This window comes from Hibiscus syriacus, unplaced genomic scaffold (assembly GCF_006381635.1).
Source record: "Hibiscus syriacus cultivar Baekdansim isolate YM2019G1 unplaced genomic scaffold, ASM638163v2 tig00110450_pilon, whole genome shotgun sequence".
In the NCBI taxonomy this organism is placed as follows: domain Eukaryota; kingdom Viridiplantae; phylum Streptophyta; class Magnoliopsida; order Malvales; family Malvaceae; genus Hibiscus; species Hibiscus syriacus.
In genome coordinates, this window is record NW_024062743.1 from 11,200,094 (window position 1) to 11,344,272 (window position 144,179).

At 35.8% G+C, this 144,179-nt stretch overlaps 4 protein-coding genes and 2 pseudogenes across 6 annotated transcripts; 5 read left to right on the forward strand and 1 right to left on the reverse strand.

Moving 5' to 3' along the window:
- Positions 1–18,206: 18,206 nt before the first annotated feature.
- On the forward strand, positions 18,207–22,891 carry LOC120126074 (target of rapamycin complex subunit LST8-1). 3 transcript variants are annotated; one of them, XM_039144377.1, is made up of 11 exons: positions 18,207–18,355; positions 18,433–18,552; positions 19,193–19,294; positions 19,426–19,538; positions 19,985–20,054; positions 20,545–20,622; positions 21,268–21,384; positions 21,476–21,570; positions 21,693–21,772; positions 21,887–21,946; positions 22,579–22,891. In XM_039144377.1, exons 2-11 carry the CDS (start codon positions 18,445–18,447, stop codon positions 22,704–22,706), a joined length of 951 nt encoding a protein of 316 aa, XP_039000308.1. In that variant the 5' UTR covers positions 18,207–18,355; positions 18,433–18,444; the 3' UTR covers positions 22,707–22,891. The 3 variants fall into 3 exon arrangements, with proteins under 3 accessions (XP_039000308.1, XP_039000307.1, XP_039000306.1); XM_039144376.1 differs by having other exon boundaries at positions 18,439–18,552; XM_039144375.1 differs by having other exon boundaries at positions 18,335–18,355; positions 18,425–18,552.
- A 27,281-nt stretch (positions 22,892–50,172) lies between these two features.
- On the reverse strand, positions 50,173–72,747 carry LOC120126226 (annotated as a pseudogene).
- A 13,550-nt stretch (positions 72,748–86,297) lies between these two features.
- Positions 86,298–90,830, forward strand: LOC120126167 (protein DETOXIFICATION 42-like). The gene is made up of 13 exons (XM_039144439.1): positions 86,298–86,452; positions 86,704–86,825; positions 87,255–87,455; positions 87,623–87,780; positions 88,239–88,374; positions 88,649–88,745; positions 88,845–88,945; positions 89,156–89,319; positions 89,969–90,040; positions 90,114–90,230; positions 90,322–90,417; positions 90,541–90,662; positions 90,776–90,830. The coding sequence occupies exons 1-13, from the start codon at positions 86,376–86,378 to the stop codon at positions 90,816–90,818; spliced, it is 1,506 nt and encodes a 501-aa protein (XP_039000370.1). The 5' UTR covers positions 86,298–86,375; the 3' UTR covers positions 90,819–90,830.
- A 249-nt stretch (positions 90,831–91,079) lies between these two features.
- On the forward strand, positions 91,080–91,923 carry LOC120126086 (fasciclin-like arabinogalactan protein 12). Its single transcript, XM_039144383.1, has one exon. It carries the CDS (start codon positions 91,204–91,206, stop codon positions 91,921–91,923), a length of 720 nt encoding a protein of 239 aa, XP_039000314.1. The 5' UTR covers positions 91,080–91,203.
- Positions 91,924–120,788: 28,865 nt separating this feature from the next.
- Positions 120,789–122,703, forward strand: LOC120126227 (zinc finger AN1 and C2H2 domain-containing stress-associated protein 11-like). The gene is made up of 2 exons (XM_039144474.1): positions 120,789–120,887; positions 122,056–122,703. Exons 1-2 carry the CDS (start codon positions 120,789–120,791, stop codon positions 122,701–122,703), a joined length of 747 nt encoding a protein of 248 aa, XP_039000405.1.
- A 20,577-nt stretch (positions 122,704–143,280) lies between these two features.
- LOC120126007 overlaps positions 143,281–144,179 on the forward strand; it is a 1,794-nt pseudogene continuing 895 nt past the window's right edge.

The following is a 144,179-nucleotide window of genomic DNA, read 5'->3' on the forward strand; positions in this document are numbered from 1 at the left end:
ATTTAGAGAGGAAGCTCGAAGAGATGAAGGTTGAAGAGCTTCCAACGTTGGTTGAGGAAGATGACGATAATACCAAAAGTCCCCCACTGAGTTCGCCCACTGATCCCTACTCTGCCTTTTCATTTTTGTGTAGGTCTCTCCCCTGTGTAATCGTGTGGGTATTTCGTGGGTGTAATCTCCAGTGTATAATCGTGGATTTTTGCCTCCCCCCATTTGCGTGTATAGTTCCATGAATTTATAGTCGAAATAAATCTTATTTTTAGGAGTTTTATTTCGAATAAAACACTAACGTGCGTGTTTGTTTTGCTGTTGGTGGTTGATGAGTCCTCTAACACCACATCACTGGAAAAGGCGGGCTCTGTTGACCGAGGGATCCGACTGTGCAGTGTGAGGAAGGCTTGGTGGGTTGTTACGATGCAGGAGAGGACATTAGGGTTCTGGAAACCCTAGTTGCTGCTGGTCACTCTAATTGGGTCTACGTGGTGGGCTTAGGGCTGATGTTGCACTGTTGGGCCATTTTGTAATAGGTTGTGTAATAGACCTGTACACGTAAAAAAGTGAAATAAATAATAAATCATATGTTTATTATTATAATATATATATATATATATATATATATATATATATATATACACATAAATGGATGAAATGGGGTGTCTAAACACTGATACGAATATGAGGATGGATATGGTATCGAGGGACTGGAAATGACAATTCCTAAAATTATAGGGTACATGGACGGTATAACATATAAAAAATTTAAATTATAAATAGATGACAAAAATCATAAAAAAATCAATACTTCGCATAAAATTAGAAAATAAAATTTATAAATAAATCACAATATTAGAAATAAAATTCATAAAGTCAATACTTCAGAGAAAATTTGAAACCCTAAGATATGGGAATTTTAGCCTAAATCCCTAAATTATTTCCATGACCAAATTGTAATTATTGTAAAGCATGTAACATGTTTAGTAAAACCTAGAATATTTGAGGAAAAACTCTATGATTATACCATTTTTATTATAATCACAAATCTGTAGCTTATTTTGACATTCAATCGCGGTACCCCTATTTCTTTTCCTTCTTTCTTTATTGTTTCACCAACGCTCGTCCACATCTTATCGCGCCGCTATCATTCTTATTGATCTAACGTAAGTAAGTCATCGGTCATCATCCAAAAGCTTATATGTTGTGACCCAACCCATGCTTAGGGATGGTAAATGGGTATAATTTTGTGGATTCCGCACCGCACCCGTTTCAATTAGGGCAAGGATAGGTATAAGTTTAGTGGGTAGTGAGCGAGTATAGATGTAAAAAGTCATACTCGTCGTTTGGTACTAGGTAGGTGATGGGTTTGAGACCTTACCTGTCCTGTATCCGCCCGCCCACTAATTATCCACTGTATAAATTTTAGACCATTTTGAATTGGGTTAATTACCCCATTCATACACGAAGTATATCAAATTCTCAATTTCATACATAATATTTTAAAATTCTCGATTTCGTACATGGTATTTTCTGTCGTTAACGGGTTCACCCACTTTAATTACGAAAAGTGATGTGGAACCCTATGACCACTGGCAAAATGACACATGACACTTTAAAAAATATTTTTAAAGTTTTTTATTTAAAAAAATAAAACTCATTTCCTCCTTATTTTGACCAAAACATATAACACATACTTGTAAGTATGTGTTATATGTTTTGGTCAAAATAAGGGGAAATGAGTTTTATTTTTTAAAAATTTTAAAATATTTTTTAAAGTGCAACGTGTCATTTTGTTAGTTGTCACACGGTTTTACGTAGGCGGATGTGAATTTGAGAATGTACCCGTGTGGCCGGGTGTAAATTTAAAAAATTTGCCCGTCGTGTGTGGTGAGTAGGTGGTGGATACAAAAATATTAGGTGGGAGTGCAAATGAGGGAAGGTGTATCCGCACCTGCTCCGCCTGTTACCTATCCCTACCTATGTCATCGATGTGGGGCTATGTTGATATAAAACCCGCAAGTTTTGGCTCTCATCCACCGTCATCGTGGGTCCATACGGCTGCTTAGGTATATATGTGATAATCACATACCATCCCTGAAATGTCTTCAGGTAAGCCTCGAACGTCCCCGAGTTCATTCAATAATACCCTGCTATCGTTGCACGTCCCTAATATGTACCCCAATCATCCATGTTTCATCCCCGTGTTAGAGATATATTGGGTATTTGAAATGGGTTCCTTTACCGTCCCGTGCTTCATAAATCCAAATTGTCCAAAAAATCCCCGAAAAAGTGAGGATCCAAAACGATTTTATTGACGGATTATCCGGCATCGAATCCCATGATCTTAGCAAGTTTTCCAAGGATGCATGACACAGCATGTGGATATTCCAGCATTGACACCAAGCTTGCCATACTTTCCACGTTACTGTGCAATGGCAGAATAGGTGGCTGGTTGTTTCCATATTGATTTTACAAAGAGCGCATTAACTCAACTCCGGAGTACACATTCCTCGCTTCAGCAGTTCTGCACGTACTGGGATTCGATTTTGAACCGCTCTTCAAATAAAACATTTTACTTCTAGAGGAGCCACACCCTTCCATATTGAATTTAAAAAATTTGTCTCATTTGGTCTAACTGGTAATGTCTTCTCACAAAATGCTTTAGGAGTATAAATCCTGTTTGAGGCTCCTACCCACCTCATGCTATCTTTACACACAGAGCTTCTCGGAGCGTTGTATATAACGTTCATAAATTCTTCCCAACGCTCAATCTCCCAATCAAATTACCTTCTTCGAATTGGAATATTCCACTCCCATCTGCTTTGTATTATAGATCCAGGAAAGACCAATCGACGATATCATACGCCTTATTGAAGTCAACTTTTAACATAACCGCTTCGGCATTATTAGTTCTCAAGTGTTGAAGAATCGGGTAAAGAAAACGAGAGAACACAATAATTTTAACGAGGTTCGGCAATGTGCTTACATCCTCGGTGCCTAGATGGCGCTAGAAGTTTTATTCAATGTCTCATAGGTTTAGGTTACATCTCCATTTATAATAAAAATACCTGGTACATAATTACATAATTAACCATGTATATTTATGAGCCATACCTAACAAATCTCCACCTTGGCGAATATCCTGCCTCTTGGAAACTTCAATGTGGGTTGGGTTACCTTACTTCTTTAACAACTCGAAACATTCAACAAGTTCAAGCAATGCTTGAACTTGTCTGTCGTAACTGGCTTGGTGAACATATCAGCGGCATTCTTATCAATATGTACCTTCTGAAACAACCTCTCCAGATACAACCAACTCTCTGATCTTGTGGAACCTTACATCAATATGTTTAGTCCTAGCACGATATACCTGATTCTTAGCCAAGTGAATAGCACTTTGATTGTCACAAAGCAACTGAACTCCACCTTGTTGAACACCCAACTCCTTCACTAAACCAGTAAGCCATAAAGTTTCTTTTGCAGCTTCAGCCGCTGCCATGTATTCAGCTTTAGTTTTAGATAGTGCCACAACAGATTGAGCAGTAGACTTCCAACAAATAGGCCCTCCACCAAGAGTAAACACATACCCTGTCGTAGATATTCTATTATCCAAGTCACCTGCATAGTCTGAATCCACATATCCTACAACCAAAGGATTATCCCGCTGACTATAAAAAACAATTCCATGTTCCACAGTACCCTTTAAGTACCGAAAGATCCACTTGACTGCTTCCCAATGTTTCTTACCAGGTTTAGACATGTACTTACAAACTTGACTAACAGCATGAGCTAAATGAGGACGAGTACATACCATTGCATACATCAAGCAGCCAACAACATTAGAATATGGAACCTTTGACATATCTTCAGTTTCCTTACCTGTCTTAGGGCACTGTCTGATGAGAGCTTAAAGTGATTCTCCAATGGAGTGCTCACTGGTTTTGCGTTGCTCATCGCAAACCTTTCTAGCATTTTCTCAACATAACCCCGTTGAGATAGCCATAGTTTCCTTGAGTCTCTGTCCCTGCAAATTTTCATTCCAAGAATTTTCTTTGCATCACCTAAATCTTTCATATCAAATTCCTGACTCAATAAAGTTTTCAAACTGATAACATTATCCATGTTCTTCGCAGGAATCAACATATCATCAACATACAGTAACAGAAAAATAAAAGAACCATCATCAAGGCTCTTAACATAGACACAACAATTATACTCACATCGGTTGTAGCCAATCTTGATCATATAGGAGTCAAATCGTTTATAAAACTATCTCGGAGACTGTTTCAACACATACAAAGATTTCTTCAATCTGCAAACTAAATGCTCGTTTCCAGGTTGAGTGAAACCTTCAGGCTACCGCATGTAGATCTGCTCCTCTAAATCACCATGCAAAAAAATAGTTTTAACATCCATCTGCTCTAAAGGCAAATTCCAACTAGCCACCAATGCAAGTACTGCTCGGATTGAAGTGTGCCTGACCATAGGAGAAAAAATTTCATCATAATCAACTCCTTTCTGCTGTGAAAAAACCTTTGCTACCAAACGAGCCTTGAACTTCTCCTCCTCTTTTTCTGTTACTGTTGGTTTTTTCTTATACACCCATTTTCAACCAATCGGCTTCTTACCCTCAGGAAGGTGAACCAATCCCATGTATGATTGTGATACAAAGACACCATCTCCTCAACCATGGCAGCCATCCACTTGTCGTTTTCCTGACTAGTAACGGCATCATGAAAAGTAACCAAATCATCACTGCTAACAGTAAGTGCAAAAGAGACTAAGTCTTCAAAACCCAACCTGTTCGGGGGCTTTATATTCGTCTATCTCACCCTGTCTCTAGCGAGACTATAATCCTACAAATCATCCGTAGCGGAACCACCAAAAGTCGATTGAGAAGTTTCTGGTTTCTTAACTGGTAACTGCTCGAAATCTACCACCATCGTGCTTTCTTCTACTGTAACATGGATTGTTCATCAAAAACAACATCTCTACTGATCACAATTTTCTTTGCAACTGGATCCCAGAACTTGAATCATTTTGACACCTTTCTTGTAACCCAGAAAAATGCACTCCTTTGATTTTGCATCAAGTTTGGATCTCTCATCAGCAGGTACATGCACATAAGCAGGACAACCAAAAATCCGCAAGTGATCAAAACTAACATCATGATCAGTCCATACCTCTTCTGCAACTTTCCCAGCCAATGATGCCCTTGGCGATCTGTTGATAAGATAACATGCCATGTTAACAGCCTCAGCCCAGAAATGTTTGGGAAGCCCCGCATTCAACCGTAAACATCTGGCTCTTTCATTCAACGACATGTTCATCCGTTCCGCAACACCATTCTGTTGTAGTGTCTTGTGCACTGTAAAATGCCTCTTAATCCCATGCTCACTTTGCAGACACTTGATTTTTCATCCTGTTTGGTTTTCTACCTCATCTTTCCACAGCTTGAACTTCTAAAAAAACGTCAGACTTTTGTTTCAAAAAGTACACCCAAACTTTCTGTGAAAAATCATCAATAAAAGTAACATAATACCTAGATCCACCCAAAGACGATGTCGTGGAAGGTCCCAATACATCAGAATGCACATAATCAAGAATCCATTGAGTTGTGTCATTCGCAGTCTTGAAACGGACTTTAGTCTGTTTACCAAGAACACAATACTTGCAAAAATCGAGCTTACAGCTCTTGACACCATGCAACAAATTTCTTTTGTGTAATTCTGTCATACCACGTTCACTAAGATGAGCAAGACGCATATGCCACAGTTTTGTAGTATCATCACAGGACTCAACAGAATAAACTCCACCTACAACGGTACTCCCTAACAATCTGTAAATATTCCCTGCAGTCATCTTTCCTTTCATCACAGTCAAAGCTCTTGTAACGATCCGAATGGTTTCCCTATCCTCATCAGCCTTAGGGATAAAACCATTCTTGTGCAAAGTGCCCAAAGAAATCAAATTCTTCTTCAAATCTGGGATATGTCGATCACCACTCAACGTCCGAACAGAGCCATCATACATCTTAATTCTGACATCACCAATACCAACAATATTGCAATATCGATCATCACCCAAATAAACAGAACCAGAATTAACCGACCTGTATGTCGAAAACCATTCCCTATTTGACGTGATGTGATAAGAACATCCAGAATCAAGAATCCAAACATCCGTCAATTGAGTCGATGAAATAGAGAGCATATCACCCTCACTGCAATCAGAATTGTCATCCTCGACCACATTCACAGACTTGGATGAATCATCACGCTTCTCATCAGTCTGCTTTTTCAACTTCGGACAATCTCGCTTCATATGTCCCGCCTCCTTGCACTTGTAACAGTGAATTGTCTTCTTATCCCTATATTTGGATCTGGAATTCTGCTTGCCAGACCCTGCCTTTTCTGGCTTCCGTCCACTGTCTCGATTACCCTTGACATATAAGCTATCGGCTTGAGAGCTTTCCCCTGCATTCTGCTTCCACTGGTTGTGAGCCAACAAGGCTGCAGTAATCTCCTCAACGTTGATAGTCTCTTTCGCATATGTAAGAGTAGTCATCATGTGTTCGTAAGAGGGAGGCAACGAACACAACAGAATCATCGCTCTGTCTTCATCCTCAATTTTCACATCAAGCCGAGCCAAATTAGAAACGATTTGATTGAAGACATTCACGTGTTGTGCCAAATCATGGCCGTCCTGCATCTTCAGCCCATACAACCGCTTCTTTAGATACAGTTTTTTCGTTAAGGATTTGGACATAAACTGACTTTCCAACTTCCTCCAAATTTCGTCTGGAGACGACAGATGCATGACGTGATACATGACCTCGTCCGCCAAGCATAATCGTATGGTTCCTGCCGCTCGCTGTTGCAATTCTTCCCAATCTTCCTCCTCCATTGACGCCGGCTTCGTAGGTCTCAAAGCCTTCAGGATCCCTTGCTGCGCCAACAGATTCTTCACCCTTGTTTGCCATAATCCGATATATGTTTGCGAACGATTAATGCATACTGAGTATCCCTAACGACCTCGTTAATGCATCTTGTCAATCTTCCCGACAGAACTTGTGCTATATCTTGTATATACTCCTCACTAGACCGATTGGTCTGAAATCATTGATTACCTCTACCGATGGTGACTTGAGAATAAGTGCTATAAAGGAAAGGTTAAAAGAAATGTTGGGTACTCAAGGTAAAAGTTATCGGAAAATTCCATCACTTTGCCTTTAAGTTCGCTCCAAAACTTCTTGAAAAATTCCAAATTAAAACCGTGAGGGCCTGGAGCACAAGACCCATCTGTCGAGTTGATAGTTGTCCAAACTTTTTAATCGGAGTAAGGAATTTCAAGGATAGATGCCGACACCTTGCTTAATCTCCTGACCCCCTACAAATTTCTTCACAGGAAATGAACCAATCACATTAAAAGCTTTTCAAAAAATGCTTCTCAAAAGCACTGGAGACTTGCTTTGGGTTATTTATGACGAGGCTGTCCACTCTTATTGTTGATATGAAGGTACTCCGGTTTCTCAACGAGACTACTGCGTAGAAATACTTCGTGTTCATGTCCCCCTCTTTGAACCACTTAAGACGGGCTTTTCATAACCATTCTCTCTCTTCATTCCTATGTTTGGACCATATAGTAGCTTTTAACGCGAAAATTTTATTCCATATGTGAGAAGTATCATCAGCATTCACTAGATTAGACTCAAGCTGTGATAACTTTCCTTCCAATTCTTTCACACAAGCATCATTATCACCCGTATAGTCAATATCCCTTGATTTCGATGTAGACTTTATTGCTCGAAGAAGGTTAGCCAAACCAGCCCCCTGATTTTCAGCTATTGCCTTGTTGTCGACCAACCTGTAGCTCTAGTAGGAAGCGGTCCAATCTAGAAGCCGCAACATTAGAACCACCTCCTTAGCCACGTAAAAGAATTTCCGGATAAAGGAAGATAACCAGGCTATTCAAATGGATGAAATCCCCAATGTGAGAAAGAGACCATCAGTGGCAAGAAAGTAAGGGCGACCGATGGCCGGAGTGTATAAACAGTGGTGAAGAAGAAAGCTAACGACTCTTGTGTTTAGAAAGAAATACGATATGTGATTTTATTATTAAAAACACTGAAATGCAATCCTTGAGTTACTCAAGTCCCAAGCATGGGTATTTATAACCCATATCCAATAAAAATTGTCCAACAGAGTATGTTTACCTAAATAACAATAACCCAACTGCTAATAACAAACCATTAACAAACTAATAACAAAATTAAACTATTTCAGTTTCTTCTAACATTCAACCCGCTTCTTCAACTTTTTGACTTCTTAAAATTTAACTTGAACAAAAGATACAAACAAAGTGTTACAAAAATATACGAGCAGTAATTCGGATACTTGATTTGATATAATGAGCTAATTCTCTCTTGCATTCTTCAACCTTGAGAAAACCAATAAACAGAAAAGCTGGTTAGGAAATATGCTTCTTCTTCATTCATCATTCTAACTTTCTTTCTTCACTTCATCTAAAGTCTCCTAAAAAATCTCTTCTTTTTACTTAGGTCACTCATCGAGAATCGAAAGTGCTATGCTTCCTTCTGTTCTACTTTAGACTAAAATCGAAAGTACTATACTTCCTTTCGTTCTACTTTAGACGATAATCAAAAGTGTTGCTTCATTTCTTCTACTTTACTCACATTTCTTTTCTTTCTTCTTCATCCTCTTATCAAAAGTGCTATGCATTCCCAAAAAAACCGACAACTGAGCAACACAACCCTAGATGATAGGATTGAAAAGCAGTGAAATAAAGCGTGCACAAAAATGTAAAGAGCAACATGTAACTCACATAAACCCTTGCAAGTAATCAAATTATTCCTCTGTTGAAAGGTTCATGCCAAAGACCCCATGAACAAGAATTGAACATCTTCTAGACATGTCAACATAGTGCTTATGATCATGATCCTTATGCAAAAGAGTTTAGCATCAATATAAGCAGCAAGCAAAGGTTATTCTTAACGCTGTGAATTGTCAACGATTTCTCCAACAAATGAACAACACTAATCGAGAACCTTATTGAATATTGATATCAAACAATAGATCCAAGCAATTACATACAGACTATCAACAACAATATTATTCTGCTAAATCAATCCATATGTTTCTATATTAGTAGAGAAAATTCAGATCAGTAAATGTATAGATCTCACCGGAAGATGAAGAGAGAAAACAACATCGGAGAATAAAACAATGAGATCAATAACTGAAGATTAAAGAACAACAGATGACCTCACAAAACTAACTCACCGTAGTTTGCATTGACACCGAAAGATGAGCAAACAGAAGATGTGACCAAGTAGACGATTGAACGATCTCCTCAGATCTAGAATAAATCTCTCGAAATAAGCAGAGAAAATAAAGAGCGGCACAATCCAAAAAATAACAATGAAAACAAAACGACATCGGAACTGATGAACTAGAACTAGACGAGGTAGATCGAAAAAGATAAGTCACATGCAATGACAGTAGAAGAAGAATCAGTGACGTCAATGATGGTAATAACAACTCTAAGATAAGACTGGAGCACAGCGAAACGGAAGGAAGATGATCGCTGGATCATTAGTGAAGTGAGAAAGGAGTCATCAATGGCAAGAAAGTAAAAACGACCGATGGTCGGAATGTATAAAGGATGGTGAACAAAAAAGCAAACGGCTTTTGTGTTAAGAAAGAAATACGATATAAGATTCTATTATTAAAAACACTGAAATGCAATTCATGAATCACTCAAGTCCCAAGCACGAGTATTTATAACTCATATCCAAAAAAAAATTGTCCAACATGTTAAACTTACCTACCTATCAGTAACCCAACTAATACTAACAAACTAATAACAAAATTAAACAATTTTAATTTCTTCTAACACCCAAACACTTTTGCCGCTTACTCATTGAATAAAGCTCTAATCTTTTCACTCCTTGATCTGACTTGGTTAAAATCTCCTCCCATGTTATCAGAACATTGTAAGATGTTAAAAGTCCTGAAATCAATTCTAAGAAATCATTCCTTTCATCGGTTTCATTTGGAGCATACACATTTAGTAGACCACAACTTATTTTCTTCTCGTTGAGTATCCCTATTAAAAAATGAATCTAGAATGAACGACTTTGCTTTCGATCCTAAAAAAGTTTGGATCCTAAAATGAGGCAAGTCCTCCGGCTGCACCATCGGAAGAAGAGAATACCATATTCCCTGCATTGGAACCCACAGTTTGTTTTACAATTGTGGTTTTGACACTGGCAGTTTCGACTCTTGTAGAAAAACTACTCTCGGCTTATTTAAACGAATTCTCCTACTAACTGCTCTAATCTTCTCGTTCCGACCCAATCACCTCACATTCCAAGTTAATAGACAACAATTCATGATTATTGAATATTGAATACTCACTAGAACACAACCCTCAACGACATCTAGCGCCTATCAACATCCTCTAACTCCTATAGACGATTCTTAATAACTTCTTCAGGCACATCGAACTCGACTCCCATATTGTACCCCGACCTGAGGATCTTCTCCGCTTCTACACAATTTGGTTCCATGCTATTGGTGGGAACCTGGCTCCTTTCCGGGTTGTACTTTATTAAACCATTCAGACACAATGAGCGAATTTTTTCCTCGATTATAACTGTTTGTCATTGTTGATTTCAGTTGTATTCGTCTTTTTTTGGGCTTATTTTTCCTCCAATTGGGCCTATCAAGGCCTTCTCTCAAGCCCAAGTTTTTACCCACATAAAAACGAAATTATCCACCATGAATTATACGAGATGAATTGAAACATGCCAACTGGTCCTTGGGCCCACTCGGATTTACTTCCAGTACCTCCACAGGTACATCCTGAACGTTGGACTCGTCAGATATAGATGACTCCACTTGCTCCTCTATGTGTTCTTCAGCAATTTGACTCAGGGATTCACCTTTTGGATTTGGGTTGGGATCCACCACAAAGGTAATGGGGAGTAGCCACGGCTCTCAAGATTCAAATGAAACAATTTGAGGTGATAGCTTCGAGATGCCATGTGATTATCCTGGCATGTGGTTTTTGTACTAATACGATCTTCTAGAACTTCCTGAGGAATCATAATTAAGATTTTCTGATGCATTACCCAATGCATCCCCGCTGCCTTCGCACTCTAACTCATTGAAACACGTGATGGGAGCCAGATCGTCACCCACGTCTTCCCTATGCAAGGAAAATGGATACGTTCCGTCGATAAACCGTCAGTCATCTTTATACTTCTCCGTAGAAGCCTTAATCCTACAAGTATTTCCATTAGCAATAATGACAACCTTGCTCGAAATCATTGACGTATTCTGGACAGATACTAAAATCTTGGCATAGTCAAACTTCTTTAAGCTTAGTGTATCATCGTTAATTCTCTGCACTTCGCCCCATTTACCTACTAGTTCTGAGAAGAAACACTGATAGGAACATCCTCTAAACGAACCCAGACCTTAACTCTTCTCTTACCGTCGAAGCCCTCCAAAAGCTCTAATTCGTCAAACCATAACCGAAGCATCTTCTTGGTTCGCGACCATATCTAGTTACGACTTCCACTAGAACAAAATCGAATGACCACGAGCAGCCGAACCATGGACAAACATTTGCTTTTTATGTTTTCGGATTTTAACACATCCTGGACAAACTACTACCCCTCCATTTTAGCTTGGATTGTGAAATCGTAATGAGATTATGTCCTTCCGATGCTGGCATACTGTAGCCCAAACCTTTGACCACTACAAACTCCACCTTTGTATCATTATGCATATTGTTAGTCTCCTCCAGCTGCTTTTCTTTCGACGATGATTGAGGTTCTTTCATAAGCGCCCGAGAAGCACCTAACAGGGTGTCCCTATATGAACTAGAATCTCTCATTGCCGAATAAAGCCGCTTCCAATCTTCTGACTCCTTAGGATGATTTGTTTGAGTTACTGAACTAAGTTTGTCGAAATATTCTTATTCTGAATCCATTCATAACTCTTCCATTGCCTCTCTGGATTGCTAGCTGTGCTTCTCACTTTTGAACCTGACGACCACGAAAGTGGTCGGCTTGCCTCTTTGCCTCGGACTGTTGAAAGCTACGGAAACATCTAACACCTTTCCATAAACCTGAAAAGCTTCCCTTAAGGCACTTGGATGAATCCTTTTGCTTACGTTGTCCACAAACACTGAGAGCCCTTGCCGGCGACGATCAGTAATATTTGATTAGAGACTCCGGTACGGGACTTTGTCCTTTGTCCTTCCACACTCTCTTTCTTTGTCTTGCGCCCTTTCGTATACTCTCATCATTTTCAGTTGAATCTTTTATCAATTAATTATTTAATAAATTAAATTATAAATATATATATAAAGGTGAGAATGTTAATCGAGGGGTCTGATAACTTTTTTTTTATTTTTTTTAAAAAAATGTATATTTTTTTCTATATTAATCAATAATTAAAAATATGATTAACAAGGCCAAGGCTCCCCTTAACCCCTGATTACATAATTGATAATATTTTTATTACAACTAATAATGTTATTTACTTGACAGCAACTCTTTTACAATCAAAATAGTTATACAATTGACATGATTGTTTTTTATGGAAAACGTAATATTTTCGATTTTAACATAAAATGTTATTCAATTTACACAAAAAAAGTACATATTTAATAATTTTTTTGGATAATTTAGAATTTTATTACCCAAAGAATAGCAGAAAACTGCTACAAAACTAATACAATCAAAAGAGCAAAAGAAAGGGACCCTAATTACAACAAAAATCATATTATACCCCAGTAATTACAAAGAGATAGGTTGGTTCTATCTAATCTATTAACATTCTTATTACTAAGTTGAGTTCCTACAATCTGCTTGATTGAGTCTAGAATCTCGTCCTCAGATCTGTAGATTCCTCTAAAAAGTCTTCGGTTCCTTTCTTTCCATATGGTATAGTTGAGGGTGCACCAAGAAAGCTTCAAGATACTAGTAAGCAACGATTTTCCTTTCCATGTGCTATATGCCCAAACTAGCATATTAGTCTAAATAAAAGGAGGTTTATATATACATGTGAGCTGAAGAATTGAGTTCCAGATTGAAGTAGTTGTCTTACATTCAGCAAAGAGGTGGTCTCTGGATTCCCTTGCTTCAGAACAAAGAATGCACTGATCATTAGTTTTGATTCCAAATCGTTGCAACCTATCCTTTGTAGGAAGGCGATCCAAGATAACCATCCAATAGATTAAGTTGTGCTTGGGAATATGAAATGAAAACCAAATCAGATTATGCCATGGGACTTTACTGCTTTTCTGTATAACCTCTTCCTAAATCTGCTTGGTAGTCATTGCTCCAGAAATAAAAAGAGGTCGAGCAATTGTTCGAAGTTTCATGATTTTCCTTAGGAACCAACTAGAATTCAGAGGTTCTTCCATGACCCAAAAATCATGTTCCTTGATTAAATAGTTGTGAATCCAAGCAACCCATAGTGAAGCCTCTCCTGCAGGTAATCTCCTAATGAGTAGTAGCATGCATGACTTGTTCCATGACTTGATGTCCTTGAGACCAAGTTCGCCTTCAAACTTTGGATTGCAAATTCTATCCCATCTTACTCTTGCTCCTGCAACTGGAATATCAGAACCTTTCCAGAAGTATCTCAAACAAATTTGTTCAATTTTGTTGATAACGGATTGAGGCAAGATAAGTTGCATACACCAGTAGTTGGAAACACTAAAAATGATTGTTTTTATCAGCTCCAATCTGCCAGCATAACTCAGTTTTATCCTGGACCATTGATGAAGCCTGATCTTAACCTTGTCGATGAAAGGCTGACAGTCTTTAACAGTAAGTTTCCTTGTGACCAAAGGTATCCCCAGGTAGCTGACCTGAAGTGTTCCATGCTTAAACCCAGAAGAGTTAATAATGTGTCAAGAGATTGAACTGAAATTCCAACAGTAAAGATTTCACATTTAGCAACATTAAGTTTGAGACCATAAATTTCATAGAAGTAGTCAAGAATAGTGGTGACTCACATGACATATTCCAGATTGCCTTTGCAGAAAATTAGTAAATCATCAAAAAAAGTTAAGTGAGTAAGATAGATTTTCTTGCATTTTGGATAGAAGCTAAAAATCCCTTTTACATTAGCATTATTGAGTAATTTAGAGAGGATATTCATCACTATAACAAAAAAAAATATGAGAGAGGAGGTCACCTTGTCTAAGACCCTTGGCACCCTTAAAGTACCCAATCAAGCTTCCATTGAAGGATATGGAGTAAGTTGCAGCAGAGTAGCAGGCCTCAATCCACTCTATGAAAATATTTGGAATTTCAAGAGCCTTTAGAATTGATGGAATGAAGCTCCAGTGAATTGAGTCAAAGGCTTTTTGAAGATCAATTTTCAGGGCACACCTAGGTGAAATTGTCTTCCTCCCATATCCTTTCACAATTTCTTGGGCAAGAAGAGTATTGTCAATAATACTCATTCCTTTGACAAAAGAAGATTGATTAGAGGAAATAATCTTTGGCAGCAGGTGAGTCATCCTATTAACAATGATCTTTGTGATGGCCTTATAGATTACTGAGCAACATGAAATAGGGAGAAAATATGAAACTTTGCTGGGATTTAGAAACTTTGGAACCAAGGCAATTGTAATGGCATTAAATGCTGGGTAAATGTAACCTTCAAGGAAGAAAAATTTAATAGCTTCAATCACTTCATTGCTTACCACTGGTCAAGCTTTTTTGAAGAAAAGAGAGGTGTAACCGTCAGGGCCTGGAGCCTTATCATTTCCTTGACTGCAGATTGCCTCCTTGATCTCTTCAAGGGTGACTTCCGTAGTAAGGCCATCATAGTCTTCAGAGGGTGATAGGAAGAATGAGGTCTTTAAGAAGACTGATGGAGCAATCTTTAACATTAGGATCATAAGAGCCTAGAAGTCTTTTGAAGAAATTAACTACTTCTGAGGACATTTCATCGAAAGTCTCTAGTCTTCTTCCCTGGTTATCAACAATCACTCTTATGATGTTTTTCCTCTTAGTTGCAATGACTGAGTGAAAAAATCTGGTACATTTGTCTCCCTCTTTTAGCCAGTGATTTTTTGCTTTTTGCTTAAGAAACATTGCCTCAGCTTCCTCAAAGGAGTTGAGTTCATTTTACAATTCCAGCTCCTTATTAATAAGCTCAACACCTCTTAAGGTAAGGATTTGATGTTTTTCAATTTCTTCTCTCTTAAGTCTGACCCGAGCAGAGTCATTGCTGAGGATTTTGATACTAGCTTTAAGACGTTTAAGCTTAAGAAAAAGTTTCTTCATAGGATTTCCTTGGATTGGCATAGACCAAGACTGGCTAACAATATTAAGGAAATTATGATGAAGAGTCCATCAATTAAAGAATTTAAAAGGTTTGGGTCTATTTGTTTGAACCTCTTTGTGAAGAGACACCAAATCCATACAATGGTCAAAAGGGCCAGGAGCCAAGAATTCCATGAAAGAGTGAAGAAAATATTCGGACCATAGAGGGTTGGTGAGAACTCTATCAAGTTTACGAGCAAGAAAATTATCCTTTTGCTTGTTACTCCATGAGTATATAGGACCAAAATATGGATGGTCTTGGAGGTGAAGGTCATGAAAGACTTCTTGGAATTCAATCATTTCAGGAGAAGTGACCATACCTAATTGCTCATGAGCAGAAGTTTCATGAGGATGAAGGATGACATTAAAGTCTCCTCCCAAGATCCATGGGAGGTTATTAAAAGTAGATTCAATATTTCAAAGATCTTGCCAAAGATTCCTTCTTGTAATTCCATCATTGCAGCCATAAATTGCAATAATTAAGAAGGGATTTTTTTTAAGTAGCTTTTGACAGTGATACTCTGATTAGAGACATGTCATAAAGAGATGTTAAGGCCTTTCCTCCACAATAACCAAATTCTACCATTCATTGCAAAGTCATAATTGGAATAACTATTCCAATTCTCAAAGGTGGAAGCTAATATGTCAGCAGATTTGTCTAACTTTACACGGGTTTCTAGCAAAGCAAATGATATCTACTTTATTTAGGACTGCCCTTCTAAGGACCTTGCCTTGTTTTAGAGGATTGTTTAATCCTCTAACATTCCAAAAAGAGATAATCATTTCTTGGGTTGAGGGAATTGGTTCCCCTCCTTTACTACCAATAATATAACTTTTAGACTTTTCAAGATTGGACTTCTTTTTTGTTTTGAGTTCTTTGATCAGGATTGCAACACCAGAGGCTGCTTTTTTGGGTTGTTTACCATGATAATCAGAAATTGGTTGAGCCTCTTCAAACGAGGTAAGAATCTCAAGCCTATTACTAGAGTCTGCTAGAGCTTTGTTGGGTTTATTTTTTGGAGGCTTACCTCTACCTCTTTGGTAGGAGAAGAAGAAGAGGCTAGTAAACTGCCAGCAGGACTTTGATGAGCTGGAATAATGGGATCATTAGCATCTTGGAGAACAGGATCAGCTTCTGGACAGGGAGAGGAAGTTCCATGGGAATGGAGAACATCCAAAGAAGCAGAGGAATTATCAGAGGAATGAAAATCAGAATCTGGTTGATCATTAATTTGATATTCCTTTAATTTAATTTCCACTGAACTATTAGAAGTTGACTTTGAGGCCACCTTGTCTTCATTGTCTTCTGTTTTTTGAGGGTGAGAAGAAGAATGAGCATCATTTTTTCCTCCAAACTTGGGTAGTAGTGTGAGAGGTTAAAGGGATAGCCTTGCAACCTTTAGCACTATGATCGAATGAATTACATGATTTGCAATAAGGTGGAAACCAAGGTACTTCGACAAATATTGAAGTTATTTGTCCATTGTTCAAAATAACATCGACTTGTTTAGGGATCACGTCCGAAGCCCCAATTTCAACACATACCTTAGCAAATTCCAGTCGAGACTTAGAAGCTGTAATAGAGTCCATAGAGAGGGAAGCCTATGGCACTAGCGATGTAGCTTAGGCCTTCATTAGAGAACAATTCGAGTGGAACATTATACAAATGAACCCACAGAGGAATTCTAGATAAGTCAAATTGCAGTTTTTTCATGTTAGGTTCCCACTTCCTAAGGATTAAGGGCTTGTTAAATATATGCCAAGGGTCGTTTTCCAAAACCCATTCACGAGCAGATTCAGAATCGAAAAAAAACAAGTAAAGATTAGGTCCAACATAACTGACCTGAACTTTGGCACCTTGCAAAGGTTTTTTCCACAAACTTTCAATAATCTTCTGTAGAGATGGAAAGTTCAGAGTTACCCCGAGCACTTGCCCAATGAGAGAGATTTTCCACTCAACAATTCCTTCTTCAAATACTTCAGGCGGTGGATGAACAGTTGGAGTCTCGTCTTTTTCATTTGGGGGAAAATATCGCAGTTGTTAACTGACAGGACAGGAGAAAAGTTTGCGCCAATCCATCTAATAACAAGGAGGGGAAAGAATAACTTGAAGAACAGCAGGAGAAACGAAAAAAGACAGTGGTGATTCAGAGAGATCGTCGACGACACAGTAGGGTTTTCAGATTCCATTAGACCCGCTAATGTGCGCCCAGAGAAACCTACAAACGGGCACCATATACCAATATTTTCTCTTTCCACATCTTCCACACCAGAAAAATAATAATTTTTTTTATTACAACAGATGCAATCTTTTTTTAATTTATTACAACCAATTTTGAATAGGTTTCATGAAAAATCAACCCTAGAAGAAGAAAAAAGAGTGAGATACATATATTTTGATATTGATCTTGCTACGAAATATGACCAGTGACGAGCAATACTTGATTGCCGACAATAGATGGAATGTATAGTGCTAAAAAGAACTATTTAAAAGTTCATTGACAAAGTTAATACTCTCTTATAGTTTAATGTTTAAAATAACATCATTTTAGGCATCAAAATAATTACACCAAAATATCATTTTGATGTGATAGACTACATCAACAACCGTTAGTCATATTATCATTCATTATTAACTTAATGACGGAACGTTATAATTTATTGTATAATTAAAAATGAGTATTAAAGTTATTAAAATAAAAAATTTACTAATATAAAAGAATAAACAGATAAAATATAGTGACGTGTCAAATAATTTCCCCTTTAAAAAATATGACCAACCGAGTATATAAACCGTGAAGTGGGAATTCCAAATTTTAAAGCCTGACAAAAATGAAAGGAAGTAGGAGTGGAGAAGATCGGGGGCGAGTTGGAAACTTAACCTAAACAAACAAGCCAAACTCGTTTGACCCCAGAAACGCCTCTATTTCCCAAATCCTTCTTCTTTTTTATTTATTAATTTTCTCTTCACATGATCCCGAGGTAAGCTCTTTGTTTCTCATTTCTTCCCATTTTTGTTGTAAAAATATGCATTAATCTGATGATTAACAATTAATTAGCTCCAGATTAAGATGACACAACCGTCGGTGATACTAGCAACCGCCAGCTATGATCACACTATCCGATTTTGGGAGGCAAAAAGCGGCCGCTGTTATCGTACTATTCAATACCCGGACTCGGTCAGTTCCTTTAATTTTGCCCCAAAACTGTTGGTTTCATGTTATTTATAAAATATTTTAAGGTTTTTGGTAGTTTTTGTTTGTTGGCAATTCTTCTTTTGAAATGAAATAGTGAATATTGCCCATCGATTATACTTTTTATGTCATTCTAACTGTTACAAACATTGAAGTCTGTTATTCATTCATGTAACGATGTAAAACTCTGGTGGGATGCAATAAGGTTTGTTATGGATTCATGCATTATACTTTGTTTAATTACTTCTTTATGCAAATTGAAGGCCGTGATTTGAACCTGTCTCCCAACTTATTTCTGAAAGAGAAGGTTAGAATAAAGATGATCTGCAACTTAGCTTGTATCTATTTTGAGATAGGAATGACTTTAGGTTGGTGCATTGGAAATAACATTCATGTTGATAATTCTTATCTGGTTGAGATGATTTGTGTAGCTGATGCTGAGTTTGCATTTCAATTTTAAATCATATATAAAATATGTCTATCAGAACATCAGGTGTTAATGAAGCCTTTTATCCACTTTGTTTAGTTGTGTGTTTAGGAAGATGTTACTTTCCTGATGTGCAAAATCTTCTGTTCGCCATAAATGTTTTTTATGGAATTTAATTTTGCTACTTGATGCCTGCAGCAAGTTAATCGGCTTGAAATAACCCCAGACAAGCACTACCTGGCTGCAGCTGGTAATCCTCATATTCGTTTGTTCGATATTAATTCCAGCAGCCCTCAACCTGTATGTTTTCTTAACTTTTTGCATGATCTTTGAGGACTTTGTTCTCGTACAATTAGTCTTATTGCTTCTTTTCTTGCCATTGACTTTTATTGTGCACTACTTTAACTTCTATAAGTGATGATATATGGCAGGTAATGAGCTACGATTCGCATACAAATAATGTTATGGCTGTAGGATTTCAATGTGATGGAAAGTGGATGTACTCTGGTTCTGAGGATGGCACTGTCAAAATTTGGGATTTAAGGTAGGTTAAGTTTGTGTCTATAGGTAAGGTACCTTTATTCCAATGTTATCAAGGGTACAAGGAATATTCTAGGCACGTGAACCCTTATATTGCCTAAGGTGTAAGGTGCAAAAAAAAAAAAGTGCTAGGCTCAAGTGAAGATGCATCATGCGTGTTTTTTCCCCTCTAATAGATAAACATACATACATACATACATACATTTAACTATAGATATACGTTTATATATTTAAGCTTAAGATATATAATTATAATAGTAAACTCTAAAGTATGGTTCAGCTTATCCTACAAAGCATGTAAAATTTTCTTTTTCCGTTTGTTGGCCAATATGCATGATTTCCTTAAGACCTTTATGGTCTCATGCCTCAGCACATGCCCTGAAAAAACTTATTTATTCAATTTAGTTGCTTTTTCTTTATGTGGATGTTCCCATTTTAAGTCTACTGCAGGGCTCCAGGTTGCCAAAGGGAATATGAAAGTCGTGGTGCCGTTAACACTGTTGTCTTACACCCAAATCAGGTGATGACATATCATGTAAATTTTACAATAAGTTTGTGGTGATACCACAAAACTACTTTTTTCAAAAGAATACATGTCTGTGTAATGCTGTTAAGCAGAGATTGTGTTGGCTTTTCTTGGATGTCAATTTCCTCCTTTTATGTCTTTTGGTTATCAAGCTGTTTCTCTATTGAGGTGTTTGCATCATGAAAGGGTTCATTATATGCCTCTGTGATAATTAACAAACCTATCTGTTTCCCATGTTCTTCTTGCTAATTGGGTAATTGGAGAAAAGAACAGGCATTTAATTATAAACTCATCGGCCTTTTACCAATCAAAGAAGAAAAAGATTTTATTAGACATGTTCATCTGTACTATTTATTGGACAGCATTTACCCAGTGAAGCATATATGCCTGGTAGTTTACTTGTTGCTTTTATTTATTCTCTCACTTATACAGCATTGATTGTTAGACATCCTTTCTTGATTGCTGCATATCCTTGGTTTTGTAGACAGAGTTGATATCTGGTGACCAAAATGGAAACATTCGTGTATGGGATTTAACAGCTAATTCTTGCAGCTGTGAATTGGTATTCTTTTCTTTCTTTTATCTTCATTAAGCAGTTTATATCTACTACTTATTGAGTTTTTTTTTTAATTAAGAACATATACACGAGAGGTCTCTTTCATCAACATGAACTTTATGCTTTGTGGGCATCTTAAGTTGACCCCTTTTTTTATCATAAGATTTTTAAAATATTTTATTGAAAAAATTATTATAAAGCTATTGGATATATACACATTTCTAAATGGTAACTGTTTTAATGGTCTGTGGACGAGCTTGGAAGCACTTGTAGATAGCTATTGTGGGCATGCATGAAGGAAAATAATTTATTAGATTTTAGACTACTGTTTAGTAACTTGGACTGAGGAAATTGTTTGTATTATTTTTGGGGTGTTTATATGATATCCTAACTTGAACAGTTTTCATGTACTTCAAGCTAGCTGTCAAAATTGTATCCCTGCTTCTTATGTCCTTCAGAAAGGCTTTGAATATTTGTTTTATGTTTAGGCAATGAATAATTGCATTATCTGCTTCTTTCCACATCCTCTCATCTGCTTCTACAGCCCTCCCCCCCCCCCCCCCCCCGCGGGCCCACACACAATTGATTCAGTTATGCACCTGAGAATGATTTGTATTAAGCTATCAATTATTATCAATTTCGTAAATCTAGGTGCCCGAGGTTGATACAGCTGTGAGGTCTCTTACAGTCATTTGGGATGGAAGTCTAGTAGTTGCTGCAAATAACCATGGTACCTGTTACGTTTGGCGTCTACTAAAAGGGAACCAGGTTACAATTTTATTTGAGTTGTGTTATAAACGTTCTTTTATCAACTTATCATGTCTTTCCTTAAGAACCATTATTTTTTTCCTTCTTTTAGACTATGACCAACTTTGAGCCACTTCACAAGCTACAAGCTCATAATGGATATATACTCAAATGTCTCCTTTCTCCTGAGTTTTGTGAGCCCCACAGGTTCTACTGCTTGAGATTAAATCTTTTGGCTTTTCTTTTCAATTTTTGGCTTCTTACAGGAGCAAATTAATTTTGTGCCTGTATTCTGATGCTAGTGTAATTACTGTTAACATATCTTTCAGATATTTGGCCACTTCATCTTCTGACCACACTGTCAAGATATGGAATGTTGATGGCTTCACATTGGAGAAAACTTTAATAGGTATGCACTGAGTTCTCAATTTTAATCTGTGCTATAATTTTGACCGCATAAATTAAGCCAACTGTGAATTAATTTAAAAGGTTTTTTCTTGTTTTGTGTGTTATTATGTATCAGGACATCAGCGCTGGGTATGGGACTGTGTTTTCTCAGTGGATGGTGCCTATCTCATAACAGGTATTTGGTTAATATTGCATCCATATCATATGCGCCAGTTTTTCCAACCATTTGGGTGCCCTCACTTTTTTTATGTCATCTACTTCTTTTCCGCAACACCCATGCCAAAATATGACATTGACGGCATGAAGGCTTCCGTCTCCCTATATATATTACGTTGAATTTTATCTTTCACTTGGCCATAGTCCTAAATTGCAGTTGTGGATTTCATGTCAGTTATGAGCGTTCATGGTTGTCACAATTGTCAACAAACAATTTACATCTGCAAAATAACTTATTTATGTTCTAACGTTATTTACTAATACCATAAAATTGCATGAGGCTTGTTTTGTTATTGGATTAAAACTCATGAAACCTCCTCTCTCACTTTGCCAAATGGTAAAGCAGCTCGTTCTCTGATTTCAATGCGTAAATACATGGTTCCACTTGTTTTTCCCCTAGCTTGTTCATTACCATTCCTACTCAATCCTTTCCTTTTGTGAGTGGGTTGCTGGTATAACATAGATGTTCCTTATTACATTAAAGAAAACAATTCTAACAATTGAAAGGTTTTTTTCCCTCTCCCCCCAGAAAATGTGATATTTCCTCGTTGAACTTGATCTCTATTTTAATGAAATGTGTGTGGATTGCAGCCTCTTCTGATACAACTGCCAAGCTATGGTCAATGACAAGCGGTGAAGAGATAAAGACATATCAAGGACATCATAAGGCAACTGTTTGCTGTGCACTACATGATGGAGCAGAGCCTTCTCCGTCTTAAACCTGTAATCAGGTATTTTCTGGTTCCCTGGAAGAATTTCAAGTTTCCGTTATTATCCAATTTGTACAGTGAGTTTAGCAATAGAACAGTGCTTGGTTTTTACTTTTAAGAATAGATGTTTGTATCCGGTTCCATCTCAAGAACAATTGGTATGTTTAGATTGGCATGGTTTGCCTTGGATCATTGAATCTAATTGTTTGTTTTTCATAAGAATTGTTATTCACAAGATAAAGGATCGTTTAAAAAATATCAATTACAGACTGGCGACGATCTCTAACTTTAATGGTAGAGATAAAAAAGATCAAATAATTGTTATTTATTAGTATAAAGTGTATTTCTTTATTATCTAAGATGTATTACTACCTGGTTCTATCACCAAACTCACTTAAATATATATATATATATATATATATATATAAATAGTAACCGGGGGCACTTATAGCGTGTATCAAATACTACCCGAGTAAAACAAAATTTGAGGAACATGTTAAAGAAAAGAAAATTATAGAGTTTGTTAATAAAGAAACTAGGAAGTTACGCTAGGTCTTGTAAGTAAATTATATTCAAGAAAAGTTAGGAGTTTGAATTCTAATGTTATAAATTAAACAAATAGTTATGAAGATCACTTTTATAATATATCTTTCTAGTATTTGATTTAAATTAATCAATCAATAAGTCGAGTATCAGTGATTAAACAAAAAATATATAAATTTACCGAAGTATAAAAATTTGTATAAATGCCTATAAAAATAAAATAAAATAAAATAAAGAATGCTTTTACTTTTATATTATATTGACATTTGATCTTAAAATTTCAAAATTATTTATATTTTGAATTTAAATTTAAATTCTGTTGAACAAAAATTCATATAAAATAACTAAAACTCAAAAGGACCAGAATCCAAATGATCCAGTTCAAAAATCTTAGTCCTCATACTTGAAAATTGGGGTTTTTTTGGCCCAATACGGTAGATGTATTATTATTTGGCCCAATAGGGCACCTTTGAAATTAATTTGGGATCTACGACATTTTCTACAGTGCATGAGAACTTGTCTCCTCCATCCTTTGGTTTAAAATTTATAACCGTTTAGATTTGAAAAAGAGCCAGTCAAATTTTAACTATAGAGTTATAGGAGAACCAAAATATGCACCTGTGGGAAAAATATTTTAAGCAATTTTCAGAAGATCATATTTGGTTTGATTACTCTAATATTGATGATTCGGATTCAAGCTCGTCTTCAAATGAGGGGTGAGTGAAAGAATCAATAAAATATATTATTGATCAACATAAGGATTTGAAAAGAAAGCATGAGGAGGAGGAGGAGAAGAAGAAAAAGAAGAATGAAGAGTTTGCAAGCCGACGCAACAAACAAATCATCAAAAGGAATGAGAATAAGAAAAATAATGTTAAAAATTGAGAGGGAAATATATTTATTTTGTTGAAGAAATATCTTAAATAAATATATATGAATTTGAGTTTAATTAAACGTTATAGTTTGCAATTATATTTGAAACGTAAAAAATGAAAAATTATTATTGATATTTGTATAATCGGTACAATATGGGAATATGATTACAAAGGATTTATCAACCTACTCAGTATCTTGGGAGATGTGGACAGTGCTTTCTATTGTGGCCTTCACCTCTACATTGGCCACATAGCTTCGATATAACTTGCTCTCTTTGATGGCCATCCATATTGGTATGAATTTGACTAGATTCAGGGTGACCCCTCAACTTCCTTTGTAATTGTGGATTGGACAACCATTCTTCAGAGACAGTAGGTGGCCAATATGCATCGTTCGAGAGATACTTAAACTCGCAATTGCATATGTTGTCCATAGTATGTAAGTTATAACAATCATCAGCCTAAATGTATGGGTTTACATTGACATGCATACATGCAACAACCGCATAAGCGCAAGGGTATCTGAAGGCTTGAAATCGACCACAATCACACTATCTTCTATTCAGATTATCAGTATAGGTGACAGAAGTCCCACCCTCATGTTGTCGAACAAGTTCTTGGACATTATAATAAGATTCCAATCTGGTGAAATTACAAACATACATTGATTGCATGAATTTGATTTTTGGTCATTGCCCAATTTCTACATTTGTTGAGCATTGCCTCTACCTGGGCACTTTTGTCTGCCCAAACTTTACCCAATCTGAAGCATGTCTCCCGAACAATTCTTGCCACCGGAAGATGTCTAGAACCTTTTAGCACTGAATTGATATACTCGAAAAGATTGGTTGTCATATGACCGTAACATCGACCTTGATCGTCATATGCTTGTGCTCATCTTTTTCGAGGTATCTTAACTGCAAAGTTATACACCTCTTCTTGATACTTTCTCATATTTTCAAGTCTTGCACGGAAGCTCAGTTGTAGTAATGCGTAGCCTGAAAAAATAGCTAGGTCTAAGTATAATAATTTTAAACGAAGACCAAGAAAAAAAATGAAGGGTAAAACTGAATAAGTTACCCATGTTGATAATCTCTATCTTTATCTTCTTATTCTTGAACCTCGTCATAGTATTTGAAGCAATATGACATATGCAATACGTAGGAGATGCATGCGAAGGCAACTGCCTACTTCACGGTCTGTCAATCGTGGCTAACAACCCAGTGAACAGTCTGAGATCATACAAACCCCATCTTAAGTGACAACATGGGAGCACAAATTTTCAGAAAGAAATTTCACATTTTCTTGGACTCATTTTTAACAATGGCAAAGACAATGGGGAAGATGTTTTTGTCACCATCTTGTGCAACAACTATCATAATGACATGTTTGTATAAGTCGTACAGAAAAATGCCATCCACTTGAACCATCTGTTTGCAGTAACGAAAGTCTTCAATTTTTTACTTGAAAGCCCATAACAAACCTCCGAAAACTCTATTCTCAGGGATAACTTGTCCATCAAATAAGTTGTTGAATAAGTATAGGAGTGAACAATGGTCCCTGGGATGAAATATTCCATTGCGTGCAATAGATGTGGCAACTCATTGTACTACTGATCCCAATCACCATACAGTAGTGTCATAGCTTCACGTTTGGCCATCCATGACTTGTAATAAGACGAAATATACCCAAATATATTTCGTATTGATTCCACAATCATTGATACCAAGATCCTTGGGTTTTTCTCTACTAGTAGTTTCACGTATGCACATATGACATCGGAGTCTAAGTGCTTGTGATCTTGTGTCAAGGAGCTGAACGTGCAACTATGCTAGTTTTGGAACCTTGTCACTTCCCATAATACTTTTCGCTGTAAGCATGATACATGTATCCTCCACTTACAACTGACGTTGTTGTTAATACATCTGACAAAATATGCCTTCTGGTCAGACTCCACAATAGTTAATTCCATATGAGATTTAATACAAAACTCTTTCACAGCTAGTTGCGCATCCTTCTTACTCCTAAATTGTGACCCAACTCCAAACTCCGTTAATCCTTCATCCAGGATACCCTAGTGGGCTACGCATATATCAAACATATCATGAATCTCAAGATTGCTCATGGCATCATAGTTTATCTCATGCATTGCAACTGCATGACGATATTGAGGCATCTGGGGGTGCGAACTTTCTATTTGTATGGCTGTTGGTGGATGTGCCCAAACTGGATGAGTATTTTGCATTGCTTGGCCACAAGAAACGATTGCCTTCTAGACATCACCCTCTATATCAAAGGCTTGTCCATCTGAAGCAGACTTAGCGATATCAAAATTATCGATTATTGGTGTGTCATCATTCATCATAAATTGAACAAAAGTTTCATCTTCCTTGCTAAAATCAACAAGGATTTCACTAAATCGCTCGACGAGGTTATCTACATCTTCTTATGGTCATGCTTCTGCGGTCACCGGTGCATCAGTTGAGGAAGTAGAAACATCTGCAGTTTCGGAAATAATCTAAATAATTTGATTATTGGATGATTATTAATGCTAACCATAACAGCTACATCATCATCATCATCGAGTAGGATTGCTCCATATTTGAGCAGAGTCTATGAAATGATGTGTCGATATCTTAAACTTGAAACAAAAGCTCTTATTTTTCTTTTGATTTTCATTTTCATTTGCCCATGAGTTACATCTTCCGGGAACATCATGTTCATGGGACTCCGTGATATAAACTGAACATCATCTTCAGTTTCAATAACTTGGCCATTTGGGTGGACGACCGTGAAAAACTTGTTTGCCATAGCTTTAGAGAGATATTGATTTTTTCCTTTTCAATACAATTATAAAAATAACAAGTCTTGTGAAGATTCATATGAAGTGAGCCAAATTAAAACAAATACGACCCATCATTAATTACCATTCATTGCTTGGCCACTCAGTAGGCACTATTTCAGCTACTTGCCAGTGCTCAATTAATGCATGGTGTTAGTTACTTTTCAGAGGTCATTTATGACAACAATAATGCAATGATTGGCTTATTTTGTTGGACATTTACTGCAAAATATCATCTCAGTAGGCACTATTTCAGCTACTTTCCAATGCTCAATTAATGCATCGTGACAACTACTTTTCGGAGGTCATTTATTGTAGAAATAATGCAACAATTGGCTTATTTTGTTAGACATTTACTGCATAATTCAAGCAACTTTTCTGAAAACAAGTGAAATAGTAGTGCATTATCATCTTTAACAACTTTTTAGTGATATATCAACTCAAATCAGACAACGTGTTTTTAACTCAAGCAAAATAATACACCCTTATAGCTATTGTTCAGTGAAATACGAACTCACATCTTAAAACTTTTCAGTTTTGAATTATCATTTTAAATAAATTCATTGTTTTAGCTACTTTCTAGTGCTCAAATAATGCACCGTGTCAGCTACATTTCAGAGGTAATTTATTGCAACAATAATGCAACAGTTGACTTATTTTTTTGGACATTTACTAAAAAATTCAAGCAATTTTTCAAAACAAATTGAGTGAAATAGTAGTGCATTATCATCTTCGACGACTTTTCAGTGATATATCAACTCAAATCAGACAACATATTTTTGACTAATGCAAAATAATGCACCCTTACAGCTATTGTTCAGTGAAATACAAACTCAAATCTTAAAACCTTTCATTTTTGAATTATCACTTCAAATAGAAAAATGTATATTTAAAATAGGTCAAATTATTCATTGTTTTAACTATTTTCTAATGCTCAAATAATACACTGTTTCAGCTTCTTTTCAGAGATCATTTATTGCAGCAATAATGCAACGGTTGGTTTTTTCAGAAACTTTTCAGTGATGTATCAACTCAAATCAAAAAACTTTTTCGTGGCGCATTTATTACTTCATTTAAAAAAATGTATTTCACAAAGGCCAAATAATGACCCATTTCACCAACTTTTTAGTGCTTAATCATCTCCAGCAACTATTAATATGTGTAAGTTGAAAGTCATTTTACTCTGATATTAAAGCAAAAAAAAAAAAAACCAAAATACATCTTCAATCCTTTACTTACAAAGTTTGAGTTTCTTTCAAATGTCAACTATTTGCGCAACTATTTTTTACGATTGCAAATCTATAACTATGTGTTTCCCAAAAAATATCCAACTACACGAGTTGAAGTTCAGTGTAGAAACAAGAGTTTTACTCAAAAGCAGTATAAGAGTATCTTCCTTATATTATAAATTACCAGTTTCGAGCACGAGGTTTCATCTAAGCAATGATGTATACCTTGCTGCCATGATTGAGACATACTTATATCACTCTTTCTCTAATGTCAATTTGTTTATAGAGTTCGATGATCTCGACCTTGCTCGTACCATTGAGGATATTGCTTCTAGCTCGAATATCCCACTAACTCAGACAAATAACCAAGAAACAAACATAGATGATGGAGACTCAGAAGCATGGTTCTAATTCGTACGTGAACAACAACAACAAAAAGAATGGAGAATTCAAGAACTTAATATTACTTCTGAATAGTCTACTGATTACGAAGATTAAAACTACTTAATTAATATTGATATGTTAATGACTTTATTTAATGTTTATGGTATTCGTAAGGTTAGTGTTGTTTACGTCCTTATGTTAATGTATTAAGTTTGTTGTTTTTTTATTCTTAATGTGCATTTCTGAAGGTCTAATCTAATGTTCATAGTATGTTGTTCTTTTCAACATAATATATCACATAAAAAAACCTAAACCTAACTCGCCACCTTTTTCCAAAAAGTAAAGTCACATAATAATCTGAAAAAGTAATATTTTTATAGCTCGAGTTGGATTTGAAAAAAGTTTTGAGTTATTTAAATTACTATTTAAATTATTTGAGTTGTATTTTATAACTCGAGTTGGATTTGAAATTCTTTTTTTTGAATTAATTCGAATTTATAAAATTATATCGTAAAGTCAATTTAAATTAAATAGAAAAGATCATTTTTTTAAGTAGAATTTTGCTCCCTTTCTTGTACCGACCTTGGGCCATCACAACTCTGAAGCACAATGATGAACACGGGGACAAATCTATTCAGTATGTTGGAGAGGCTGTGGCCCCACCTGACAATTTTTTTTTTACATTTAATTTATATATATAACTTAAATATTTGTGGGATACTTATAAAATTGTTCCCCACTTTTATAAAAGTTATATTTTACCTCTCTCAAATTATAATATAGGCTCCGTCCCTGGATATACAAACATGTAAAGAATTGATATTAGCACGAATTACCGTATTTTTAAGACTCGGGTGACCTAATGTGTAAACATATCTGCTACTGTCATTTTAACTGTATAATACAAAAGTTACCAAATTTACCACATAAAATATGCTTGAAAACATGTCTAAAATGAATGTAACGGAAGCGATACAGACATGAAGCTCCCTCCGTACGGAGGAGAAAGTTCGATCTACTGCTGTTTCTCCCATCTTCCTTGAGCTTTCCAGCTGCAGCAATGGTTGGTCACTGAAATTATCATCAGCTATATGCTTGTCCTAAGGAAACCGATCACTGATGCATGGACTACTACCGCAAGCACAAGAACAAATATGATTACTTTTTTTTCTTTTCTAATTAATATGTTGAGCAGCTCATGAATTACTCGAATTCAACTCGGTCAAAAGTTGGATAACGTTCTACTCGGGTTGATTTGACTTGAAACCTTAATTAGGTGAGTCGAACAGAGTCCAACTTAACTCTATAAAATTACGAGTATTTCATATTTTTTTCCTAATTTTTTAGTAGTTATCTTACAAAATATTCCATTAAAAAGTCTAATTAATAATTACTGATTAACTAATAAATAATAAGAAAGATACTAAATTACTAATTAATAATTACTACTAATATATTAATTTTCTAATAAATAACAATAAACATACTAAATTATCGATTTACTAGATTTTTCATATAGTTAAGAAAAATAAGGTAAAAATTCTGGTGAGTTTTATGAGAAACAAGCTTTTTTTAACAAGCACAAATCGAATCGAGTAATAAAATCTTTTAACAAGCACAAAACGAGCACTACTCAACTCACTATCGATTCACTTGATAAACATTCGTGTATATCGTACCTTGTAGAATAATATTTGATGGTTAACGTGTGAAGCAAATTTAGGGATTTGTTGGTTAGGTGGATCCATGACAAATGTAATGGGTGAGGGTGATTTATTATGTGGGGCCCTTATAAGCAGATTGTGTGACTAGTGATTTTTAAATATAGGGTAAAGAAAGGGTCGATTGTACCTTTTGCGCAACAGTAAATACAAAGAAATGTTTTCTGAAACTTATTAACATGGTATCAGCCATGGCTCAGTTCTGATAGCTTTTTCTTCTACGGTCATGTCGGTGTCCTTTGAAGCTACGATTGGTAGCAGTATGTTCACCAACAAGCGTATCAGTATCACTCTTGATGAGTCCAATTTTCTGTTGTGGAGACAACAAATTCTTCTTATTGTGAGGAGTCATCGACTGGAAAATCTATTAACTGGTAGCGTTCGACCTCCTAGTGCAATGATTGTTAGCGATAATGGTACGGTGGTGGATAATGATGCATATGAGGTTTTTGTTGCACAAGATAATGTCCTTGCCTCATGGTTGTTGTCGATGATTGGCCTACGATACTTTCTCATCTTGTTGGTGTTAAAATGGTTTTCAAGTTTGGTAACCAACTTTGAAAAAATGGTTTTCAAAGTTTGGTAAATGTTTCTTTGAAAATGGTTTTCAAAGTTTGGTAAATGTTTCTTTGAAAAATAGTTTTTCAAAGTTTGATAGATGTTTGTTGAAAAATGATAATGGGATAGTCACAATTAATCCCTAGGTTTTAGGGTATTTACAAGATTAAGTCCTTAAGTTTTAACTATAAATACCCTAGCTTATTTAGCTTCAAAACCATCCCAAAAATCATTTCTTTCTCCCAATACTAGAGAGATTTCTTGTGAGTAGTGAGTGTTTTGTAAACACCTATAAATTTTCTCTCTTAGTAAAAGATCTGCAGCAGTCCGGAGACGTAAGCAAATTGGCTGAACTCCGTTATCAATTTCGGGTATTATTTTTCCGTTTTTATTTCGCATTCTCACTAATCTGGTTATAGGGAAATTACTTGTACTTGGTTTATTTCCCAATAACTGGTAATCAGAGCTTTTGGTTGTGAATTTTGTCAATTTTTGTGAGGTTACTATTCATGTGAATAGTAAATTTCGTGAATAGTAAAATTTTGTCGGCGATACAAATTTGTCGACGGAGGTGTTCTAATACACGGTGGTTCGCAAGAATTGTCAGAAACGATCCAAACGAAACCAGATTCGAGTGGGAGGGATGGCTGCAGACGAAGGGAAGGTGAAAATTGAAAAGTTCGATGGTGCGGACTTTGGCTTTTGGAAGATGCAGATTGAAGATTTTCTGTACCAGAAAAATCTATATCAACCTCTCTCAGGAAAGCAACCAGAGGGCATGAAGAATGAAGACTGGGCTCTTCTCGACAGACAAGCCCTCGGAGTTATCCAACTGACGTTATCCCGCAATGTTGCTTTCAACATAGCAAAGGAAAAGACCACGACGGGTCTTATGGCGTCTCTCTCCAGTATGTATGAGAAGCCATCAGCCTCAAACAAAGTGCACTTGATGAGGCGATTATTCAATTTGCGGATGACGGAAGGGGCATCGATGGCACAACACCTAAATGAACTCAACACATTCACAACTCAGTTGAGTTCAGTGGAAATTGAATTCGATGATGAAGTTCGAGCTTTAATTCTCTTATCATCTCTACCAGACAGTTGGAATGCTACTGTTACAGCAGTTAACAGCTCATCGGGAAATAGTAAATTAAAATTTGACGATGTTCGGGATCTGGTACTGAGTGAAGAAATTCGACGGAGAGAATCGGGTGAAGCATCAACCTCCCCAACCTTGCACACGGAGTCCAGAGGGAGAACTTCAGAAAGAAATTCAAATCATGGCAGATCGAAATCCAGACGGGGAAAATCCACAACGGGAAAGAAAGATTTTACCTGTTATAATTGTGGCAAGAAGGGTCACTTTAAAAGAGATTGCCGAGCACTGAAGAAAAATACCGACGCACAGGAATTTGCCAACGTGACAGAGAAGACAGGTGATGCCATGATTCTAAGCGTCAACAGTCCGATTGAATCATGGATCTTAGATTCAGGGGCATCTTTCCACTCCACCCCATGCCGAGAAATCATGGAAAATTATGTCAGTGGTGATTTTGGGAAGGTTCATCTAGCTGATGATGAAACCTTAAAGATCGTCGGAAAAGGAGACATCCGACTAAAGTTGCCAAACCAAACCACCTGGACGCTGAAAGGAGTGAGACATATTCCTGGCCTTAAAATAAATTTGATTTCTATAGGACAGCTTGATGGTGAAGGATTTAGCACAACCTTTTCAGGCTGTGAATGGAAGATTACCAAAGGAGCACTCGTCATTGCTCGTGGTAAGAAAATTGGTACTCTCTATATAACATCAAATTTAGAGAATATCATTGTAGTAGCAGATGCTAATGGAAAATCAAACCTATGGCACCAAAGGCTTGGCCATATGAGCGAGAAAGGGATGAAGACACTTTTGTCAAAGGGGAAGTTGTCGGATCTAAAGAATGTAGATGTCGGACTATGCGAGGATTGCATCTTTGGCAAACAAAAGAAAGTCAGCTTTGCAAAGATTGGTAAGACACCTAAGGCTGAAATGTTAGAGTTAGTTCATACTGATGTATGGGGATCATCTCCAGTTCCATCTCTTGCAGGCTCATTATATTATGCCACCTTCATCGATGATTCTACAAGGAAAGTGTGGGTTTATTTTCTGAAGAAAAAAATCAGAAGTCTTTGATACCTTCAGAAAATGAAAGGCCATGGTGGAAAATGAGACTGGTATGAAAGTCAAGCGGTTGAGATCTGACAATGGAGGAGAGTACAGAAATTGGAGATTCAGAGATTTTTGCGCAAACAATGGGATCAAGATGGAGACAACAGTTCCCATGACACCGCAGCAGAATGGCGTAGCAGAACGCATGAACAGAACTCTGAATGAACGTGCCAGAAGCATGAGGATACATGCCAGATTGCCCAAATTTCTATGGGATGAAGCTATCAACACTGCAGCTTACTTGATCAACCGTGGGCCCTCAGTTCCTTTGGATGGCAGAATACCAGAGGAAGTTTGGAGCAAGAAAGAAATAAACCTTTCACACTTAAGAGTGTTTGGTTGTATTTCTTATGTACACATAGACTCTGCTGAAAGAAGTAAACTTGATGCTAAGTCCAATAAATGTTCCTTTGTTGGTTACGACGGTGATGAGTTCGGTTACCGGTTTTGGGACTATGAAAATCGAAAGATCATTAGATGCAGAGATGTCATTTTCAATGAGAATGTGATGTACAAAGACAAGTCAACTATAGAATCAAGCAGCTCCAATACCAAAGCTGAAACAAAGGAATTTGCTGAGTTTGAGGAGATTTCTGGAAATGATGTTCAGATCAGTCCTGAAGCAGTTCAAGAAGAACCAGGCACACCGGAAATAAGACGCTCCTCCAGAATTCCTAAACCAACCCAACGGTATTCTCCTTCTTTGCACTACTTGTTGCTGAATGACAATGGTGAACCAGAGTGCTATGATGAAGCAATGCAAATGGAGGATTCAGTCAAGTGGGAGTCTTCCATGAAAGATGAGATGAACTCGCTTTTGTCAAATCAGACGTGGGAATTAGCTGAATTACCAACAGGCAAGAAAGCGCTTCACAACAAGTGGATTTACAGGATCAAATAAGAGCACGATGGGAGCAAACGCTACAAAGCGAGATTGGTTGTCAAAGGTTTTCAGCAAAAAGAAGGTATTGACTACAATGAAATTTTCTCTCCAGTCGTGAAACTGTCTACAATCAGACTGGTGTTGAAAATTGTAGCTGCAGAGAATTTACATCTTGAGCAGTTAGATGTAAAGACAGCTTTCCTTCATGGTGATTTGGAGGAAGAAATCTATATGTGGCAGCCAGAAGGCTTCATAGAGGCAGACAAGAAAAACCTGGTATGCAGGTTGAAGAAGAGCTTGTATGGTTTAAAACAAGCTCCTAGACAGTGGTACAAGAAGTTCGATAGTTTCATGAGTAGCAGTGGTTTTACCAGATGCCAAGCAGATCATTGTTGCTACATCAAGAGGTTCGACAATAGCTTCATTATTTTATTGTTGTACGTTGATGACATGCTCGTTGCAGGCTCAAACATGCAAGATATTATAAACTTGAAGCAAAAATTGTCAAAGCAGTTTGCTATGAAGGATCTGGGCGCTGCAAAGCATATTCTTGGGATGAGGATCAAGAGAGACACAAAGTCAGGGACTTTGATATTATCACAGGCTGAGTACATCAACAAAGTACTCTTCAGGTTCAACATGCAAGATGTTAAACCAGTAAGTACACCTTTAGGTGTTCATTTCAGACTCTCCAAAGAACAGTCACCAAAGACGGAGGAAGAACGTGCACACATGGTGAAGGTGCCGTACGCCTCAGCAATTAGAAGTATGATGTATGCCATGGTTTGTACCAGACCAGATATTGCTCAAGCAGTGGGAGCTGTTAGCAGGTACATGAAGTATGGTGAAGGTACACTGGGAAGCAGTCAAATGGATCCTCAGATATATGCGGGGTACCACAAACAAAGCACTTTGTTTCAAAGGTGGAGATACGATACTGACAGGCTATGTAGATGCTGACTTAGCCGGAAATGTTGATATCAGAAGGAGTACTACATGGTATGTCTATACTCTAGGAGGAACCGCAGTGAGTTGGGTTTCTCAACTACAGAAGATAGTTTCTCTCTCCAAAACTGAAGCATAATATGTCGATGTTACGGAAGCTAGCAAGGAGATGGTTTGGCTCCAAAGTTTCTTGGAAGAGTTAGGCAAGAAACAAGAAAATAATGTCTTGTATTGCGACAGTCAAAGTGCTATACATCTAGCAAAGAATCCGTCTTTTCATTCCAGGACAAAGCACATACAATTACGATATCATTTTATCCGATCTCTTCTGGAAGATGAGATTTTGAAACTTGAAAAGACCAGTGGAGCTCAAAATCCGACAGATATGTTGACAAAGACGGTGACTACAGACAAACTGAAGTTGTGTTCAACTTCAGTTGGCGTGCTAGAGTAGCAAGACTAGAAAAGATGTTGTATTGATCGAGGTGTGAAGATAGATTAAAAGCAGTCTTCAAGTGGGAGATTGTTAAAATGGTTTTCAAGTTTGGTAACCAACTTTGAAAAAATGGTTTTCAAAGTTTGGTAAATGTTTCTTTGAAAATGGTTTTCAAAGTTTGGTAAATGTTTCTTTGAAAAATAGTTTTTCAAAGTTTGATAGATGTTTGTTGAAAAATGATAATGGGATAATCACAATTAATCCCTAGGTTTTAGGGTATTTACAAGATTAAGTCCTTAAGTTTTAACTATAAATACCCTAGCTTATTTAGCTTCAAAACCATCCCAAAAATCATTTCTTTCTCCCAATACTAGAGAGCTTTCTTGTGAGTAGTGAGTGTTTTGTAAACACCTGTAAATTTTCTCTCTTAGTAAAAGATCTGCAGCAGTCCGGAGACGTAAGCAAATTGGCTGAACTCCGTTATCAATTTCGGGTATTATTTTTCCGTTTTTATTTCGTATTCTCACTAATCTGGTTATAGGGAAATTACTTGTACTTGGTTTATTTCCCAACAGTTGGGGCGAAGACATCGACGGGATATGGTCCAAGGTGACGGCGGTGTTTGCAAATAAGTCTCCAACCACCATTATGAGTCTATACTACAAGCTAAAATTGTTGCGTAAGGGAGATCTTAACATGAGGTCGTATATTGCACAGGTGGAGGAGGTTTGTGCTACTTTGGCCGAGTGTGGTTCTCCGGTGTTAGAGTATGAGCAAATAGACACTATTTTGAATAGGCTGCCACTGGAGTATCGACCGTTTGTGGTGGTTATCACTACCAACTCTGAGGCTTTGTCCATTGATAGAGTTGCTACCATGCTTGTTGACACGGAGGCGCAACAATAAACTTTTGATCATGCTGCAGGGGCAGACACAAGATTTTATGTTGAGGGGGCGAACTTAAACTTAAGGGAGATGACCAAAAATTACGGGAGGGCAAACTAAAATTCTAGGGGGCGAAATAGATTTTCAATTGGAAATACATAGAAAAAACTTAAACTTAAGGGATTAAACGTTGATAGATTAACATTTGTGCAGCATGTAATTTTGACGTATCATCTTAGTTTTCTTATCTCAGTAATTTACCTGCTGCACTAATTACATGTTACGCTTTTCACACATTAACATGCGTGCTCAAGCACAGACAACTGTATATGCAAATATACCGTGCACATGGCATTGTCATTACCTGTTGCCACTTAAAATTGAAGACAGAACATGAATATCATCTGAAACTCAAAGAATTGGTAACAAACACAATCTCATGACAGAAAGTTGAAGCTTCAAACGAATAACACCAACGCATACCGTAAGGAATTTTTATGATTTCTTCATCACAACTAATGTGCAGATTTTAGGGGCAGACACAAGATTTTATGTTGAGGGGGCGAACTTAAACTTAAGGGAGATGACCAAAAATTACGGGAGGGCAAACTAAAATTCTAGGGGGCGAAACAGATTTTCAATTGGAAATACATAGAAAAAACTTAAACTTAAGGGATTAAACGTTGATAGATTAACATTTGTGCAGCATGTAATTTTGACGTATCATCTTAGTTTTCTTATCTCAGTAATTTACCTGCTGCACTAATTACATGTTACGCTTTTCACACATTAACATGCGTGCTCAAGCACAGACAATTGTATATGCAAATATACCGTGCACATGGCATTGTCATTAGCTGTTGCCACTTAAAATTGAAGACATAACATGAATATCATCTGAAACTCAAAGAATTGGTAACAAACACAATCTCATGACAGAAAGTTGAAACTTCAAACGAATAACACCAACACATACCGGAAGGAATTTTTATGATTTCTTCATCACAACTAATGTACTGCCAAGACAACCTGGTTACTATCAAAAGCAAATGTAATTGTGTCTTAGCCGCATACATCATTTTAAGAGAAAAAAACTGAAGTTTAACGAAATACATTCTTCAATGACTTATTTGGTGTTTTAGAGGTAGTTTAACGGTCAAACTAAATATTGAAATTTTTGTTAATGTTGACACATCATTAATTTAATAGGAACGACGGTGGAGTGACCATTTTATTACAAGTCGATAACGTTAGTGACTAATATATTACTTTTAAAATTTTAATCAAAAAACAAAATCTTACTAAAACATTAGAGACTATTTCTGTAGTTTATTATATAAATTATAATGCCATTTCATTAATCACGTAACTTTAATTTTTTTGTCAGTAATGTTTTACTTTTAGAAATATTATTTTTAAAACGTTCAGTTAGTAATGTTAAAAGATATTTATATGATTTAATATTTATATGATTTAAACAAAACTTAAATTTAGAAGTTTTTGCTTCATGTTGTAAATTTAAACTTATCAGTTAACTTGTAGTTTGATCGTTTTTTTAACGAAAATTAGGTAATTGGCTTCAGCATGATAGATGTATGAAAATTAATTTGTCTTTTACATATCCGTAAAAAGTTATAAACAGTAAAATAAAAAATTTCTTAAAAATAAATAGGCAAAGGATAACTTTTCCCCGTAGTAGTATATATAATTTATCACTTTCGTACATATCATATTTTCGTATCAATTTAACATTCGTAGTTGTTCAATTACATCATTCTATATATTATCTCTAACTTAAAACCTTAAATTATAAACCCTAAACCATAACCTCATTACCTCTAAACTATAAACTCTAAACATTAAACATTAACTTATGATTTATAATTTAGGGTTTTAAGTTAAGAGAATGATATAGAATGATGCAATTAAACAACTTTAATGACTAAATTGATGAAAAAATACGAAATGGACGAAAATAATAAATTAGATCTATTACAGGGCAAAGGTGACTCTTAACTTAAATAAATATTATAAATAAAGCAAGTTTGTGTATGACAGAGAAATGTCTAGTTAAAATATTTTCATACTCAACAAATTGAAGAAGTATAATTTTATATCACATAGAAACGGAAAGCACTATAATCTTGAGCAATAAATTTTACATTGAAGAAGTATAACTTCAAGTTAGAGATAAATCAAAAAATATATTTTCAAGTAATATACTCTAAAAATTTATTAATCACTTTGGAGCTATCTTTTCAGTTGTGTATGAATTTCCTTAAAGATTTCACTTTTTTAAGCAGAAGTCTACTCGTATCAATTTTAATACCGTTTACTTCTAAAAAAATTAAATGAAAATTCAATGACTTTGACATTTCGACGGACAAAGTAGATTGCTTAATTCATCCAACTTTAGCATAAGACTATGCTTCCTACTCTTGACATCAGTGAATTATTCCGTCGATAGGCGCTGCAAAACACGTCGTTGACCTCTCCTAATATCAATAAACTATTTCATCAGTAGGCACTCCAAAAAAAGATGATAGATGATACATCACTGACTATGTTCATTAAAACATTGCAAGTATCGATAACTACTCTCTAAGATATGTAATTTTGATCAGTGATTAACACTTACAAAAAGTAAAAAAAAAAATTACAATAAAAAATATAAAGATTATATAGGACTTATCCTTCGTTAAGTAGAAGCCAAGTTCTTATCACAGGGTTAAAATTTTTCTAGGAGGTCCATGCGGCTTTAGGCGCTTCTTAGTCGGTGTGAGCGCCTAAGTCCACCTTTAAACCTAAGTAAGAATGTTTAGATCAATGCGAAAACAAAAATAAAGGAAGGAAATGAAGCACACAAAAGTAAGGGAGATAGAATTTTGAGTGAATAATTTGACTTGCATTCCTCAAATATAAACATTTCAAATGAGGTGGGAGAACACCTCTATTTATAATTGAGTCCCCTACAATGAATGTAACACCTCAAATTTCGAGTTAGTAGTTTCGGGTTTACCCGAGAGGTATGCGGACCTCTTAGAGTTTGTAATTACAGACGTTGGGCCGAATGTTGGCATAATTGGTTGTGAATTGAGCCCAAAAAGGCATAAGAAAGCGATTTTTGCATATGAGATAAGATATGAGGGACTAAAAGTGTAATTATCTCATCAAAGAAAACAATGCTGATTATTTGAGGTTTTATATCAAGTTGGGCGTGGGTTTTGTCCCATTTTCCACTTCATCTTCTTCCTTATTCCTTCTTCCTCCTCCAAGCTCTATAGATCAAAGTGGAAGGTAAGAACTTTCTTCCTCACTTCATTAGACTTTAAATACGTCCTCAAGCCTTCCTATAATGCTAAGAACTTCTTGTGTTTCTTGTTTGGTTAGAGAAAGTGGATATTTTCATCTAAGTCTTAAAGGAGGCGGGAGTGTGGCTAAGCAAGGAGGTTCATTTCAGGTTTCTAAAATCAAGGTGGTGTAGTTTTAATCCTTTGGAGTGTTAAGACTTTCATAAGCATGAAGGACTACTAAGATATGTGTATTTGAGTATTTTTGGGGTTTATGCTTAATTTCATGATTAAATGACGTATTAGATGTAAAACATGTGTTTTATGTCACTTTAAAACCCTAAGTAACCTCATAAAGTTTTAGCATGTGATTAAGAACCAAACTAAGACCTTTGAGATGACTTTTGGGTGTTTCCCGAGCTTAAATAAGACATTTATGGGTTCGCTTATTGATCTGGACATTTTTAACTAGGAACATTGATACTACTGGGGAGAGTATCGATATTTCCCTCTGGTATTGATTGTAACACCCTCAGACTGATACGCGTGATTCGATCTGATCCGCGATGTCACATTAGGGTCACCGGAGTGACCCAAACTGAAAATCCTGAAAAATTTAAATTTTTTGTTAACCCATTTAAAACTGTAAAATAATTTATAGATAAAATACAAGTTCAGAAAATCATTTATATATTAAAAATAAAATTCAACAATATATAGTAATAAAACAAGTTTCAGACTCGAATATAAAAACAAAATACAACTTTCATGCCCCCTAATTATATGCATCGTACTCCGCAAGCAACATCTGTGGAACTCCTCTACTGATGTTGGTAAAAGCATAGGATCAAACTCTTTAACCTGAAATGGTAATTAACAAAGTGAGCTTTAGAAAGCTCAGTAATACAAAACTACAATATTAATGCAATAGGTCATCGGGTATATGGTAAAGCATAACTTTCCTTAGCGGGACATACATCATCAGATTCTAGTGGTGAATTTAGATTCCATTAGCTAAGTCTTCAGTTACAAACAGGAATTTACGGTCTGAAGGAAGTATTCAGAGATACAGATTCAGAAGACTGGATTGGGGAGTATAGTGTGTTCCAACAAAATCAAAAAATGTGTACAGATCCTTTAAAAATATTTGTAGATTAAAACATATTTTAAAACCATAGTAATACCCTCCAACCGAACACCGATATGCAATTCCCCGGAACTGTATCTATAAGGACTTACCCTAGGCCCATTAGACGTATGTGTCAACCTAAGGGAATATCTTGGGGCTTGAGAGCCTACCCAAGGGAGTACCTTAGGGCTTAAGAGCCTACCCAATGAAGTAACTTGGGGGCCTTAGAGCCTACCCAAGGAAATTTCTTGGGGCCTCAAAGCCTACCCAATGTCACCTTAGGTCCGTAAGGAATTACCAGCTTAATCAGAGCTGAACCTCCATACTCTAGAATCCTACCCAAACAGTATCCCAATAATTGGTTCAAACAGTAAATAGAAGATTCTATGATCCATAAATCAGGAACGATTATATTTTTCAATGAAAACAGGTAACTAAAGAGAACATATCATGTAATCATAGTTCATAACTAGTAATTCAATACTTCAGTAAATCGGAACATCGAACAGTTAAAAGATTCAGTAAATCGGTAACTTCGGTAAATCACATTTCAGAATAGATAAAACAATCATATAACACATATGGAACACACTAGAGGATCCAATTATTTTCCAGAGGTACTTGGTATTTATCAGGTAGGGAACCACGAAACTTTTGTAAACTGATAGGATTTTAGAAACAATATCACTATTAAAAAGGGTTCGATAGCTAACAGATTAATCAGTCATTCATAAAGAGATACATCAGGATCATTTAGTATTCGGATATATCTGAAGGGTATTTAAGAACTGTTGTATCAGAACGACTTAAGATTTGGATATTTCAGGGGTGATTTTGTCAATTAGATTCACAAGGGTATTTTAGTTATTTTAGATCTATGAGATGTTTTAGTATTTAACTCAATAAAAGTAAAGCGATGATTTGCAGTATTCCATATTTGTAACGAATTATTGGCTTTTGAGTCCAATCAAGCTAAACATTTCTCATCATTGTAATACTTAGCAAGACTCTGGTAGGAACACTTCACGGATATTGACTTTTTTTTCATACTGACTGCATTATGTGACCGAACAAATCCACCTTCACAAATCTTCATTGAACAGATCCTGGTGAGGCATAAATATATTCATGCAATAATTATTCTAACTCTCGAATCTTAACAGTAGAAAGCATGACTGATAAGCATGGGTCATGCTTCAACCTTTAGAAATGATACAACCTTTAATTTTATCAGTATTCTCAGAATTATCTAAAGATATTTCCTTATTCCAATTCGTGAGGGTATTTAAATCATTTATAATCACAAAGTTATATTAGTTATTATGGAGCTTAGGGTACTTCAGTCATATCAGAGCTCGGAATATTTTGATCCAGTTAAAGTTCATGGGTATTCTGGTCAATTCAATCAATCCAGTCTTTCCATTTTATTCACCCAATTCATTTGTTTATGTCATTTCGAACAATTCAGACATAAAAAGTGCTTCCATGGTGTTAGTCTTTAAGTACTTGCTCAGAAATTGGTAATTATAGGTTTTAAGCCTTTATGGAGATTATGAAATGATTATTAATAATTCTCTGAACAAATCATGAAATTAATAGGCGAATCAGTAATTTTATCAGGTCGAAAATCAATTCTTATGGCAAATCCACTAACAAGAGCAATTTCATGTCATTGTACATGTCATGGGCAATTTCATAATTTCTTATTTGTGTATTTTTGGTATTACAACTTTTAACGGGAACAATCAAAATTTAAGTTTTATGCGGTTAACTGCTGCAATGATTAATCACTGAGCTTGAAATTATTTATTACCATACTTCTAATTTCTGATAGAGTCATCCGAGTCTTTTTAATTGACATAATTTTTACTGTATTCTGATAGAATTTAGATATGATTGAATACATACATGTGATAAAATATATTCATCCATGAATTAACTAATACCAACATGTTCCATAAAGCATGAAAAAGGTAGTAATGTATTACCTCGATTCTCGAGCCATATCGGTTAACCAATTAAACTCCATTTGATCGCCCTCAAACTTTAATTCCATGTCCCATAATGTCTCGGATATATGGCAAAATCAATTAAATTAGAAACATAACGTAAACATGAAAATTCCTATTGAATCGGGAGATAAAATGTCGAAAATAGCTTATTAGGATTGAATTTCGCAAAACAGACTTCAGATTCGGACTCAGGATGTCGAAAAACATAAAATATGACTTTTCAAAAATTTTGACTTTTTGGTCAAAGTTAACGGTCAATGGGCAGGTCAACGGACATGTCAAAGTCAACGGTCATATCGGTTTTGGTTGACTCAGTTCGGCCAAATAGAGTCGGTTCAAATCAGGTTAGGTCAGTTTGGTCCGCCTAGATCATTTCTAGAAGGAACCATGGCTGGAGGAGAAGCCTCACGCGCACGCGATTGGGTCAGGTCGGTCGACCGAGCATCCCACGAGCAACCAAACACTAATAACGACCCACAACAATCTAATACTCAACCAAATCCATAATAAATCAATCGAAAAAAGCTCAAAAATTACCCACAATGGTGGACGACGACGACACAATGATGGGTGATGGTCTCGATCAAGTTTTGAGCTCATGGAAATGGGTAGTTTGGTGGTGTAGGCAATGAGGCCAGCCAACGCCTTGAACGACCGAAATCGAGGGAGAACCAAGGCGATAGAGATTGGAGTCAGTGAAGCTTCTTTGGCTTTTTTCACGATGATTGGCGGTCGATTCCGGTGAGGGACAATAGGGTTTTGGTCGTCGGTCGATGGCGAGCACAATGATAGTGGTAGTGGACTAAACGGTGGCCCGACGATTGAAAATCGAGGATGCAAAAGGGCAGCTAAGGATTTTGGGATTTTGGGAAATTGGGGATTTTGGGCTTTTATATCCTGAGTTTAAAACATTAAAAGTAATATTATATTAAAAAATATCATGAACAGTGCCCTAGCCTAAACGGTTAGGGCATGGGCGACCATGCTACCGAATAGTGGTTTGAAACCCCTCAACTACTCTTTCTTATTTTATTTTTTCCACTGAATAGAAAAATGAGACAATTTAGGTTTAAGTCTCTAAACTTCCTACAGGTTCAAAATCGAGCTATAAACTTCTGAAATTTGCAATTTAGTCCCTAAATTAATCAAATTAATTTATAAATAAAAAAGAGAGTGTAACATCTATACTAAGGATTTCTGGTACCAATACCAATTCTGAAAAAGGTACCATTTTCAACCCTAAAAGAGGTACCAAATTTTAACGACAGAAAAGGTTATCAATACTGGAAACTAGAGTATCGATACTGCCCCTCTGGTATCAATATTAAGGGTATCTGGTATGGATACTAGGCCACTTTTTAGCAAACAAAAGTCATTTGTATCGACACTCATAGAGGTATCGATACTGTAAATATAATAATATCGATACTACCATTTTAGATGGTTATATTTGACCTCGTTAAGGCCCGTAAGAGTTAAAGATGATTCGTAATGGTGGAAACTTAGTTCGTGAGGGACATAAATGACTAATGTAGCCTAAAAACACTCGTAGGAATGGGTTACAACCGAAGTAACCATACTAAGCGTAATACGTCCAATTATCTTTAATCGAGCACGTATCGAATAATTAAGAATTAAGATCACTACAGGGGATATATCGACAAGTGGCACAATAAGTAAGTCAGTTAAGTAATAACAAAATTCGTGTACTTCCAGAACGTTAGTGAATTGAGAACTTATATGTTATTCCTCTAATTCAAGGTGTATTAAGAGAAATACCATAAGAGAGACTAGAGTGTCACTACCCAATAGTGAACTCGAGTCAGATATCGAACTAGCTAGTATTGTAGCCAGTGAACAACAAACACATTAATCATCATAAAATCATAAAACACATATAGAACTCTTAGAGACAGAATTACTGAAACACTCTTAAGTAACGAATAACTATAACAAAGCAACTTAATAAACTAATAACAGTAATGGACTAATAAACCATTGCATAACGTTCTAGATAAGAGAACGAACGAAATAACATCTAGTGAGAGGATGACCTCACTTTAGTGTGTCAAGCTACACTAGTGTATAGTTACGCTACCTCAGTTTCCCTAGTGGGGCATTGTTAGTAATGTGTAGCTAGACTACTCTAGTTGCCCTCGTGGGGTATTGTTAGTGTTTTGTGGCCTTGAGCCTCAGTCTTGCATGTATAGTTACATCAGTCTAGTACAACAAATATCCTTAGAGCTTGGCTTGACTGTTTTGTGAGACCGAGCCAATGTTTCAGTTGAGCGAGAATTGTATCGATATTATGTGACACCAGGTTCCTCCTTCATGATCTATGTATAACTTATATTTTGATATGAAAAATAAGGGTAAAATGGTTTTGGACTAAATTTAATTTATTCAAAGTCTTCAAAAATAGTTCAAATTCCAAATAAAAGTTAAAACTATGTTTTTAAATGTTTTTCAAACTTAGTTGAACCCTTTCAAAACATACTCGATCATTTTCGCAATTTAAAGTCATGTTTCCAAGTTTCTCTAGCTCAAAGGATCAATCCCTTAGAAAAAGGATCGATCCCTTTGATCAAATGATTGATCCCCTTTTAAAAAAAGATCGTTCCCCTGGACAATAGTGAGTTTGGGATCGATCCCTTAACAAAAAGATTAATCTCTCGAGGAAAATGATTGATCTATTCCCAAAAAGGATCGATCCCTTTGATATAACGATCAAAATATTTGAAAAATGATCGATCCCTTATGCCTTAAAAGTTGCAGGTAACGACTATTTTGATCCCCAAAGGCTCCGAAACATCCCCAACAACTAGTAACTCATTCCATCTTATAAAACAACCCAAGGACACTTGAAGAAGGTTACCAACACCTATCCAAGCAGTCAAACACAAGAGAAAAAAATTCATTCTTTATTTTTCTTTCTCTTGTAAATAATTTTGTTTTGAGCTCAATTGTATATCCTTAGGCTTTGTTTTTATGAGCTAAATCTTTGTAAACACCTACCTAGAGAGGTCTTCTTGTTTACACATTTCTTATCCTTTGTTAAGGGATTTTGGTTCTAGTTTAGTTAAGTGAAAAACTAGGGAGTTGTAAAGGTTACTCTTGATCATTGAAAAAGAAAGAACCAATTAGTGAATTTATTGGAAAATCCTAAGTGATGAGCTTATGTAGTGGATGTAAACTTCATTGAGGAAGTTGAACCACTATAAATCATTGTGCAAATTGTCTATCATTTCTCTCCTTACTCCTTAAATTTTCAAAAAGCCAATTCACCCCTTTTGGCTACTTTTCGGTTTGATTGAAAGAGCTTTGTAAATCCTAACAATCTATCTGATGGTTATGTGAGACCATGAGATTATTCAGCAGCTTAGTAGGAATTTTATCGATGCTATGTAACACATGGTTCCCTCAATTAACTAATGTCTGATAGCTATATAATACCAGATACTAGCAGTGTTGCATTCAGATAATGCATTGCATAGTTAGTGTTGCATTCAGATAATTCACAACAGTGTCAGTGTCACATTTAGATAATGTCAAGTAATTCCAGTCAGTGTGGGTAGAGACCCAATGTATGTGTACTCATAGAGAGACCCTTAACAGAGTATTAAAGGAAGCATTAGACCCCTACTTTAGCAATAGAACAATAAAACCTTAAGTAGGTAGCACTTGATTAAGATCAAGCTTGCACCTACTTCTTAGTACCATGCCTTTAGTATGCTTATATTTATGGGACTCATAATGTTGCTGTAGATTAACGATTATATTGTTGGCTTTGTAAGCTTAGTGTTCGGATTCTTTCCATTCTCATGTTATTAGCTTGAGCCATACGATTAGCACTGTTAGAGAAGGACTTCCAACATCTCCCTCTAGGTATTGTACTATATCTTTAGTGGGCATGTGTATTCATAGATTATTACTCATGTATTTGTTTTATCAAACTCTAAGTTTGTACCATTTTGATTTTAAATTATGTGTCACGAAGCTCCGGTTTATAAATTTTTTATAACTGTTATGTATGTTTATTTTGATATTATATTGTATGTTTTTAAAATAAAATGAACAAATTTTGAAAATCAAGGATTGACTCGATGACCCAATGTAACACTTTATGCCCATTCGAGTTTTAGGTATCAGAGCGTCAGGTTGAGTCGTTCCTAGGATCAAATGATCAGTTATAGTAATGTGTCAGTGAATACATGCTCCTAGGTACTAAAAGTAATTTCATAAGTTTGGAATCCTGATGTTTTCCTTTCTTTGTTTGTGTTATATAACATTTTGATGACTGATAGTTATGAGCGTGATCTCGAGGGTAAGATGAAAAGTCATGCCTCTCATCATGATAACATCATCGATGAGTTCCTACATGGGGCATAAGATCATGGGATCTCGTTAGTTATGATAGTCACAGAGGTGACCTTTTTCAGAGGTTTGGGTTCCACACTCATGGAGATAATGGACAAATTCCTATAGCGTAGACTGTTCATCCGACCACCTCGAGTATATTAGAGACAATAGTCCCCAGTAGTAAGAATGAGGAGGTACAAGACAATTGAATTTTATGGCCCAAATGATAATGATCCGATCTCGACCGATCAGTGGTTAAGAGAGACTATGAAGACTTTGAGGTAGCTTCACCTTATCCTAGAGTGTAAGTTAAATTGTGTTACTTCTTTACTCAAATGTGATGCTATCGACTTGTGGGAGAATGTAAAGATGGTTCTATAACCATAGGTTTCTATATGGGATCCGTTATTAAGTGAGTTTAAAGGCAAGTATATCGGTGAGGCACACATGTATGGTTTGAGGATGCATTTCTCTTAGCTAGTTTAGGGAGATCGCTCAATAGTCGAGTACGAGAGAGATTTCCTTGATTTAAGTCGTTATTCTCTAGAGTTGGTTGCGACTGAGTCCTTAATGTGTAAGAGGTTCCTCAAGGGACTTCATATTGATATCCATGCACAGTTGGTGGCAGACCCACCCAGGGTATTTTTAGAGTTGACATGGCAGGCTAATGCTATGAAAAGGGTGCAGAGTATGAGAAAGAGTTTGTTGGGGGAATCAGGTGGCCCAAGTATGAGGGCTTGTGTACCCATAGCCTACCACAGTCAGTTGCAAAGAGGATTGGAGGTTCGCGCCAGCATAAAGAGTGATGTCAGCTTTGTTACTTCAGTCAGGTCAAAGATCAGGCGTAGGGTCTCATAGAAGATCGCCAGCTTCACCATCTGTGGCGAGCTCTGGAGGCTCTGATAGAGTTTTGAGGTATCTAGAGTGCAAGAATTATGGAAAAATCATCGAGAAATGTACTTTAAGCTTTTTAGGAAATGTTATAGATGTGGATCTTTTGCATATATGGTAAGAGATTGCCCTAGTTCAAATGGCGATGTTTCAGCTCAATCGAGGGAGACGATCCTAATAGAGGTGTTAATTATATGCTCGGGCAAGAGAGTAGAGGAGTGGATCAACCTATTCCTGATTCGACTGTGAACGATTCCACTTGTCAAATCGCAGAGAGCTATGGTCAAGACGTTGATGTTGCAGATGAGATGCTAAGTATATTTTCAGCTATCTCAGTTTTTCATGTTGCTTCAGTAGGCGTAAGAACATGCATTCTTTTGTGGTGTCAAGTGAATTAAGTAAGAAAAGTATTCGTGTAGAGGATTCGAGCGCGAGTATCCAAGTGCCTAGTCGGTGAATCTTAGTGGAATAAACAAGGTTACCTTAGTTATTCTTTGAAAGCTTGAGTCAGACTCGGTAGTAGATCTAAAGGAAGTTATTAGCACAAGTGTTGCTTTGACCTCATGATTCCGGGTCCAAAGATGAGAGAATAGGTGGTTGTTCCCTGTTGAGAATGTCAACTCTAAGAAAATGTTAAGCCACAGATTCCTCCATCCTTGTGTGTTCCATAGGGGAATATCCGTGCGGGTTGTCAAATTTAGAAATTATTTTAAGTCTTTATTATAAATTAAAATATTTTAATTAGAATTGAATTGAATTAATCTAATTTATAATTATAAAATGTTAATTTATTAAATTATTTTTAACTTATGACGAAATTAAATGAATACATAAAGTATTGAGGACTAAATAAGTTATTATATCATATCATATCATCATTTCTAATATCTTTTTAATAGCCAGATATCAAAACAAAAGAAAATAGTATACTAGTCACCGGAACATAATCAAACTAAAACAATAATGACTAAAATAAAAGTTTAATAATTATGTGGTTAAAATAAAAAAATGTATTAATTAGGTGGTTAACTAGGTAGTTTACCAAAAAAATTATTTTAACCTTCAAAATTTTCTTTTATACTCATCTTTAATTTTCGTCCAATTGGATTGACAGAGAAATTAACATTTTCTTTATTTTTTTTATATTTTTACAATTCTTTTCTAATTTTCATATTTCTATAGTTTTAGCAATTTAAATAATTCTTACTTTTTACATTTTTATTTTATAGTATTTTTTTACTTTTAGCAAAAGATAAAATAAATAATTAAAATATTGATAAAATGAAAAAATAGCCTCAATTTAATATTCTAACTCTTTTGGAGCACAAACCAAGCGATCTTGATAGTAAAAAATTGTTATTATTCCTTGTGATCTTAGGTTTGAGTACGAAATGTCAAGAGTGTGAACATTCAATGTAAAATGATTGAGAATAATCTTTAAATTAATATGTTGAATAATTGAGAGTTATTTTTGAACAGATATTAGATTGTGTTTACCTCATATTAAAAAAAAAATTAATACCCTTTGGACAAAGATATGAGAATAAATGGCGACGATTTAAAAAAAAACTATTATTTTTCTCAAAAATTTTAATGACAAAAATATCTTTGGGCCTTTCAAAATCTAAGATCAGTATTTTGCATACGATATTACGTTACTGTATAGGTAATATAAGTTTTACTTTACTTTATTTTCAAACTATTAACAAGAAATTAGAATCATAACCATTCATATACAATTAAACAACAAAACAAAACATAGTAACCGAGCAACTCAAATGACTTGTAAACATCTACCTCGAAGTTACAAAACATCTTATGACCATTTTTTTTATTCGGGGTAAATACAAAGTTACATCTATTTAAATATTCTCAATCATTTGACAGTAAACGTTCATACTCTTACACACAATACTTGAACTCAAAACTTCAAGAGTTACCAATAATCTCTTAACTGCTAAGATTGTTTAGTTTACGCGCTTGTCACATTCTCAAGTAAAAAAAATAGTTAAAATTAAAATAAGGCACTGCCCTAACTACCTTTTAAATTATCTTCCCTCTTGCGTTGATGTCCCCAGGACATAACCCCTTATTCAAAACCTTACAGCTATATTGTTTTGGGGTCTACTTTTAATTATAGATTATAGCTGCGATTTCAACCACTTTCTTCCACTAAGAAAGGTAACCCTACATCCATTCTTTTTCCAATTTTTTTCACTGCAAAAATGCTTGCTTTCATTTACGAGTCAAAGGGGAAAAAACACTCCTTTGTTGGGGTTGGGAAAAAAGTTACTAGCATATTGAAAATAAAAATACACTAGATATGATATGATATGATAGACGCACGCAACCCTGTATATACATACCTGATACAAGCACACATTAGTGGCTACTCTAGTTCATGATAAAACATGGATGTGTGTGTTTTTCCTTGTGCAGCAAAGGAGAAGCTATGTTGAAGTTATGCACGTTAGCAACCCTTTACAAAGTTGTTGAATGTCAAATGATGAATCAGTTGAAGCGATATCAGAAAGTACAGACCTTGATTCCAGTAATAGGTGAGATATACTCTCCAAAATCGACTCCTCACTCCCCATAAGAGAAGCCATAAGCTTTGCAGCTGCCATCCTTTCCTGATGATGATCAAGTGGTCAATCCGCGTCAACTTAAATGAACTCTCATTTCATTTTAAGTTCTAATGATGCAGAGGGGAAAGAAAGAATGAACACAGCTGTGGGGCAATCGAATTGATAAAGAAAGTGAAGAATCTAAGAATGTACAAGTACCATCACGGAAACTAGCCACCCATAAGCTTGGTAAAATCAGCTAAAATAAAAATCCCAATTTCATGAAATAATGCTCTCTAGTATTTAGAATGGGATTAGACTGAATTGCTTATTTGTTAAAAGTTTATTTATATTTTCTAATTATAGTTTAAAAATATATCAATAATAAATATTTAAAAAGAAAAATATATTCGCATGTAATGCTCTTGATCATATACTAGAATCTAAGAGCAACCTAAAATGGGGGTTATGAGAATTTCTAAAAAGGGAAAATGAAGACATTATAATACCTGTTCTGATCCCTTTCCAAAGAATTTTAGAGAAAGCTTGAGCATATCACAAGAATACGGAAGAACTGCAGACTTCAGATGATACACAGCAGAAAAGATAACCTGGATGCACGCAGCTCTAATCTCGGGTTGCTTTATTACCTACACAATTTGATCCCATGTAGGCAAAATGATAATAACAATAAAGAACAGAAGATCAGCATCCGTCATTGAAACTAAAAGAAATTAAAATCAACTGGATATACAAATTCGGTGACAGAAGTACCTCAGCAAAACTAATTAGATATGGAAGAATTGTCTTAGCTAAGGGTTTTTTGCCATCAGATATCTTCTGACAAGCACCGATAAGAACATTAGCCATGCAAAGACGAGAAGGAACAGGAACCGGTTCACGGCTTTCATCCGGCAACTCGGACCCTGGGATATGTCCACTCTTATCATTTATTAATTGACTGATCACATGTCTGAGGGCACAGAGTTTTCCGGTAGCATTCCCTACAGTTTACACCGAAGACAGTGATACCTTGCCCGTTGTATAACATATATGTTCATATCAGGAACAAAATACTAACCACAATTACCTTTCTGAACAACAATGTCGCTCCTCCATGAGTTGCAGTCTTTAAATGATTCAGGAGCTTGCAACTCAGCACATATTATCAGTGCCAGACAATCAATGCAACCATGTTGTGCTTTGGAAACTGAGACAGAAAAAAAGATTAGTTTAGACATTTTGTTAAAATATTAATTGACGGATCATAAACTTTCTCATCTGGAGCGGGGAAGGAGAACTAGTCAGTTACCCAGTTAAGTACCTTGGTCACCATCTGTTGACGGCCATAACAAAATCACCTCAGTTGTTCTTCAGATTTGAAGAACAAAGGGCTGCACAAGAGACTCCTTCCCTCGTACCTAGAAACAAGAAGAAAGCTTTAAATTAGCTTTAAAGATGAATTCAATTATTGCAGGAATATACCACCCAGTAACAAATATGTACTACGAAGAGAAGATGATTACCACAAGGGATGTACACATTGAAAACAGGCACGCAATAATCTTCAATGTTTCCCGAGATGCTGCTGCGTGCTCTAATTGCGAGCTAACAAGTGGAAGCAGAACCTAAAGAACCACGAGGTAAATAAGACAAAAATCTCTATATGAGGATTACAAATATACTTATGTAAAATCTAGGAATAGATCATTGCTGGGTACTTGAGGATGGATGCGCCCACAAAGCTCAGCAGCAAGTTTTCTTACATCTTCAAACTCAAACTTACTAAATGCTCTGAAACGGGGAAATAACAAGACATTAAGGGTGCATTTGATTCACAGAAAGTAAGATTACCAGTAGAAATAAAAGATTACCAGGGAATAAGATTACTTGATATTTTGTGTTTGGTTGGTTTAGCAGGAATGTAAGATTATTATGTTTGGTTAAAAGAATAGAAGATTATTGGAATACATATTTTACTAAATTGTCCTTATTATATATTTGTTTTTTTAACAAGTTGAAAAATATTTATATATTTTCTTTAAAAAATTTAAATTCATAAAATTTATATAATTTTTTTTACAAAATTGAAAATATAAAAAAGTTTAATGAAAGGGTAAATTTATATTTTAACCTCTGAACTTCATATAAAATTTTAATTATAGATATTTTTTTGTAAATCTAAAATAGTTTAAGGATAAATTTATAATTTAACATTCGTAGAATTTTTATTATTCAAAAGGATATTTTTGAAAAAAAAAATTAAGAGTATTTTAGTCCAAAACGCTGATAATCCAACAATACCTAAGGAAATGAAGATAATGACATTCCCGGTAATATACCCCAAAAATCCACTATTGGTAATGTAAGATTACCAGGAATAACATTCCCGGCCAACCAAACGGGGAAATATGGATTCTATTCCCATGGGAATCTCACATTCCCCCAACCAAACATACCCTAGTAGAATGCCAAAGAGATTACAGAAGTTAATAATATACTCATTGTCAAGGATCGACCTATTAACAAGGAAAGCAGCAACACTATCACCATCAATGAGGTTGACATCTCTATATTCTGCAATGGAATAGAATCAAAAGTTATCCATGACATTATTTTATTTTCTTCTATTTAAAGAAGAAGACTGTTAATCGTAATCAATTAGTTAAATTTATAATTTATATTCATGAATCACATTTTCCTGAATAGATGGAAAGGATAGATTTTAATGTTCGTCATAGGTAAGGAAAAAAACAGTATAAAATGTACAATTATTTAATATTTGTAACATGCATCACGAAATTATGGAGTCAACCAGATCTTCAATCCATAAAAAGAGATGAGTGGAGCAACTTGGATTGTCATAGTAAGGAAGAAAAGATACCATTCATAAAAGGCGCATTATGAAGTTGACCGTACATAACAGAGGAATTGAGATCATTAAATACTCTTAATGGAAGCAGCCTAATTATGAGTAAAGGGCAAAGTCGCTCATACAAAGACTGCTCCATTCTCATGGAGTCATCATTTGTACAAGTTCTTGTCTCCTGTCTAGAGAAGAAACATTCATCAATCCTACAAGAGGGGGAAATTGAAGGTTCATATAGGAAAACAGAAAGACCTACCATTAAATTAATCCATTCAAATGTCAAGTGAAGGTGCACCATGCAAAAGATTTATCTAATACATACCAAAATTGGAAAGGCAAACATTCAATTGACAAGTAGAAAATCCTAACCTCTTGGCTTCAAGAAATTAATACAATTGTTTAAAGAAGCTAGCGAGTGAAAGTTTACAATATAACTTTATACAGAAAACAATTACAAGCTCCTTTAAAACTTGTTCCAAAAAAATGTAAACAGAAAATAACTCAAATTATAGCAAGAATAAAATGATTGTTTGCCAAGTAAATTACAGAGCTCACTGTATCACAGATATGCACAGACCCTTTCTTAAAGTGTCCATGCTACTTAGTTTAAGATAACTTTTAACATACAATAGATAACTTTACATAATGATCACGAGATTTAGCCTAGTTTTTTCTGCAACCAACCTTACGAGATGGCATTCACCAGGTATAGGGGTTTGAATTCTAGCATCTACAACCCCTTACCTATTCAAAAGCAGTGGCCACTTTTGTACCCCAAAATATTTATTAGAGAATATGTAGTCAGAACATTAAAATAGATTAACTGACAAGCTTCTTATGAGCCCAAACATTCTATGTATTGGTGGTCCCATCAAATATTCTCGTTTGTGTGGCCAAGTAACCATATGCATCAATGTTGTCAAGGGAACAAAGCGAACTCTAGACACTTAAACCCTTATATTGCGTCAGGCAAGGTGCAAGAAACAAAACTAGCCAGAATGAAGTCTAATTTATCAGCAAAACATGCAAATTTTTTATTGGCCAAAATGCATGATTTCCTTATGATCAAGATTTTTTGTTGAATGCTCAAATATTACAAAATATAGACTTCGATGTTATCCTTTTCCTTTTAATAAAGGTATATCACATGAAAAAAGGTGATAAATAAAAGAAATTAAAGAGAAATTCAATCAGGCGGGCTTTCTTTATGCCCGTCACCTTAAAAAAAAAAGCATGCCTAGGCACACGCAAAATGAGTCTGAGGCACTTTTGTCAAGTATGTTAAGGTGCAGGTGAGCCTAGGAGCATGCATTGACAACAATGGTATGCATATCTCTTTATCATTCACATAATGAGTTTTACTATCATTTTTGTCTTGAACATTCTTCTACAAATAATACTCTCCTGTTTACACCCTTCACACCTTGCTAAACTCCCTATTATTGCAGATTCCACTTCATCCCACCCATGCCTTACGTGACAGCCATGAAATCTGCCGTCTTAAAGAAAATTTTCATATCATACACATGCCTTCCTATCATATCAAATGTGCAATTGCCAACTTCACAAAAATACTTAAGCAGCATATAGGTACTCATGGCTCCAATGCCATCAGCCTTGTACAATATACTTCCCACTCCTTTTAAAATTGAAACAAGCCTTAAAAAGGCTAAGACAAAAAAATGTTATGTGATGGTTTGGGGTTATATTATGTTCTTACTCTTTCTGGCCTTTCATTTGCAAAACAACACGAGAAAGGACTACATCTGCAGCTTCAGCTAACTGCTCGTTTATGTGACTCAAAAACCTGACGATAGTTGCATTTGATGGCTCTGCAAACATCTTGTCAATCAACGGTCCAATTAATGCATTCCAGTCTTGAACCTGAAATATTTCAGAACAAGAATATTAAATAATTCAAATTCCAGCACAAAATATGGAGCTCCAACCATCTAATTTCATAGTTATGCATACAGAAAATAGATCTAACATATAGATGCATGTGGACCTGTGGAGAGGAAAGAATGTATTAGGCATTTGTCTTAGTTCTCATATAGTACAGAATCAACTAAAATAAGATAATAATGACCATCACATTTGAGTAAAGAACTGGACTAAACCAACCATATCAAAATCATCTAAAACAAGTTGGGTTAACAATGCACATCTCAACCTAGTCCACGCCTCCACGGTTCTACTATCAGCAACACAAATAAACTATTTTAAGTTGAATAAGTATTAAACTTCACAATCCAAAAATATAACTGTTTAATTAAGTGCTAATATTACCTTAGGTATCATGCACAATGTAGGAATTATAGAGATATATGAGTTGTCACCACCCCTTCAGTTAAGGGATTCTGTAAATAGTTTTCTACAATCCCTTGTTTAAGGAATCATATCTCCTAGGATTAGTATCTTTCCTTACTTAGAGTTTCCTAATTTAGAGATATAATTTGTATATAAAGATGCAATATATCCTATTGAATAAATAAGAAAATACAGAGAATTACTCTGATTTCTACATGGTATCAAATTAGGTTACGGTTTCTTTCCAACCTAGACCATGTCCGCGACTTCTTCTCCTACATCTCCTTCTCCTACTCCGGAGATCACTTCAAATCTAGAAAATCTTTCTGGTTCTGATGCTCAATCAGATTCATCTAGTCTGACTATCACCTGCCATCGATTGAATGGCAACAGCTTTCTTGAATGGTCCCAATCGGTTAAGATTTTTCTCTTGGGCAGAGATAGATTGGGCAACGTTACTGGTGAAATCCAGAAGCATGTTGCGACTGGCACTGTTTTTGCTAAGTGGATGCGTGACAATGGTTAGGTTATGACTTGGCTCCACAATTCCATGACCCCAAGTATCAACTGAAACTTTCTTCTGTACAACACTACTGCTGAAATCTGGAGTGCAGTCCGCGAAACCTACTCTAACACTAATAATATTGCCAAATTATATCATATTGAAGATTAGGCAGCCAACCTTAAGCAGGGAACCATGCCTGCCACTTTCTACTGCGATACCCTTACCGCCCTTTGGCAACAATTAGATTTGTATGCATAGCATGATTAGGCAGATCCAAGAGATGCTACCCTTTACCAACAAATTGTCACTCAGCGAAGACTTTTTCAATTTCTCCAAGGCTTAAACAAGGACCTAGACGAGGTTCGTGGCAGGGTCCTAGCTATTTCTCCTCTTCCCTACCTTCGAGAGGCTTTCTCTATTGTCAAGAAGGAAGAAAGTTGCAGGGGTGTGATGTTGCCTGATGAACCATATTCCCCTCCTGAAGGATCTACCTTACCCATCAATCATCTCCCACTTCCAAATGGGGGAGACCTTGGTGTGACCATTGCAAAAAGCTCGGCCACTCCAAGGAGAAGTGTTGGAAGCTTCATGGTAAACCTCAGGACTGGAAGTCCAAGAACTCTCGCGATAATAAATCAAGCCTAGACACTGCTGTATCTGTCACTAGCTTCACCAAAGAACAGATTGTTGAACTTCACAAACTGTTTGGAAAGTTTCAGGGGCCTTGTGAGGGTAATCTGGTCATGAAAGAACCAGAAGATAACCCTTATGCTACAGCTTTTTTCTCCTCCCAGTTGACTCCTAATTGGATCCTCGATTCTGGCGCTACGGATCATATGACTGGTAACAAGGCTTTGTTTTGCAATTTTTTCCCAAACTTTGGTAAAGCTGTCAAAACGGTTGATGGTTCCTTGGGCAAAATAGAAGGACATGGCACTGCTGTTCTCAATGAACATATTGCACTTAAAAACATTCTCTTTGTACCAAATCTGGCTTGCAATCTCATTTCAGTTAGTAAACTTTCCATCGACTTGCAATGATCTGCAATTTTCACTGATATTGATTGTACTTTGCAGACATTGAACTCGAAGAAGATGATTGGTAAGGCCAGCTTGCAGAATAGTCTCTACATTCTCCCTTCCTCTACTCCAACAGAGATCTCTAAATCATTCATCGCTTTAGAAAAAGTTGATAATGTTATGTTATGTCACTTTCGTTTAGGTCATCCTAGTTTCCACTATCTTGCAAAATTGTTCCCTGCTCTATTCATTAATAAAAGGCCAAATCTTTTTTCTTGCAAAGTTTGCTCTCTTGCCAAACATACTAAATCATCTTATTCTCCTACATACAAGCGTTCCCACCCTTTTGCTTTGATCCACAGTGATATTTGGGGCCCTTCTCGGGTGAAGAATGTTGATAATTGTAAGTGGTTTATCACTTTCATTGATGATCACAGTAGGATAACTTGAACTTATTTGCTAAAAGATAAATCTGAAACTTCTGGTGTTTTTGCCCAATTTTATAACATGGTTCTCACTCAATTTGGGTCTAAAATCCAGCTCTTTAAATCTGATAATGGCAGTGAATTTTTTGCCTAGTCTTTGGGTATTTTTTCAGGGAAAAAAGCATAATTCAGCTTAGTTTTTGTGTTGGAACCCCACAGCAAAACGGCATTGCCGAAAGAAAAAATAGACACTTCCTTGAAGTTACTCGTTCTCTTCTATTTATCACTAATGTTCCAAAATATTTGTGGGGGGAAGCCTTATTAACTGCCACATATTTAATCAACTGAATTCCTAGTAAGATTTTACAATTTCAAACACCTTAATCTATATTTTTGCATCACTTTCCCCATTTTAAACCTATCTCCTCTATTCTGCCACTTAAAATCTTTGGTTGTACTGTTTTTATCCAAAACATTGCTCCTAATAAGTCCAAGTTAGATCCTAAGTCTTTAAAGTGTGTACTGCTTGGGTATTCTTCACTTATGAAAAATTATAAATGCTATCACCCTCCTTTTAAACAATTTTTTACCACTATGAACATAACATTTTATGAGGAGGATCCTTATTTCACTCATGCTGAAATTCAAGGGGAGACAGAGGGATTTTCAGCCACATCAGATATATCCTACTCTTCATTCTCAACCTTCATAATTGCCACCATTTTTTACTTTACCTACAGATTTGTCACCTGTAACTACTCCCATTGATTCATCTGTAATACCCATCACTAGTTCACCCACACCTACTTTAAACACCCTTCCTGAAAATACACCTACCCCCATTAAAAATCTTCCAAAAACAACACCAATCAAACAGCTTCGTGTCTTTACAAGGAAAATAAAACATATTCCGGAGGCTGTTTTGCAATCTAATTCTTGTCGAGAATTGGATTTGAGTCCAGCTGCCAAAATGGAAGAAGAAATCAGTAAGTCCACTTCCCCTACTCTAGATAACTTTCCTATTGCTAGTAGAAAAGGGGTTAGACAGTGCACCAAGCATCCTATTGAAAAATTTGTTGGTTATAATTCATTGATGCCTTCCTTTCAAGCATTTACAGCAACCTTGGATAAAGAACAAGTTCTTACAAGCATAGCTGAAGCTCTAAAGGATTTAAAATGGAGAAGGGTTGTTGAAGAGGAAATTTGTACATTAGAGAAAAATGCTACTTGGGCCGTTACAGACCTTCCTCGAGGAAAAAAGGTTGTTGGCTGTAAATGGATCTTTGTTGTAAAGTATAACTCCAATGTAAAAAACGCATTTCTTAATGGCAAGCTAGAAGAAGTCTATATGAAATTGTCACCTAGCTTAAAGTCTCTTGAAGGTAGCAATAAGGTTTGCAAGCTCAACAAGTCTATATACCAGTTAAAACAATCACCCAGAGCTTGGTTCGAGAGGTTCACTAAAGTCATTCTAAAAAACAGCTACAAGCAGTCATTTGTTGATTATACTCTTTTCATCAAGGTAACTTCTACAAATAAGAAAGATATCCTAATTGTGTACGTGGATGACATAATTCTTACTAGAGATGATGAAAAAGAGATTAGCAATTTGAAGAAGTTGTTAAATAGGGAATTCGAAATCAAGGACTTGGGAAAGCTAAGTTATTTCCTAGGAATGGAGGTGGCAAGGTCAAAAGAAGGACTTGTGATCAACCAAAGAAAGTATACTTGATTTACTCAAAGAAACTGATTTTCTTGGTTGTAAGTTGGTTGATACACCAATGGAGGTAAACTTAAGGTTCAACAAAGAAGATGGGTCCTTAGTAGACAGAGAGAAATTTCAAAGATTAGTTGGGAAACTAATTTACTTATCCTTGACAAGGCCAGATATAGCCTTTCCTGTAAATGTGATAAGTCAACACATAACTAATCCTACTAAAGAGCATATTGCAGCAGCAAATAGAATTCTCAAGTACTTGCAGAAAACTCCAGGACACGACTTAATGTTTAAGAAGACACAAGACAGAACTGTTAATATTTTTACAGACTCTAGTTAGGTCGAAGATCTCACTGAAAGGAGATCCACTAGTGGCTACTGCACTTTTATTTGGGGTAACCTTACAACTTGGAGAAGAAACAATCTGTCGTTTCAAGTAGTGTTGAAGCTGAATTTAGAGCACTAGCATTGGGAATATGTGAAGGAATTTAGCTACTTAAACTACTAAAAGAACCTAGCACTAATCAAGAGGATCACTTTGAAGTTTAGTGTGATAATCAATCTGCTATTCAGATTGCCAAGAACCCAGTTCAACATGATCGGACAAAGCGTGTTGAGATTGATAGGCATTTTATTACTGATCAAGTTAACAAAAAGACAGCCACACTTTTATACATTCCTTCAGAAGGACAAATTGCAGACATTCTTACTAAGGCTTTGTTAAAGTATGTTTTCAATAAATTCCTATTCAAGCTGGGATTATACAATTTATATTCTCCAGCTTAAGGGGGAGTGTAGGAATTATAAAGATATATGAGTTGTTACCATCCCTTCAGTTAACGGATTCTGTAAATAGTTTTCTACAATCCGTTGTTTTAAGGGATCATATCTCCTAGGATTAATACCTTTCCTTACTTAGAGTTTCCTAATTTAGATATATAATTTGTATATAAAAATGCAATATATCCTATTGAATAAATAAGAAATTACAGAGAATTACTATGATTTCTACACACAAGCATCTTTTATTGCATTTATGCATCCACTGCATTCTCATGCATATTCATCTACGTTGTCTCTATGTTTGTGAAAGAGAAGCCTCAAATTCTACGACTTTTACCATCCCCGTTCAATAACTATGATGCAAAAGTATGTTGCAACATGCAAGAAGTAACAATGACAGAAAATTGTTTCGGCAATTCAATTAAAAGTTAAGTTCTCAAGTAAGGAATAAAAAGGGATAATAAATAATGAAAATAATAACAATAATAATGGCAGTAGAAGATCAGGTTTTTTCATCATATAGACATTCAAACCAAACAATGAAAACAAAGAGACACACAAGTTCTTGCTACAAGGCCAAGGACAGTAGGATTATTAGCAAGATACAAAGATATAAGATTTACACACAAAAATGTTCCCCTTCTGTAAGGATGCCTGTTAAACATGAAAGATCTATACAGAAAAATACTTCAAAATTAGAAGAAGAAAAAAAGTAAAATTAGATAACACAGATAAAATGAAACAAGAAAGAAGTCTGCATGTACCCCACTCAACACTCCCAGAGAATTGTGGATATTAGTTTTAGTACTAGGAGGCTAGGAATAACTCAGACCATCTAAATGATACAAAGGTTATTCCCTCAAAATGTAGTCAAGTTCAAAGCAAAACATAATGTTCCTTTTCTCTCAACCTTTATGTAGGAATATACGTGTCAAGAAATAGATTAAATTAAGATTCCGTGAATATTTCTTGTAGTTACGATACCTTACTTTAAGGGATTATATCTTTCCCTAGAATTAGTTTCTTTCCTAACTTAAAGTTTCCTAATATAGATATATAGCTTGTATATAAATATGTAACAAATCCTATTGATTATAGTATGGAATAACAAAGAATTACTTTGATTTCTCACATGGTATCATATTAGGTTTTGAGCATTCTAAATCCTAATCGATGGCCAATACTTCTTTCTCTTCCTCCTCTTCTTCTACTGAGATTACCTCCTCGCCAGAATTTGTTTCTGGTTCTAATGACCTTCATGAATCCTCCAATTTGGTTATTACCTGCCATTGATTGAATGGTAACAATTATCTAGAATGGTCTCAATCTGTGAAAATCTTACTTGCGGGACAATAAAGATTGGGATATGTCATTAGGGACATCGCAAAACCTACTGTCGGAGTCTCTGGTTATGCCAAATGGATGTTAGAAAATAGTCAGGTAATGACATGGCTTATAATTCTCTGTCTCCTAGTGTGGGCCGCAACTTTCTTCTTTATCAAACCGCAGATGCTATTTGGCGTGTTGCTCAAGAAAATTATTCCAACACAGACAACATCTCCGAAATATATGGGATTGAAAGCCAGGTAGCAGCTCTCAAACAAGAAGGGATGGTTATCACTTTATATTATAACACCCTTAATGCCCTATGGCAGTAGGTTGATCTTTATGATCAAAACGAAAGGCATAATCCAGCTGATGCTGCCCTCTTCCAGAAAATCACTACTCAGTAGAGAATTTTCCAATTCCTTCATGGACTTGATAAGGAATTAAATGAGGTTCGTGGCAGAATCCTTGGAACTTCTCCCCTTCCAATGATTAGAGAAGTGTTCTCCATAGTCAAGAAGGAAGCTAACAGAAGAGTTGTCATGCTTCCTAAAAACACCTCTGTTGAAGAAATTGCCCAACTTTTCCAAGCATCCTCCAGCTCACATAAGAAGGGAAGGCCTTGGAGTGATCACTGCAAGAAACCAGGCCACTCCAAAGAAAAGTGTTGGAAGCTTCATGGTAAATCAGTTGACTGGAAATCCAAGTCCTCTACAACAACTCAATCCACCTTAGCTTTTGCCACTACTGTTTCTAATTTCACCAAGGAACAAATTGCAGATCTTCAGAGGATGTTTAGTCAATTAATAGGGCCTCAAGCGAGTAATCTAGCCATGGCTAAACCAGAAGGTAAAACTGTTTTTACATTCCTTCTTTCTCAACAGTCAACCCCCACTTGGTTCCTCGACTCCGGGGCTTTAGATCACATGACTAGCAACAAGACATTGTTTAAAACTTTTTCGGCTACATTCGGTAGGGCTATTAAAATTGCAGATGGTTCCCTTTCCCAGATTCATGGACATGATTCTATCTCTCTCAATAAAAATCTGCTTCTTGATAATGTCCTTTTTGTACCTAATCTTGCTTGCAACCTCATATATGTCAACAAACTTTTGAAGATTTAAATTGTGCTATCAATTTTAATGAATCTGGTTGTACTTTGCAGGAACTGGACATGAAGAAGATGATTGGCAATGCTAGCTTGCACAATGGCCTCTATACCCTAAATGACCCTCCTTCAGCTTTCGATCAGACACCTCCTACTTCATTCACAGCCTTAAAAAAATTGATACTGTTAAATTGGCATTTTTGGTTAGGCAATTCTAGTTTTTAATATTTAGCAAATTTATATCCTTCTCTTTTTATTTATAAAAAACCACATTTGTTTAAATGCCATATTTGTTTTCTAGCCAAACACAGCAAAGCATCCTATTCACCGTCTAAATATAAGCCTTTACGCCATTTTTCTTTGATCCATAGTGACATTTGGGGCCCTTCTAGAGTGAAGAATGCTAATGGTTGTAAGTGGTTCATTACATTTATCAATGGCCATAGTAAGTTAACTTGGACATATTTAATGAGAGACAAATCTGAAACTTCCGTCATATTTGAGAGATTTTATACCATGGTTGACACCCAATATAATTCCAAAATTCAACTTTTTCATTTTGATAATGGCAGTGAATTCTTTGCTACACCGTTGGGTATTTTTTCTAAACCAAAGGAATAGTTCAAATCAGTTCCTGTGTTGACACTCCACAGCAAAATGGCATTGCCGAGAGGAAAAATATACACCTTCTTGATGTTACTCGTTCTCTTCTCTTCACCAACAACGTTCCAACCTACTTGCGGGGAGAGGCCTTGTTAACTGCCAAAAATTTGATAAACTGTATGCCTAGTAAGGTTTTTGAATTTCCATACTCCTCGATCCATTTTCTTGGAGAGTTACCCCCACTTCAGGCCTATTTCTTCTATCTTACCTCTTAAAGTCTATGTTGCACTGATACGGATACGAGGACGGGAAACGACAATTTCTAAAATTACAGAGTATGGGGCCGACAAGGATACGACATATAAAAAATTTAAAATTATAAATATATATCAAAAATCATAAAAAAGTCAATATTTCGTAGAAAATTGGTGTAACACCCTAATTTAACCCTAATTAAAATCCTAACATTTGAGAATTTTTTGCAAAATCCCTAAATTAATTTGTGTCCAATTTAAAAATACTTCAAAAATTGTTTCCATATTCGAAAGCCCTAACAAGCTCGAGGATCAACTGACAATTATACCAAAAATTCTTTAAATCATATTCTAATTCCCCCAACCCACCCCGTCGGTCGCTTCTTCGTTTTGTTTCTTTTCTTTATTTTATCGAGCAGAGGATAAGCAACCTGTTGCAGACAAAGAACGCCTTGGGCCTCCATGATTTTCAACCTTATCATCAACATCAGGTAACCTCTCCTAATTTTTCAATACCTTTAGATTTGTCACCTTCAAATCCACCTTTGTTACCTACATCTACTACATTTCTTTCCATACCTTCAAATTCTTCTACACCCACTCCTAATAACCATCCTGATACTTCCAAAACTACACATCATAAACAGCTTCTGGTTTACACAAGAAAAAAGAAAACTATACCTGAGGCTATTCTGCAATCTGACACTTGCCGAGAGTTTGATTTAGGTCCAATTGCAAATGTGGAAGAAAAGGAAATGAGTATATTAAGTCTACTCCTAATCTTGATGCTTTTCCTATTTCCATTAGAAAGGGAGTAAGGCAGTGCAGTAAACACCCTATTCAAAGATTTGTCGGTTACAGCTCTTTATTGCCTTCTTTCCAAGCCTTTACAGCTAGATTGAATGAAGAACAAATCCCCTCAAATATTGATGAAGCATTAAAGGATCCTAAATGGAGAAGGGATGTTGAAGAGGAAATCAGTGCACTCGAGAAGAATGCTACATGGACTATAACAAACCTTCCACAAGGTAAAAAACTTGTTGGTTGTAAATGGATCTTTGTTGTGAAATATAATTCTAATGGCAGTGTACATGGATACAAAACAAGACTAGTGGCTAAAGGATATACACAAACCTATGGGGTAGATTTTACAAAGACTTTTGCTCCGGTGGCTAAATTCAATATAGTTCGGGTACTTCTAAGTCTTGTTGTCAACCATGACTGGAAACTACATCAACTTGATGTTAAAAATGCCTTTTTCAATGGCAAACGAGAGGAGGTCTACATAAAGGTACCACCTGGTTTGGTGTCTATTGAAGGAAATCAGAAAGTGTGCAAGCTTAATAGGTCACTATATGGGCTAAAAAGGTCCCCTAGGGCCTGGTTTGAAAGGTTCACCTTAGTGATCTTAAGAAACGGCTACAGGCAGTCCCTTGCCGATCATATACTATTCATCAAGAAAAATTCCATGAACAAAAGATCTATCCTAATTGTGTATGTGGATGACATAATCCTAACTGGAGATGATGAGGAATTAGCACTTTAAAAACACTCCTAAACGAGGAATTTGAAACTAAGGACTTAGGAAAGTTGAGATACTTCCCACGTATGGAGGTTGCAAGATCTAAAGAGGGGCTCGTGATCAACCAAAGAATGTAAGTTCTTGATTTACTCAATGAAGCGGGTTTTTAGGGTGTAAACCAGCAGATACACCAATGGAATCCAATCTGAAATTCAACAAGGAGGTAGCAAGCTCCTTAGTAGATAAAGATAGATTTAAAAAGTTAGTGGGAAAGCTAATCTACTTGCCATCAACCAGGCCGGATATTGCTTTTCCAGTAAATGTAATTAGTCAACACATGGCTAATCCTAATGAAGAACACATGGCTAATCCTAATGAAGAACACATGGCAGCAGCTAACAGGATCCTGAAATACTTGAAGAAAACTCCTGGACATGGTTTAATGTTTAAAAAGTCACAAGACAAATCTGTGAAAGTCTTTACCGACTCTAGTTGGGCAGGAGACTTAACAGAAAGGAGATCTACTAGTGGCTATTGCACATTTGTGTGAGGAAACCTTGTTACTTGGATAAGACACAATCAGTTAAGTAGTGTTGAGGCAGAATTTAAAGCCATGGCATTGGGAATGTGTGAAGGAATCTGGATAATCAAGCTGCCAAAAATCCATTTCAACATGATAGAACAAGACATGTTGAAATTGATAGGCACTTCATTTCAGAGAAAGTAAATAAAGGGATAGTTGCTCTATCTTACATCCCTTCATAAGGACAATTAGCAGACATGTTTACAAAGGCCTTATCAAAACATGTATTTGACAATTTTGCATCTAAATTGGGATTATATAATGTACATTCTCTAGCTTGAGGGGGTGTAGGAATATGCGTATCAGGAAATAGATTAAATTAAGATTTCGTGAATATTTCTTGTAGTAACAATCCCTTACTTTAAGGAATTATATTTTTCCATAGAATTAGTTTATTTCCCAACTTAAAGTTTCCTAAGATAGAGATATAGCTTGTATATAAATATGTAACATATCCTATTGATTATAGTACGGAATAACATTGAATTACTCTGATTTCTCACACTTTATCTAGTTTTTCCTCTTCCCTTTTGTTGTTCGGGAAACAAGAATTCACCATATTTTTATCTATATAGCTAGTACTAATATTAGCACGTAACCGATATGAAGTATGCATGTACGTTCACATGTATGTATCTACTTTTGCATATCAGTCTCTCGATAGAAAAATTGCATAATACATGAATTTATACACATGTATTTTTTTAATATTTCATTGCAAAATCCAATCATGCTTTCTTGAGAAAATATGTAGCTCGAAATTCTAGCACTTCACTATATATCTTCTTATAAGATCACATCATCTCAATGCCTCAAAAAAGGGAAATATGATGAAAAAATATACATCTAATGCAAGGTAGTATTATCATTCTCAATTCTTACAGTTTTTGACCACTCTGGGATCAGCCTTAGCACTCGATCACATAAATTTGAACCTGCCACAACAGTACAAAGAGATTGCATAAATCCAGGATTGTCTTATAGTCCCAAGAAACTAATGACAAAAACAAGGAAGTGAGTAGAAAGAAAAAGGAGGGAAGCTTGGAACATCCCTGTAGGTTCAGAATCCAAATAAATACACACACACACATCAAATGGAAAATAATGCTTCCCCAATGTTTAAAACAAGAAAAATTTATCAGTCAGAATACTAAAGACACACAACATGATAAATAATAGACCGGCGTCCATACAAATACTAGATGAATAGATACTGCATACATCACTGGTTTCAGAACTTAAAAGACAATTAGAGCAGTCCATAAAACACATCCAAAGCACTTAGTTTCAGCAGCAATAAATTGGGAAGAAAAATATCCTAAGGAGATGAAATAGTAAGAGGCCTACCTTTCCTTGTGCTTGCTCCAGCTTCTGCATCAGCTTGGCCCTGACTGAGGTTGCTGTGAGGATTATTGTAGATAAATGTTAAATAAGAGCAAAAATTGTTTAACGCTATTACGAAGTAGAACTTGCAGGTTATGAGAGACACCATAAGCTTGCATTCCAACATTCTTGCATGCGTACAAGCCTATGTTGCTTGGACTCTTCATTTTTCATCAGGTACTCATGTCCGATGCTCATGTCCAACACTTGGATATGGGGATACGTACAGGTGTCCGGAAGTTACACCCGAGTCCAAATAACATAGGTACAGGTAGACATTCATGAACAAAAGAATACTTTTCTTTAATCCTGATTAAAGTCAAGCTAAAGACTGGAGGTAGAAGTTAAAGAGGAAAGCAACATACTTAAGACTGTCGAGCATCATGCATATAATTTCAGGGTTCTGGTTGTGATGCTTGAGCACTCTAGATAAGGCCTCACTAGCTGCTGGTAGTACTTTTTCCTCTGATAAGCAGACAAGACGAACTAATGCAGGCAACACATATGATGGGTCTGCAAAATTTATGATTCGGTCATAAAGCAAGTTCATTCAAATTATCCATGTTAAAAACACAAAAAGAATAAAAGAACATTCATCAAGATATTGAAATAGGTGATTAGTCGCATAACCAAAACCACAAGACCATACAACAGCTTAAACCAGTTCTAGAACATAAATAGCATCACAAATGATGGGTATGCAGAAATAAATAATACAGTCATACAGCAAGTTCATTCGAACCATCAGTGTTCAAAAGAAAAGAATAAAAGAACATATATCATATCTTGAAGTATGTCATTAATCACACAAAAAAACCATCACACGACTTTTTTTATAGGAAATAGGCCTCATTAAAAAAAACCCTCATATCCTACATGTTATAACAGTAACATGAAGGACATAGGAAGGAGGAAAAGAGCACCTCTGAATTTTATTACTCTGAATCATAACTTACAACCAACTCCTAATAATATACTGCTTTACATAAGATTTACAGCAGCAGTATAACCAGAACCCTAACCTCCTGCTAAAACACCCTAACCGAAATAATATAAGACAGAAAACACAATAGGACTGAAAACAGAATTCCCTACATAAAAGGAAACAATTTCAACACCTCAACACAGCCACCACAAGACACATAATCAGTCTATCCCATCTTTAGTCAATTTGTCAGCTTCCCAGTTGGCAGCCCTCAAGATTTGCCTTAAATAAATCTCCATCCCTTTAACCACAATGGAAACCTAAAAATCAACCTATACCAGCTTTTGCTAATTCATCCGCTTCCCAATTTGCAGCTCTCGAAATATGCCTTGTGATAATACCCTTCCTCTCCACACGAGTAGCTATATCCCTCACCAAGGATTTAAACAAAGAAGTACTAAGATCCGGATTTTTAATCCACTTTAGAGCATTAGTCGAATCCGATTCCAAAATAATCCTCTGACTTGGAATGTAACCAACTTCCTCGATAAGAATCAACCCTCGTTTGATGGCCAAAAGCTCTGCAAGTAAAGGACACCCCCTACCTTCTCTGAAAACACCCCAAGCACCGAACCACTACCATCCCTAATCAATCCACCTATTCCCCCTTATCCCAACCTTTGACCATTGCACCATCTACATTTACTTTTAAAAACCCTTCCGGAGGAGGACTCCACCTAGAAGAAGGAGGAGTCCTCTTTTTCAGATTACCATTCAAGTCTGCTAGTTTTAAATCCCCCATCAAGGAATCGAAAGGAGTATGGACATCCTTAAATGAAGTTCCAAACCAAGAAACAATTATGAATCTTGTAATGAAGAACAACAACGCAGAATCAACCTTCCCTTGCTGGAAAATCACCTCATTCCTACATTTCCAAACCGACCACAGCACAGCCCTAGGGATAAACTTCCATATGAGAGATCTCGGAACTAACTCATCCCACGCAATTAAGAATTCCATCAAATTGGCCGGAACCACAAAGCAAACATTCCAGTACTTTAAAAACTTGGCCCACAAGTCCCACACCACATCACAGTGCAGGAACAAATGTGAGACCGACTCATTACACTTCCTGCACAAAGAGCACACAGAGTCTTCCACCCCAGTAACTCCTCTCTTCAGCAGTTCCTCCTTCACCGCTACTCTGTGATGAGCAAGTTGCCAAACAAAGGTTTCCACTCGTGGTGGAGCTACCCCCTTCCAAACATAACTTTCCCAATTACCTTCTACTTCATCATTACCCTCTCTATCAAAGTACAATTGCATGCATGATTTTGATGTAAAACACCTCTCACCAATTCCCAACCAAATCCAACAATCATCCTCAACTAATGACAGTGAGGAACTGTTCAAGAGAGAAATAAGCTGCAGCCACTGCTCAACCTCCCAATCCACCAGATTCCTTCTTGTTTGAATATCCCAGACCCCACCCGAATCATTATACAATCTGAATTCTGCAACTTTCCCCCCTTTATTATTCGACAGAGCAAATACCCTTGGAAACCTATCTTTCAGAGGAACCGTACCCAACCATACATCATGCCAAAACTGCACTGTTTCTCCATTTCCAGCTCTAACACACAAATTTTTCCTAAAACAATCCTCAAATGCATCACTTGAAAAAAAGTTCTTAACTCCTCTCCAAATCCAAGAAGTACGTGCTGTCCAAGTATTCCGGATCATCATTAAATTTGGATCCATATTGTTTACACAATAGACCACTGTTTTCCAACAAGAGGATTTTTCTGCAGCAAATTTCCACACCCACTTCCCCATAAGAGCCCTGTTTAATAGCAACAGATTTGGAATCCCCAAACCCCCCAACTTCTTTGGCTTACACACCAATTCCCATTTGACCCAATGGATGTTCTTTTTTTCTGTCGATCCCCCCCCATAGAAAAGATGCCATGATAGAATTTAATTTGTTGAGAACACTAATAGGGATCCTAAAAATAGAAAGGTAATAAATTGGAAGAGAGCACAACACCGATTTAACCAAAACTGCCCTTTCAGCCAATGATAAAGACTTTGCCTTCCAGCCAGCCAAACGGTTATGAAATTTTTGTACCACCGGTTCCCACAAGGAAAAAGAATTCCTCTTAGCCCCTAACGGTAGACCTAAATACTCCGATGGAAAAGCTCCTCTTACACAACCTATTTCCTTGGCCCAAGAAGCTAACTCCTCCTCTCCCACATTGATTCCAAAAATTCTGCTCTTATTCAGATTCAACTTCAGCCCCACCAACAATTCATAAATTAAAAGCACCCTTCTAATATTCACCAAATCATGAGTAGAAGCCTTGCTAAAAATTATTAAGTCATCCGCAAATTGCAAATGAGATAGAATGAAAGAGCGACCCATCGAGCCTAATTCAAAACCCGAAAACAACCCTTTGTTCACTGCTTTCACCAACATTAGATGTAACAATTCACCTCCCAAATTGAACAACATAGGAGATAATTAACAGCCCCGTCTTAATCCTCTAGTAGTGTAAATTCTCTCTGTAGGTGTGCCATTTACCAAAACCGAAATGGAAGTTGTTGAGATACACTTGTACATCCAAGAACTCCATCTATCTCCAAACCCCATTTTGCTCATTATTTTCACCAAAATCCTCCAATCCACCGAATCATAGGCTCTCTTGAAATCCACCTTAAAAACAACTCCCTTCAGTCTTTTTCTCTCCAACACTCAATGCCTTCATTTGCTATAAACGAGCAATCCAAAATGTGACTTCGTTGTCAAGACTTCAAGTTGAAATCCAAATATAGGGGAGGCAGATGGGATACAAGAGGGAAGCCTCTCATTATGTGAATCAAAACCAATATTTAACTTAACCCCAACAGAAAATTGAAATAAAAGATGAAATTCTAGCTTACATGATGCCTAATTTACCATCTGACATATCAGAAAAAGGTTCAGGGCTTCAGGATCTTCAAGTTGACAAACCAAATATATTAGGAGAAGAGATGTGCTATTAGCTTTAGAAATACCCAAGGGTTAGAGACTTAGAGTTGAGTCTTTGCTATCACGATCCTAGGTTGAAATCTAAATATAGGGGAGGTAGATGGGATACAGGAGAGCAACCTCTCATTATGTGAATCAAAACCATTAGGTAACCCCAGCAGAGAATTGAAAGAAAAGATGAAAATTCTAGCTTACATGATGCCTAATTTACCATTTGACTGATCAGAAAAAGGTTCAGGACCTTCCAATTGACAAACCAAAAACTTAAGGAAAGGCAAACAAAATCAGATCATTAAAGCACAAAAACCTATTAATAACCACTTAGTCATATCAGCAGCAGTTAGTCAATGCCTATGATATCGAATACTACCTTCCCATACGTGCAATACATGATAAATGTGGAATAGAAGTGCAAAGTATCTTCAACAAATCACTGTACTTCTCCTTTGTTCCTGAAATCAATTATTCAAAAAAATTCATCAATTTTCAATGCCAAAGAGTGAAAGCACAATTTTTAATTACTAAAGATTATTTAACAGACTTCTCAGCAAAATATAAACCACAAAACTGGAAATTTTGGCAAGAAAAAAAAAACAATTCTACCAAGACACGAATACAGAAAATAAGTCTGTGTTGATATTCCTTCTGGTACTTTCTTTTTCATTCTCAAAAATAAGCAAAAAAGCAAAAATAAGATGTAGAAAGAAAACTCATAATAAAATGTAACACCAATTCCAACATAATGATTCCGCATAAAACTAAAATTATGCATTTTATGATTAAAAAAATCATATTTCCAACTTTTATAATTAAAAAATTGTTGATACAAAACATTGTAGAACTTATGGAAAGGAGACTGATATAATGGCTCCACAATGCATAGATACTTTATATACTCCTCAGAAACTTAGGCTATATGCCTTGAAGAATGTAGAGAAATGAACAATGTCAACTTATAAAAAAGTAATATAGGGAATTTAAAATAGATTTGTTGATACCAAGAAAGATAAAACAGCAATTCAAAAATGATAGATTCATTATCTACACCACAGAGGCAACTTATATAGAAATAGAATAGGAATTCATCTTTTTACCATTAACCAAATACTGATCCATAACATTTTCGTACTCCACGAGTCCTCGTACAAGAGTACACCAACCAAAAGCTATATACCGGTCATCTTCCTTACAATTATATTTGCAAGATTCATGGCAACTGCTTGAAAAAGAAGCCCGTCTTGGAAGAGCCAATTGAGAAGTATCATAGGTTGATTGTCATGCTTTGAGTCCTTGAACTTCAATGACTGGCAACAAGCAAGCAAACACATAAACCTCCTTTGTAGTTTATTTCTCACACTCTCTCTTTCATATGTAATACATACGTGCATATGAATACGAAATCAACTGAACTTTTGAATATTTGAAGTTGATTTTTAATTTTTGTGAAAAAAAATAGAAAAAGAAAGATAGGTTTGATTACGTGTTGAATCAGGGAACAAGAATCTCATCCAAAGTCTCGCCTCTCTGAACCGCATCTCGAATGTACTTGTGAAGAAACCAGAGCGAATCATCCAAAGAGTCTGCAAATTTAACGTTTAAAAAAAAGGTTAGCTTTATTAGAAATAATTTAGAAAGATTCAGGAACTGAGGCGTTTGGAAGCGCCAACTACCAATCGAGGATTTGTTGGAGGAATCGGGGGAGAGGCGAGAAATGGAGTGGTGAAGATTCTTGGGACGGACGGCGAGGAGAGTGGCCATGGCCCTGCCGATCGTGACCGAAACCATTGATTCCGGCTCAGATTTCCATATTAACTGTTGTTGTTCTGGCTCTGCTCCTCGCTCCATTCAGTGTACGGACTGTGCTCAGCAAGCAAGTGTGGAGAATCAAAGTAGTTTCTGTTTCAGTCTAGAACTGATTTGTTTAATGGTTGTATCTCTAATGCTCGGAACCTCGGAAAGAGATTGAAGTCTTGAACCAGTCATTATGGGCCTCTCTGGACCGTAAGCCTTGAACCAGTCATTGTGGGCTACGAATTCTGTCTTGGTTTTGGATATTTGTAATCTACATCAGAAGGTAGTGCTATATGGTCCCCCCCCCCCCAATAGGCCAGACGGTTTTTATTATTTAGGTTTTAGGGCGTCCAACTTTTATTTTAGGAAATATGACAGCGTGGTAGGAACTCGAGGTGAAGAGTTTCCTTGAAAATTAATTTTTTAATGGATGGTTCCACGTGGGCTATTATTTTAATGTCATTAATATGACTCGTCACTTCGAGGCGATAAGTTCATTAAAAAAATTTAAAAATTATAAAAATAATTTATGTTTTAAATTAAAAAATTAAAGGAACTCATCATCTCGAGGTGACGAGTTCATTCAAATTCAAAAAAACTAGTCATTTTGTAGTCGTTGGTCAACGGGTAGCTGCAACGGTCACTTGGGCAACTGTCACTTATAACTCGTTACCTCGAGGTGACGAATTAAAAAGTTTCGTCGGATTTTTTAACCCCCTAGTCATTTATAGTCATTGGGGCTAATGATGTAAATAGGGTTTGGGTTTTGGTTTTTCATCAAACTCTACATCCGAAAAAAATTGTGAAAAAATCTTACCTTCTGTTAAAATCCCGAAAAATAGATTCCGAGAAGAAATGTTGTGCCTGGATAACGTTTATATTTCGTCGATTAAACTCTGACTAGAAGAAGAATTGAGTATTCGTCAGCTCTGGATGACATACGGAGATCTGCATCAATGGATGTTGATTTATCTTCAATAATTAGGTCTACTTCTAGCCATATTTTTACGTGGCTTAAAGGTGTACTTGACGTTGAGTGAGGCTCTGATCGAATGTTGGCTACCCGAGACGTACACGTTCCATTTCTCAAGTGGTGAAGCGACAATTACTTTGGAATATGTCGCTTACCAACCCAGTGTTCTTATGAATGGAGACCCCGTGGTGAGGCAAAAAAATTACGACCCAACGATGTTGGTCAACCAAGTTTTGGGAAATGTGTCACCATCCGAGGTCATCGAGGGCTATCGGGTAGGGATGACGTGGTTAGAGTCTAAATTCCAAGTGACGCCCGACTCTACTGTGGACGAGGTTATTTTTGCATCTCGAGCATATCTTCTCCAACTGATCAGAGGGTTATTATTACGGGATAAATTCGGTAATTTGGCTCACACTCAGTATCTGTGAATATTAAATGACTCCGCTAAGTGTCACAATACCAGTTGAGGCTCGACGATTTTAGCCTTTCTGCATCAAGAGATTTGCAAGGCTGCAATTGTCCAGAGGGGAGAAAAACCAATGTAGCAGGATGTTCAATATTGCTACAATCATGGGCTTGGTATTGGTTCTCATTTTTTACGCTAATTACCTCAGCCCCGATCGAGTTTCCTCTTGCTAGAAAGTAATTTTTAACTTTTTTTTAAAATTTGATTAATTTAATTAGTTTTTTATTTTTTTAAATATTTTAGATGGTACCATAAAATAATCAAGACAAAGTTGTCGGGTGCCACTGCAAAAGATATACGAATAAGGATAGACATTGTCGGTAGATATGCAATATACATTTGTTCTTTATTATTATTATTTTAAATTTTTAACTTTATATATATTAACTTCGATATTTAATATTTACAATTTTATTGGCTTCCGTATGTTGACGACAATATCTACCAATTATTTCCACAATGATTTTTTAAGGGTCCAATTTATAGTGTGCCACGATGTCGTTATTACATTTTGTGATTGTTGAGTGGCATGCCACTGATAGGGTACTGTGACGGTTTCCGTCGCATAAGCAGATTCCTACACAAATCGTTGATATGGATGCGCTCCATAGAATTGATACGCGTTGGAAACATACTAAAAATTTGCTGGTGAAATACGCCTACTACATTGAGCCATGGAATCAGAGTCAACTATCAATCCCCAGTGTTACGAGATTACACCGATGGATCTAGATTTCAACAATTGTCCTTATCTCCGAAATTATGAAGCAAATGGGAAATCATATCTCACGACACCGCAAAATAGGGGAGAATGGTAATAGTATAGGCCATATTTGCCAAATCTAAGAAGAAAGCATCGTTGTCGTATTCTTCTACTTCAGCATCTGTAGCTGAAGATTACTATTATGCATCTCAGGCTAGTTTCGGTTTCTATCCTCGATATCACACTTCAATAGAGACTCGGTCGACTTGGGTTGGAGGTTCATGGGATGTAATGTCACACACTCAAGTATCTTCGACAGAAAATGCGAGTATGGGTAAGTGGGATCATATCCTATACGGTTAACAACGTAGAAGCCAAGTCGATTCAGTAATAGCTATGATTGCATCGTATTTCGAAGGTGGATCTCAAAGTGTGTTAAGTACACCTCTTCTACAAGATAAAGACGACGAAAACGATCAAGGTTGATGACCCCGGTGTAGCCGACGACCCCGGTGTAGTCAACGAGCCCCGCGCCATTATCATTCAACCACTCCTCGGCATCGTTGAGAACTTAAAAAAATATAAATAAATTTTCTTTGTAATTTTGTTGTAATCAATTTATTTTTAAAATTATTAATTTACTTTTTATTTATTTTTTTAATACAATTATTATTTTTCTTTGAATTTTATTTTTTTAAAATTTTATCCAACAATGACGAGTTCCAAGTAACCATTACAGCTGCCCTTTGATCAACGACTACAAAACATCTAGTTTTTTTAATTTAAAGGAACTCGTAACCTCGAGGTGACGAGTTCCTCTATTTTTTAAATTGGATGAACTCGTCACCTCTCTATTTTTTTAATTTAAAACTTAAATTATTTTTATAATTTAAAAAAATATATTTTTAATGGCGATGATGAGTCCTATTAATGATATTAAAATAATGGCCCACGTGGGGCCACTCATTGGGGTTCATTAAAAAAATAATATCCAAGGTAACACGTCACCTCGAGATAACAAGTTTCAGCTATATTGTAGTATTTTTCGTATTTCCCAAAATAAAAATTGGGTCACCGTAAAACCCTAAATAAAAAATTATCTGGTCTATTGGCCCAAAAACCAGTGTTATATATCATGGGCAAAATTGGCCCAATAGGCAAAGCAAGTTAAAAAATTAGCCCATTAAATCATTTTCAAAATTAATTTGGAATCTATGGCATTTCTAAAATTAATTTGGGATCTATGGTATTTTTTACAGTGACCTGAAACTCGTCACGTCAATAAAATATATTTTTATTAGAACTTAGCACTCTAACGTGACAAATTCTAATAAAAATATATATTTTATTGGAACTCATCACGTTGAGGTGACGAGTTTTAATAAAAATTATTATTTAGATAAACTCGTCATGTGAACGTGACGAGTTTTCCCTGCATTGTAGCATTTGTCGTAGATCCCAAAATAAAATCCGAATTGGCCTAATTTGTTAAAAAAATTTACCCGCTTGACTTATTGGGTCAATTTTACCATATATCATGGTCAAAATTTGGGTTTATGTATGTAAGCTAAATATTAACTTTATTGAATGGTATTAGTAATAAAAGATAATATTACTTTTTAAAAAATATTTGAGTTCAAGCAATTGTGTTTGTAAGATACATGTGCATTGTCAATAAAATAAAATAAAAATATGGGCAAATACTACTTATAATCACACTATTAAAAAAATATGAATCCACCTCAAATATAAATGCTCTAAGTTGGACCCGTTTAGGAATACTTTTAGGGTGAAATATTTTGGCATAATACCAAAATTAGCCTAGCGTTTATTCAAATGGTCACTTTATCACTTATATTTTTGTATCATTTTAGCCTCAACATATCAATTTTTATCAAAATGCCCCTTACTGGATGAAAATCGTTAGTCAACAAATTGTTAATGCTCCAAAATATGGGTCTTTTTATCCCTCAGTGTTTCAATTTATGGTCAAAATGGTTAATTTATTGTCATAATGCTAAAAATACCCCCTAACATTTTATTAAATAATCACTTTGGTCATATTTTTTAAATTATTTTGGTCTCCAACGTTTGATTTTAGGACAAAAAGATCCCTTTATGGATTGAAAAAAGGCATCAATTTTTCCCTAAATGAGACTTTAGAGGTCAAAATGCTCTAAAAATAGAGGTCAAAGTGACTATTTAATCAAACATTAGGGATCTTTTTTCCCTAGAATAAAAGTCAATGATCAAAATACTCTAAAAAGAGTAAGAGTCAAAGTGATTAATCAATTAATAAAACGTATGGGTATTTTTTTTGACATTATGCATTTAAGTATATATTTTTAACCTATAATATCATATTTAAAATAAATACTTTTCACCATAATACTAAACGCTTAAATCGTAAACTAAATAATATAAAAACATCGTTCAAAATTATTCTTTTTACTAAAAGAGAGTATAAATAAAAAGATAAAAGAGCTAAGAAAGATGTCTAACTTCCATCATGATTCATGCATAATCTTGTCACTACAGCAAAACAGGCTTTTTACGGTGTTTTTTTACCTTTAGTGGCGTTTATAAGCGCCGCTAAAAATACATGTGGTGTTAAGATAAACGTCGCAAAAACTGGCGTTGAAAATAGCGCCGCTAAAGTTCGCGGTGTTTTTTAACAAAAAACGACGTAATAGGTGTTGATATTTAGCGGCGTTTTTTAACAAAAGATATTGCAATAAGTTATGATGTTTAACGGCGTTTTTCTCTAAAACGTCGTAGTACGTGTTGATGTTTTGTGGCGTTTTTCTCACAAACGCCGCAATAGGTGTTGATGTTTTGCGGCGTTTTCCCACAAACGCCGCAGTAGGTGTTGATGTTTTGCGGCGTTTTTCTCACAAACGCCGCAGTAGGTATTGATGTTTTGCGACATTTTTGCTAAAAACGCCGGTAAAGGTCTGTATATAGCGGCGTTTCTACTAGAAACGCCGCTACATGTATGGTATATTACGGCGTTTGTTGTTACAAACGCCGCTAAATAACACAGAATTTAACAGTCCTAAAAATTATCCTTGATTACCCCAAAACTGTTTTTTCAACCTGTTCCATTATCCAACAAGCAAAACAATAATAACATCAAACTCTATAACCATAACAAACAACATCAAATCCAATATAATAAATAAGTTTTCATTAACATAATATAAGTTCAGTTAAACAAGGTTCAGTAGAATGCTCATAACATAAATGAGACTACGATGGTGGATTCTGAGGTTGAGTTTTCTGAATCATCAGCATCATATCATTGAGTCATTTTTAAAATTTTTCACATCTCTGCTGATATGATGTTTCTCTCTGTGTTGCTGCTGCTTCTTTCTCTACTTCCGTAGCTGCTCTGGCTGCGTTCGCTGCTGCTCTGGATGCGTCTGTTGCTGCTCTCTCTGCTTCCCTTGCTTCATTTTCTGCTTTCAAGTTAGTCATTTGTTGATCCATCTCAGCCAACTTTTCTTTTAAACGACAAACTTCTTGGTGGAAAGATCGAGACTGTGATGATATGTACTCAAGCAAACCATGATACGAACACATAAGTTTGCAGTAACAAGATTCCAATTGAAAACCATGATCCATCTCCGATATTCAATATATTTCCACAACTATTCTTACCGAAATCGACACAATCTCAAGCAAACCACAACGACTACCACATGTTTGCAGTAACAAGATTCCAATTGAAAACCATGATACGAACACATAAGTTTTTCATCAATCACATCAAGAAGCAAATTGAATATCATGATTTCTTTTATATACTCACTAAAGAAAAGGAATGCTTAAGCAAAATGAATGAGCACGGGTCTCCGTAATTCTACAAGTATGACAACAACGTAGAAAAGCCAAACACATGTGTTATTAGAGAAAAAGACCATGGTAGAAAAGTGACCTGACTCTTATCTTTCTTTTATATATATTTAGAAAGCAATTTTAGGGGAAATTTTTAGGAAAATGATTAAAAAGGTTTTCTAGAATTATAATTGTAACTATTATATTTTACAGTAAGTGCAAATTTGAAAGAACCATAATCATGATACACATGATTCGACCAAAACTAGACCACGACCATGACCAAATTCATGCCCCTTCTCTTGCATACAAAACTAACATCTCTTTACTTGTACTTCTATCATTCCTCATGTTATACTTCGGCAAAATAACAAACATACGGAATACTCCAAGCCAAGTCTCAACTCTCACAAGTTATCAACAGAAACAACAAACTTAGTTCATGTGATTGCATAGATATCATATTGATGCATGAAAGAGAGAGAGACTGACCTGGTGATGAAGACTCTCAGTCTTATCGACAAGCAGCTCTATCTTTTCCCCTTTATCTAACACTTATAGGAAGGATATTCAGTAAAAATGACCAAAAGCATGTTTCAAGTAAGATTGTCGATTAAAAAAATAATCACAAATTAACATGGGAAAACTGCAAGTATTTTCATTTGGCAAAAACCATAAATAATTGAAACTAGTTGGAAAAAATCAATCCCACACCAATTACTCAGACACTTAAGATCTAAGAGAGGAAGTACTATATATGATAAATGAATATCATAGAATTCTCAATGTGAGTAAAGCTATCTGTCACCATGACTATGTAGTCAAAAAAGAAACCTAAAAATAAACGAAAGAAGAAAGGTAAACCATAAACCAATGTAAAAACAGAGTACCATCTGATATCTTTTACTCTAGTCATTCCCATCATTTACGAAAAAATGAAATAACAACAGGATCATAACCATGGTGCATCTAATAAAAGCACATATACCTTTTATTGGCTTGGAAATGAAAATTGAGGGTGAACATTTATATAAGAAGAAGATGAAAATTACCAGTCCATTTTTGGGTTGTAATTGGGATCATAGCTTTAGGTTTTTGGTAAAACGAAAAACAATGAATGTTTCGTTCATCAGAAACATTAAACCAAAGGAAGAAAAACAAAAGAAAATTTTGGTATTACTAAGATTAAGACCCAAGACAAGATGCTAACCTTAAAAGTGATGAAATTGAAGAACGGCGAGAGTTATTCCTCTTCGGGGGGAGCCGAGAAATGTCGAGGTTTTTTATTGAAGTCGAGAGATTTATATCGCAACCTATACAGTTCATTCGAGAGATTTATGTCCGATTTGTTGTTCAGTCGTCTCAAAAGGGAACCAGAATTTTTGGAGGGTCGGAGGTGATAATCAAACTAGGGCTCGGGTAAATGAAACATTTTGGGGTTTTATAATAGTTTACGATGTTTGTAAACCAAACGCCACCACATGCCAACTCTATTACGACGTTTGTAAACCAAACGCCACTATATTCCAACTCTATTGTGGCGTTTACTCAAAAATGCCACTACTTGACAAATCTATAGCGGCGTTTGTATAAAAAATGCCACAGAAGTGCTACTATTTTGCAGCGTTTACATAAAAACGTCACAACATATTACATTTATTGAGGCACTTGTATAAAAACGCCACTATAGATCTGACCTTTAGCGGCGTTTGTTGGAAAAACACCACAAAAGTATGACTCTTTAGCGCCGTGTTTGGATACAAACGCCGCAAAATGTTATATCTATAGCGGCATTTTTGGATACAAACGCCGCTAATTACATTTGTGTATATTAGATTAGTTGATTTTACATATTTCACATATACTTTAAGTTGACTGATATATGTAGCTTTATCTATTTAACAACAACCATACATTTTAATTAAAACATAAGTTATGCATAAAAATACGTAACAACAAAATACATTAAATTTTAGAAACATTAAAGTTATGCATAAACAATCTTCACCATATTGTTTACTAGAATTTATTACTTGTGCTCCTTCGTAGGGAAACAACGTAGGAAAGATGTTTTCCTTGTTTGACGATGTATCGTTAAGTTTTTCCTCCGTGTAAACTCTATATGGAGAAACTCTTCATCCATTTCACCAAATAAATCTCCTACCTCCGATTCACCAAGAAGAGTCCTTGTGTGCTTCAGTTCTTCACTTGAAACAGATAACGACCTTCCACTTATAGTATGAAACTTGATTGTAGGTGGCTTGCGAACTGAATAAAAATTAAAATAAATTTAAATAGATGATATAAATATTTACTTGGAGTAACAGTAGAGGCAACTTCATCTTCATTGAGGATAGATACTACTTTTGCAATTGAAGATTCTTTCAACGCCACAGAGTTACCAAATTCAGTTCTAAACAGCGGGTATTTATCCACTCCTCTATCATCATTCTCAATAAGCTTCGAAGATCCTATATGCGTACAATCAATGAAATTTGACTGAGCATAGAAAAACAAATTATAGCGGCTGAAAGATTTATAGATTATTACTTTCAAGAATGAGATCGGTCATGGAAGGGTATGAAGCAATAGGAGTTCCTTTCGGGTCATCATCCAGTTTCGATGGCGAGACCGGACCGATATTCTCCCAACGATAATTTGATCCATCATCAGAGCAAATACGCCACTTATACATTCCGTCGACAATAATTTCACTTAGTCAAGGCAACACCTGCTTTTTTTTTCTCAAATACGTTAGCTTTTTGGGTTTTCCCCATTTTCAGAAGACCAAAAAAATGAAAAAGATCATTAATGATAAGAGGGATCAAACCGTGTAGTTGTATTATAGTTCGTCGGTGAGAGGCCCAATTTGGTCGCCGGGACATACAAACGACGACGTCGGTAGGAATCGTTTGAGAGCTATTGTTGTTCCAGAGAAGAAGCTTTGAGGGAAAAAGAGTTTAAATGATTTTAGGGTTCAGGTAGGAGAAAATATGCACACAACCCATAAATTACATTTTGAGCCCGAAAATTCTCACTTTGACCTCAAATTCTACTTATTAACCCTTCCTTATGCCTTAAAACTTATTTATACATGTATAAACCTTCTTATAACACTTCACCATCTCTCATAATACACCATAATTCTTGAATAGAAGAATTTCATAAATATTTCCAAGTGTTCTAAATTCAATTCTATCACTTCTAACTTCTTAATTAACCTTTTGACAAGTCAAATCCATCTTTAAAACTTCAAAAACTTTCTATAACAAAAGTTCATTTCTTAACTCTTAATAGAAATTCCTTTCTATTTCTTTCATCTTGGTGTTTTAAGCTTATATAAGCTTTCTTTAAGCTTATATAATACTCAAAGAATAAAACACAACTCAAATATTCAAGAATTAACCATAAAGATTAAAACTCACCTTTGAGGTTTGAGCTTAAGCCCACGGGAAGAAGAAATGAAGAAGGAAAAGAAGAGTTCTAGATAACTCTTCATATCCCACGTGCCCACTCTTAATAAGAGAAATAAAATATCTTTTAAAACCAATTACCATAATGCTTTTCACTTATTCCATAATTATGATTTAATCCAATACTGAAATAGTTCTATTTAAATTTTTAAACTTATCAATTTCCTCAAATTGATCTCAAATTTCAAAAATTCTCATTTTAGTCACTGACTCGGATTTCAGGATGTTACAAAAGGAGGACTATATATTTAACATTTTGCGGCGTTTATACAAAAAAATTCCACAATTGATTGCACTATTATGGCGTTTGTTAAAACAACGCCACTATTGATTAAAACTATTACGACGTTTTTCTAAAAACGCCACTATTGATTAACACTATTGCAGCGTTTGTCTAAAAATGCCACTATTTATTATCATTATTGCGGCGTTTTAGGAATAAATGCCACTATATGTGTAATCTATTGCGGCGTTTGTGGTATAAACATTGCTAATTTACCGATCTATTGCGGTGTTTTGGCTAAAACGCCACTATATATTAATCTATTGTGGCGTTTGTGGTATAAACGCCGCTAATTTACCACCCTATTGCGGCGTTTGTTGTAAAAACGCCGCTATATGTCAACTCTATTATAGCGTTTTTACAACAAACGTCGCTAAAGTATGAATTTGTGGCGCTACGATTGTAAACGCTGCTATATGTTTAACTTTTGTGGCGTTTTATCTACAAATGCCGCTAAAAACCCCGCTAAATATCAGTTTTGCTGTAGTGTGTATAGATAAATATCACCATGCAACACGTCTACAATCGCCGTGGGAGAGTTCTGGAGCTTTTGAAGACTAAAAGGCAAAATCCATGTTAACTTAGACATACCATCCATTGCCTTATTACACTCTCGAGGCACATATCTGAATGAAAAACCCTACTATCTATTACGTGGAACCAGTCCCATTTCTGAGATTTTGATCACCTTCAGGCGAACCAAAAAAAAATTAAGCTCATAATCAGGAATTTAAGTTACAATTTATATTTGTGTCTTCGGTCGCGTTACGTTTATCGTTATTACGGACATAACACATGATATTGTGGTCATTGCAAGTATCGTGATTGTGAATTTTTAATAACATATGCTAGTGTGGAAATAATGATTGTGGATATTACGGTTTCGAACGATATTGTTATTATTGCATAATGATCATCGTTGTGGTTACAAACCGTTATTTAAGTAATTGTTTCTAATAACAAATGTTGGAAAAAAAATAAATTTTAAAGGCAATTCCATAATGACAAGTTTTAAAAAATTAGATCCCTAATAACAAATATTAAAAACAAATTTAAGAGTATGCTCATAATAACAAACACTAAAAAAATTGAGCCTCTAATAAAAAATATTGAAAAAGTTGGACTCGTAATAACAAATAAATATTAGAAAAGAAATTAAATTTTAAAAGTATGTCCCTAATAAAAAAAATTGACCCCCTAATAATAATAATTGAAAATAATTAGGCCTTTAATAAAAAATGTTAAAAAAATATTGACAAAAAAAGGGACACTAATACAAATATTAGAGAAAAATAAACTATAAGAGTTAACCCCTAATAATAAATATTAGAAGAAAAAAAACTCATAATAATAAATATTGAAAAAAAAAACTAAATCCTTAATAACAAGTATAAAAAATAATTGGGCTCTATAATTAATATAAAACTATTTTTTCATAAGTATAATATATAATAAAAAAATATGGGCCCTAGGCAGGTGCCCAGATACGGCCCTGTGTGGAACCAAAAAATATTAGCTGACCCTATTCTTATATGTAATGGAGTAAGGGGGAGGTAGGATAGTAGGCTGCCCCCAACGCCAGGTTGAGAGCAGCTTCCGTGAGAGATCTTCGACAGTCAGAATTATGAATTGTCAACCGTGGGACTCGATCCCACAACCATAAGATTAAGAGCCTTGCGCTCTTACCAACTGAACTGGACGGGCGATGAAATAATGTGATTCTCGGATCTTTATCAAGCTAAGTGAAGGCCTTCTTACTATTGGTCTCGACAATAATCTCCTTCATATCTAAATCTCATTCCTCCATAAATGCCCTAAAACTCTGCTTTAAGTACCGAGTAGCAACCTACTGATTTGAAGAAGTCTAACACCCATCCTCCTACATGGTCACTAAGAATGCCACCAAATCGGAATCCATTCTCCGTGCATCGGCCGTGTTCAACTTGATACAACCATTAGAAGGAGATTCCCATCTAGCATTTCTTCGGTTAAATTGTGCACTGCTACTGATCGGCCATCCTTCCTTCATTTTTGTTGTTGCCTGAATTGCCTCACCCAGCTAGCATGTGTCTACCTGTATGTAAAAACACTTTCAAATATCCTTTTATTCCGACAGATCCAATAGACACCATAATATCACCCCAAAGAACAAAATGATGATGATTGGGAAGCAACATTTGGAACGCAGGTTGCTCTCAATCCAATCCTCGAAGTCCATATTGTAAAAAATCATTCAAATTCTCCGGTTTTACAACCGCATTCCATGTTGTTATTGCTTTTGGTATATTCTTTGTTTTTGAAGTTCTAGAGTTCAAATACTTCAAGATACATAAAGTTAACAAATTTCTCAAGCAAAATGTTGTTATTTCGATTTTTTGGGCACCAAAACTGTGTTCTTTTGGTGTGATAGTCACATCATCGACCGTTAGCAATGTCATTTTTTATGTTACCGACTTAATGGTTGAGTAACATAATTGAATGTAAAATCAAAATTTAGTGTTATAATTAGTACAATTAGTAGCGATTTGGTGCGACAGCCGTATCATCGACCGTTAGTCATGTCATCGTCCCATTATCGATTTAACGACAGAGTAACATAATCTAATGTAAAATTAAAATTCAATGCTATAATTAGTGAAATTAAAAATCTAATGGTATATACGAATTAACGGGAAAAGTTCAATGATACATAGCATAATTTACCCTTAAATAAACATTAAAGATGTCCAAACCTGAAGGCAATGGAAGATGATGGAAATTCATGATTCAAATCCCACGCACTTTGGGTAAATTTTTTGCGGTTGAGCGAGAAAGATGGCTGTTTATCCTCCATAAAAGCATCTTCCTTGCTTAATATTTATGTAAACAGGCAATTTATTTTTTTCGTCTTCAGCCCTTGTTTTCAATCAAGCAAGTCATTGCTGAAGACCACGACTGCAGCAGGAGAGTCTGTTTCCCACTCGTGGTCCTTAGCAATTTCGTTTAGGGTTAACTATACTATAAGTCACCCAACTATTTATACTTTTCTCCTTTCGTCATCAAATTATTTTGTTTTTATGGTAAGTTCATAATTAAGGTTAAGTTTTTTTTTTTTTTAAATTCAGATTTGATTATCTCATCAAGGTAAGTTTTTTGATCACGTTATCCTAGTACAATAATAATTTTATTTTTAAAATTTATAGATTTTGTCAATTTGATCTTAATTCGAGGTATTTTATTAGATTTGCTTTTGAAAAAAAATATCATTAGCTTCAATTTTTCAAGCTTCAAAGGCCCTGGGTTTTCCAGGTATTGTTGAAATTTTTTTATCTTATTCGAAGGTTTTAATTTTTTATGTCATTGAGAAATTTTAAGTTTTTCTTAATTCCCTTTTTAGAAAATTTGCCAAACTTTTTTTTACATCAGATCATCTCTCCATGTTCGTTGAATTTTCAACGGACGATGATCAAAATTAAAGACCATAATATTAGAGATGATTTTGTCAAAACAAAATGTTTAATGATCAAAGTAAAAGGTGGTAATAGTTAAATGCCTAACGTTGTAATTTACCTTTTTTTTAATAATGTAAGTTCTTTGCCACCCTTTATTTTTTGATTTTTCAGTACAAAGTTGTTAAATTCTCTACGTTGATGAATAACTTATCATTAATTTAAGTATATTCGTTGGAGTGTCTGGGCCTTGTTTATCTAAGGGAGGTTTATGCAATTCCTGGTTGTGTAGAATTTGTTTATCTAAGGGAGGTTTATGCAATACCTGGTTGTGGCTAGAATTTGTTTATCTAGCCACTGTTATTTCCTCATTGAATTTCTGTAAGTCAATTTCGATCCCTTTGATTTCTTTCTCATTATTTCTTTTCTCGTTCATTGGAAGTTTTTCCACTTTGCATGCATGAAGACATTGTCACAATTCTAAGAAGGTGGTGAAATTCCAGCCATTTAAGATTTTTCTTTTTTAAAAAAGGAGTTCTTGAGGAAGTTTGAACTTGGTGCACACCGATTGCTTGTTGGACTGCCACACTGTATTCATGGCGGTTGATGGCATTTTGAGTATGTGGAACAATATGGGAAAGTTACCCCTTTTCATATTCTTCAGAGATTCAAGGTATTCTTCATTTCCAACTAGTATTTGTATTTTTTATTTTTCTTTAAGTCTGCTATATCCTTCTGCAAATTTAAACGTTTTGCTTGTTGCTCAAGCCTTAAATGGAAATCAAATAATTTGCTTCTGCTTTTAACCTATTTAGAAAGTTTAGAAACGATGATCATGGTTGAAACCAAAAAAGAAGAAACACTGTGACCGTCTGAACCATCACTTAGGCCGTTTTATTGCTCTTTGATCATAATAATTTGCAGGAATGTTCTGAAGAAGGATGAACTAGGCATAGAAATAGCGAACATCGGATTACCTGCAACATTTGCTTTGATGGCAGATCCTATTGCTTCTCTAATAGACACGTCATTCATTGGCCGCATAGGTTTGTGCTCACTTTCTTCTGGCGTGATTATGTGATGCCGTTATTATTATTGTTATTGTAGGGTATATATGAGACTTGTACACTTGCGAAGCTAAAGTCAGCTTATTTTTATTCCATGATTCTCATATTCGGATCTGTGTCGCATACGAGTATATTCATTATGATTCTGGAAATAGAAGCTAGGCATCCCAAAGATGACATCACTAGGGTCTGTCAATTTATAAGTTCTGTTCATATAGTTTCTGAATCATCAATGTCTTGGTCATCTGTTTTGATATGTAGCTGATATTTGCGATTCTCAGATACCATTTAGTTACTCTACATGATTACGAATGCCTGAGATAATGTTTTCGTTAATGATTGACTTCCGAGCTAATAATTGGTTATAAGATTTGATTTCATTCTATACATATAAATCTTTTCATATAGGTGCCGTGGAGTTAGCTTCTGTAGGAGTTTCGGTTGCAATTTTTAATCAAGTATCAAGAATTACCATGTTGCCACTAGTCAGTATTACCACTTCGTTTGTTGCTGAGGAAGAAGCTACTAGTAAATATAGTACTGAAGCAGAAGATGATGAAAATGTTCGTAGTAATCATGATATGGGCCAGGAAATGGTGCCTCTAACTGGTATGCTTTCTACATACACTACCTGCTTTTGTTGAAAGGCTAATCTGAGTTTTGATAAATTGCATTCATAGACAAGGTTCTTTCACTGTCTTGATTATATCTGCTACATTTAGCATGTTTTGGCTTATCAATAATTTTATCATTGAGAATATAAATGTCATATGTAGGCAACAGTGACATGAAAATAGCCAAATCTGAGGACAATAGAAGGCATGTACCGTCAGCATCTTCAGCTCTGTTAATTGGCTGCATGCTTGGAATACTTCAAACTTTGTTCCTTATTTCCACTGCTAAACCTCTCTTACATTACATGGGCGTAAAACCTGTGAGTGTTCATTTTGTAATTCTATTATTGGTATTTAAACGTTGATTCTCATTTCATGTATAAGTTCGAGCATATGTGTGACTAAAGGCTCATTTCATTGTTGTTTTTAAAACAGAGGTTATATAGAGTTTAAATTTTAAAATAGCTCTTAACCTACCATTTTTTCTTCGTTGTCATAAAGTTTCATTTTTTGTTACTGAATTGCAAGGCGTTTGGTATCTTTTCTGATAAATCAGTGAGAAGAAAGTGTATCTCTCTTCTGGCATATGTTGGTTTTATACAAGGTTCTTGGTTTAGTTTCGGAAACAGCAATTGCCTAGATTGGATTAGCCTATTGAAGTGAACTTATCCGAATTGATCCCCAAGAATCTAAACTGCTGCATCTGTAATATTTCTCTAATTTTTTTAGCTTTCTACTTTTCTGTTAACAGCAATGATACTGCTTTTGCTTTGTCCAGGAATCTCCTATGCTCAAGATAGCCCAACAATACTTGACATTACGATCACTCGGTGCTCCAGCTATTCTTCTTTCGTTAGCTGCTCAAGGTGTTTTCCGGGGATTAAAGGATACTAAAACTCCCTTTTATGCAATCAGTAAGCAAGCTTCCATTTTAATCAATGTTGATATTGTTGGACATCGAAAGCAGCTTGTGAAGGCTTATTCGGACAATCCCCTTGAAAGGAATTCACTGAATGGAACTCTTTATCATTTGGCTGCCATTGCAAAACCAATTTCATATCCTACTTGTCCTTTTGGATTCTTAATCATGCATTATGAACGTGAAACATTATCGTACAAGGAAACTCATTATGTATCATAGTTTGTGAGCAAACTAATCCTCATAGTTGTTTGCAATTGCTAATGCAGTCATTGGAGACTCGGCTAACATTCTTCTGGACCCCATATTTATATTCACACTTCGTTTGGGTGTCAATGGTGCAGCCATAGCTCATGTAGTTTCTCAGTAAGTTATTTTCATTTCTTTGGTCCATTGGCCGCATCATCTGTCTGGTCTTTTAATGTGTCTTCATCTGGTTAATCACTTGGTGCATTGTATTTGTAGGTATTTAATTTTTCTCGTACTCATTTGGAGATTAGTTGAAAATGTCATTCTGTTGCCTCCAATTTTTAAAGAGCTACAATTAGGTCGATTCCTCAAGAGTGGTGAGTTCTTTAATTGTGGTTACTTAACAAACTCAAAAGGATGTTTCAATGTTTGAAGTAAAATCGAATTCGATCGTTTCAGTTGGACTATGTAATTCAGTTTTTGTTCTCTTCAACTTTCTTTCCAGTTGATTTATCTCAATTATAGGGAGAAAGAAAATGATATAGAACAATTGCAGGACCATGATATGTGTGATGTCACCACTTCAGGATTTCAGCTATTGGTTAAGGTAATATCCACAACATCCTGCATAACCCTGGCGACTTCATTAGTGGCTAGGCTGGGACCAAAACCGATGGCTGCATTTCAGGTTTGCCTGCAGATTTGGATGGCAACCTCTTTGCTTGCCGATGGACTGGCTGTTGCAGGACAAGTAAGATTTCATTTTAATTTAATGAACAACCCTTTTACATCATGTTTGCCCCTCTACATATTTTTACAACTTCTTCTCTTAGAATCCGGCTTTGTTCAGAACCAATCAAAATCATGAGCTTCCTTGCTTTCCCTTCATCTCTTTAAGCCATAGAATATGCTCTGATTACATAGTAGAGATGGTGGCTGGTGGTCGCGAATATGGTGCCATACGTCCGTGTATGGAAGGTGTTTTTTAGACCAAATAGGGGTGCTCTCATATGGAGGGGGAAAAGAGCCCCAAAGACCTACTGAGATTAAGCTCACCGCACCAATGTTGACGCATAAAATGAGAGATAGACGGTTGGTGGTGGTCGTATGCAGTTTATCTTGCCTTATTTGGACGAAGAGCTACTGATATAATAGCATAAGTCCCATCATGGAGGGTATTTTTAAAACAAATATGAGTGCTTTGATATGGAAGGGGAAGAAAGCCCCTAGACACCTGTTATAAGGTGGCATTCATAAGATAATTATTGATGATGATTTATGGGATTCAGATGAATCTTACATATTTATTTATTTATTTATTACGAGCATAATAGACTCAAAACTGCAATTACATTATTTTTCCAAAGAGTAAAGTTCGACATAATTCTTATCTTTTCCAGGCAATCCTAGCAAGTGCATTTGCGAGAAAAGATTATGAAAAGACAGTGGCTGCTGCTTCTCGTGTGTTGCAGGTACTAACATTAAACTTCACTTGTTTCACCTTGCTTCATGCTCTAAATTCTCCTTGTGGTAATCTGTCTTCAGATTGGTCTTCTTTTGGGGCTTCTGCTATCATTTTTTCTAGCAGCTGTATCACGATTTGCTTCGACTTTGTTTACGAAGGATTTCGATGTTTTGAACCTCATGAACATCAGCTTTCCAGTATGGCTCCCTCAATCAAAATCATAAGAATATTCTTTTTCTTTCCTAGACTACTAACATGTTGGCTCATCATCATTTTCTTGTCGATCAGTTCATTGCAGTAACTCAACCTATCAATGCTTTAGCCTTCGTTTTCGATGGAGTTAACTATGGAGCTTCGGATTTTGCTTATTCAGCCTACTCCATGGTTAGTTCATTTCTAACCCCACCCCCAAAATTGCTGAATCAAACCATAAGATCCAACAATGTTCAGACCATTTTCTATCCCATTTTTTTATATAATCATCTTCGTCTTTGATCATGTTCCTAGGTTGGGGTTGCGGTTATGAGCATCTCCTGCTTGTTCATACTATCCTCCAGCCATGGCTATATTGGCATCTGGATTGCTTTGACCATCTTCATGTGTTTACGTGTGTTTGCCGGTCTTTTGAGGTGATAATTCCATTTATTTTCCATTTTTTCTGTTTCTGAGGAACCAAACACATAATTTTTCGCTTGATTCGGGAAAAATCCGTATGATTCTAACACTTCCCATTGTTCTTCAGGATAGGAACTGGCATGGGACCATGGACCTTTCTATGGAGCTGAGTGCTTCAAATGCTTGTTTAGGAAAGACAAGAGGATTGTGAATAGAAAAATGTACCAGTTTGTTTTATTATATTTGTAATACAGAGTTTGAATAGTCAAGAGCTCCTCATCAACTAACACATCCAACTCAACCCAACTTGCTTCTTTATGGTATGCCTTGCAATCAAAACAACAACATTTTGGCTCACGTATGCATGCAAGTGAAACCAATCCCAACATATAAAAAGTTGGTAAAACAATAATAAGAGAATCTAAACTTGTTCACCAATCAAACTTCAAATTTTATCTTCTTTTCCTTTCTTTCCAAGCAATCTGTGGTTTCCCTTCACCTTATAATCCCTTCAATTTCCCATTGTTTCCATTGCTAAATCAAAAATTTCCTACAATGGCGATAACAAAGCAAAACCTAGGCCTCATCTTCAGTCTCTCATTTCTCTTCTTTTTCCTTCTCCATTGCTCAGCAACTTCAGCTCAAGCTCCAGCTCCGGCACCAATGCCACCTGGTCCGCCGGACGTCACCAAAATCCTTGGAAAAGCAGGCCAATACAGCATCTTCATAAAACTACTAAAATCCACCCGAGTCTCCTATCGTCTCCTCGGTGAGCTCAACAACACGGGAAACGGGAAGACGATTTTCGCACCGACGGATAAGGCTTTCTCGAGCCTGAAATCCAGTGCGCTGCATTCAGTCAACGATGAACAAAGGGTTGAACTTGTGCTATACCATGTCGTCCCAACTTACGTCCCATTATCCCAGTTCCTTATTGTTAGCAACCCTATGAGAACTGAAGCCGGAGAGAGTGGGAACGGTGAGTTCCCTCTAAACGTAACCACTGTAGGGAAAACGGTGACTCTGATGACGGGGCAGACGAAAACCGATGTCGCCGGAACCATTTACGCCGATGGTAAGCTTGCTATTTATCGGGTGGATCAAGTGCTTCAACCTTTGAAAATCTTCGCTCGTAACTCTTCAGCTCCTGCACCTGCACCGGGGAAGTCTCTGGTGGGTGGTGATGTTGGTGAGAAGTCTGAAGCTTTGAGCATTGGCATTCATAATCTAGCTTTGTTTGCACTTAGTGTTACAACTTTCGCGCTTTCTTTGTGATTTTTCTCTATGGGTTGAGGATGACAGAGGTTGTGATTTCTTTGTGAGTGCATGTTTTCCAATAATATCTGTAAAAGAATTCTCTTCTTTTTAATGCAACTTCTACTATTACTTTCCTTTAACCAAAATACCTTTTTCCCAGGTAAATAACATCTGTAAAAGAATCAAGGAGATGCATATTGTGATAATTAGTTATAAATTGTGTTATAATTATCTGTATCTTAAAATTTAAAATATCATAGAGTGATAAATTGACCCAAATCATAACATCAGAATAAACAAATATAACCAGTGATACATCACATGGCTTAATTATGCACATTTTACCATTTCGTTGTTAGATTGAATAAAACAACAATTAATTTAGGATAGGCTTATTTATTATGGTTAGATTTTTTTTTTGAAATATATTATGGTTATAGATAATTTTTTTAATGCATGGGAAGAACCAAAGAAGGTTAATAACCAGCGGCCTCAGTCATATCTTTGCTCAACGGAGAATCAACCGTTGGTGGAAGAGTGTTGTCTCAAGTTAGACCAAAAGGAAGCAGCCAAGCATTCTTCGCCATCACATCAGTAACTTGATTACATTCACGCACGACATGCGAAACACATAGAGACCAGTCTCGAGAAAGCAAATCACACAAATAATGGATCAGGTGAGAGATTCGTACCATCGTCACTCCTTGTCGAAGCAACATAGCCGCCTTGGCAACCCAAACTCTCAGGCAACCGATAGGCTTCAGCAAATGCCACATAGTTCCGCCTCACAAAACGCCTCCCTAAAGCTTTAGAAAACCATGTGATCCAATTATCATGTGAGTCCTGGATAACACCTCCAAAAGTTGATAGACCCGCAGATGAATTACGAGCATACAAGGAAAGATTAAAACTTAACCAAGAAAATCGAATAAAGATAGATACAAATAGATCTGACTGAATCGGCAAGAGAACCGCAAATGGAAACAAAGCTACTGAAAGACCACCGACAAACCGCAAATCAGACTCGAATCACTTGAAAAACTATCCATGAACACATAACAAATATATATCCAAATTCAATTCGAGGGTTAAAAGACAAAAAAATCAACAAAGATACTTAGAAGTACGAAGACTAAATATAGGATTTACCTTTTTATTTTATTCACACGATGAAGGATTTATTATAAATCTTTCACCCAAAATTATGAGCAACAAATCACCATGCACTGAAGGCACAAAATATACATGAAACAATAAAATACTTTCAAAATATAAACATGAAATAGTTTTTGTATTATCCATGCATTTATTAATTCTTCAATATGAAATAATATTAGATAAAAAATAATTAATTTTAAGATTTTTTATCGATCAATAGAAAATATATATTCGATCAATAACTTATTTTAATATTTTAAAGACCGAAATATAAGATTTGAATCTAAATCTAAATTATAATGGAATTAAAATAAATATATTATTGATATTTAAATAAAAATATATAATGCACTAATATATCAAAAATTAGTATAGAATTTCTTTATTTGAATTTTGATGCATTGACATGGTTGGAGATATAATCTTTATCATCTAAAAAAAGAGTCGTAGATGATGAATATGATATTCGGTGTAAATAAATTATTGTTTCTAGCAAGTCAAGCTGATAACATTTTATAAAGAGAAAATAACCTCAGTGACAAAAAATGCTTTATAATATACGATTTTAACCAACTATTTTTGGATTTGCCAAAATGACCAACTAAATCGTAATGCGATCGATAATTCGCAACGCGATCTCCGGTATCGCAAATCAGTTTCCAGATTCGCAACGCGATTTTGACTATCGCATTGCGATTTTCCAAATTCGCGTTGCGATTTTCCGACTATCGCAATGCGAATATGTAAATCGCAATGTGATTATGACTATCGCAACGCGATTCTGACTATCTCAATGAGATTCTGATTATCGCAACGAGATTCTGACTATCGCAACGCGATTCTGACTGACTATCGCGATGCGATTTTCAAAGCGTCATTATTATCGCAACGCTTATTTTTTTTTTTCAAATTCCAAACACGAATATTAATATATCTGAACACAAAACCGTCCACAGTATATCCCGTAATCGCAACTCATAACCTAAAACACTAAATCACAACTCAGTCCCATCTCCATCTCTCACACTCTAAGGCGACATCCGTCCCCATCTCCGACGAAATCAGTCCCCATCTCCGGCGAAATCCGTCTATCTCCATCTCTCATAGCTACCCTCACAATCATTCACGGTCAGAAATGGAAAATCAACCAAATCAACCACCGAGGGTTAGTTTTTTTAATTATTTTTATTTTGAAATTTTTGCATTATTATTAGGTTTTTCATATTGAAATTGATGATAAGTTTACTGGTAATTTCAATAATAGATTAACCATTTCATTTAGATTGCTTATTAAATTCATTCGATTGCTGCCAATACTGCTAAACTGTTTAGTCTTTAAACCCTGTGAATTTAGTATTTGTCTTTGTTTTGTCTTTTGGTTGAAGTAATGCAATCCATTCAAGTTTCAATTTTAGTATTTGAAACCGAGAATCGCAACGTGAAATGAAAATCGCAACGACAAAATTGCAATGTGATTTTAGTTTCGCGTTGCGATTTTCATTTCGCATTGCGATAGTCAAATTCGCGTTGCGATAGTCATTTTCGTGTTGCGATTTTCATTTTCGTGTTGCGATTTTAAGTTTCAGAAACTATTCTTCTTCTGCAAATTGAAACTTGAATGAATTGTGTCGAAACGATTTTTTCTGAAAGGTGAAAAAGTGAGATTTTAAAAAACCACATTAATTTTTAATTTACCTCTTTCAATTGATTTTTAATTTAAAAACAAATGCGATTTAAAAACCTCTCGTTTCGAAAAATTTTGGATTTCCTTTACGATCGAAAAAAATACGGTTCAAAGAGTCGCCACCAATATATGATTAGGGTGTGATTGGACACCTAAAAACATTTTGTCATTTTAAATAAAAATTAATTTTAATTAAAACAACAAATTGAGGTATGCGTTACCAAAAACTGAGTTCGGGAGTCGATTACGTGTGGGGAAGGATTAGCACCCCCACAACACCCTAAATCGGTACCTAATCGATTAATTAACGTCTTTGCAATGAACTTTATAAATTCGAATTTAATTTAATTTTTGATCCCGTAAAACAACAAAAAAGTGAATTTTACAATATTCAAAAATACTCAAAATAATTAAATTAAAATTACCAAGTTGTTTTAGAAAGATAAAGAATGTTCGATTATTTATAAATATCGAGACCAGATCTTAAAGATATAACAACCTTTTCTCGATATATTTAAATAAACGAACATTTCTTTTTCTCTCGTTCCCAAATTTTAGGTGACGAATCAATTTTTTAGTTTCACTTTAGGGATACACTTTTATTTTAAAATCATTAAAAGCAGATCTCAAATCAGTTATGACTGCCAACTTACAACAATTTTAAATTAAAAGGGTATTACCCTTAATCTAATTATGTAATATGTCGAGTTAAGCAAATGAGGTTATCATGCATATTATGCAAAATAATGTCATGCAAAAATTAATTTAAAAAACATTAAAAATATCATACAACGTAGCATACAAAAAATTATATACGTATATTTTAATTACAAATTATAAACTATGCCTATTAATATACAATGTACAAATATGACTCAAATATAAAAACAAAAACATAACATGCTAAACTAAAAATTTAAAAAGTATATACATAAATGTAGTGACTAAATTTGAAGAAATGTAAAATTCAGCTTACAAATCAAAAATAAACCAAGGACCTAAATATAAGCATACACATAAACAAGGGACCTACACGTGAAAAACCTAACAAAATAATAACTAAAATTAAAACTGGAAAAACAACAAAATTAGGACAAACACAAAAAGGTTAAATTCTAAAGTAGTCCTAAAGGTGACTAAAGTGTAAATATATGACTACATTACAAGGGCACCAAAGCAAATTATCCTAACATTTAGATGGCTGGAAACTAATTAACCCAAAACTATTAATAAATAAAACCTAAACTAAGTAAAGGTCTAACCTAATTATACACAGAACCTACCCAACCTAACGCTTCCCTCTTTTCATTTCTTCTTCAACCCTCCCCCTCTATTACTACGCAAGCTACTGACCAGAAAAGGAGACTGATTGTCGCTCTTCTCCTTCAAACACCATTGCCGTCGAGAGTTCTCCAGACGAAAATTGCAAAGACATGTAAACTCACTGTTCTCTCACCATTTTCTACTTATTTAGAAATAAAAACATTCATGGAAATTGCTAGCAATTAAATTAAAGATAGGAAATACCAAGAAAATTGCTCCTTGCTTAATATTGCTTTCCTGAAAAATGAGTCTGTTACACTGCTTGATCTCTTTCTCCCTATATGTTTTTTGTTATTTTTTTTTAGAAATCGTCTCTGATTCCTCTCTCGCTTTTTTTGCTCTCTAACTCTCCCCCCCCTCGTTTTTTCTCAACAAGTTGATGAGTGGTTATTTCCTTAAAAAACTGACCATCCCCCTCCATTTACAGTTTATTTCCCCCACGTAAAAACTGCACATTTCAGTTTTTATTACCCACGATGAAAAAAAAAATAAAGAAATGGCCTCCACATTTTCTTTTCTGGTTTTTAACCCCCAAAACTGTTTTCATTTGCAAGTGATATGGGCCCCGGACAAATCAAACATATACAGCTGCCCCTCTTTGCTTATTGTCGTGTAACGAGAATAGAGCAAAGATTAAAAGATGGTCAAATTTGTCCGGCCATGAGAACTTCAAAAGATTAAAGCACTTCACTGTTAATTCGGGATAAATGAAACTTGAAAAATCTTCAAATGACGAGTCTGCTCTCTATTCCTTCAGGAAGTATAAGACTCGAACAATCTTCATAAAACGTGTCTGCTCTCTATTCATTCAGAGAGTATAAGACTTGAACAATCTTCAATAAAACGGGTCTGCTCTCTATTCCTTCAGAGAGTATAGAACTCGGAAATTCTTCAATAAACAGGTCCGTTCCCTATTCTTTCAGAGAGTATAGGACTCAATCTTTAACAAACGTGTTCGCTCCCTATTCCTTCAGAGAGTATAGAACTCGAGCAATCTTCATAAAACGGGTCCGCTCTCTATTCCTTCAGAGAGTATAGAACTCGAACAATCTTCAACAAACGTGTTCGCTCTCTATTCCTTCAGAGAGTATAGAACTCGAACAATCTTCATGAAACGGGTCCGCTCTCTATTCCTTCAGAGTATAGAACTCGAACAATCTTCAACGAACTTGTCCGCTCCCTATTCCTTCAGAGAGTATAGGACTCAATCTTCAACAAACGAGTTTGCTTCACTACTCTTCCGTGAAGGCTTAAGATGATTTGCTTCACTACTCTTCCGTGAAGGCTTAAGTTTGAATTGCTTTACTGCTCTTTCATGTAGGCTTAAGATTGACCTGTTTTGAAGGTCCAACCTGAAAATCAAACATTATCAATCATTAATGTATGTTTGAAAATATTATATTCAAAAATTTAGAATTTGATAAAATTTCTGAAAATCCATCTCCATCGCGAAAACTTGTCTGGAAACCATTGGATACGTGAATATGCTTTAGCTCAGTTTTCGTATAAACATCATTCTTTTCAAAATCTCCAAACCAAATATCTTCATCTCGATGCTTCAATATCTTCAATCTTCAACTATCATTGGGAAACCTGCAAATGCTTAAGTCATCATGCAATTATGAGTGCCATGATCCTATTCATGCCTAAATGTATGCAAATATTCAATTTGATGCACTTTCTTCTTCGAAGGAACTCTATCTCCTTTGATCTCGATGGAACTCGGCTTCATCCTGGGCACAGAACGTTTGACCAGTTCACCCCAGTTGACAATCTCAATTCCATATCTCTCGGCTTAACATGACCTTGGCTCCTTTCTTTCTTGAAACCCGCCAGTATCCATGACCAACTTCTCGACAAACAACAATCTCTTAGGGTCATCTTTTAATGGCTGAAATTTTCTACGAACTTCAAGATTTCATTTTCCCGTAACCACACAAGCTTACATGTTAAAACCATCATCAGCTTCAGAATACCTGCATTTTCCAAAACCTTTTGCACAATAATACAAAATGATCTCATGTACTTCAAGTTAAGCTATATGTTTTAACCTTTCAAAATAAGATGTTTACAAGAGGGAAACGAACAAGGAAAGACATCTCTTTATTTATATAAATGTCAAGAATTTTCAGGTAACTACATGGCAAACTTTTAACTGGAAACAATAAAAGAACAAAAGAGTAGGCGTCTTCAAATATCAATAATGCAAATGCTTTTGAACTGGCACGCCATTAGAATGTCTCGAGTGTAGCTTCTGTCAAAAAGATCTCCAAAATTGTGATGCTTAAGAGTATGAAGCTGCTTCTAAACTCCCATATCTCTATCATTGGATGCCCTAAACCAGTATTGAATCTCATGTGCATTCAATTTCTCTTGGTTATTTCAATCGAGACTCATTAATCTTTAGTCTCATCCCTGATCACCAACTGTCATTGTTACTATCCATATCAGGAGCTCTTTCCACTTCCAAAATTGATTTAGAACCTCCACCATGCACGAATTCTGAATTTCAAATTCAACTCAAGTCGCCCTTTGCGGGTTTTTAACTTGAGACCTCCTTTGGTTCCAAGACGCCCTTTTCGAGTTTTCATCTTGAACCCTCCTTTTATTTCTCTTTTTTTTCATTTTTCTCTTTTTTCATTTTTCATTTTTTCTTCCCTTTTCCCTTTTCCCTTTTTTTTTTTTTTTCTTTTCGTTTTTTCCATCATTTTTCATTTTTCTCATTTTTTCATTTTTTCTCTTTTATTTCTTCTTCAAGCAAAATATCTCTTAACAGCGTCGGAATTCACTGGATATGGTAATTCTGATCCGTCCATTTCAGTTAGGACTAGAGCTCCCCCAGAAAAGGCCTTCTTGACAACATAAGGTCCTTCCCAATTGGGCATCTATTTTCCTCTGAAATCCTTCTGAATAGGCAAAATCCTTTTAGGCACCAAATCTCCCTCATGGAATTCTCGAAGGCGAACTTTCTTACCATGTGCCCGTATCATACGTGTTTGGTATATCTGACCATGACAAATAGCTTTCAATCTCTTTTCTTCAATCAAATTCAACTGGTCATACCTAGCTTGGACTCATTATGCCTCATCAAGCTTTACCTCTGACAAAATTCGAAGTGAGGGAATTTCCACCTCAATAGGTAAGACAACTTCCATCTCATAAACCAAAGAAAACGGAGTTGCCCCAGTTGAAGTCCGTACTGAAGTTCGATAAGCAAACAGAGCAAAGGACAATTTCTCATGCCAATCCTTATAGGTCTCAGTCATTTTCTCTATGAGCCTTTTGATGTTCTTATTGGCCGCCTCTACTGCCCCATTCATCTTTGGGCGATAAGTGGTGGAATTATGATACTTTATTTTGAACTGTTTACAGACCGAGTTCATCATCTTATTATTTAAATTCAACGCATTATCGGAGATAATCCTCTCGGGTAAACCATATCTACAAATGATCTCATTCTTCAAAAATTTGCATATTGTAGACTGGGTAACATTTGCGTAAGAAGCTGCTTCTACCCACTTGGTGAAATAATCTATGGCTACCAGAATGAAGCGATGACCATTTGAAGCTTTGGGCGAAATTTGTCCAATAACATCCATGCCCCACATTGAGAATGGCCACGGAGCTGTCATTACATGCAACGGATGAGGAGGAGTATGTATTCTATCTCCATAAATCTGACACTTGTGACATTTTCGGGCATAATTGATACAGTCTGTTTCCATAGTTGACCAATAATACCCAAATCTCATAATCTGCCTAGCCATAACATGCCCATTAGCATGGGTACCACATATTCCCTCATGCACTTCTTCAAGAATCAATTTGGCTTCTTTCGCGTCCACACATCTTAACAAGACCTGATCCAGACTTTTCTTGTATAGGGTCTCACCATCAAGCACATACCCTGATGCCATTCTTCTAATGGTTCTCTTATAATTCTCAGTAGCATGTTCTGGATAACTCTGATACCTTATATATTGTAAGATATCATAATACCAAGGGTTTCCATCTTCTTCCTCTTCAATATTAAAACAATGGGTTGGATACTCATAAGCTTTCATTTCAATGGGCATCATATTTGAATGCTCGTTCATCTTAAACGCTGCTGCCAGTGTGGCTAAGGCATCTGCCATTTGATTCTCTTCTCTGGGGAGGTAATTGAAAGTTACTTCTTCAAATTCTTCAACAAGTTCCATAACCAACTTACGATATTCTACAAGCTTAGGATCTTTTGTCTCCCATTCTCCCCTGAGTTGGTATATTACCAAAGCTGAATCTCCATATACTTTAAGCATTTTTACTTTGCAATCAACGGCAGCTCTAAGACCCAGAACACAAGCTTCATACTCGGCTATATTGTTTGTACAATCAAAATTAAGCCGACTGGTGAAAGGATAATGCTCTCCCTATGGTGAGACCAAAATTGCCCCTATTCCATGTCCCAAGGCATTTGAAGCACCATCGAAGTTTAACTTCCAATATTTTCTAGTGGATGCAACTGCTTCTTCTACCGAAATAGCCATTAAATCTTCATCTGGGAAATCAAAGCTCAACGACTCATATTCTTCCGAAGCCCTGCTTGCAATGAATTCCGCTATAGCACTCCCTTTAATTGCAGTCTGGTTTACATACTGGATGTCAAATTCGGACAATAGGATCTGCCAACGAGCTAATCTTCCAGATAATGCAGGCACACCCATTAAATATTTCAAGGGATCAAGCTTGGATATAAGCCAAGTAGTATGATACAACATATATTGTCTAAGCTTTCGAGTAGCCCATACTAAAGCGCAACACAACTTTTCAATGGGTGAGTATCTTGTCTCACATTCAGTGAACTTCTTACTGAGATAATAGATAGACCTTTCTTTCTTCTCAGTTTGGTCACGTTGCCCCAGCACACACCCCATTGAATTTTCATAAACTGACAAATAAAGAATCAAGGGTTTGCCTGAGATGGGTGGCACTAAGATTGGAGTGCTCGACAAATATCTTTTCACTGCTTCAAAAGCTCTTTGACAATCCTCACTCCATTCCCCTGAGTTATTCTTGCGAAGAAGGCGGAATATGGGATCACACTTTTCCGTCAGCTGTGAAATAAACCGAGCTATATAATTCAATCTCCCCAAAAATCCTCTGACTTCTTTTTGTGTTCGTGGGTCTGGCAAGTCTTGAATAGCCTTTACTTTATCTGTGTCTATTTCAATTCCTTTTTGGGTTACTATGAATCCCAACAACTTCCCAGATGTCACCCCAAAAGTACATTTATTTGGGTTGAGTTTTAGTTGGCATCTTCTTAGTCTTTTAAAGAGTTTTCTCAAATTCACAATATGTTTTTCCTCTGTCTTAGCTTTGACAATCATATCATTGACATAAACTTCTATCTCTTTATGCATCATGTCATGAAATAACATCACCATGGCCCTTTGATATGTTACCCCGACGTTCTTCAATCCAAACGGCATTACTTTATAACAAAACGTTCCCCACATGGTAACGAACGCCGTTTTTTCCATATCTTCAGGATTCATCTTAATTTGATTGTAGCCAGAGAAACCATCCATAAAAGAGAATAAAGAATTTCCAGCAGTATTATCCACTAGCGTGTCTATATGTGGCAAAGGAAAATTATCTTTTGGACTAGCTCGGTTGAGATCCCTGTAGTCAACACACATTCAAACTTTCCCATCCTTCTTCGGTACTGGGACAATATTAGCCACCCATTCAGGATATTTGGCCACTTTAAGAAACCCGGCATCAAATTGTTTCTTCCCTTCCTCTTTAATCTTGAGCAGCATCTCAGGTCTCATTCTTATCAGTTTTTGCTGTACCGGTTTACATTCAGGCTTTATTGGCAGTTTGTGAACGACCAACTCTGTATCTAAACCCGTCATATCTTCGTATGACCAAGCAAACACATCCTTGTATTCTTGAAGCAATTCTATCAAATCATGTCGACCTCCAACTGACAGAGTGGTACCAATCTTTACTTCCCTCTTATCCTCATCTGTCCCCAAATTCAAAATCTCAGTAGACTCTTTATGAGGCAGAATCTGCTTATCTTAATTCTCCACCATTTTCAGCAATTCAGAAGGTAGTTCACATCCCTCATCATCATCACAATCCTCGATTTCTCCTTGACATATAGGCTTCTCGAAATCAATCTCCGGGTTAGAGTCATTGGCATTCATATTGTTGATATCTGAGCTCCTGAAAAAATAATGAAAGATAATATATATATACATATATACATATGGGAGGATCTTTTCCCATATAAATAAATAGAAATAAATAAATACATACATATATACAACAAACAATGAATGAATGAAATGCATGGGAGAATGTTTGCCATTTGGAGCTAACAAAATGCATCTTTTATTGAAAGCAAGAAAAAACAAATAGCTTAACCCTTTACATAAAATCACCTATTGCCCCAGGGTATGAACAACAGGGAGAAAGTTCCAGTGCATTACTCTGTAAAAGATTTGTAAACTACAAGCAGTTCTTCCGCGGTCCAATTGTCCAACACGAAGCCTGGCGGTGCAGGATAAATGCCCATAACTCTCATTTCCTCAAATTCATCATCAGTTATAACGTTAATGCCTAAATCTCCCAAGGCATCCTCAACCATCACCTCAGTGTTCCTTGAATTTCCTTGAAACATATGTCCCCCAGATATGAAAAAGCTGCTCAACGGAGCCAATCTGGCCTTTCTCATTTCCTGACCCTTCTTAATTCCCCTCAGCTTATCCCTCGGAGTTGGCTGGTACCCCAAACCAAATCGATCTCTTTTAGTAACAGGGCATATTGGATTCACCGGTCCTTGCAACTGTCGACCTAACCCCTTTCCAACTTTCGCTCATCTTCCAAGAGTCAATTTGAGCCCCATCTTGGTACAGTCTGACAATCGAGGCTTTGGTATCTTCCTGCCTTCGGCCACAAACGTAGCATTGACAAACTCTAACGATCTGAAAGAACACTCGACGGCTTGCTCATCAACTTCAATATACGGAGAAGTAGTAGAAACAGAAGCAATAATGTCCTCTTCAGCATGAATACATACCAACCTTCCATCAATCACAAATTTCAGTCTCTGGTGCAATGTGGACGGAACTGCACCGGCCTGATGAATCCAAGGCCTTCCCAACAAACAATTGTACGTAAGCATAATGTCCATTACGAGAAATTCCACTTCATAAGTTGCTGGACCAATATTCAGAGGAACATCAATCTTGCCCAACACTTCTCTTTTAGTCCCATCGAAAGCTCGAACCACACTTTGACAGGTTCTCATAAGTGTACTATCTAATGGAAGCTTCTTCAAAGTCACTAAGGGCATCACATTCAAAGCCGAACCATTATCAACCAAAACCCGGGACAACACATGCCCTTTACATTTAACTGTGATGTGCAAAGCCTTCTGACTACCCATCATCCCAGAAGGGATTTCATCCTCAGAAAAAGATAAAAAATTATCAGCTTGTACATTGGAAACTAAACGATCTAACTTTTCAATGGGCAACTCTTTCGGAACAAAAGTCTGGTTCAAAACCTTTAACAGAGCATTCCTATGGGCCTCTGAACTCAAAAGTAATGATAAAACAGAAATACGGGCAAGCAACTTGTGTAACTGTTCCACAACACTGTACTCATTGTGTTTCAGAAATTTCAAAAATTCTACCGCTTCACTCTCGGTTACCGGTTCATTGATAACAGGCTTATTTTCTTCTATCTGTACATCCACTTTTTTCTCCTTATCAACTGCAACCTTCTTCTCAGACTCTTTAGGTGGATTAAGAGAATAACACCTACCGCTTCTAGTAAAGCGTCCCACCTCATCTACTTCCTCATTCTCTTTTGTTACATCTCCCATCTGGCAATCATATCTCCAAGGCACTTGTTTATTATCGCGATATGGGAATGGAGATTGAGGTGTAATAACCACTTTCGGGGCTACCTTCTCAGCAACTCGATTTTTGGGAGTAATAATTAGGGGACAACTGGCATTGTATACCCCTTTAGACGATCCTTCTGAAGCGCAAACTTCAGCTTCCTCTTCTTCAACAATCTCTCTAAAGAACTCAATTTCTTTACTGTCCATCATGTCTTGTACCAAATATAGGAAGTCAGGACATTGCTGAATATTGTGTCCTTCACTGTTATGATACTGACACACCTCTCCACTGTTAAACTGTTCACCCATCAAACTGGGCTTCAACAATCCTACCTTGACCATCTGGCACCACACCCAACTCATGGGTGATACCACCTCACTAACATTCTTTACAATTCTCTTTCCCTTCTCTTCAGTAATCGTGTTAACTCCTGCCCCTGCATGGCTTGGCAACGGATTCTGAGCTATATTTGGCTGCTCACTGTCACCAAAGTTGATGACATTCTCCGTTCTCAAAGCTTGGACAACCTTCTTAAAAGAAGTACAATTCTCAATGGAATGCCCAGGGTTCCCTGCATGGTACTCACACTGAGCACTACCATCATACCATTTGGGAAAAGGAGGTTGCATTGGTGTCACGTGATACGGCGAAACCACATGCCGATCATACAAAATCTGAAACAATTCCTTATAAGTCATCGGGATGGGGTCAAATTGAGGCCTCTCTCTCCTCTAGTCCCTTGCCCCTTGTCTATTATCATTTTGTGTTGATGACCCTGCTCATTGAGGACGGGAAACAGTGATGTTATTAGAATCGTACTGCCTCACATTACTGACTTCGCCTTCCTTTTTCCTCGTTGGTGGCCTCTTACTAGACTCTCCTCCTTCGAGCTTTCCACTCTTAATCGCCATTTCAATCATTTCTCCTGCTGTAACCACATCAGCAAAACTTTGATAAGGATTACCGATAAGATGCGAGAAAAAAGGAGCCTTTAAGGTGTTGACAAAAAGCATATTTGTTTCCTCCTCTTCCAATGGCGGGTGGACTTGCACTGCTACATCTCTCCATCTTTGAGCATATTGTCTAAAACTCTCGTTAGACTTCTTTTCCATTCCTTGCAACATCATCCTGTTGGGCCTAGCATCTTTCACATGTTTGTATTGCTCAAGAAAGAACTTAGCTAAGTCTTTCCACGATTTAATATTAGCTCTACTCAGCTGGTTATACCATCGGATTGCCGAGCCAGTTAAGCTTTCCTGAAAGCAGTGTATCAACAATTGATCGTCCCTTATGTATCCGGTCATCTTCCTACAAAACATCATGATATGCGGAGAGGGACACCTAGTACCATCAAACTTTTCAAAGTCAGGAACTTTAAACTTTGGAGGCAAGACCAGATCAGGAACTAGACTTAACTCCTTTGCGTCAAATCCATAGACACTGGTATCTTCCTTCATGGCTCTGACCTCTCTTTCTAACTGCTTCCATTTCTCTTCCAACAGATTGTTTTGGTCCTTCTTGGCTTCTTCATCAAGGTCCGGAACTTGATGATATTGATGTTCTTCCTGATACGAACTAGATCTAGGCTGTACGTTAACAGAAGCACCGACTGTATTAATGTGCACCTTCCCGACATGAATAGGGGTCACTTGAACATTCTGAGATTGTTCTGGGGTTAACCCTGGATGATGAAGTGGGTCTTCAGTTACACCTTCTGGCATAGGGCTTTTCCCATGTTCTGGATTTCTTCCTTCCAACATACTCGCAAACTTGGCAAACATCTCCTTTTGGGCATTCATCATATCTTCTTGCATTTTCTTGATATTATCTTGTAACTCCAACTGAGCCTTCTCAATTTGGGCAAGTTTGTCTTCCATAACTTTCTTCCTGGTTCTGTAGATATGCTTGGGATTTTCCAGTATTACTCTGTCACAGAGTCATTTTGTTATCGCTGATATTTATTAATGAATATGAAATATATGATTATGAATGAATAAAATGCAATGTAAAAATTAAATACATTAAAAATGCATATGCAAAATGCAGGGTGTTGATCCTGGAACGACTCCTTAGAACAACTCTTTATATTAGAACGACGTTCAATTACAAAGTTGAAACATATCACAAATAAATCTGGACCATCTCTCCTATTTCTTGTACGTGTGCTAGTAACTCTACAATCTTCTGGTTTTCTTCAGTCTCAGGATCTAGTTCTTCAGTCACATCAACAGCTTCCTCAGATAGAATGACCAAATATTGAGCTATTCCCCGCGCGTGTTCTAGGTAACAAGCAATAAAGTCCTCTCTTTGCTTAACTCTCGCCTGAGCTCGCTCCCATCGAAAACGCCATTGTATATCCCCCTCATAAGGAACTATCTATAGCTCACTTGCTTGCCTCTGAAAATCTTGAACCATGGCTTCAAGCTCGCTCACTTGTTTTTTCAGACTTTCATCCTCCCCCTGGCTCGAGCTACCTTCCCTGTTTTGGTATCGTCGTAATGCGGTCTCTAAACTTGAAATTTTCTCCTTCAACTTTTCATTATGGGCTTGACTCTTTTGTAACCGTTGCTCTAAAGAATCCTTTTCTTTTGATAAAATTTTCACTTGGTGCCTGCTTTGCTTGAGCTCTTCTTGACTCTCTCCGGCTACTCTTTTGAGGCTCGCCACCTCTTGCCTCTATTCGACAGATGACTTACTTGAGCTAGAACCTGTCTGAGCTTTTACCATTCGTTGATAAGTTGACTGAAGATCGTCAAAGTCTAGCCGAAGTTGTTTCTCTACTTTTTCAATTCGATATGCTCTACTCTTCTGAATGTCAATCTCCAATCCCTTTTGATACACTTCATCTTCTAGCTTCTGTAAAGTCATTCTCCATTATCTCCGTTCTGCTTCGAAATCGCGCTTGGCTAACTCTAATGGAGATGGCACCACTCTCAACTGTTCCTCCACCGGCTGAATATTTTCAGGATTCACTATTGGGATGTTGTCGTTTACTCGACCGCTTCTCCATTGCTCGTACTCTTGAGATAACTCGAGATCATAGGTGAACAAATTCACGCGACGAGTTTGCTTCCAGGCCTCAGCAACCCCTTTAACTTACCCTTATACTGATCTCCTTTGAATGAAAAATCTGATCCTACCAAGTCCCACGTGGCTGGAATGAATTGCCTCGATCCATACTGTCTGGAAACTAGTAGCGGTGCATACCCAATAGAACCCCATATACCTGACAAAGGAACCCAATCTCGCTCTCCACATCGGTAAAGTATATCCGAAGAGGTATTCCACGAAGCTCGCCACAAAATATCTCCATCTCTGATATCCTTGAAGATGACCATTCATTTTTCTTCAGTGAAGCCCCCAGGCCATTCTTTATAAAGAAAATCATTCAAAGGAGAAAACCCCTCTAGAAACACTAGTCCTGGTGCTCTTTCAACATGTTTGAAATGACTCAGAATCCACACTAGCAGCAAAGGCACACATCCTATAAAACTTCATTCTCCCTCGCGCCTACAACAACTCAAAGACCGGAACGTCTCAGCTAAAATGGCTGGAACAAGATCCACGCGCTTGTCTAATCTTTCAAACAGCTCAACGACTGATACGTCTACATATCCTAGTACCTTTGGAAAAATAACGAGCCCTTAAATCCCTAAAGCAAACAAGTCAAGCTTCTTTCTCTTATCAGGATGATGAGCAATTACTTCTTTCAAAGAAGACCAAGAGATGCACTCACTGTCTCCCTTCTTCTTAATGTTTCTGATTACCCAATCTTCACTCATTCCGGTCATCAATAGTAATTTCTTCTTAAATGAAGGAGTGACTGGCAACTTGGTATATATTCTATCTATCTGGGACCTCGGACAACGGATCAAAGCTTGATACTCCTCTATTGTTGGTGTCATATCCACTCTACCGAATGTAAAACATCTATAAGCAGGATTCCAGAACTGCGCCAATGCCCTAAACAGATTTCGATCAAAAGGAACATCCAGAAGATAAGGAATATCGCCGTACAACTGATAAAACATCTCCTTATCGGCTTCTGTCCATCTTCCCCATATCTCATTTAGCTCACTTAGATCATTCTGACGCACGTTAATGTGAGTATAACCAAATAACTCCGAACACGTATCCAGGCATCACGCTGTCCCCATTGGTCAGTTGGGACTGTTCCGACCACCTTAGAACATCGGCATTGTCCTCAACCTTTTTCTGAACCGTTCGTTCCATATTACTGGCCTTCTATATGGACATCGATCCCAAATCAACACCATGTAATGGATAATGCAATGCAAAACAGAAAAGAAACAAGACAAAGACAACAAGAGATCGGTTAGCAAACATAAAGCAATTAAATCGGGATAATAATTTGTTCAAGAATCCTACCCACATGCTGGCTACCCAATCATGCTTTATCAGATCCTACCCAACATGATATCTACCCCCATGCTTTGTTATTCACAAAAATAAATCCTAACCGCATGATATCTAATTCGCATGCTTGTTCAAAAAATAAACCTAACCGCATGATATCTAGTTCGCATTCTTATTCAAAAAATGAAAATAAATGACTCAAAAAAGCTTTTCCTTGTGTACCCTCCTCACAGGATTCTTAAGGTTCAGGTTTGGCTCAACCTAAGTTCAGGCTCTACGTTCACTATATGCAGGGTTAGGTTCTAAAGTAATAGGTTCTCGAATTGTCCTTGTCGGTGCCCCATTGGGCTGCCGAACCCTCAATCCTGGCCTATCACAGGCTTTAGGGGATCGAGTTCAATTTCGAGGGAACACACCTCCTTATGTCCATGCGGAGGTGATTACCATCACGAGGACCATAAGGCGTGAGCTCCAGGAGCGATCCACTATCTCATGCGGAGGTGAAAACCACACGAGGGCATAGTCTCTCACTCCTACTTAAATAGGACGGAGCGGGGTTTTAGCTCATGTTATGATAATGCAGCTGTGCAGTGTGTGAGGAAAAGCAAAAAAACAAACAATAAAAACACTCAAAATCAATTCCTAAAACAAACAATTATTCTGAAACCATTAGCAAACAGATTAGTACAACTATTTAATTGTTAATCGAATTAAATTAAAAAAAACAAAATACAAACAAAACTTATTAAAAACCAAACAAGGGATCAAAAATCAAATTAAAACGAATTTGTAATTTTCAATTGCAAAGACAATTAATTAATCGACTATCGGCCTGACTCTCTAAAAACATTACGTCCCAGCAGAGTTGCCAAGCTGCCGAAACGATTTTTTTCTGAAAGGTGAAAAAGTGAGATTTTAAAAAACCACATTAATTTTTAATTTACATCTTTCAATTGATTTTTAATTTAAAAACAAATAAGATTTAAAAACCTCTTGTTTCGAAAAATTTTGGATTTCCTTTACGATCGATAAAAATACGGTTCAAAGAGTCGCCACCAATCTTTGATTAGGGTGTGATTGGACACCCAAAAACATTTTGTCATTTTAAATAAAAATTAATTTTAATTAAAACAACAAATTGAGGTCTGCGTTACCAAAAAATGAGTTCGGGAGTCGATTATGTGTGGGGAAGGATTAGCACCCCCACAACGCCCTAAATCGGTACCTAATCGATTAATTAACGTCTTTGCAATGAACTTTATAAATTCGAATTTAATTTAATTTTTGATCCCGTAAAACAACAAAAAAGTGAATTTTACAATATTCAAAAAATACTCAAAATAATTAAATTAAAATTACCAAGTCATTTTAGAAAGATAAAGAATGTTCGATTATTTACAAATATCGAGACCATATCTTAAAGATATAACAACCTTTTCTCGATATATTTAAATAAACGAACATTTCTTTTTCTCTCGTTCCCAAATTTTAGGCGACGAATCAATTTTTAGTTTCACTTTAGGGATACACTTTTTATTTTAAAATCATTAAAAGTATACCTCAAATCAGTTATGACTGCCCACTTACAACAATTTTAAATTAAAAGGGTATTACCCTTAATCTAATTATGTAATATGTCGAGTTAAGCAAATGAGGTTATCATGCATATTATGCAAAATAATGTCATGCAAAAATTAATTTAAAAAACATTAAAAATATCATACAACGTAGCATACACAAAATTATATACGTATATTTTAATTACAAATTATAAACTATGCCTATTAATATACAATGTACAAATATGACTCAAATATAAAAACAAAAACATAACATGCTAAACTAAAAATTTAAAAAGTATATACATAAATGTAGTGACTAAATTTGAAGAAATGTAAAATTCAGCTTACAAATCAAAAATAAACCAAGGACTTAAATATAAGCATACACATAAACAAGGGACCTACACGTGAAAAACCTAACAAAATTATAACTAAAATTAAAACTGGAAAAACAACAAAATTAGGACAAACACAAAAAGGTTAAATTCTAAAGTAGTCCTAAAGGTGACTAAAGTGTAAATATATGACTACATTACAAGGGCACCAAAGCAAATTATCCTAACATTTAGATGGCTGGAAACTAATTAACCCAAAACTATTAATAAATAAAACCTAAACTAAGTAAAGGTCTAACCTAATTATACACAGAACCTACCCGACCTAACACTTCCCTCTTTTCATTTCTTCTTCAACCCTCCCCCTCTCATTACTACGCAAGCTACTGACCAGAAAAGGAGACCGATTGTCGCTATTCTCCTTCAAACACCATTGCCATCGAGAGTTCTCCAGACGAAAATTGCAAAGACAGGTAAACTCACTGTTCTCTCACCATTTTCTACTTATTTAGAAATAAAAACATTCATGGAAATTGCTAGCAATTAAATTAAAGATAGGAAATACCAAGAAAATTGCTCCTTGCTTAATATTGCTTTCCTGAAAAATGAGTCTGTTACACTGCTTGATCTCTTTCTCCCTATATGTTTTCTGTTGTTTTTTTTAGAAATCGTCTCTGATTCCTCTCTCGCTTTTTTTGCTCTCTAACTCTTCCCCCCCGTTTTTTGTCAACAAGTTGATGAGTGGTTATTTCCTTAAAAAACTGACCATCCCCCTCCATTTACAGTTTATTTCCCCCACGTAAAAACTGCACATTTCAGTTTTTATTACCCACGATGAAAAAAAAATAAAGAAATGGCCTCCACATTTTCTTTTCTGGTTTTTAACCCCCAAAACTGTTTTCATTTGCAAGTGATATGGGCCCCGGACAAATCAAACATCTACAAATTGCATTACTTCAACAAAAAACAAAGACAAATACTAAATTCTCAGTGTTGCAAATTTAAGTTTGAAGAATAAACTACTACTCTTTATGTTTATTATTCTTGGTATATCTTCACAGTGTAGTTTTTGGTATATCTAACTTGGTATGTGTATATTTTTTGTAGAACTTTTTTTCGGCTCAATTGACCTTAAGAAATAAATTAAGCCTGGCCAAAACAATTGCGTCGAAGCTTTCACCTGCACAAAGAAAAATATTTGAGGATACTTGCTTCGGGCCATGGTTGAAAGTACAACATCCGGGTGGAGATGCTATGTTGACCCATCTGTTTCTTTAAACCATGACTGGCGATCTACCAGAGACTATACAACATAGTGATGAAGAAATATGGTTTGATTTTTCACCGGCGTATACGTGTTTTGGGCGGGAGGAGTTTTGCTTAATCACCGGTCTACGCTTCGGACACGATGATGTAGGTCGGTACACTAGACATATTACCCGCCTATCATGGTTATCCTGGGTTTTTCCTGAGCTGTCAATGGAGAAGCCGAATTTACATGTGGAAGACTTGATGAGATTATTGAATAGGAAAGATGGTTTTACTCTGATGGATTACGTCAATGTTATCCGAGTATGCCTACTAATACTTTTGCATGCCGGCTTTTTAGGCAGAGAGGCCAGACAACCTATTCCTAATGATCTAATTAAATTGGTAGAGGACCTAAATGCATGGAACCTATTTCCGTGGGGTTCGTATCTATGGAAAGCTACATGGAATAAGTTGTCGTCTGCCTTTGATGATAGAAAAAGTTTGCGTGGCGATGGTTCCAAATACACTTTGTCAGTCTTTATTTGGGCCTTTAAGGTAAGATTTTTTATATAATGTTTCCAAAATTATAATTAATTATTTAACAATTACTAATGTTTGTTATTATATTATTTGTAGATTTGGATATTTGAGGCTTTTCCCGCCATGCAGACATATGCATTAAAAACTTCTAATGATATTCCTAGGGCTATTTCCTGGAAGAGGAAACGAACCTTGCAGCAATGGGAAGATTTACTACCGTATACGACAATAAATAATGTAAGTTAACACAAATACTACCATATGTTTATAAACAAGTTATTACTAGTACACGTTTAACTTTGTTTGAGTTTTTATATTGTTAGGAGGCCAATACTCCATTACAGAGGCTGACACCCACGGAAGCTGAGCTTGCCACTGATTGGTGGCAAGCTAGTAAGCATTTTTTTTATGGCACGGATGATGAGCAGCCTCCACTTCGAGAGCCATCACCTCACCCAGAGCCATCATCTGATCGACCTGACTATACACCTCCACAACGAGAGCCATCACCTATTCTGTCACATCATCGAGCCTCTTCTCCACCATCACCTCATTATAGGCGACCGACAAAGATGCCACGACGTTTATCTCTCTATTCTCCACCTTCACGGGATGAGTTAGGGGAGTTACATGATGAGGTCAATGCCTTGCGTGAGGAGGTCAGTACTTTACGCGATGACAATGGTGCATGGCATGTTGAGGTGTCTACTTTACGTGGTGAGGTAGCCGCTCTACATGAGATGGTAGCATCGTTACAGAATGAGGTTCATACTCTACGCAACGAGGTAAGTTTAATATTTTTCATATTTAACTTGATGATAAATTTACTCGTAATTTCGCTTAGATTAACCATTTCACTTAGATTACTTAGTAAATTCATTCGGTTGCTGCCAATACTGCTAAATTGTTTATTCTTTAACCCTGTGAAGTTAGTATTTGTTTTTGGTTATCTTTTGGTTGAAGTAATGCAATCCATTCAAGTTTCAATTTGCAGAAGAAGAATAGTTTACTTTCGCAACGCGAAAATGACTATCGCAACGAAAGAATCGCAATGCGAAATGAAAATCACATTGCGATTCTCTCGTTGCGATAGTCATTTTCGCGTTACGATAGTCATTTGTGTTGCGATTTTAAGTTTCAGATTCTATTCTTCTTCTGCAAATTTAAACTTGAATGAATTGCATTACTTCAACCAAAAGACAAAGACAAATACTAACTTCACAGTGTTGAAAATTTAAGTTTCAAGAATAAACTACTACTCTTTATGCTGTCATTGAACCTGCACTAAACCTATATGTTGTCCTTTTAAATGTTTATATAAGTGATTACTTCTGGAATGTTATCTGATGCATTTTGTGAACAATGATAGAATAATGACTTGGGTGAATATCGTGCAAGTTTAAAATATATTTGTCTTTATTTTCACTGTTTAATATCATGTCTGTTTATTTACTGATTTATGTATTAATTTATTTTTAGCGTCCCGCTAAGGTGGATGCTCTACGTCAGGTTTTTCTTGCAAGACGGAGTTCACGCATCAGACGGCATGCACGTGCCATTACGTCTCCGTTCACCCCAATATTGCGAAGAATCCGTAAGAAAAAGTCCGACTCACCTGTCATTGTTCAATAGGCTTCCCCTATCGTTCAAGAGGCCCCTATCATCCCTAAAAAGTCCCCTCCCACCGTTCAAGAGGCCACTGTCATCGTTGAAGAGGTCCCTCCCAACATTCTAGAGCTCGATTCACACGGCGTAATATATCGAATTATTGAAAAACCCCCTCACGTGCCGGACATGATGGATGACTGTTGGCTTTCGTATAAGTTACCGGCTAGTACTATTCCGGCAGATGAAGTGGAGAGAAAACAACTACCGGAAACAATTATGGATAATACCCTTTGGGCTAAGACCACAGTTGATTTTTATCTACATGAGCGGAGCCAAGGGTGTTACGCTGACATATACAAACTCAACGATGATATGCATTTGTTGATTGAATGGTCTTGGTGGGGTGTGTTATTAGGGGTTGAAGACAATGGCTATTTCGATGGGGGGGGTAAGTCTTATATTTCTTCTTATATTTTATTTTGATTTTTTTTTAAATTTATGTAATTCACTAATATATATCTTTTTTTTGTAAAACAGCATATTGATGCATGAGTGTCACGTCTTCTAATAGTAAAGAAATTGAAGAAAAAAAAAATACGCGATATACAATTATGCTGACGTCTTTTCACGCAGTTCACTTGAAGAATCAACGACAGGAATCATATGTGTTGGCTAATGGACAAGCTAAACTTTATCTTGCATGATGGGAGGTCGATAAAGTTAGTATTTATTTATTTTTAAATATTTTAAAGGTGTTCATAAATAAGTGAGCAATTTGAATTATTACTTATGATTGCAGGTGTTTATCCCTATTTTGGAACGTACTCATTGGCTTCTCATCGAGCTTCAGCTCCCATCCCTAAAGACAATAGTATATGACAACATGATAAATTACATATCATTGTCTGATTTGAGAGATATTATTAAGGGATGGAGCTCTCATTTGGCTAAATTCTTGGATGCGATTAATTATTGGACTTATTCTGGAAACAAGAAGCCACAGAAGTTCAATGTTACAGTTATCAGAGACGAGATCGCGCCACAACAAACGCCGAAAGCCAGAGGGGATATTGGTCCTCTCGTATGCATGTGCTTGGAGCGTTTGACAACAGGAAGTACACAATTTCTATCTCCCACCGATAGAGACAGAGGTGCAGTAGGCTTGTGGTTTCGGCATTTTATGGCTAGAGCGATATATGCGAGACGCTGCCTACCTGCATCCGCGTTATGAAAGTGTCCATAAACAATTTTTAAGTCAAATGCAAGTGTTGTTAAGTACCTAGAATTCAATAATAATTTGTTGTTTGTTGGTTTTAGATGTGTAGAAAGTGTTATTTGAGAAAATGTTTGGTTTCTGTAGGTTAATCCTGAAGTGAGCTGCGTGAAATTGATGTATGGGTGCATAAACAACTGTCTGGGGTACACTTTTTTTGATTGTTTAATTGATTCTTAAAAGTTTGATTTGTTTAATTGATGAGGAAAATAAGAATTATTATCATTTTTTGCTTGTTTAATTGATTTATAAAAATTGATTTGTAAAAGTTGATTTGTTTAATATTGATGTGTAAATAATTCTTATTTGTGCTTGTTTAATTGATTGAAATGTAAAAGTTGATTTGTTGATTTCAATCTGCATCATATTGAAGGCAAAAGACCTGTTGGAGGTACACTTTCGCAACGCTAAACTCAAAATCGCAATACGAAAGACAAAATCGCAACGCGAAAGTCAATTCGCATTGCGATAGTCTAATACGCTTTGCGATTTTCTCGTTGTGATAGTCAAATACCCGTTGCGATAATCAAATTCGCGTTGCGATACTCAAGTTCGCGTTGCGATAGTCAAATTCGCGTTGCGATTTTCTCGTTGCGATAGTCAAATAGCTGTTGCGATAATCAAATTCGCGTTGCGATAGTCAAATTCGCGTTGCGATAGACAAATTCGCGTTGCGATAGACAAATTCACGTTACGATTTTTGCGTTGCGATAGTCATATTCGTGTTGCGATAGTCAAATTCGCGTTGCGATTTTTGAGTTGTGATAATCAAATTCGCGTTGCGATATTCAAATGAATGTGTAATAAGTGATAACAACTGAACATATCATAGCAATGTTCAAACTCAAGTTACTAATACATGCCTAACTGAAAATGTTAAAAGTTTACACATAAAATACACATAATAGTCAAATTCGCGTTGCGATATTCAAATGAATGTGTAATAAGTGATAACAACTGAACAAATCATAGCAATGTTCAAACTCAAGTTACTAATACATGCCTAACTGAAAATGTTAAAAGTTTACACATAATACAACGTTTGCATTTAAAAATCACCTAAGTTAATAATCCCAAAAGGTGAAGCCGGTTGTGATTGGTATTTTGATTTTGATTGCAATTTTGATTGCCTTTTTCTTGACACTATGTGAGCTTTGGATTTTGATGAGGATCCATATTTTGGTAGAGGAAAATATGATTGTGATGACACTGGTGATCCACATGTCAACCTTGTATGACCACTTTCCTTGCACCGACTACATGTCGATCTCTTCTTCTCTTCACCCTTAGACGGTATACGATCGTGACTTTTTGGTCGGCCAGGTAGCCTTCTGTCCATGGCTGGTGGAAAAACTGTTTGTAAGTCATCTGGTATGTCCCACTCAGAAGGATGTGGAATATGGTAGATAATCTCGGCATAAGTCTGTCGATATACTTCTATAGTGTAGCAATCCATAGCGTATGTGCTTGAATCATCTTGGTTTAGATGAAGAGCAACTTTTATAACATGCCCACACGGATAACCAGATGTTTGCCATTTCATACAACTACATGTCTTTGCATTTAGATCAACAAGCCCATTTAAGTTATTATCTAGTACTTCAAACAAAGTGTTTGAACATGGTTCAACTCTCCATGACGTTGACTTCACAACACGTTTCGTTATCTTTTTTTCAGTCCATGGTGTAACACGATATTCCAATGTTCCTGTAAATTTAAATAAATAATACTTAGTAAAATATATGATAAGTTACGAATTTAAAGAAATAATACATGCATGGTTTCTTTTCTTGTAGTACCACTGTTGAATAGAGGCTCGAAAAAACTCCATTAACATAGTAATGGGTAATTTCCGAGAATGACGACTTAGAGCGTTAATTGATTCTGCACTATTAGACGTCATGAAACCATATCTTGCTCCAAGTTGATGTACTCTTGACCATCTTTCAAACCCGACATCTTCTAGTGTTTGAGCACACTGAGGCAAAACACGTCTTAAACAATTTATATGCTTATTAAAATCCACTTCCCGATAAGCTTTTATAGCCTTCCAGTATGTCCATTTGTGATTTTTTATAGCAGCAGACATTGATTTTAGATTTCTATTTAAATGAACACCACAAAGTCCATGAAAAGCATATGGGAAACACCTTCTAACAGCGTTGTCAATTGAGTTTGCCCTATCGGATATGATTGTCAAATTGCTAATAGGACCTATGCAATCCCTAAGATGCCCCATAAACCATGTCCATGAATCAGAGGTTTCAGATTTGCCAACCCCGTAAGCTATTGGTAGTATCCCATTGTTAGCATCCATGGCTACTGCTAATAAGTTTACTCCAAGGTATCGACCTTTTAAATGTGCTCTGTCAACTATAATAACTGGGTGCATGCAAGTAATAAACGAACGAATCTACAAAATCATATACACAAGAAATATAATCATTTAAATGTGAAATGCATGTAACTAAAAAAAATGAGTCAACAAAATTATATTGATTTACTAACCGCAACACCAATGGCGATAAACAACAACTCAAAGCGTCCATCTCTATCTGTTTTGATATGAGTTACTGACCCAGGATTTTTCAGCTTTAAATTGTGACAATAAGCCAACAGTTGGGCAAACGATGCTTCTGGCGACCCCCTAAACAATTCCAAGGCATAATATTTGGCTCTCCAAGCTTGAGAATATGAGATCCTAATCTTGAACCGAGCATTCATGTCAGTCATAATTTCATGTCCCCAATATACCCTGCCATTCAAAAACATTAACTCAGCCAGAAAACCACCCAACACCTTTTTGTTTTCCTGTCTATGGTGAGGAAAAACTTGGGTTCTTGAACATAAAAGTCCTAACTTGAAACATTTCGCAATCTTTTATCATCTTTGCAATCATACGCCACGTACAGTTTTTGTCAATCATACACCTTGTTTCGAAACGATCTTTGCTTGATTTGTTAACTTTTAGTTGATAGCCATCTTCCACACATTTCGTATACAAAGCTATCTTCAAGTCTTCCTTTGTATCAAAACAATCATCTTTCTTGATACGAATAATTTTTGTGTAACAATCAACTGCTATTTTTACCAACTCTTCTTCCGGTATTTGAAGTAATTCTGGCATATTCCAGTTATACTCCCGTGGCTATTTCTTCGGGGACTTTTCTTCGGGGATTTCTTCTTCTTATTTTTCTTCTTCAGGGTTATATGAATTACAGAATGGATGTTCAACATGTTCATTCACAGTCGTAACTTCCTCCTCATTATCATAAACAACATCTTCCTCGGCAGTGGCTGTTTCATCATCAAAATTCGGGTATTGACCAATATCAAAATTATTACACGCAGGGTCTGTTTCTTCTTCTGAAACATCATCAAAATCCGAGTATTGACCAAGATCAAAGTCCGGGTATTGACCAAGATCAAATTTCGAATACCGACTAGTACTCACAATTTTTTCTGTTGGCTCATCATCGTCTAACTGGTTAATACGAAAACTGGAATTTGGTGCTGAAAGTTGATTGGGATTTGGATTAGGGAAAGGTTGTGGGTTTTGAGATTGTGTTTGGTATTGGAAATGTGGTGAAACAAAATTTGCTTGGTGATGATATTGTGGTGGAACCATTAAATTTTGAGCACCATAAACTGGGGTTGAAAAATTTAGTTGATTACTACCCGCTACTGACCCAACTTCACTACTTCTAGGTTCAACAACATACAATGTAACATCATCTTGCAAAACACTAATGTAAGAAATGAATCGTTCAACATCTTCATTGTCGGTTAACAAATAAACTTTACTTTTTCTCTGATAAGATATCCTAAATCCACTTAAGGGCTCTAAATTCAATTTATTTGCAACACGTAACATTAGAGTTTCATAAGTTAACTTTTTAATGACAGTTTTAGTTGAAGATTCATGGGTAAAGGCATATATTGTAAAACACCATGAACATTCTCCCATGACCTTCCAAAACACAAATCTATCCAAACATGATCAACATTAGATGATTTCATTATTGTAAATTAATTTACTAAACAAACGAGCTGCGAAACTAAAACCTGTTGCCGGATAGGGATGGATGTCGTTGGATATAGGAACGGATGTCGCCGGAGAGAGTGATAGATGGAGATGAAATGAGTTGCGATTTAGGGATTTAGGTTCTGAGTTGCTTCTGCTGCGTAGTTATATACCCAAAACATTTGTGTTGCGAAACTAAAACCTGTTGCGAATTTGAAATTCAGTGTTGCGACAGTCAGAATCTCGTTGCGATAGTCAGAATCGCATTGCGATAGTCATAATCGCATTGCGATTTACATATTCGCATTGCAATTTACATATTCGCATTGCGATAGTCGGAAAATCGCAACGTGAATTTGGAGAATCGCAATGCAATAGTCAGAATCGCGTTGCGAATCTGGAAACTGATTTGCGATACCGGAGATCGCGTTGCGAATTATCGATCGCATTGTGATTTAGTTGGTCATTTTGGCAAATTCAAAAAAAGTTGGTTAAAATCGTATATTATAAGACATTTTTGATCACTGAAATTATTTTCTCTTTTATAAAACAAAAAGAATGAAGTAACAAAAAAGAACAATAAAAGATGAGAATAAGGTGAGGATTGTATATTATTTTCTCAATATGAATTGTGTACAATAATTTTTATGAATTATATATTTATCGATATAAGATTAAATATAATATAGAACCCTAAACGTAATGTACATCAAAATCTTAATATTAAAATTCATTAAAATTTTATTAATATATAATATTTTTTATTAATCTAGGATGTGCTTACAAGTGATAATATATTTCAACCATTTGACAATAGACGTTCAAATATTCTACTATCTATGCTACTCGAATCTGAGACTTCTAAGAATAACACTCATTCTTTCAACCACTGAAGTAAATTTGTTTTAATCATGATACACTATATATAAACAAATATTCTTAACAATCTTTAATATAAGTGTAAAGTACACAAATGGTCTCCCATATGACTATTCATATGTTTCAAACTTGTAACTTTTAATAGTAGGGGACTCAACAAAGTGGCGCCCCTATAGTCGGAGGTCTATTTGTAAACTTTACCCTTAATTTAAATATTTTTTTTGAATCAAGCTAAGGTGATTAAAAAAAGTATATGTTCTCTGCTACTCGAACCTGAGACTTCTAAGAATAACAATCATTCTTTCAACCACTGAAGTAAATTTGTTTTAATCATGATACACTATATATAAACAAATATTTTTAACGATCTTTAATATAAGTGTAAAGTACACAAATGGTCTCCCATCTGACTATTCATATGTTTCAAACTTGTAACTTTTAATAGTAGGGGACTCAACAAAGTGTCGCCCCTATAGTCGGAGAACTATTTGTAAACTTTACCCTTAATTTAAATATTTTTTTTGAATCAAGCTAAGGTGATTAAAAGAAGTATATGTTCTAAATATACTATCAACCATTTGATAATAAACGCTCAATCACTCTGTTGCAGTCGTTGGTGCTTGAACCCATGACCTCTAAGAATAACAACAATTCCTTTAACCACTGAGGTAAATTGATTCGTGCTACCTTTAATTTAACTATTATTATATCAAAAAACTTATAATTTAGTATTTTAAATGTTAAAGGGTAAATATAAAAGCCTAATTCATTTCATGCACGAAATATAATTCCTTGAACGTCGGAGAGTGGATAAAGGCTGTCCCAATATTAAGCTCCATTTTCTTTATTTTTCCCGTAAGGAAGAAGGAAATGTGATCTGTTTCTGGGCGTTTCGACTTTCATTTCGCGGTTTCTCCGTGAAATCCGAAAGTAGCTCCGTTTCCGATAAGAGAATCGGAAGTAAAACAATGGGGAGGCTGGAATTCCCTGATCTCGGAAGACATTGCAGCGTTCAACATTGCAAACAGATTGACTTCTTGCCTTTCACTTGCGATTGCTGCAATCTGGTACGCCATCGTTTTATCCAATTTCGTATCCCATATATGAAAAATGTCTCCTTTTGATTATTCTTTTTTTTTTTGAAGAACTCCTTTTGATTATTCTTTTTTTTTTGAAGAACTCCTTTTGATTATTCAGAATCAAGACTTCCAAAATAATTCTATTTCTTAAAAAAAACAATTCTATTTGGTGAAATTTCTTCCTTTAGATTACGTATTTAGTCACTAATTATTACTCTAGTTATATTTTTATCATCCAGCTATTCTATTAAACTATTAATAATATTATTTTTTGATTTCATTTTGATCAACGTTAACAATTTAACAATGACATTGATGTGTAATAATAAGATAATTCCATGTTTCAAAAAAATGTAAAAAGAATCACATATAAGTACTTATGTTATTTTTAAGGGTAAACTATGTGTTTAATATCTAAACTATCAATTTTGGTCCGTTTTAGTACCTAAACTTTCAAATTTTTCAAAATCATACCTAATATTTATTTTTATTTCATTTTAATACATGCCGTTAAAAACTTAATGTGTTTAGTACATAAACTATCAATTTTGGTCTGTTTTAGTACCTAAACGTTTATTTTTTTCAAAACTTAAAGTTAAATTTTGAACGGGGTACTAAAATAAATAAAAACTAAGCTTTAGGTATAGTTTTGAAAAAACTAAAAGTTTAGGTACTAAAATAGATCAAGACTGATAGTTTAGATACTAGACGCGTAATTTACCCATTTTTAATGGTGAGTGACTAATGTGAAATTAAAAGATAATGTTAGGGATGATTTTGACAAAAAATGATCAGGTGACTAAAACGAACTAAAGTGATAGTAGCTGGTTGAACTTTGGTTTTGTTTTGGTCACCCAACTATTTTCTTTAAATTATAAATAATATTACGTTTTTATTTCATTTTGGTCACCACTGTTAAAAAGTTAACGTGATATTGATATGTTACAATAAGATAATATTAATTCATCATTAAAAAAATAAGAAAAATACCATGTAAGTGGTTCTATTAATTTGTTAACTACGGGTGACCAAATAAGACAAAAACGTGACATTAATGATGATTTAAAAAAAATAGTTGTATTAATAAAACATAACCAAAAGGTTGTATGGGTGAGTAAATACATAGTTTACTCTTTTTTTTAATTAATGGAAACAGTGCTATTGCCTGGAACATCGAAGCTACATTAAACATGAGTGTCCAAAAGCAGACACCAACGGCGTCACCGTCGTCATTTGCCCCCTATGCGCCAAACGAGTTCGCTTGATTCCCGATAAAGATCCAAACATCTCCTGGGAATCACACGTGAGCACCGAATGTGATCCTTCAAACTACGAGAAAGTTGTCAAAAAGAAAAAATGCCCAGTTCCTCGTTGCAGGGAAGCCCTAACATTCTCCAGCACGATCAAGTGTAGGGATTGCGGTGTAGACCATTGCTTGAAGCACCGGTTCGGGCTCGACCACAACTGTCCAAGACCTAAGAAACCCGCCGGAGCTCCGTCAACATCTTTGTCTAACTGGTCCACAAGATTTCTCAACGTAGGTACTAGTTTCCATAAAAACCAGCAAAGTGGCCGGAGCGACAGCAGCGGCGGGAAAGTGGAGGAATGTCGGCAATGCAGGGTGAAATTTTCGTCTGTGACGGCGTTGGTAGAGCATGTTAAGAAGGTGCATGAAAAGAACAATGAGTCTCGAGTTCTTATGTTGTCCATCGATGTCTGTCCCAAGTGTAGTAAGGGGTTTCGTGATCCTGTCGCACTAGTAGAACATGTCGAGAGGGATCATGGCGGTACTTCCAGAGCTTGAGAAAAGGGTTTGGTTTCAAATAGTGAATCCATTAATGTTTTGTAATAATTTAAACTTTAAGGTCAAATACATGTATTCATGAGATTATGGGAATACATATAAATCTATAAGCTTCAGATTTATCTTGTATTTTGCATGTGGAAGAGAATCATAAAAATTAGAAGCCTTTTGAGTGCTCCTCTTTTCCATACTATATCATAAAATATTCAACAATCTAACTCTATAAATACAGGGTTCACTTTGGTTTGTATAAGCAAAAGCAAATTAAATTCAACAATAACCTAACAAAATGACATCAATTGTATTCTTCAACTTAATCTTTTGCTTCTGTCACCGGCAATAGTGTTGTTATATCTTTTTTCGAATTTTCGTCTCTGAAATTCTTAGAAGCCTTCAAAGTTCCATATCATTCGGACAACAATCTAATGACATGACCATTGAGTGGTCCATAACGACACCAAATGCAACATATGAAGATTACATAATGTTAGACATGCATGTTCCTGGTTTGAGAAGGAATTTGATCTCTTTTGGACAAATGGATGATGAAGATTCAATTACATTTGTTAGATAATAATAAAAATCATCAAAAGTGTAACATCCCAAAAGTTAATCTAAAAGATTTTAATGCATGATGATTGAGAAATTCATTTCCGATGTGTTATTTTGATATTTAAAGTTTTGAGAATTCAATTAATTTTATTTTATATTATAAATTAAAGAAGAATGGATGTTGGATAAGAGTTTAAGTACTAAACTATGCCAAATGAGGAATTTAGAAATTTTAGTAAAAAAAAGTGAAAGTTAGGTGCTAAAGTGAAAATAAGAGAAAATTTAATGTCTAAAGGTATGATTTGAACATACAATGATTGTAACATCCTCGGACCGATACAGGTGACCCGATTCGATCCGAAGTGTCACATTAGGGCCACTGGAGCGACCCATAGTAAAAATCCAGGAGAAATTATTTTTTTGTTAAAACATGTTAAATCATAAAATAATTTATAATTAAAATACAAGTTTAGAAAACTATTCATATGTTACAAACAGAATTAAAATCATACAAGTTCCAGACTCAGTATAAAAATCAAATGTGACCTACATGCCCCCTAATTATACAGGTACCGTACTCACCAAAAACGCCGAAGGAACTCCCAATGTTGATGTCGATAATTGTACATGATCTACTCGTTAACCTGAAATGGTAAGTAAAAGAGTGAGCTTTGGGAAGCTCAGTAATACAAAACTACCAGATGATGTTGAAGAACAAGCAGATAAACGACAAGCATAAAAAATTTCTTATTGATTTAGGCATCTACAAGTTTTCGAGATGAATTGAGGTTCCACTAATATTTCTTCAAGTAACAGACAAGAAGATTATAGTTTAGAGGAAACATTCAGAAGATCAGGTTTAGGAGATTGAAGCAGACGTCTAGCTTGTTCCCTCAAAACCAAAATAAATGAAATCATAATTTATAAACAATAGTAATTTATTTCAGTAAAACATGTTTTTAAAATCATGTAGTACCCTCCATCCGAATACTCCATGTAAAATTCCCCAGAACATCATCCATAAGGACTTACCCTAGACCCCTAGAATCTAGGAGTCCAATATGAATGATCAGAACATAAAGGATTTACCAGCTAGCTGAACCTCAGAGACTCCAGAACCTTATCCAATCAATACTCAAATAAAATAGTTTTAGATAGAACCAGTAATATCACAAAATAGAAATCAGAAGTTGATTTTTTATTTAAAATATAGAGTTTCCCTCCAATCGTACACCAAATGCAGTACCCCAGAACAAACATCCATAAGGACTTACCCTAGACCCCTAGGATCTAGGAGTCCAATATGAATGATCAGAACAGAAAGGATTTACCAGCTAGCTGAACCTCAGAGTCTCATACACCTACCCAGACAGTACCCTAATAAAGCAGATAAGATAGCAAACAGTAATATCAAAAATTAGGAGCTAATTTTACCTCGTGTTAGAAATCAAAAACCATATATCAGAAATCATACTTTATATAGATTAGAGAAAATATTTTTGTCAATAAGGAACACACTAGAGGATCAAGATATTTTTCGAAGGCACTTGAAAATTATCAGGAATAGAAAATATGAACTTACTCAAAATTGATCGAAATTTGGGATCGAGGTCGCTATTAAAAGGGTTTAATTACTAACAGGTCTAAACAAACATTCAAAGATTGATGCTTCAGGACCATTTAGGATCTCAGGTGTATCAGAAAGGTATTTATGAACCTTTACATCAGAATAAATTAAGATTTCAGATATAACCAGAGTGATTCCATTATTTAGGCCATCAAAGGTATTTCAGACACTTTGATTTCTGGTGGATTCTTAGCAACTTAATCCAATCAGAGTAAAACGATGATTTATGGTATTCACGATTCATGTCGATTTGTCACAAAATCGGGTCAACTCGAGCTGAACAAATCCCAACACTACGATAAATGTCAACTACTCGAATCGATACACTTCAAGAATGTTCACACTTTAATACTAACATCACTAATCGAAATAATCATCTTTAGAACCATCGTTGAACGAATCTTAAGGAACTGTATGTATTCCGATGTTTTTTGTGTTATTTATGTATTGAAACAGTCTCCAAGATGACCAACATACTTGAGTCATCTCCATAACCTTGAGGGGCGGTACAATAATTAGATTTCTCGATATTTCTAGAATTATCCAGTAATATTCAATTATTTCTAGGTCATGAGGAAATTTGGGTCAATTCCGTACTCGAGGTTACTTTAGTCCTTTAGATTTCAAGGTATTTCACAGATCGATAACATTTTGATAATTATGTTCAATCCAAACATATGAACATTTTCTGGTAATTTGGTCAACTATGTCATTTCATTGTTATTTTTCACTATCAGGGGCAATCTTAGTCTTTTTGCAGCACGATGGCATTTTCATAATTTTACTCCATAGGGTTATTTTTGTAATTTTTTATCCAAGTATTCTTGGCACTCAACCTTAAAAGAAAATAATCAGAATTTACAGATCCTGAGGTCGATTGCTGATCCTAAATTTCTTTATTATCTATGTTTCAATTTCTTAAGCAAGTTATCCGAGTCTTATTCAATTTACCAACTATATACTGTACTTAGTTTAAGTTTTACCCAATTTAATATCCTTTTACCATATTCAATACGAAATTAAGAATATTCATCAAGATTTACTTGACTAAACATTATAAATCATACATCAATCAATTACCAATATGTACCGCAAAGTGTGCATAGGGTAGTAAAATATTACCTAGATTTTCGAGCAACAATGGTCGGTCATTTGAACTCCATTCAAATTCTCTCACACTTGATTTCGACGTCCCATAATATCTAGGTGACATAGCAAAAGAATTTACATAAAAAATGGAACTTAATCGGGAACATTTTTCTAATCGATAGATAAAACACTGAAAAAAACTTACCAGTTTGAATTTGATGATATAGACTTCAAATTCAGACTCAGGACGTCGAAAAACATAAAATATGACTTTTTTTCGAAAAAGTTAACTTTTTGGTCAAAGTCAACGGGTCAAAGTCAAAGTCAATTGGTAAACGGCTCTGTTAACGCGGCTCAACTCGATCATCGGCTCGACTTAGAAGCTTAAATGGTTCGGCTCAAAGGCTTTAACGGCTCGACTTAGCTAAAAAAAGTAGACCGGTTCGGGCAGTTCAACTCAGCGAGTTGACTCATTCATCTAGAAGGCTCGACAGAAACAACACCCACACGCGACGATGGTGCATGGTGGTGCGTGCGGTGGTCACAAGGATGTGGAGGGGCGGCCGATTCCTCCCAACGACACCGTTCACCAAAAATAACTCGGATCAATCCATAAGTCAACCAAAATCGATAGAAATTAACGAAGAAAGAAAAACTCTTACCCTCAACTACGGACGGCGAAGAACGCAACGAAAGGGGATGATATCGGTCGGGTTATGGTTGGAAAAGAGTGGGAAACCCGATGACAATGGCGGTGAGGCCAACCGACGACAAGATCGACATGAAAATGTTAAGATTTTCTACAATCCAGTGGCAGGAAGGCAGCATTCTTTGCACAAACTTGAAGATTTTTACTTCGGAGGTTAAGGGTTGGAATGTAGAGGTTTTTGGGCATATAGGTAGGAATAAGCTATCCTTAATAGCCAGAATTCGTGAAATCTAGTGTGTGTTGGGAGAGTTTCATTCAGATTTTCTTTGTGGTCTTGAGCAAGATCTAAGGGTTTGATGAATGGCTTGATCAGTATGAACCTTTGATAAACCATGTCTTGGTAGCTGGTGAAATCGGGTTGCCGAGGGTGACGGTTGCTGATATGTCTGATGACCAGGGCCAATGGCGCTGGGTGCTTTTTGAAAATTTGTTCCTATACATGTACTGGTGCATATAGCAGCGAAGATGGGACCAAAGCAGCAGTTTGGTGTGAATGCTATAGGTTGGCGACCACGAAGTGACCGTTGTTTCACGCTGAAATCAACTTATGAGATGCAAGGTAGCCATCATAGTAAAGGTGAAGACCCTATATGGCATGTGGTCGCAAAATTCCAACGGCCACCAAAGATTATAATGTTTCTTTGGCTTGTTTGTTGTGATAAGGTTATTGTGAATGCAGAACGGAAACGACGACACTTCTCGATCAATAGCTCATGTCCTTATATGTAACGTCGGGGGGAAGATGTCAACCATTTGATGCGTCTTTGTCCGTCGGCTAGGGTCGTCTAGAGTGCTGTGGTGAATTAGGAACTTTTGCCTAATTTCTTAAGCATGGATTTGAAAGATTAAATAGCATTGAACTTGGGTAATCCCAAGGGAGTTGTTGGGCAAACTAAGCATTGGGACATCTTTGGAATAATTGTTTGGAACCTCTGGCTTCAACAGAATGCGACCACATTTGATAACTCGTTGGACGACAATCGATCGGTTCTAGATCGTAGCAGATAATGGTTCGATGTCATGCTTCGGACGAAGGATAGTGAGGTGTCTCGCATAGTAGAACCTGACAACCACCTTGGTGGGTTAGATTAAGATAAACTCTGACGGGGCACGACACAAGGATGACGGCCTCGCCGCTTGTGGTGGTTTGCTTCATGATGACACCGACAATTGGCAAGTCGGGTTCTCAAAGTTTCTCGACACTTGCTCTGTTTTTGAAAACGATGCAGTGTGTTTAGTTTCGTTTGATGTTTTCTGTTCTTCTTGTGTTACCAAAAAAAATTCTATTGACTCCGCTTTGTTATTTAACGTTTCAAAAGGTGAGTTGACTTAAATAATAGTCTAATATTTAAAAATATTTAAGCAAAGGCAAATGTTTTCGTGTTTGTGTAAATAAAATATTCTGTTTTCAAATATGATTAAATATAGCAATGAAAAATGTGTTTATAATTTTAGGTCCTTATTCAAACATATTCAAAAAGTTATTTTAAATTATTGAACTCTTATTTAAATAAAATTAAAAAATGTTAAATCTTGATTAGATTGTTTAAAGGTTATAGCGAGGAATTGAGGTTGTAAATGAGATGAGATAGGCCGTGAGTTATTCGAGTCAACACTCGATAAATACTCAATTCAAATTGGCTCGACTCAATATTGAATTGACATTTTGGGGTAGGTCTATATCAGATCAATTATTTTTCCATTCTAATCAATATTGAATTTATGTTTTTTGGGTCGATCGGTATCAGTTCAATCAATTTTCAGGTCGAGTCAATATCATATCTATTGATTTTCAATTTGGATCAACCTTTGGATTTTTGGGTCAATTTGGATTGTACTGGGTATGAGTCCAATCAAATTATATAAAATTGTTGTTATATTTTTGTAAAAAAAAATATGTCTTTTGATTTGTCAATCTTATTATTTATGCTCAATTTCAACTCTCAACTATTTAATGTTTCAAATTTAACTAACATTTAGGGTCCTAAGGATGATAATTTGACCTAAACTCAATAAGGCATTGGAGTTTGCGACCCTGACAACTGTCGTTTTAATGTTAAAATAAATTCTTTTTTCTCAATTAGTAAATAAGGAAATACGTAGTAAAGAGAAATAAGGATTGATTCCACATTGACTTAGAAAATTCCAAATTTTTATCTGAATTGTTTACACCAGACATGATTCAGTAAATAAGAGGGTTTTGGTAGAAATATTTTAAATAATAATAAAAGTGATTTAAAGTACAAATAAAGAAAAAAAATTAAAGTTGAAAATGGATATGGTAAAAGAAACCTCAAGCTTTGTTTTGACTCAATTTCTTTCAGATCATCGAATTAGATTTTCCCTTCGGGATTCACATCGGTTACTTTGTCTACAAGGGCAATCCCCGTGACTCTATTTTGTATACCGAATACCCAAGGCAATATTTGATTCCAGCTTCGAAAACTGATCTAATCAACATCAATTTTCGTAGATCAATTACCGTTAAGTTCGTGAAAACCGACTCAGATGGTTGCTTCAATAACCACTAATTACGATCTCAATTCCCTCTTGGCGAAGCTATCTCGCCAAGTGTATTCCCAGGAAGTCGAATGTGCTTTCAATAAGCCAATCCTTCCTCCCACACATTTAATCGCAACAACCTCTTGACCAAAGTCAATTTTTGAATTTGAAAATTGTTTTGATTTTGAAAAAATAAGGGCGGAGATTGAGAGAGATATTCCGAAGTTATTAAGGGTCTGTTTCAATTCTCCCGTTGGAATTGAGTCATCACTTCATCTCTCGGCTTATGAGAAAATTAGCTAAGAATTACAAAAGTCATACTTAGCATTTTTAAACACAAAGCTTAAAAATAAAGTAAAAAACCGAAAACTTGAAAAATAAAATAAAAGAGATAACTTTTATAAAACTAGAAAGAAAAGAGAATTGTAATATGAGTTGTGAATTTAGGCTTACCCCAAGAGGGTATTTATAGCCTCTAAAAACCTAAAGATAAATAATGAAATTAAAATAAAATAATCCTAAAGATAATTGTTTTTCCTAAATTCAAACTTTAAGCAAGTCTCCTAATGCAACTCTGCTCGTCTATCTTTCAGAAGGCGCGCTAACTAGATCTTCTAGAAACTGCCACTGACTGGACCTTATAGAAACTGCCATTAACTGGACCTTTTAGAAACTGCCATGTCAGACCGTGTCATGTCCAGAGTCGTGCCCATGTCTCCATCTGTGACCAAATAATAAAAAAATGCAGAATGCGCCCATTTTACCACTAATTCTGGAAAGTAAGGCCCTGGACAAAAACAAGCATAACACAACTAAATCAGCAACAATGATTCCATAAGATCGAAGAATTAACCAGAAAATACTACCAATTCTAAACACTCATCAAATTCCCCCTCACTTATCTTATGCTTGTCCTCAAGTATGATATAATCAAATCGGTCAAAAATTTCATTTACCTTTCTTTGTCAAATTTCACATTCAAGGAAGCGAGGTAGAGACTACAAGAATTATTCAAGTGAAGACATCAATCAATTGAATATCACCAATTGGAACAAGTTAAATGCAATTGTAACATCCATTCTTTTATTAATCTCAATGCCCATAACTCAACACCTTACCGAGATTCACTCAATGTGTTTGGGCTAAAGAAACGCTCAATGTCAGAACCGACACGATATTACCATAGGCCTGCAAGTAAATTAAATCTCCACTACTAATGAGATCAAGATGCATAAATCAAAGGGTTTTTTATTGGTTGTAACGGGGCTTAGGTAAAGATGGGGAAAAGGCTAAATATTTGGCTAAAAATTCAAGGTAAGGAACTAACAAATAATAAGTTCAACTCCATCAAAACATTAAGCACAACAAGATAAAAAGACAAACTATCAAACAACAAAATTCGTTTCGAAATGTAATTGATTTTTTCTTTTTCACATTTTTGTTGTTTTGTTTTTTTATGCATATATTTTTTTCTTTCCCTTTTTATTCGAATAGCTTCTTTTTCTTTTGTTTTACATGGATCATACATCGGTTCAACTGTTCACTTGCCCTAAAAGGAGGAGAAAAAGAGATAAAATAAAAAGGCTCGGGTTTATAAATGTGGTGAAAACAAAGAAATGAGAATAGGCTCAAAAGTGGTTAACTAGGGGAAAATGCATTGTGGCCAATTTAGTGGGGGAAAATGAAATGTTTATCCTAAGGTGCCCAAATCATTTTTAAGCATCATGTTCATGTGTAATCTCGACAGTATTTAAAATGCAGGTTCTAGAATACCAATGTCAAATTTGACACACTCAATCAAACAAAATGATAGCAAAATGATATGCTCGTAAAGGCTCAAATCTCACCAAATTATTTTCATGCATTGAGCTAAGCACATTTCAACCAATAAAATCATGGAATATCACAAAAATACTAACTTGATCACAATTCATGTTATTCCCTATCAAGAACATCCTAACCTAAACAATCATGTGTTCTCAAACAAGCATAGCATAAAAAAAATATTCAATAAGACAAAGAAATTCAATGAAATTTTTGCAAATCTAACCAATACATACTAGCATCAAAACATAAAGATAAGCAAAGGGAAATTCAACCTACACTCTACTCCCCCTCACTTAAAGCGTTTTGTCTCAAAACATAAAATTAAAGTGCAAGAGAAGGAATAAAGTACTCCCCATATTTAATGTTGACCATGGCCACAACCTCGGCCGGGGTGGGAGGCACTGGGACGGAGATAGGAAAGAATCTCAGTAATGTTTGTCTCAATGGAATGGAGGCAGTTGTGGACTTCATCAATTTGAGACTTCATATCCGGGCGAGGTGCTGCAGGTGACGGTTGTGGCAGATTACGGCAAACAAAAACTTACTCGTGGAAATGAGTGAAGACACCCGGTGGAACGAAGTATGGTGCGCTCGGGGTTCCAGCAAGTAAGCCCATCGAATCCAACCATCGCTCATCTAAAGCATCTGTAGAAAAAGCATAAGTAAACCTTGTAACATCAAAATTAGCGATGCGAGAGGCTAAATGAGTAATGTAAGAGCTAAGGATAAGTGGGTGATTGGATCGAATTACGATCCCAAAATCCCGAGCAAACCAAAATCCCAAGTTCACCCGGTGGTCGGTTGACATGCACCATAAAAAGAAAAGTTCAACTCAGCTCAAGGAGGAAGACAAGTCATTCCGGCCAGAATAATTGTAGGCGAGAAAACGATGTATGTAGCGCAAAGTCGGGTCGTGGATAAGATGATCTCGAGTTGAGCGAGCATTGAACGTATGACCAGCCAAGCCGGTAAGTGTCTCATAGGCCATATCAACATCAAAGTCCTGCGGAATCTCAAGTAAAGCAGTCAAATACGCATGATTTGTGGCATCCATCACGAACCTATAGGAAGATTAAACTCTAAAATAGACATTGAAAAATAATTTCCACATAGTCGAAATGTAACGACATCGGGCGAATTAACATTAAAAAGATAATTCGGCAAAAAATTGAAAATGGCATAAAATTAAAAAAACAAGTCCATAAAATGTACCACAATTAATCATCGGATATAAAGTCTAACCAATGGCAGCAAAATACGTATAGACAGACTCACGTAAATGGAATGTTTCTAAAGTTCGAGTCGAAATATATTTACTTAAACAGAAAGGACGATGTCTTATCGACTCAAAACGTACCAATTCATCGTCCGAAAAAAGAAAGTACCCATGCAGAGTTTCTTCGATAGGGACATCGTACGACCGACCCCTTCGGTTGCGCTTGGGATTTTCGTGGGTAGGCGATGAACTTTCAAGAGCAGGCACATCGCCCGGGCTAGGGAACGGGTCAGCGAAGCATGTCGCTTGGGCTGTTGTCGAGAGCTCGACGTCACAGGAGAGGGATCTGGGGGTGGAAAACCAGCGTTGAAGTCCTCTATAAAACCATAAATCTGATGGTATATCAGTAAAGGTTGAATTGAAATAGGATTATAGTTTACCTCTAGAGCATCGTCTGATACCGTCGAATGCCTAAAATATGACAGGAAGTTCGTCTGTTGCTGATGAGATGATGACGTTCATACTATCGACATTGAGTGGAATGATGGAGATGAGGAGCCCAGTGGTGAGAGACGACGAGAACTGCTCTGCCCAGGGTGTAGTGAGGAGGTCGGCGCAAACACTGAGTGCTACGGCGAAGACGGAGCGATTGGAGTGTGATCACGGCCTCGCGTCGGTCAAACAGGGGGTGGCGGTGGAACAGAGTCAGAATCACTGGGCAACTCAACAAATACTGACGCATTGGAGCGATGACGTCCTCCAATGACGGTGGGCGGATGAGTATTGACATTGTCCGGTTGGTTTCTCGTATGCACCATCGTGGAGTAGAGAATAGCGGTTGGCGTGAAAACACATTAGCAAGAGTGGAGGCCAGCGACGGTGAGGAGATGAAGGAATGAGGTAAGCGTATTGTTGGGGAGAGGCAATCGGTTTGAAGAAGATGAATGGGGGTTGGGTTAAATTTGTTTTCTATCGTGAGGGTGTTAGAGTTGGAGGCAAATTGGGTTTTTTATGAGGATAAATGGGAGTTTAAAGTTAAAAGGTGATATAGATAGGGATGGTGGGGTCTACGGTCAAAGGGAAAGGAAAGAGAAGAGAGGATTGAGGAATGGGGGCAACAGGAAGATAAAAAAAGTGGGGGGAAAACAATTTGAGTTTTGCTAACGTGCGTCGGTCTCCTATTTGGCTATGCTAACGTACGCTGTTTAATGAAACAATGTATACAGGCTGGGGTAATTTTTTCACTGCTTTGCACAACTGTACACTGCTCTGTAGGTTCCGAAATTGACACTGTTTGAATGAGAATTTCACAAATGTTCATCATTTAAGTTTGATTAAAAATATTCGGTTCCTGAAAAATAATAATAAAAATTAAATAAAACATGTTCAATCGAAATAAAAAAATGTAACGGAATTAAAAACAATGGGTTGCCTCCCATGAAGCACTTTTGTTTAACGTCGTTAGCTCGATGACCTGATTAAGACTACAGGTTCTTCTAAGTTGAGATCTTCAATTAAGAAAGCTTAGTTATTCACATAATTTGGTTTTATTCTATGTTCATTGACTTTAAATCGGGTACTCGAATCATCTTCAAGTTCAACTGTGTAATGAGAAAAAATTTTAGTTACCGTATAAGGCCCGCTCCACATCGATCAAAGTTTACCTGAAAAAAGTTTTAACTTTGAATTAAAAAGAACTTTTTACCTGATATAAAAAGATTTAAAAACAATTTTCGATCATGGAATTCTTTTATTTTGTCTTTATATATTCTGGCGTTGTCGTAAGCATATCTTCGGATTTCCTCAAGCTCATGTATATGTAACTTTTATGCTTCGCCAACCACTTCTAACTCCATATTGCATTTGTTTGCAACCCAATATGCCTTGTGCTCTAGCTCGACTGGAAAATGACATGGCTTGCCGAAAACCAGGCGACATATCGATAGGTCCTTTATATGCAGTTTGATAAGCCCACAAAGCGTCAATCAATTTCAAGCTCCAGTCCTTACGATTTGGCTTGAGTATTTTCTCAAGAATTGTCTTCACTTCATGGTTTGAAATTTCTGCTTGTCCGTTCATTTGCGGATGATAAGCCGTGGCAATCCTGTGATTTACTCCATACTTTTTCATAAGCGCATCAATTACCCGATTGATGAACTCTGTGCCGCGGTCGCTTATTATCGCTCTTGGTGTACCAAACCTGGAAAAAATACAATTCTTTAGAGATTGAACAGTAGTTTTAGCATCGTTGTTTCGAGTGGCTTTAGCTTCTACCCACTTCGAAACATAGTTAACCACAAGAATTATATCAATTGTCAAAAGAAGAAACAAAGGGACCCATATAGTTGAGTCCCCAAACATCAAATATTTCACATATATGAATAGGATTAAGAGGCATTTCATTTCTTCGACTCAAATTACCTGCACGTTGGCAATTATCACAGGATTTACAAAATAATTAAGCATCACGGAAAATATGAGGCCAAAATAATATGCATTCCAAAATTTATGAGTAGTATGCTTTGGTCTGAAATGTCCACCACATTAATAAGAATGACAAAATTTTAAAATTGAGCTTACCTCGTTTTCAGGAACACATCGTCGAATTACCGGGTCTGAACAATACTTCCAAAGATACGGATCATCCTAAATGAAGAAACGAGATTATCTTTTCATACGGTTTACTTTGGCTCTCGTCAAATCAGATGGTAATTTACCTGTAGCTAAGTAATTAACTATATCTGCGAACCAAGGCATTGACTTCTGCACCATTATCAAGCTTTCCTCTGGAAACTCCTCACAAAGGGGATGATCAACTTTAGAGATTAGAAGCTGGCTTAAATGATCGGCCACTAAGTTCTCACATCCTTTTTATCCTTGATTTCGAAATCAAATTCTTGAATGAGTAAGATCTAATGGATTAGTCATGTTTTCGCCTCTATTTTTCTAAGCATGTACTTCAAGGCTGCATGATCAGAAAAAGCAATAACTTTAGTGCCAAGAAGATATGATCTAAACTTATCTAATTCAAAAATGATAACAAATAATTCTTTTTCAGTTGTTAAATAATTCCATTATGCGGAATCTAAGGTATGGGACGCATAGGCGACAACGTGAGGCTCTTTCCCAATTCTTTTTCCAAGCACGGCTCCAACACTTCCATCTGAAGCATCACGCATGACTTCGAAGGGAAAATCCCAATTCGACGGTTGGACTATGGGTTTGAAACCAACTTTTCCTTTAAAACGTCAAATGATTCTTTGCATTGTTGGTAGAAACTGAAGATTTTATCCTTCTATAACAACTCGCATAATCATTACGCCACCTTGGAAAAATCCTTAATGAATCTGCGGTAAAAACCTGAATGACCAAGGAAAGAATGAATTTCCCTCACCGTAGTGGGGTAAGAAAGTGAACGTATTATATCGATTTTTGTTTTATCTACTACAATTCCTTTAGAAGAAACAATATGGCCTAGAATTAAACTTTTATCAACCATAAAATGACACTTTTTGTAATTCAAAACAAGGTTAAATTCTAGGGACCACTGCAACACATTTTTCAAGTTTAATAGACACTCATTGAATGAATTACCGTAAACAGTGAAGTCATCCATGAAGACTTCAATACCTTTCTCAATATAATTAGAAAAAATACCAATCATACACCTTTGGAACGTGGCAGGTGCATTGTAAAGTCCGAAAGGCATTCGTCGGTAAGCGAAGGTGTCGAAGGGGCATATAAATGTCGTATTTTTTTATCTACAGGTACTTCTGAAATTTGGAAGAAACCTGAAAATCCATCAAGACAACAACTGTCTAACCTTTATATCATTTGATCTATGAATGGAAGAGGAAAATGGTCTTTTCGGGTTAATGAAGTCAACTTCTTGTAATTGATGCAGACTCTCCATCTATTCTGAACTCGTGTTGGTACAAATTCTCCCTCATAATTTTCGATCACAGTAACTCCTGTTTTTTTAGGAACTACATGTATCGGACTTACCCATTTACTATCCGAAATTGGATATATAATATTTACATCAAGGAGTTTTTGTATCTCTTTTTTACCACTTCCATCATTGTTGAGTTTAGTTGGCATTGGCCTTCACGTATCGGTTGTGCACTTTCTTCTGTTTTAATTTTGTTCATACAAGTGGATGGACTCAACCCTTTTATGTCGGAGATGGTCCATCCTATAGCCTCATTGTGTGTGCGCAAAAATGTTATTAAGTCTTTTTTTTCCTCATCGGACAAGCCCTTTGATATGATCATTGGCAAAGTGTTGTTTGCTTCGAGGAATGTGTATTTTAGTGGTCTGGTAATGGTTTTCGTTCAACTTCAGGCGCCTACAAAACAGAGGGTAAAACTTTAGGCCTAGAAGAAATCAAATTCAATTCGGCATAATCAGAGTATATGTTCTCATCATGATCTTCTAGCTCCTTGCATAGATCAAATGAAAAATTAGTCCTTAAAAATTCACCAGCCAAAGAATCAATTATATCAACAAATTTTATAATTTCTACTTTGTCAGGATATCTCATTGCCTTATACACGTCAAACTTAACGACCTCAACGTCAAATTCTATTGTTAAAATCTCACTTCGTACATCAATCTTTGTATGTAAAGTACTTAGGAAATAACACCCTAATAGGATATTAGAGGATGTGCTTGTGAAATTATTCTCCATGTCAATTATATAAAAATCAGCGGGAAATATTAAGTCGTTTATCTCCACCAATACATTCTCTAAGAGTCCTTTAGGATAAATCACCAATCTGTCGGCAGGCTGAATTGAGATCTTTGTATCCTTCAAAGGCTCGTTAGTAATCATTTTGTAGACAGATAGAGGTATTAACAAATTTCTCGTTTTATCCCAATTTTACCAATTTTACAGGGTATTGCGAACATACCTTCGCCTTTTAGTTTCGATGGTAACTTTCGTTGGAAGACATGTGAGACATGTTCTCCCAAATTCACCTTCTCAACCCTAGTAAGCTTCCTATTTTTCATACAAAGATCCTTTAAAAATTGGGCATACTAGGAATATTTCGGATAACCTCAATGAGAGGTATATTAACTTCCACCTTCCGAAGTACATCTAGTATTTCCTTTTCCTCAACTTGTTTATCCCTTTTAACTAACCTCGATGGAAAAGGTGGTGGCACGTCATAGGGAGATGGCATTGGATCCGTTTGTTCTTCTTCACTCTTTTTTGAGATCCTGAATCAATAACCTTCTTCTCTTTTTGGACTGGTTCATCTGATGGAACAGATGGCACCACAACTATACCACTCCGAAGAGTGATGGCGCTGACATTCTCCCTTGGGTTTACCTCGGTTTGGGATGGAAATTTACCTTGTGATTCCAAGCGGCCTACGGTTTGAGAAAATTGGCTTATTTGCTTGCCTATCTTTTGTAAGTGAGCTTCAATACGAATATGGAATTTTTTCTGGGAAAGTGTTAACCTCTCGACAATTGACTCTAATGATGTCTTCTGCACTGTTGTGGTGGTGGAGATGATCTCTCTTGATAACCTTGATTCGGTCATGAGTTTTGAGCATAACTGAAAATTTGATGATCCATTCATCCTGGGTTGTAAGTATTGTCGTAGGGATTATAAGCTCATTGGCGAGGTCCTGAAAAGTTATCGACTGCATTGATTTGAGCTCATGTGTCACCTTGGATCAGTGGATAACCGTCTGTTGGATGATCAGGTAATGCACATATTCCACATAATCTGTTTGGTCTTGTATTTCCTGCAACAAGAGAGTTGACGACTTCAGTTAATTTATCTATCTTATTTTCTAAAGAATATGAACTTATCTCATGAATCCTTTGAGGAGATTAATTTGGAATTGTTGGGAATTTGCAGCCATTGTGGAAATTAAGTCCCTAGCCTCAGTAGGAGTCATATTCACCAAGGCTCGTCCGTTGGAGCATGAATCATCTTTATTTCCAGGGTAGTTAATCCTTCATAAAAGAATTGAAGGAGTTTTTGTTCAGTTAACACATGTTGTGGGCAACTAGCACATAACTTCTTAAACCGCTCACATTAGTCGTAGGGTGACTCTCCATCAAGCTGCTTGATTCCAAGTATTCTCCTTTGTAGTTCACTTACTTTCACCGCATGGAAAAACCTGTCAAGGAAAAGACGAGTTATTGGAGCCCATGTAGTAATAGAATTAGGGGGTAGATAAAATAACCATTCCTTAGCCGATTCGGCTACGGAAAAAGGAAAAGCTCTAAGTTTGATTTGGTCATCAGTTACTCCCTGTGGCCTCATGTTGGAGCAGACCATGTGAAATTTTGTGACATGTTTATGTGGATTCTCGTTTGGCAATCCACAGAAGGTAGGGAGAAGATGAATAAGGCCAATTTTTAACTGGTATGGAGTTTCTTCTTGGGAAAAATCAATGCACAAAGGCTCTTGTTCAGTGGGTGTTGCGGCTAACTCTTTGATAGTAGAATTGGTTTTGTATTAACGGATTCACCTGAATTTGATTCTGATTTTGGATTTGATTGTTGTCTCCTTCTTTCTCGAAGCATCTGTACGTGAAGTCTCCTAGCTCTGGCTTTGATTTCCAGGTCGTACTCCACTAATGCGCCCGGATTAGTCCTGGTCATAAATCAAAAGCAAACAAAAATTAGTAACTTTGGGGAAGTCCCCGGCAACGACGCCAATTTGACAACTGTCGCTTTAATGTCAAAATAAATTCTTTTTTCTCAATTAATAAATAAGGAAATTATGTAGTAAAGAGAAATAAGGGTCGATTCCACAGAGACTTAGAAAAATCCAAATTTTTGTCTGAATTGTTTAAACCATGCGTGATTCAGTAAATAAGGGGGGTTCGGTAAAAAGATATTTAAATAATAATAAAAGCGATTTAAAGTAAAAATAAAGAAAAAAAATTAAAGTTGAAAATGGATATGGTAAAAACAGCCTCAAGCTTCGTTTTGACTAAATTTCCTTCAGATCATCAAATTAGAATTTCCCTTCGGGATTCACGTATGTTACTTTGTCTACAAGAACAATCCTCGTGACTCTATTTTGTATACTGAATACCCAATGCAATCTTTGATTCCGGCTTCGAAAACTGATCTAATCAACATCAATTGTCGTAGATCAATTACCGTTAAGTTCGTGAAAACTGATCTCGCCAAGTGTGTTCCCAGGAAGTCGAATGTGCTTTCAATAAGCCAATCCTTCCTCCCACACATTTAATCGCAACAACCTCTTGACCAAAGTAAATCTTTGAATTTGAAAACTGTTTTGATTTTGAAAAAATAAGGGCAGAGATTGAGAGAGATATTCCGAAGTTATTAAGGGCCTGTTTCAATTCTCCCGTTGAAATTGAGTCATTGCTTCAGCTCTCGGCTTATGAGAAAATTAGCTAAGCATGACAAAAGTCATACTTAGCATATTTATAAACAAAGCTTAAAAATAAAGTAAAAACCGAAAACTTGAAAAATAAAATAAAGGAGAAAACTTTTATAAAACTAGAAAGAAAAGAGAATTGTAATATGAGTTGTAAATTTAGGCTTACCCCAAGAGCGTATTTATAGCCTCTAAAAACCTAAAGATAAATAAGGAAATTAAAATAAAATAATCCTAAAGATAATTATTTTTTCCTAAATTCAAACTTTAAACAAGTCTCCTAATGCAACTCTTCTCATCCATCTTCCAGAAGGCGCACTGACTATATCTTCTAGAAACTGTCGCTGACTGGACCTTCTAGAAACTATTACATCAGATCGTGTCATTCCTAGAGTCGTGCTCATGTCTCCATCCGTGACCAAATAATAAAAAAATGCAGAATGCGCCCGTTTTACCACTAATTCTGGAAAGTAAGGCCTTGCATGAAAACATGCATAACACAACTAAATTAACAACAATATAAGATCGAAGAATTAACTAGTAAATACTACCGATTCTGAAAACTCATCAGACCTGAATTTTGTATTGATCTTACCTTAAAAGTTTACAATGTGACATATTTGTTAAGAAATAAAATTTTCAATTATAAACTTTTTTTCTCAAATAGAGGTGTAAATGAACAGAGCATTTGATAAATTGTTCATGAACTATTCATATAATGTTCGTTTATTAAGCTAAATAGATAATTATGAACAAAATTTATATGTTCATTTAATAAACGAATGGATACAAACAAGTTTACGGGGTTCGTTTATGTTCACAAATAAACTCATTTGAAAACTAGTTTATAAATTCATTTGTCGACTAGTTTATAAGCTCATTTACCCATCTCTTTTTTCTTTTAGATTAAATTAGATGATTTTTTTATATTCTTTTTTCATAAAAATATTTACAATTCTTCTTATTCGTTCTCTCCTTCGTCACCGTTTGGTAAATATTCGCCACCAAATTAAAGTGCTTCTTCTCATCTAATGTTATATATATATATATATAGGACCTCACAAAACCAAAATTAAAGCTTTGAAAAATTCTATCAAATCTCCTGTGTTGTCGTCAGATCGAGCAATCCTTGTAATATTCTTTGCCACTAACTCTCTCCTCTTTTCACTATTCGAATATAACAAAAACAAGTACTCAGAGATTGACTGAGCGAGGTGTTAGATATATAGTCGCATACCTAAAAATTTTAAATTAATTTATATTTTAAGTTTTCGTTTTGTATCTTCTATAATTTATCTAATTTCATATCCCTTAAAATTTTATAACTCCGTATAAAATTTTATAACTTTATACCGCTAAAGTTTTAATATAATTTCTTAACTAACTTTGCATTTGATATAAATTTCTACGTCTGATCTTGCAATTACCTTATAATTCATAAATCGAGATAGGTCAAAATAGAGTTTTTTTTTCTCTAGTCCTTATTTTTATGTTTTATTTTGATTTTCATCAATTTACAGTAGCCAAAGGAAGCGAGAACTGTGTTATTCTCTTTCTGGATTGTGGTGAAGATTCTAACTGTGAAGGTATTCTCAAGTCTGACGTGGCTTACATGGTAATATCTCATCAATATTTTTAGTTATTAATAACATTTATATATTTGACAGACACAACAATTTAAATCCGAAATTTCCACAGAAAAATTCAACTTTAAGATTTAAGCGTTGTTACTTTTGCTATTATTTTATGTGATTTTGGTGTGTACGGGTATAGATTTATTATATTTTAAGCAAATTTTTTTATAAAAAAATATCACATGTTAACATAAGAGAGGATCATGTATTCTTATCACAGCATCAACTAACGACGTTATTCCAGGAAACATTTCAAAAAACGAAAGCAAAATATAGAAGGTGTATTAAACATTTAGAAAATATAAACACCACATTAAAAACTTTGACAAAATACATGGAACATTCGTGTCATTAACCCAATAACATTAACTAACAACTTAATAAATCAAGCACCAAACTTTAATATCATATACTCTGAATTGAACTAAGAAAATGTGTTAACGGAAATATTATTTTTTTTAATATTTTCGTTAAAGCGCTACCTAAAACATTTTTTTTTATTGAAAATGTTATTTTCGCTAATTAATTTCCGGTAAAACCTAATATTAACATTTCCGATAGAAAAAATAATATTTTAAGTAGCAGTTTACCGGAAATATTAAATATTTTAGGTAGCGATCAATAATAACATTTTCAGTGGAAAAAAAATAATGTTTTATGTAGTGCTTCACTAAAAATATTAAAGTTATGATAATGTTTTCGATAGCAACTTTCTTTAGTAGTATATTAAGGATGCAGTAACTGAGATATTTCCGAATTGATTTGTTCTTAAATTTGACAAAAAAGTTAATTTAATCAAAATTTTCAACTACGCCGCCAAACCCACAAACCTAACAAAGTGTTTCGTCTATGGGTACTTTTTTTTATTTGACGTATTTATTTAGATTTGGAATAAGTGATCATTTCATGCCTCTTACATATATGATTTGTGATAAATAATTTCTAAAAGAATTTATTATCAAGTAGAAAATGGTTTGACTCGAATCCAATAGGTTCTAACGCCGTTTTGGTGTGGTTGTTTTAATGACTAACACGACGTTGTTTTAGACACTAAACTTTAGGGGTATATCGATTTTTGCAACTAAATTTGTAAACAATTTAACTTTTTGGCATTACACTTTTAGGCCAACATTGGCAACCAATCAATGCCCATCCCCAATCATCTTTCACATAAAAATCGGTACTCAAACGTTCACATTTCACTCTTATTTTTTCTTTTTAAGATTAATTTTACATGAAACTCACTAAAAATCAATGAAAATAAACAAAAAAATATATCATTTTTAGGTGTTTAGAGACATTTTTAGACTTACGGGATTTTGAGTGTTTGTTTGAAAATATTAACGATGAGAAACATTATTTCGAGAAGACGAACATCATACCTCAAAACTAATTTCATCAGACAATTATTGAAAGACATCGACGTATTAATAAGTCAAACTTTAAAAATGATTTTCATGGATTATGAGTGGTTTTCGTAAAAAATCAATTTTAGAGAAAGAAAGAAAGAATAATGAAATATGAACGTTTTAATACCGATCTCGTCATGAAAGATAAGTGGTGAATTGATTCGTGTATCTACTTTACTATTTTTGTTTCATGTCACTTATTCGCTCACAATTAATTTTTAACTACTAATTCACTAATAAGTAACTTTTAAGTAATTACCCACTTTTTATATTTACATGAAAAATTGAAAGTAAAGATTCATCTGTGAGAAACATGAAACGAAGAGAAATAAAATATACAAATAAATATTATTAATTAGGATCTTAGATAATGCAAATAAGAAGATTCATATAATAAACTTTTTGAATGACGAATATATTTTTAAAATCAAAGTAAAAAATTCTCCTACCCTTTTCTAAGTAAGAATTATTATTAAAAAAAAATAATCAAAGTCGAAATGATAAAAATCCAACCCATGCCATCCCATCTCATTACATATTCATTCTTATTTGTAAGAGATGTTCCATAAATAGAGGTTTGAGACCACCTCTCCCCGTTCTTGTCTCAAAAAATCTCCCCCATAGATTTGTTTATTTATTTTATTAATTTCTTATTTGTCATCCTGTTTTCCTTCTTGCTTCCCTTGCTTGCCCTGAAATATAAAATCAATCAGCTTGAAATTCTTCTTCAAGATTTGGGATGAAGTCTGGTCGGATCTTTCTTAATAAAGTCTGGATTTTGATGGGTCTTTCTTCTTTCCAGTTGCAATCTCTTTATCTTCTTCACAACCATTCATTCAACCTCGGACACAAATAGAACGACCCCATCTTTATCCTCTCAAAACGAATCATATTTCTCAGTCCCATTGCTGAGTCAGGGAATCCGAGCAATGGGAATGGCAGATGAGTCACAGCTTCATGTTCTAGCTGTTGACGACAGTATCATTGACAGAACTTATTGAAAGGTTACTTAAAACCTTTTCGTACAGACGTACTTGAGGGAAACAATTGTTCATCAATCTTGAGTTTCATTGCTTTTCTTCTGGTTTTGTTAATCATTTTGATTTCATTGACAGTTACCACAGTTGATTCAGGAACCAAAGCTTTAGAATTTCTGGGTTTACATCAAGATGAAACAATCAACCCAACTTCTCCTAGCAATCACCGGGTTCATATTTTTTCTTCTTCTTTTTGATATCTGAGATTACCGAAATTTTTGTTGTGAAAAATTTCTGATTGTTTTTGTGGTCTATACTCTATAGGAAGTTGAAGTGAATCTTGTCAGTACAGATTACTGTATGCCTGGCATGACAGGCTATGATTTGCTCAAGAAAATCAAGGTGTGTTTTGTTTCTATTAATTATCTCTTCTCTTTCATCATTGTATTCCCTTATTCCTGTTTCTTATGTAGTCTTCAAACTTTTAGGATTTTTTTTCATTTGCACTGCCAAATTAGTACATAGATATACAACTAGTTGATTTAGTGAAATGATG

What these genes read in the sequence shown, in the direction of transcription:
- LOC120126167 (XM_039144439.1), top strand. Translation starts at nt 86,376, where the DNA reads ATGGCGGTTGATGGCATTTTGAGTATGTGGAACAATATGGGAAAGTTA. An exon ending in ATATTCTTCAGAGATTCAAG is followed by an intron (nt 86,453 to 86,703) that starts GTATTCTTCATT and finishes AATAATTTGCAG; the next exon opens with GAATGTTCTGAAGAAGGATG. An exon ending in GTCATTCATTGGCCGCATAG is followed by an intron (nt 86,826 to 87,254) that starts GTTTGTGCTCAC and finishes CTTTTCATATAG; the next exon opens with GTGCCGTGGAGTTAGCTTCT.
- LOC120126074 (XM_039144377.1), top strand. Translation starts at nt 18,445, where the DNA reads ATGACACAACCGTCGGTGATACTAGCAACCGCCAGCTATGATCACACT. An exon ending in ATTCTTGCAGCTGTGAATTG is followed by an intron (nt 20,623 to 21,267) that starts GTATTCTTTTCT and finishes TCGTAAATCTAG; the next exon opens with GTGCCCGAGGTTGATACAGC. An exon ending in GAGTTTTGTGAGCCCCACAG is followed by an intron (nt 21,571 to 21,692) that starts GTTCTACTGCTT and finishes CATATCTTTCAG; the next exon opens with ATATTTGGCCACTTCATCTT.
- LOC120126086 (XM_039144383.1), top strand. Translation starts at nt 91,204, where the DNA reads ATGGCGATAACAAAGCAAAACCTAGGCCTCATCTTCAGTCTCTCATTT.
- LOC120126227 (XM_039144474.1), top strand. Translation starts at nt 120,789, where the DNA reads ATGGGGAGGCTGGAATTCCCTGATCTCGGAAGACATTGCAGCGTTCAA. An exon ending in CTTGCGATTGCTGCAATCTG is followed by an intron (nt 120,888 to 122,055) that starts GTACGCCATCGT and finishes TAATGGAAACAG; the next exon opens with TGCTATTGCCTGGAACATCG.